The sequence below is a fragment of the Scyliorhinus canicula genome, chromosome 3 (assembly GCF_902713615.1).
Source record: "Scyliorhinus canicula chromosome 3, sScyCan1.1, whole genome shotgun sequence".
In the NCBI taxonomy this organism is placed as follows: Eukaryota; Metazoa; Chordata; class Chondrichthyes; order Carcharhiniformes; family Scyliorhinidae; genus Scyliorhinus; species Scyliorhinus canicula.
Window position 1 is genome coordinate 204,305,403 of NC_052148.1, and position 144,179 is coordinate 204,449,581.

A 144,179-nucleotide genomic window follows, 5' to 3' on the forward strand; every position below is an offset into this window, starting at 1 on the left:
CCCTTCTTCTCGACCTACTTCTCATCTATGGATCCATCCGCCAGCACCACCAGTGGAATTTAACTTTCCTCAATCACCTCTCACCCTTTTCCACCAAAACATCCGTCCGGCAAACGGGGAAAAGGACCAAAAAAGATGCCTCAAGCAGGAGCTGCCAAATGTGCAACCACTCACTCCAATTCATGGCTGCCACCGGAAGTCCCTGAACATCACTTTGTTGACTCCAGATGTCTTTACAAAACAGAGATTCCAGAGTTGCAGTGAGTGTACCTGTCCATGACATCAGAGCAGCATTTGAATAATGGAGACCTCAAGGACCTCAAGCAAAATTGAAGTCCCTGCAAATCAGGGGCAGTTCTTCATTGTTTGAAGTCATACTGGCACGAATGATTGATGGTTGTTGGAGGCCATTCACCTCAGCGCAAGACATCACTGCAAACATTCCTCAGTCATGTGTTCTAGGTCCCGCTATCTTCAGCTGTTTCATCAATGACCTTAACCTCCATCATCAAGTCAGAAATGGAGATGATCACTGATGATTACAGTGTTTTCATTGACTACCCTCAGATACTAAAGTATTTGTATCCATATGCAGGACCTGGACAACATTTAGGCTAGGACTACTAAATGGCAAGTAACATTCAAACACCACAAATGCCATGCCATGACCATTCTCCAAGAAAGAGGAGCTAGCTTTTCTTGGTATTCAATGACATTCCCATTGCTGAATCCCCACCATCAACATCCTGGGTGTTACCATTGACTGGAAACCCAGCTAGGTTGGAAATTCGGCAGTCATTACAGGGACACTTCATGCCCTTAATGCTCTTTTAACCAAACCTTTCAGCTCTCCAACGAAATCATATTTCATTCAAATCATTCCCCATTGAAATACAGTTTAAGTGTACTCTCATTTATTCCCCAACCATTAGTTTTCCAGCTGGCCTATGGTCAGTGGCATATTGCTGCTTATGAATGTAAGCTATCTTTGAAGAGTTGGCCATTACATAGTTGGTTTTATCAATTATAAAGCTAGACAATGTGTGTACTATGCTAGTCTCACCATGTGAAGAGAGATTATGATGTCTCAGATTGAAGCCTAAAAGAGTAGATTGCTGAAGGGTGCACAGTTAAAGTGTCATTGCCTGTCTTCTATAAAAGCTGCCTGACTCATATTTCAGATTTTGGGCATTTTCAGTCTTTTAGTCATAAGCTGAAATAATTTTAGAATACATCCAGTAACACCAACTCATCCAAGAACATTAGGAGTTGAAAAGGGAATTATTTTCTTTGGAGAAAAAAAATGAAAATCGGCTTATTGTCACGAGTAGGCTTCAATTAAGTTACTGTGAAAAGCCCCTAGTCGCCACATTCCGGCGCCTGTCCAGGGAGGCTGGTACGGGAATCGAACTGTGCTGCTGGCCTGCTTTAAAAGCCAGTGATTTAGCCCAGTGAGCTAAACCAGCCCCTAAGCTAAACCAGGCCCAGAATTGCATAGCCATAATTTCCTATTATGATGTTTGACTTTCCAATTGATGTTCAGTCTCGAGTCTGGGTCAAGTTCTGTGCTTTCTACATATTCTCACAGTTGGAGTGCGAGATCTCTTGTCAGAAAAATAACAATTAGTAATGCTAACCTTCCTGACTCTTGGAGGCGTGGAGACATACCAAGCACAATGTCTCTTCCTCAGGCTGATCGGTGAGGCATATCTGATCTCACATTCAGTTTCCAATACCTGATAAACTTAAGGTTCAATAATGGTTTGCTTGTTTATCTGACAGGCTACATTTCTGGCCAAATAACAATGGGCTGGATTTTCCACTCCCCAACGGTGGAATCGCGTTCGGTGAGCGGGCGGAGAATCCCTAATGATGGCAAAATCAGAGGCGGCGCCGCTTTCGCGATGCTCTGTCCCCTGAAATACGACGTACTCCAGTACACCACACCATATATCAACAGCCTCAGGCCATTGCCTGAGGCCCGCCCCAAGATACTCCGTCCCCGACCGGCCGAGTTCCCGACGGCGTGGGACTCTCATGGTCTCACCCGTCGTGAACTTAGCGTGGCAGCTGCGGACTCAGTCCGACGCCACCAGTCAGGGGAGGGCCGATCCGCGGGCAAGGGAGGGCTTCATTCAGGGCTGGGGGCACTGTGAGCAAGTGGTCCGGGGCACGCGAATGGCCGAAGGGGGATACTATTTTTGCGGTCCGGGTCCGCATGCTGAGTCCGCCGTGAAGCACAGCAAGGCCGCTGTAGCCGCCGCCGTGCACATGCACGGCCACAGACCCGGAAATGCTTAGGGCCGTATTGGCAGTTGGAGCTGGGAGCTCTACGCTGCCTCCGATAGCCCACTGGCAAATCCGTGCTGTTTTGCGCCAGTTTACCTGGCATAAAACACCACCGTTTTCACACCGGCGTGGGGTTTAGTCTCTTGAACGGAGAATCCAGTCGCATATCTCTATATCATCTGGAACCACTCAAATTGATCACTGAAATTTAGGTGACACAAACAATGATCTTTTTGGCACATTAAAAATATATGAATGAATCAGGGTTAGGAGACAGCTGTCCTCAATTTCTTGTAGTTTTGGTTGCATTGGGCGGCAATTCCCGGCCACTGTCTGTGCAGAGTCTGCACGTTCTCCCTGTGTCTGCGTGGGTTTCCTCTGGGTGCTCAGGTTTCCTCCACAAGTGTCGAAAGATGTGCTGTTAAGTGAATTGGACATTCTGAATTCTCCCTCTGTGCACCCGAACAGGCGCTGAAATGTGGCGACTAGGGGATTTTCACAGTAACTTCATTGCAGTGTTAATGTAAGCCTACTTGTGACAATAAAGATCATATTATATGTTTGACATTGCCATATAGGCATTAAGAATCACATTTTTAATATACTTCTCTTGAATTCACTAGAAAAACCTTACCTTGTCGAAGAAAAAAGGCCGCAGCACTTTACCATTAAAATGTAGCTGATATTTGTTCCAAACACTTGCTTCATTTATAATGGCCATGAATAATTAAAAGCTAATGCAATTTCAGTATTGTCTCATTTGATATTAAAGATCCTATTAGATTTAAGAAACTTTTATACCGGCAGTGCTGCTGAGGAGCTGAATTATCATTTCAGCCATGCACACCTGCATACACTCTCCCAAAAGAAGCTCACCCGCCTTTCGCTTGCCCTGGCTCCCACCCTCACCTAATACTTTTAACACTGGTGTCTAGGTCAGTGTTCGCTTTAGACTGTTAAAGCTTCTTGGTGACTTTGTTCCCAGTGTCATTCGAATCATTTTGTACAAGTTCTCTGAGGAGGTGCTGTCAGGTCTGATGTATGCGGAATGTATTTCCCCAAATAGGTCACCAAACCCAAAAACCTCAAGTGTGTTTCTTGTGTTCAGGGAACATCATGTTCATGACTGCTTCAATTTTTCTCTGGTGCTACTTCAGTCCCTCAGTTGTTAGCACATGTCCCAAGAACTTGATTTCATGATGACCTATTTCGTACTTTTCCTCCTTCAACTTGAAATTCCTTTCTCTAACTCTTGACAGCACCTACCTCAGTCTGCGGTCAAGTTCTTCTCAAGTGGCTCCCTCGACCAACATATCGTCCATGTTAGTACCCATACTCCCTACTCTTCAAACAGCCACTTCATTGTGGAACACCTAAAAAGCTGAATACTAAACAGAAAAATCTGTAACACTCATATGGTGTTGCAGGTACAACCTGACCTGCCACAAGCCTGAACTTGCCTCCAAGATTGAGTAGTATTTAGCATCAGCTAGCTTACATGTGATCTCTTTGGTGGGCAACCGATAATGCTCTCTTTGTATAACCTGGTCTAGGTTTCTGGGATCCAAAGTCAGATACCCATCTGATTTTTCTACAAATATAATGGGATTGGCCCACTTTGTCAGTTCTTCGATTTTCTTAATATGATGTTTCGCCATTATCTCGAACCGTTTTATGTCAGTCTCTTGGCAGTGCTGCCACTTTCCTGTATTTTGTATATCACAGTTTTGTCAATCTTGAAGGTGTGTTCTCCCTTTAGGCAACCAATCTATTTGAATATTACTCAGGATGTCAACAACAGAGGTGGCAGTCATTACTCTTGATTTGCTTCAGATTTTCACAAGCTTCAATTCCAAGAATGGGTCTTGCATCATTTCTCACCCCACCGCTATAAATAGAAGTGCTTGAGACATTTTTGTAGTTCACCAAATGTGCATTGGCCTTATACAGCAATTTCTTCACCTAAGTAGTTTCACTTTTTAATTAGCCGTTTTCCTTTATTTATCTTACAATACAGGCTTCTGGGAATGTTAGGAAAAGAAAGGTATTTTTTAGGAATTTATATTTTTAAAATAAATTTAGAGTACCCAATTTTTTTTTCCAACTAACGGGAAATTTAGGGTGGCCAATTCACCTATCCTGCACATCTTTTTGGGTTGTGGGGGCGAGACCCACACAGACACGGGGATACGTGCAAAACTCCAAACGTAGAGTGATCCAGCGCCGTGATGCAGCAGTGCTAACCACTGCACCATCATGCTGCCCTGAATTTATATTTGGATGGGTAAACGTTAGGAATAAGATATAGTTTTATGTGGGTTTAATTTAATGCTTCTGTGCTTGGAAGACCTACAGCCAGATTCATGGTGGACCAAGGTGCTTGTATGTGTGGGAATTTGTTTCAATTCTAACTGTGATTCTATTGTGCTGGCGGGCTACAGTGTGAAAATAAATTGAAGGTGTTGCTTCATAACGGGGGTCACTTCCTCAAGAGAGCTTTTTTTTCTCTTCATTTTAACTGAAAGTCATAGTTGGAGATGGAGAGAGCGAGAAGGCTGCACTCATAGCTCTGCTTGAAGCAGGAAAAGTTTACAATGGCGTCATTAGGTGGGGTTACAGGAATAGATTGTGGGCCTAGGTAGGGTGCTCCTTCGGAGGGTTGGTACAGACGTGATGAGCTGAATGGCCTCCTGCATGTAGGGATTCTATGATAACGTGCAAGACAGCCAGTTCTGGAGAAACTACAGGATGGTTATGAAGAGGATAATTTGGGCATCCTTAGATAGAAGAGAGTATACTGCAACCATTTGAAAAACCTACAGTTCCACCATTTTGCTGGAGAAGTTGAATTCTTCAATTTCAGACTATAGAATTGCTATGTCTATCGGATATTACAAGGGCACAGTGTGTTTTGCTGAGAAGCTAGTTTTTAGGCAGAGTACTGCATATGAATTAATTTAAGGTCTATTTCGCAATGTGTAATAAGTACAATTGTGATTGTCCCAGTAGTCTGCTGATAGCAAAGGGAGATGATTTAATGGCTACACCCAGATATAGGACCATCAATATCAATAATTGCAAGACAACATACGTGCCTTGTAATGATTTGAAAGTTAATTAGGCCTGCTGGCCTTTAATGTGATTGGTTAAGTATTCTCATATACTATGCATGATGTAATCTTAGTCAGTAGTCATGATTGGATATAGATACTAGTAACAAACTGATTAGTATATGCTAATTTCTTGTAATCTAATCTCAAAGTATAAACTCTCTACCATTCTTGAATCTGTGGGCTTTTTAGTGTCCCCAATTAGAATGCCAAGATCACTTGTTATAGCTTGGAAATAAAGACTAGTTTTTAACTCCCGAGTCTTCATCTGGTCTCTCATGAGTGAGAGTGAAGCACACTACAGTCAAATAGCTGTATAATAGTTTCCCTCAACAATTGGTTCTAGAAACCTGGAAATACAACAGGATACTGTTTATGGGCATCCCAGATAAGCAGAGAAGGAATTGGCTGGTGAGGAAACTAGGTTTCTAAAGTAATCCAAAAAGTTTGGAATATCTTAGTGTCTGCGAAACAAATTGTGAAGACAGTATTGGTGGGATATCAGTTTGTGTAACAATGGAAGTCACTTGTGATAAAGAAATCTTGAAGAGTTGGTGTAAAATCCCAAGAGTTGGTGTGATTTTAAAGCGAGGATGAGGGGGGATTTGGAGTACATTCAGAGACATTCATTTGGGATTTCAGAATGAAGTTTGTATTTGACCACAGCCAATCGGTGTGCCTTAAAAAGAGGAACTGTCAATGAGACCATTGTAGCTTCAAATGTAGTGTGTTACCTGTAATAATCTTAAAACCTGTGTGTGTAACTGTTAAGCTTGGGGGGTGCGGGGCGAAGGAAGGAGTGAAGGAATCTTGTATTTTTTAAAATAAATTTAAAGTACCCACGGGGCAATTTAGCTTGGCCAATTCGCCGACCCTGCACATCTTTCGGTTGAGGGCCACGTAGACATGGGGAGAATGTACAAACTCCTCATGGTCAGTGACCCGGGCCGAGATCGAACCTGGTCCTCAGTGCTGCAAAGCAGCAGTGCAAACCACTGCGCCACCCTCAGGAGTATTGTTATAATCCATTCTTTCATGTTCAAATATCTTTAGCGGTCCTGTGACTGTTCTTCACGTTTCATTAGTGTAAAAATTACCATCCCATTTGTGATTGTCCCAACTAGTTATATTAACCGGGGATGGTAGCAGGCATATTTGCTTGTGCACTTATGTCAAGCTTGAAATCACCATTTTGGCAATTTTTTAAACCAACCTTCCATTCTGCTTTAGAATTTGCAGTTACTACACGATAAAAGTTCAGTTTCAGGGTCAGCGTCATCATCTGCAATGGTGGGGACTTCTTCGATGTACACACCTTAGCAAAATAATTTAGTTATCACAATTCTTACCACATAGTTGTCTGGCAAGTGGTTTGTTTCGCATCAACTGCATTTAAATGTTTTAATTGCTGTTTTGTTCTTTTTACCTTCAAGCTGTCAATATTTGTTTTACCCCAGCACTGTTTAATTGCATGCAACAGCTTGACCGTTTGTGGCGTATATGTCAACATCCATTGTCTATTCTGGCATTTTGTCGTCTCTGCCGCTCCGCACTATTTATTGCTTTCTCCCATATAAATCACTTCTCTCAAAAGCCATTCTCACCTCATTCCACAAATTATTCTATCTCAGATGACTGATTTTTCAAGCTTTCCAAATTCAGGTTCATAGAATCCCTACAGTGCAGAAGGAGGCCATTCAGCCCATCGAGTCTGCACCAGCCCTTGGAAAGAGCACCCTGCTTAAGCCCACACCTCCATCCTATCCCCGTAACCCTAACATAACATTTTGGACACAAAGGGGCAATTTAGCATGACCAATTTACCATCTAACCTGCACATCTTTGGACTGTAGGAGGAAACCCATACAGACATGGGGAGAAAGTGCAAACTGCACCCAGTCACCCAAGGCCGGAATTAAACCCTTGTCCCTGGAGCTGTGACGCAGCAGTGCTAACCACTGTGCGACCGTGCTGCCTATTTAGCTTGTTTTCTCAACTCAGTTACGTTCTGACTAATATTATCCCTGTCTTGCGTGTATGTAAAAAAAAGTATCTTTCATGCACGATGTTTTTTCTTCGGGCTGCAGTAAACTTGAATTTTTCCATGATTTCTTTAATGTCATTTTGTTTCTCATCACTTTCAAGCGTAAATGTGTTATAAACCTCAGTGGCTTCTTCCCTGCTACCTAAAGAAAGATGGAAGGCCGTACCTGTGAGTCTTTATCCTGCCCGTCACTGATGTACAGGCTGAAGTGCCCGTCTTCGGAGGTTGCCCTCCAAACTGAGCTCTGTCAGTGATTTTAGAACCTAACTCTTTTGTTGTTTTTAAACTTACCCCTGACACCATGTCTCATTTTTATGTTGCAGGATGACGGATATCATTACTGTAAATTAACTTTATTAATAACAGAACATGAACACAACTGCAATGCATCTGCAGCCTTGTTAGAACCACCCCTTACGTGGGGTGACCTTTGAACCCCAGGTCAGGTGACCCCCATGATGTACAGTGTGCCATAGTATCTAATACTGTCACCCACTATATACCACAATCACCTTATTATGCCAACTGGGTTCAACTGTACAATTTCCTTCTCAACTTCATACTGAATGTATGCATTCCACATATTAGCTTCGAGTCTTCATTTTCTTTACTTCCCTTAACAGTTAGTGAACTTTCTCTTCCATATCTTTGCAACTCTGCCTGAAACTTTTGTTCTTATTAACTATTTTTTGCAGTAACCAGATCATTGAGTTAACACGATTATGACTGCAATCTGATCTTAAAACTGTAAGTTTTGCAGATCTTAGCTCAAAATTCATGCTTACATCAAAGATGAATCCGATGGACATTTTTCTACGTGTTCTTTGGCAATTATTGCCTAATCTAATTTCCCCCGAGGACACTGCCAAACACGCAATCTAGAATGGAATTACCAACCAGGAAGCAATGAAGGGCACTGGTTGAATTTTTACAACAATCCAGCTTGAGCTATTTTCTGGTGGTGTACCTGAATTCTCAGATTTATCAAATTCTACATTGCTTCTCTCATTCCATAACCCACCCTAAAAAATGGCTTTAAAAAAGTGGCTTCGCTAGTCTGGATATCTTTAGAAAGCGATATAGTACAACAATAGAATTTAAGCTTTAAAACTATTTAAAAATATATATTTTTTTCAAACAGTAGAAATCCCATCCAGCCCCTCAAATGAAAAGGATTAATTTGTAAATACCTTCCACACATTTATTTCCACTGTTGGAACTGTGCCTCTTAAGATCTAACTCATCTCAGATTAAAGCAGCTCCAATTATCAACACGACAGGATAGTTTAACCTTTCACTTGTAGTGAAACAATGTACGACTGAGTTACAAATGCTTTGAAACATTGCCTAGCCATTTGGTCATCTTTTAGTTGTAAGCAAAATTAAATTTTAAAACAGCTTGGTTCAGGACTGCATTGATCCACTCATTGTACCATGGGCTGATAGGATGCTATTTTATACCTGTGACATGACATGGTCATAATCTTTATTGCATGTTGACGAAGTGCTGTACAGAGAATCTACCAACATTCTCCTCTCAACAGTTTATAAAGTAGCACTTTGGATCCAGAGAAGTCTGCATCTCAGCCAGTGAGCGATTTTGGATTGGGGCAAAAGTACAGGGGAGAATCTGAAGAAGGAAGATGATCACTAAAACCATTAAAATTCACCATTATCCATTATGATTGTAAAATAAAAGTCACTTAGAATCTCTTTCTCTTGATGATCTCTGGTTTCCAGTTGACAGGATGCGTTTCTTCCGTCTAGGCAAAAAAAGATGAAACATAGTTAAAATTGTGTAGATTACCTCTGCAGTCCCTCCTTGCCACCTCCTTCTCATCTAAACACTGCTCCTCGTCAGTGTCACTTACAAACAATGCTAATTTCCAAACATATGCTGACAACACCCATCTCTCGACCCATCCACTGTCTTTAAATTATCAGACTGCTTGCACGACATCCACTACTGGATAAACAGAAATTTCCTTCCTCCCCCACCACAAAGGCTGAAACCATTGTCTTCAGTCCCAGCCACAATTTCTTCTAACCACCAACCTCATACCAATCACTGGCAACTATCTGAGGATAAACGAGGCTGTTCACAACCAGTGAAACACCTTAAAGTGTTTTTCACGTTAAAGTCGCGACATAAATACAAGGTTTTGTCGGTTCTTGGACCTTCTAAAATAGATCAAGGCTTGCTCAATCTATCATTGACAAGAGTTCAAGCAGAACAAAGCTAACAAAGATCATGTGAATAATAATAATACACCTCAATAATTACGACTCTAAGGTGCACTTTAAGCTACATTGTTAGATTAATTAGGCAATGCTCCATTTTCTCAATTGGTTACTCAAATTTGTTAAAATTTTGGTGCAAGACTTTTAATTATATTTTTAAATCACATGTTTTGATTCAGTAGTGAGATGGTAGATTGTCACTTGCAATTAGGACTTCAAAACCATAGCCAGAGAATCACTTGTAATGGCTTCTCTTCCTCTCCAATACTTCTGGACTCCAAAAAACTATCTTTAACCACCTATTTCTCATCTTGGTAATGTCATCTGTAAATACATCAGATTTCCCGTGTACATGGATATCACCCTTATTACCATCTCTTTTCCGACCTCCCTGACTTGTCATGCTGTTTGTTCAACATTCAACATTGGCCCCACCACAAAATCCAGTCCCTAGCCACAATTCCATTCTCCTTCCTGGCCACACACAAATTGTAGCAGGCTATTACAATATTGTCCTTTTGACCCAAAAGCTGAGGTTATGAGCCTGTACCCACTCCATCAGCAAGATTGAATGTTTTCATTTCATTCAAGATTGTCTACTTCCATCTCCATAATAATCACCTATCTCTGTCCCTGCTTTAGCGCAGCTGCTGCTGAAACCCGCAATTATTAGGATATTCTTGGTGAGACCCAGATCTTCCACCCTGCATAAATTTCAGATCATTGAGAACTCTGTTGCCCATATCCTAACTTATGCTGTCCCATTCACCCCATCACCTGTGTTGGTTCCGGATCCAGCAACACCTCAAATTTTAAATTCTTATCCTGGTGTTTAAATTTCTCCGTTGCCTCGTCCCTCCTCATTTCTAACCTCCTTCAGCCCTACACTCTCCTCCACCTCAGCCTCTTGTGCACAATTAATTTCCTTCAATCCACCAATGGTGGATGCTATATCTTCTAGGCCCTTAACTCTGGAATTCCCTCCCTACACCTTTCCTCTCCCTCATTAACATCCATTCTTTGACAAAGCATTTGGCCACCTATCTGAATATCTTGCATGGTTTGTTGTCTAGTGATGTCTGAAAACACTCCTGTTAAGCACCTCAGTACGTCTTGTTATGTTAAAGGCGTTATGTAAATGAAAGTTGTTTTGCTTTTGATCTAAGTTACAAGATACATTTCAGTAGCTTGGGTTACCATTCTTTTGCTCTTCAATTACAATTACATGATTTATATCACACCCAAGAACAAAGCTGCATATCCCCCTTTGTTTAATCATGTACTACACAAAAAATATTTCTCAATTTAATTTCTAAAAGTGCAATTGTACAGACATGTTCCACAGCAATTGTGTATTATATTATGGTTCATTACATGGTGAGAGAGATCCCAGGTTTGATTCTCATTAGGGAGATGGATCGAATAGTTTTACTTTTTAAAAAATATCAATACCCATAAAATATTTATTTTCATCACAGCTTTAAGAACTTCCCTTAAATTTCCACTTAATGGGACCATTTGGCAGAGGTATGGGCAGCACTTAAAACATTGAAATGTGTCAAAATTTAACTTTAGGGCAACTCTCATGGTTAATTCAAGAATGCTACGGGCAACAACTCGAAAATAAGTCACTGCCCTGCACTCACTTGGAGAACAAGAACATGCTGTGATGACTGGAAGACTTAAAGAATATTGGTTTCTAATTATTGGGCAATGTAAGGCAATGTAAAAGCCTACGGTTAGTGTGTTTGACTGCATTGGTCATTTGTTCTTAATAATTCAATTTTACAGGGCCTGGACGTTTTTAGCAGCCAGAAGGTGAAATGTGTTTTTCAGTGTAGGCAAATGGACTGGTTTGACTGGGAATGACCCTGAGGCGTTAATGTGCTTTGCAGTCTGCAGAGATAATTTGTTTTTCAGCTTGGGGAGGTGAGGTCATTGCTGGGTGGAGCCAAGGAAGGCAGAGAGACATTTTGAGAAGCTGTGGAGAGAGTGTTTTGGATAAAAGCTTTTGGAATTGCAGTCTGATCGGGCAACCCTTGTTTTTAGACCACAAGTGAAGACAGTTTTCAGTCCCAGTAGGAGTTTTTAAAAAAAGTTAAAATATTTTAAAAGCAGAGCAGTCTTATCTGAAGATAGGGAAGAGGCTGGAACAACCTTGTTCAACCAGCTATTTCAAGATATTCAGCCAGAGTCTAAAGGGGTTCTAACCCAAAGCCCAAAATCAGTTCTGTACCACAAGTATTACTCTGTTCCCTGCTAATTTTTAAATCTGGATTGAGAGTTTAATGTTTCTTTTTTTGTTGTATTTATAATAAAATTTTGTTTTAGAAAGAACAAAGCCCTATGTTTTTCATGCAATCACTCCTGGAACAAATCAGTCTTAAAATGAACTAAAATATTGGGGTTTCATTCCAGTATCCTAGTCATTGTTAGGGTCTCGTCTGTGATTGTAATAATACCATGAGAACCTTACAAGGGAGAAATAAAAACTGGCAAAAAATGGACGTCATCTCAGAATTCAGCTTTTGTTTTTAAACTTAGGAGGTTTGACACATTCTGTAAATAAATCCATATTCCATTTTTAGATTGTGGTATTGAATATGTATACATCAGCATGAGCGACATTACTGCAATGGAATAGAACATTTCAGTCATCTCCTTCAGCGTAGAAAAATCTTACAAACAAGAGATGTTTTGAATCTAAATTATACTCTTGCCACTCTTCCTCAGCAACAATTCAAATTACTGATTTAATAACAAGTTAAGGATAATTTAGTGCTATGGATTAATAGCCACAGCAAACTGGATTAAGACTTCAGCATATTTACAGCTAGTAGATGAGGTTTTTATCCCATTAGTCTGAACTAAATTTGTACTGAAGTCCTAAAGGTAAAATGGTGGTGTTTACTCCTGTAGTTCCTAGATATACCCGTACGGAGAAATAAATGCAAAACTATGGTCAATTATTGCTTTAAAAAGCCAATCTTCTTTATTAAATAAAGAATAATTAGTATCTATACATACGGCAGTGTCATCTTCCTTGTAAACTTTGATAGTTTTATCAGCCTCTGCTGTAAGTAATCTGCTTTCTGATTGGTCAAAGGTACATGCAAAAATCCCAGATTCACTGTCTAAGGAGCCTGGCTGCACAGCAGCATGTATTCGTTGGAAGTTGTATCCAGTTCTCCAGTCCCACAAGTGCATGGTACCATTATCAGCTGTTAATACAAATTTCATATGAAGATTGGTTAGACATAAGCAATTAAATATAAACTATGAAACTAATATTTTTTGAAATTACACAATTTTAAAGTCTAATATGTCTTGCCATTAAGTTCCTTTTGTCTTACATTTTGGAAAGACAACATTCTTCTTCCAACAGACCAGATGCCAACTTTTTCATTTGCTTTTAAAGACTTATGTCAACATTATGTATAGATAAAGTAAATAAAACCCGTCCACTCAAATCACAATAAAATGTGACAGATGTTTATTTTAATTGTATTATTAATGAAGTTGAGTAATTTTTGAACAATTCATCCTAACCACACATTTTAGAAGGTGCTGTATTTTATTAAACTGTAACTCAATGAAATTTGTTTCATTTGCATAGCAAATGAGGCAGATAACATAAGGAAAGATATGTGGCCAAATAATTCAAGTACAAATGAGAAATTAATATAAAAACATTATCTAAATTTTAATAATCATGCTCAGTAATTATCTACATTACATCTTTCTCTGCAGCTTACCTCCTGATACCAGCACACCATCTGAGTTGACAGAAAGTGTATTGATGATAGCATTATGACCAGGTAGGTTCTGAATAAAAATACCATCTGGGCATTTCCACTGCTTGATATTATCTGGAGAACCAGAAGCAAAGGTGTATCTATAACAAAAATGAATATTTTGTAATAAGCATGTAACAAAAAAAAAAAATCAAATGTCAATAGTAGAAAAACTAAAAACTTCAATATTTGCACATCATTTTTTCATCCATGGTTCAACCTGGATGTATACATAAAATACAGGGCTATAAAATACAGGAGCAGAAGTAGGCCATTCGACCCATCAAGTCTGCTCCGCCATTCAACAAGACCATGACATATCCGATATGGTAATCCTCAACTCCTCTTTCCTGCCTTATCCCCATAACTCTTGATTCCCTGACTGATCAAAAAAGTCTGTCTATCTCAGCCTTGAACATACATAATTACCCAACCTCTGCGGTAAAGAATTCCACAGATTCACTATCGTCAGAAGAATTTCCTCCTCAGCGATCCCTTATTTTAAGATTTTGCCCTCTGGTCGTAGGCTCCCAGACGAAGAAACAACCTCTCAACATCTACCCTGTCAAGCCCCCTGAGATCTACCCTGTCAAGCCCCCCGAGATTCCTATGTCTCAATAAGGCTTCCTCTCATTCTTCTAAGCTCCAATGAGTACAGGCCCAAGTTACTCAACCTCTCCTCACAAGAAAATATCTCCATACCTGGGATCAACGTAGTGAACCTTCTCTGAACTGCCTCCAATGCCAGTATACCTTCCCTTGGGTAAGGGGATCAGGACTGTTCATAGTATTCCAGGTGTGGTCTAACTAGCACTTGTATAATTTTAGCAAGACTTCCCTATTTTTATACTCCATTCCCTTTGAAATAAAAGTCAACATTCCAAGGGCCTTACTATTATCTGCTGAACAAACATGCTAGCTTATTGTGATTTATGCATGAGGACCCCCAAATTCCTCTGCAGTTTTACGAACTCTTTCACAATTTAAATAATATTCAGCTCCTTTACTCTTCGTACCAGAAAGCATGACTTCACATTTTCCTATATTATATTCTATCTGCCACATTTTTGCCCTCTCACTGAATCTGTCTATATCCCTCTCTAGCCTATTATGTCATCCTCAAACTTGGCAATAGTACGTTCATTTCCCTCGTCATTAATCCCAAGTCATTAATATATATTGTAAATAATATTGAAGGAACGGATAATCTTTAAACATACTGCCTTGGATGTAGAATGAGAGAACGAACAGATTTCTTGTGATTGGTTAACGTGACCTTAGTTTTCCCTGCTACCAAGTCCCAGAGTCGTATGGTTGTGTCATGGCTTCCTATAAGAAATAAACAGATATCGTAACATTCACTTGATATTGTTTAAGGGCACTCGGTTCTTTAAATGAGCAGTCAAAATAAACTAAGTATGGGTGGCACGGTGGCCCAGTGGTTTGCACTGCATTCTCACGGCACCAAGGACCCTGGGTTCGAATCAGGCTCCTTGTAGAGTTTGAACATTTCCCCCATGTGTGTGTTGATCTCACTCCCACAACCCAAAGGTGTGCAGGATAGGTGGATTGACCACGTTAAATTGCCCCTTAATTGGAAAAATAAACTGAGTACTTTAGTTTGCAGCAGGATAAAAATTAATCAACAGGAGATCTTTAATGAGTCTATGATTTGCATAGCCAATAACAAATATACATTTCCATCAACAAAACAATCAGATAGTAGGTGCTGCACAAGTACTGCCTGTCTGTGCAGTTTATTATAAACCATTTATTAATTTAGCACACTTGCCTAAAATAAAGCTTGGAGAATTCAATTCAGTTACAAAATCTTTTGAAAAACACGCAAACCTTTTGAACCTCACACAATCTTCTGTCATTTAGATCATTGTGATCATTTTGGGAAATTCAGCAAAATACTTGATCAATAGAATGCACCAAAACATCTGGTCAAACCTAGATTTTTCAAGTATACAGATCCCTTGAAGATATTAAAATACCCAAAACACAAGTCTGTCAAACATGGAATTAGATTTTTTTGGTACATTCCAAGCATTTTCCATCATAGAAGTGAACATAAAAGCATTACTCACAAAAAGACAACAGTAATTCAGTTTGTGGACAGGAAGTGCACATCATATGAAAAATACATACACGTTAGTTGATATCCCATATCTCTGCATAATAAGAGTTCAATAATGTGTTTTAGGTCTACCTCAGATATTTTCTTGGGTTCAGCAATCAGTACTATTTACTCCCATAAGCAGTCAACAGGGTCCTTGCAACTCACAACAGCCCACATTGCCCAATATCGTAGTCTGGGAATGTAACACTAGCGCCCTCCTGTGATCGGTATTGGATATTGTGCCTGTTAGATGTATCCTCATTTACACTTCACCAATTTTTCAACAAGTGGACCAAAAATACATTAGCTCAATGACACAAGACAGGAATCAGTGAACCGGTGAACTGATTTTACATTAAGCTTTCGGTGACCTGTCATTTTCATTCTCCATCTTGCACTCACAATGACCTCTTTGTCCTCGGCCTCCTGCAGTTTTCCAATGACGCTCAATGAACAACTTACCTTATAATAATCTTTATTAGTGTCACAAGTAGGCTTACATTAACAATGCAATGAAGTCACTGTGAAAATCTCCTAGTCTCCACATTCCGGCGCCTGTTCAGAAACACGGAGGGAGAATTTGTAATGTTCAATTCACCGAACAAGCACGTCTTTCAGGACTTGTGGAAGGAATACGGAGCACCCGGAGGAAATCCATGCACAGGGAGAACGTGCAGACTCAGCACAGACAGTCACCCAAGCCGGGAATCGAACCCAGGTCCCTGGCGCTGTGAGGCAACAGTGCTAACCACCGTATCACCAACTGTTTTTAATTTCAAATCTAATGTCTTCAACCTTATGTCAGATCTTCCCTTTGTTCTTTTTCCACACTTCTTTCACATGATTAAAACCTAATAAATTTCCCAGTTCTTAGAGCTGTTCCTCCAATCACAGGCCATTTCTATTCCACTTTTGTTTCTAATGGTCTCACTAGTGCACCTCTCAGCGGCAAATCAAGGTGAGAAAGTGAGGGGAGTAAGTAGAGCGAGGGGAGTGAGTACAGTGAGTAGAGTGTGAGTGAGTGTGAGTGTGTTCATCTTATCACGGGCTGGTTTAGCAGTGGGCTAAATAGCTGACTTGCAACGCAGAACAATGCCAGCAGTATGGGTTAAATTCCCGTACGAGCCCCCCCGAACAGGCGCCGGAATGTGGCGACTAGGGGCTTTTCACAATAACTTAATTGAAGCCCACTCGTGACAATAAGTGATTATCTCCAGTCTCAGGTTTCTCGCTCTTACCACCACACACCAGCATAAACATACAACTACACACAAATGCAGTGGCCCGATCACTCTCGTAACTTTTTAAAAACTTACAATTTGTGGTTATGACATTGCTGTACATCTGCTCAGCAATGTTCCTTTCCTTCAAACCTTAATTTTTTTTCTTTGAAATTCAGTTTATCTTTGTGCAGTCCTCATCATCTCATGGTACCTCATGGTACACTGGTACAAAAGGTGAAGTTACATGGGATCAGAGGAGAGCCTGCAAGTTGGATACAGAACTGGCTTCTCACAGAAGACAGAGGGTAGCAGTAGACGGGTGCTTTTATAAATGGAAGGCTGTGACTAGCGGCGTTCCACAGTGATCAGTTCTGGGGCCATTGTTGTTCGCGGTGTATATAAATGATTTGGAAGTAAATGTAGCTGGTCTGATTAGTAAATTTGCAGACGACACAAAAATTGGTGGAGTTGCAGATAGTGAAGAGGATTGTCAAAGGCTATAGCAAGATATAAACTAGTTAGAGTCTTGGGCGGAGAAATGGCAGATGGAGTTTAATCCGGATAGGTGTGAGGTAATGCACTTTGGAAGGTCCAATGCATGTAGGAATTACACAATAAATGGTAGAACTCTTGCGATTACTGACAGGCAGAGAGATCTGGCGTGCATGTCCACCGATCACTGAAAGTAGCAAGCATGTTTTTAAAAAAATAATCTTTGTCACAAGTAGGCTTATATTTACACTGCAATGAATTTACTGCGAAAAGCCCCTAGTTGCCACACTCCGGCGCCTGTTACGGTATATAGAGGGAGAATTTGGGATGTTCAAATTACCTAACAGCATGTCTTTCGGGACTTGTGGGAGGAAACCGGAGCACCCGGAGGAAACCCATGCAGACACAGGGAGAACGTGCAGACGCCATACAGACAGTGACCCAAGCCGGGAATCGAACCTGGGACCCTGGAGCTGTGAAGCAACAGTGCTACCCACTGTGCTACCGTGCTGCCTACCTGTGGATAAGGCGGTCAAGAAGGCATACTGGCCTTCATCGTTCAGGGCATTGAATATAAAAATTGGCAAGTCATGTTGCAGCTGTACAGGACCTTAGTGAGGCCTCATTTGGAATATTGTGTACAATTCTGGTCGCCACACTACCAGAAGGATGTGGAATTATATTTCCCAGAGAGCGGTGGAAGCAGGGTTATTTAATATTTTTAAGGCAGAATTGGATTTTTGATTGACAAGGGAATCAAAGGTCAGAAGGAATAGAATTGAGGTTGCAATCAGATCAGCCGTGATTTTATCAAATGGTGGTGCAGGCTCGAGGACCAAATGACCTACTTTTGCTCTTAATTTGTATTTTCATATCCACCACTGTCTAAGTGGCACCAAGGCAGACTGCTCATAGTTCCTATATCAAATGCATTTTGAGACAAATATACCACAGGCTAAGTATAATTGTATTACTAAAAAATGTATTATTTTACTTAAATCATTAGGTTGGAAATTTTAAAAGTCAGATACTGAGCTGAGGAAGTGACAGGCTAAAAATTTAAATCACATTTTCCAGAAAGCATTTTTAGTGATGCATTAGGAAAGACACAAGCATATGAGAAACAGGAGGAGCAAGACATTTGACCCCTCGTGCCTGCTCCGCCATTCAACAAGATCATGGGTGTGATTCTGACCGTAACCCAATATTCCTGCCAGCCGCCAGCCCGCTCGACTCACTGCTCGATCAAAAATCTGTATAACTTAGCTTTGAATATACATAACTGAATCAAAGAAAAAAATATTACGTCGAAACATTAAAAACAGGTACTGAGACATATAAATGGAAAAGTATCATACGGAGCTGTTTATATAGGACAGTCGCACTGATTTCCGATTCTATACCTCACCCATGTTTCTTGTCAGTCCGACATTAAATTGGTGGCCACATTAACAGCGTACGATTTTAAAATTTTTTTCCAATTAATGGGCAATTTAGTGTGACGAATTCACCTACCCTCCACATCTTTGGGTTGTGGGGGTGAGACCCACGCAGACACGGGGAGAACGTACAAACTCCACATGGACAGTGACCCAGGGCCGGGATCAAACCCCGGTCCTTGGTGTCGTGAGGCAGCAGTGCTAACCACTGCACCACGACGCCAACCTCGCCGTATGATTTTATTTAAAAAAAAAAAAAATTTACAGTACCCAATTCATTTTTTCCAATTAAGCGGCAATTTAGCGTAGCCAATCCACCTACCCTGAACATCTTTGGGTTGTGGGGGCGAAACCCACACAAATACGGGGAAAATGTGCAAACTCCACACAGACAGGGAGGCAGGAGTGCTAACCACAGCGCCACTGCTGCCTTGATTTTATTTATTAGCAGAAAGGAAACCAGCTGCAAATCAGGACACCAGGTGCAGAGCATTTACAAATCAAAAGATAGGAAAGTGCTTAGAAATTGACAAAGAGAAATTACCAAGGACTTCTGGAAACAGCTGATTAGAAAGAGCACAAGGAATCAGAAAAATCAGATTTTAAATGGTGAACTAAAACCAATCATCTGCCCCGCAAACTGTAGTAATACAACCTATGCATTACTCCAGTCACTTCCTCAAGCATAAACATTAGCCTTTACCACTCCCTCCCAGAAAACGGAGATATATTATGACGTTGTGGCCTCTGGAGCTGTAGCCAGTGTTACAACAAAACATTGTATTATTATTCTGCCATAATGCACAAAGCAAATCTTTCCACAAGTCACCATTGGTCAAATCGGGCAGCTTCAGAGTAAACCAACAAATTGAATCAAGTGAGGTAAAGTAAAATGGCTTTAGAGATCCTACATTTTATAATGAAAATAATCCTCTCTCACCAACAAGTTTAAATCAGAACTCTAATTACGTCTGTGAATTTAGAAAGTGAGTGAGATCAAGCATTTTCAATTCCTCTGCTGAGGTTTCCCATTTGGAAAGATTTGCAATGCCAGTGAGTGCATCAAGAACGTTTCCCTGAATTTAAAATCTGATCTCAATCAAGGTAGGAGAGTGAGGTGAAAATACTCAATCATTTTGTGCATAGTCTCAAGGGAAACTAGATAAGATGAAATGTCTTTCTTCATTCAATCTGCTGTTTAAATTAAATATGCAATTACCTGTGATAATCTGTGGTTCTCCAGCTTGGCATTTCACAGTTGCAACTGTATTCGTGTGCCCTATTAATGTGTGTACATTTGCTTTTGTTCGAATATCCCAAACCTATGTCAAAAGCAAAGGAAAAAAACATTCTTCAGTTCCTTACAGGAATGGAAATGCAAATGCAATCTGCAATGCAAAACCAAGCTTCAGTATTTCTGATAAAACTGAGAATCAAAGAAGATTTTATACATCACATTATCAAAATATATTAATCTGTAATCATGTTAATAATTTTTATGGTCCGTGTATTAGATCTATATTGAGTTGCATAATGATTTTAGAAAATTACTCGCCCTTGCAGTTGAATCCCTGCCACACGTTATCAAGACATCAATAGTTGGATGCAAATCAAGCCCATACACTGCACTTAAATGACCATGGTAATGTCGGATAACCTAAATAAAACAGGAAACAAAGAAATAAATATGTAACATTGCTCAGAAATTTACAGAATATGCATATTCAGTACCAATAGTGATAAGCCAAGCTGCAGAACTTTAAATTAATTTTAATAATGCCCATTCTGTGAAAGTCCATACCTTATTATATTCCAGATCCCAGCATTTTACTTGTTTATCCTCTCCACAGGAGAAAAGGTATGGGCTACGTGAACTGACTGCCACCCCTCGTACAGTGCTGATGTGTCCAGTCAGAGAGAGCTTCAGCTTACCACTGGCCAGATCCCAGATCTATGTAGCAAAATAGTAACAGCATAGTTTCTCAATATAAAACCAAACAGCTTTAAACTGATGTATTAAAGGCATAAATTCAATCAACGTAGTCCCTCACATTACAATATTTGCCAGATTTTGCAAGGAATAATTTCATGTTCCTCATACAGTAGCTTAGTTGTCCTATATTACAGAATTATTTTCTCCACCGTAATCAGCATTACAAACATCAAATATAATTAGACAAATGCAGTCACTATAAAAATCTCATTTAAAAAGAGCATTTTATGCCAACTACAAAATGCTGTGAACATACAGGTTAGTAGTCAGCACCTAGAGAGGTTGACTTTTCAGTTAAATATCCTTCAGATCCAGGTCTGCACCAAAAACGTCAAGCTTTGTTCTCTATAGATGCTGACTTCCCTATGTTAGAACAATAGAACATACAGTGCAGAAGGAGGCCATTCGGCCCATCGAGTCTGCACCGACCCACTTAAGCCCTCACTTCCACCTTATCCCCAGAACCCAATAACCCCTCCTAACCTTTTTAGACACTAAGGGCAATTTAGCATGGCCAATCCACCTAACCTACACGTCTTTGGACTGTGGGAGGAAACTCGAGCACCCAGAGGAAACCCACGCAGACACAGGGAGAACGCGTCGACTCCGTACAGACAGTGACCCAGTGGGGAATCGAACCTGGAACCCTGGCGCCATGAAGCCACAGTGCTAGCCACTGTGCTGCCCAATTCTTAGTGTAGGAGGCGACCATTCGGACATCAAGTCTGCACTGACCCTCATAAAGAGCACCCTACCCAAGCCCCCACCCTATCCCCATAACCCACCTGACGTGCACAACTTTGGACAGTAAGGGACAATTTAGCATGCCAAATCCACATAACCTGCACATCTTTGGATTGTGGGAGAAAACCCACACGGACACGTGGAGAAAGTGAAAACTCCACTTAGACAATAATCAAAAGTTGGAATTTACCCGGGGTCCTGGCGCTGTGAATCAGCAATGCTAACCACTGTGCTGCCCAGTATGTTTCCAGCATCTTCTATTTTTGTTTTAAATTTCCACCATCTGCAATATTTGTTTTTACTTCAATATCATCTATTAGGTTATTTTTATTTATGATCCACATTCTAAAATAATTATGCAATAAAATGCAGTCAACTGTAAGAATAGAATTTAACTAAATTATATTGAACCACTAAGTTTTTTTCTGTTTTTCCAGTAGTGATGCCCTGGCATTCAACTATTTCCATCTACAGATGTCTTATTTATTTGCCATACTTCAATTGTTCCAGCTTGTCTCCTCCCCGATGCCTATTTTTTAATGTTTCTGAAACAGGATAATTGACTTACTGATTACAGTAAATGTATTTGTTAATGCTGCTAAATAGGTATCATGGAATTACTTTCTGTGCATTGTGAGCTTTGACATGAAGTAATGTCAGTAATAGCAGACACGGGGGCAGATTGCTGGAGTGGTCCAGGGAACTAGTCAAATTAAAGCCAAACACAATGTACCAGCAAAACATGGATAATCTGTAAACTACTCCGGACAAACGTTTGAAACCATGAATCCCCAAAAATAAAACAAAATAAAAATGACATTTTATAAGGGAGACTGCAGCATCCCCTAGCAAGTGGAGAGTCCCACCTTGCCAGTCTGTGATATTTAATGCTGGTCAGTGTTATAAGACAGTTTTGCAAAAAATTATCAGGCTTGCTTGCTACATCAGACCAGGAAGAACAAATGGGAATGGAAATACCATAATTCACCCGATTATTCAAAAAAAACTTTAAAAACTGCACTTTCAGTATCAAATCTTACCTTAATAGTTCTATCAGCTGAGCCAGTAACAAACCACTGATTCCCAGGTTCAACTGCAAGACATCTAACCCAGCCCAAATGGCCACTGATTACCTGTCATTTAATGAGAGATTCAAGATTAGCAATGCCGGATCATACTTTTTCCACCATAAAACTGTACAGAGAATGAATAAAAGATAAAATGACAAAAATGTTACTTGATTAATCATTCCTGCTAATGAAAAATAAAATCTCACATGGTTTTTGATTGAACATTAATGCACAAGATTTCAAGGGCTTTTCATATCACTTTTTAACCAAAATTTCTAGTTGAAATAATTCTATACATGTTTTATTAATTATGTTCATAGACTTCAATGGTATGCACAATGGTCTAGATTTTGCTGTCGCCAATCATCTAATGGCCTCTAGCAGTTAGAGTGGCTCGTGGATGGGGAAGTGAATTGATAATGCCGTGACGAGCGAAACAATATATATTTTTTAAATTTAGAGCACCCAATTATTTTCCTTTTCCAATTAAGGGACAATTTAGCGTGGCCATTACCTAATCTGCACATCTTTGGGTTTGTGGGGGTGATACCCACGCAGACATGGGGAGAATGTGCAAACTCCACACGGACAGTGACCCAGGGCCGGGATTCGAACCCGGGTCCTCAGCACCGCAGACCCAGTGCTAACCACTGTGCCACATGCAAAAACAGTATTTTGAGATCTGAAGTGAACAGAGAAGCAACTCTGCATTATCTCAACCAATCAGACTGATGTGCTGAGAAATACACAGAAGTTAAATTTGAATGTTTAAAATCAATGTCAAACCAGATAAAGGCAGAGGAGGAAGGAGGATTGTATCGAGAGGAAGAGACAAGGGAAAGGTACATTTAATATTTTTAAAGTCTCCAATGATTAATACTTGAAGAATTCAATCATCATACTTTAGTGTAGTTCCAGGGGGTGATTTAAAGCAATGAACAACTGTCACATCATTAAAACGGTGCTTACATTTGCCATAACAAGATTTAGATTTTTGTGATGAGGTTAAATCATATTCACCATGGAAATACAGAAACTTCATGCTATTCAATGTAAATGTTGGTTTTGCAAATTGAATGGCATTATGGTGCAGCATTATTCAGTAAGCAACTTTTGAATATTGGCATTTACCTGAAGTTCCCAAACCATCAATTATATCCATACAACGAAGGGCATATATAATTCAAGGTGTAGGATAGTGCTATTCATAAGGGAAGCACGGTAGCATAGTGGTTAGCACAATTGCTTCACAGCTCCAGGATCCCAGGTTCATTTCCCGGCTTGGGTCACTGTCTGTGCGGAGTCTGCACGTTCTCCCCATGTGTGCGTTGTTTTCCTCCGGGTGCTCCGGTTTCCTCCCACAGTCCAAAGATGTGCAGGTTAGGTGGATTGGCCATGCTAAATTGCCCTTAGTGTCCAAAATTTCCCTTAGTGTTGGGTGGGGTTACTGGGTTATGGGGATAGGGTGGAGGCGTGTGCCTTGGGCAGGGTGCTCTTTCCAAGAGCCGCTGCAGACTCGATGGGCCGAATGGCCTCCTTCTGCACTGCAAATTCTATGATTCTATAATCCACATAATGGGACTAAGAAAGGAATCCATTGGCTCAGAGCACAGTTGAAGGGATGAATCAGCTTGCAAGTGCAAACCTCCATCATAGCACTCTGGTGTACTACTGTGCCATCATACATTAGAATTACGGCCATTTACAGCACAGGTGGTGACCATTCAGCCCACTGTACCTATGCTGGCTCTGTGTTAGTGCAATTTAAAACAAAGTCCAATTTTCTGTTCTTTCCCATTAGTCCTTTAACTTCCTATTTCAAACATTCACCCAGTTTCTCCACAAGTAACAATAAGCTATGGCCCAATTACTACCTGTTGTAAAGCATCAAATGCTTTATGGACTCGACGTAAATTGATTCCTCTGCACCACTCTTTTCATCTGTTAGAATTTTACATCAATAGGGGAGTCTCATCAATGCTCACTCCCCTCACAGGAAACAGTCCCTCCACATTTGTAACATTAAATCACAATTTTAAAAATCTTTTATTTGTTAATCTGCTTTGCTTAAATGAAAATAACGCCAACATCTTGAGTCTTTCTTTATAACTACAGTTTCCCATCTCCAATATTATTATTCTTGGGTAATTTCCTTTCACAATGGGATATCCAAATCTATTCAGGGACTTGTAATACATTTGTATATAATAATAATAATAATCATTTATTGTCATAAGTAGGCTTCAATTAAGCTACTGTGAAAAGCCCCTAGTCACCACATCCGGTGCTTCCCCAAACAGGCGACGGAATGTGGTGACTAGGGGCTTTTCACAGTAACTTCATTGAAGCCTACGTGAGACAATAAGTGATTATTATTATACTATACAAATGTATTAGTTATTTAGTCTTGCTCATTAGACCCTATTTAAAAAATCAAAAATACTGTTATATTTTTCTGAATGGTTTTATCTACCAACTATCCCAGGGATATATTTGAACCCCAGATCTTCCTGGTTCATTCACACCATTCAATGTCTAACACCAAGTACATTCGTTTGCATCTTCCACTAGTCTGGCCATTTTGCTGAGCTGTATTGCTCTCCTGAAATCTTTTAACAGTCCTCTTTGCTGCTTGCAACCACACTGCACCCGCGCCCCCCAACAACCCATTGCTTGTGTGGTTTCCAAATTTGCAACAATTTAACCCAGCACTACTGACCTACAATGGCATACCCTTCCCAGCCTTTCCCAATCTGAGCTATAACCAACAATAACACTACTTCCTCGAAGTTAACCAACTTACTATTTGTGATCATCTCCTCTTACACATGCTCATTTCCTCTTCTACAAATACCTCAATTATTCTATAAAGGTTCATGAGGCAATTTATTCAATGTCTTCTGAAAATCCATATGTACTACTGCTGCAACCTCTTTACCTATTTAATCAGTCACTCCATTAAGACCGTGTTGGCTAGCCCGATTAATTAATTCCTAAAGGCTCAATTTTATCACAAATTACAGATTCAGAGTTTACCCACAACTGACATTATGCCAAGTCCATATTTTCCTGATTTATTCTTCTTTGGCTCACCTCCTCTCCTTGCCCAATTTGCTTATTTATAGAGGATTCAAAAATTGTGGTCAAAGCTTTCGCCGTTTTATTCCCTCAAATGTTTTATGTGCTTGCCATCAGGGCGACTGACTTACCCACCCTGAGTTCTGCCAATCTTCTTTTTATACAAGTAATTTTTGAATTGAAAGCAATCTTAAATTTAGTTAGGCAAAAAGGAAAACATTTTAACTAATATTTTCTTGTCACATCCTGAACAATTTTTAGCTGTGACAAACAACCAGAAATAATTTATTATTGATACAAAAGATTCACACTATCATGTACTCACTCTGTACAGCTTCCAAGGTGGGTGCCATTGTGGTTTTGGCATTGTAGGAAGTTTTCTTGAAATAATTGAGGAATTCCTTGTTCCTCCAACTTCCATTAGAGCCTGTAACATGTTCAAACACAAGTGTAAGTAAGAAAAGCCAAATTGGTCTTTCCTTTTCTCCTACAGCTGTTGTCAATAGTCTGTCACTCCATCACAAGCAATTTGAGGTAGTATTTACAATTTTTTGTACCTATCATAGGAATCTTACCATGGAAGACACTGGAGGTTGTGACCGTTCAGCAATGCCTGCATGTCTGTGTATATCAGCAACACTGGCTGCATTACGATTAGCATCTTGCCTGAAAAGGAAATAAAAGATATCCCAATTAATGAAAACAGAGAATTTGAGACCAACTCTAACTTATCCAACACTACCCCTGACTCAGCTCATCTGTTGCTGAAATCTTCATCCATGTCTTCTACCTCTAGAGTTGACTATTCCAACACATTCCCAGCTGCCACCCTCTATAGTAAGGTTTTTCAAAATGCGTCCGTTATCGGCATTTTTATTGAGAATGCCTTCTTTTAAATGAGAAGGAAATGAGGCTGTGTGCAGTCTTCTGACCATAAGTGGCAGCATTGAGCGGCTCGCACACCTTGCACTTCCAGTCAAACGTACTCTATGTATGTGCTTTTGGCATCAAGTCAGAGGAGATTCCTCCATTTTCTACCTGATGGCAAGCAAGGCAAGAGGACTGTGACGATAAATAATTTTATTACAAGTAAGAGAAGGCCAGAGACACAAATAGGAGTGTACCTACTGCCAGGATTCCACAACTGAATCTTCTGGAGTCAGCTGTCCAGGGAACAAAGCACTATAAAGATGTTTTCTTGAGGTACGGTTTTGTCAATTGTGTCAATGCAAATAAGGATGTTTTCAAAGCCCATGTGTGTTAAATGCAGGGAAGTACTGGCAAATGAGAGAAGTTTTAGATTTTGAAAGAAAAATGGTGGGTAAAAAATTCCTTTAGAGGTTGAGACCCGAGTCAGTTATTAACTTACAGCTGACTTCAAATGAAAAGACTACACTTCTGTACCTGACCTGCGATAGCACATTATAAACACACCAATGGCCTTGGGCAGTCAGCATTCTGGAGTATCATCTCCCAAGAGTATCCAGCACTGTGTAAAACAAGCATTTTGTTGCTACTACCCTTCATGACAACCAACAGACGTGAAGTTGGATTTTCCATTCTCAAAAAGATGAAGATGGCACAACGGAACTGGCAGAATTCTGCAACTGATATGCACATTGCCCCTCTCCTCCTGTGAACCTGATTGGAGTGAGGTTGAGAGGACCAAGGAGATTCCCCTTTCGCATTAAAGGTAATCAAACGTGGCGTGTGTCGTAAAGGTCAGTCAGTGTGGGTCCCGAAGGCCAGCCGGTTGGCAAAAATGGGTCCCAGGAAAAAAAGTTTGAAAAAACACTGCTTTATAGGTTTAATTCCCTGTCTCTTGAGCAATCTTGAAGAAACTTCATCAAAATTCTGGAAATGTGAATTATTCCCTCACAATAACACAATCTCAGATTCACTCTGGTAGATAGTTTATATTCAGTTTAAAACAATAACATTTGCATTATATTGTCCTATTTATAATTTTTACTTTGATTTTCTGAAAAGATCTGAAAGAAACCAAAACTTGTTTCCACTTTAAGTAGTTATTTCTGGCACAGGAGGCCATTCAGCCATCGAATATTATCATTCACAGCATAGAAGAATCATCACGATAAAAACAAAAAATGTTATTCATGTCAAATGTCTATTCAGCAAAATATACTTTGGTGGACTTGATAAGTTAACCAACAATGAATAAGTGTTTATCATAACTTTATCAAACTTTGTTATATATTTAGCTGTAAAAACCAATAACTGCATGCAACTAAACAGCTTCACAATGGATACTCCCCAATTAAACTCCAAAATATTAAATATTTCAAAGTAACTATCACTCAATTCCTCCTTTGTTTAAAAAATATATACATTTAATCTGTCAATGCAGACAGTTCCCAGAATTTTTTAAGCAAAGAACTTACCTGGCTTTTGAAGGAGGAAGTGCCAGAGCTAAGGCCTGAGCACTTGCCTCACTAGGCATTTTCTGCACTTGTGTATCACCTGTTCGAGCAACTCCTACAATTCACAGAGACTGAATTAATATTGTCTATTAAGGCAGAATACATACATACTTATTTTTTAAATTATGCTGCTGTGCCAATAAGCATTAATGTAAAATCCTTAATTTCAGAATTCAAGATATTACTGTTAAGTGTTGAAAATGTTGCGATGTTTCTGGTCATTTTTAACAAATCCCTGTAATAAGCATATTTGAAAATCCCAGATTTGGTTTTGTAAAAGTTTGCAGTAATGTTGCTTGAATATCAGGAATAACTATCCATTTGTGAAATTTAAGTTAATCCATTTTAAAAAGCACAGCAAAACTTTGTTTGCATACTCATTTCTTTCTGCAGTTGCTTTGTTTACCCCACTGATTAATTCAGTAACAGTGAATAAGGCAGTCTGATATCCAAGAGGTTAATTCAATCATTGTTGGAACTCACTGCAGATTATAAACCTCAAAAACAATTTTTTTCAAAAATGCTACTGACCTGGACCCGATGGGTATGGATGTGTACCAGTTATAATGTATTCGGATTCCTCACCTAAAACATAGGAGAGCCAAGACATAGATTTTTCCTGAGCTTCAGAAAGTCATTTAACAGCAAGAAAATGTATATTTTATAACCAGTATTTAATTAAAAATTATGCAGATGACCTATTGCTTACTTTAAAAAAAAATGTAAGAAACATTGTAAACAGAGCAAAGTTAAATAAATACATTCAATTATAACTTTGAAAGTCAATTATAACTTTGTTATAGTCAGCACTGATAACCAAATATTACTCATGTTGTAAGCTACAGTAATACTTAAATTAGAATTGAGGGCACCTATTAAATATCATAATATTAAATACCAGCAGGATGAATACTAAAAATCATTCATTAACTTCAGCTATCCACACTGTACTAAGTAGCACATTCCAGATTTTGCAGATAAATAGGCAACTTGGTTAAACTGGTCCACGCTTATGTTCAGCTCCACACAATTCATATTATCTTGATTATGATTAAGTTCTAGATCTTCACACTTGCAAGTTAAATTATCATGAAAATTGCATTTGGTAATTATTCTAAAACATTAGACAAAGTTCATTTACATAGCATTTTGTTGTTGCAAAGATGGCAGTTTTGGGTGTATGCCATTCAAAAAAAGGCTTCACACAAAGCTACAGTTTTCCTTCTGATGGTAAGTTTAGGCTTGGCAGTGAATGCAGTTCATTCATTGTAAACCCAATCTCCTAAGCACCAGGTAAACTTCCTAACAGTATCAGAAATATCTGATATCACCTGCACTTTCCTAAATTTAGAAAAAAGCCCCTAGCTAAAGTTGAATAAATGAGGGCCAAGGTGATTTTGCAGCCGTTGTACAATTCAAGTACTGCTCATTGCACTTTGCACTCTGAAACTACTCATCTTGGACTGAAAAGACAGTCTTGAATACGATGCAGAATTTCTTCAATTTTTTTTGAAAAAGATAATTTAAGGGTAGTACAAACTAAGATTTTTATTTAAGTTAAAGTGGTTTATACTAAAGTGACAGAACAATAAATGCAAAAGCACATTAGTTTTAATAGCTGTTGCACATGATCCACATTGCCGTTGAACGAGGAAATCATTTTCAGGCAGAAATATCCAACTACTAGTCAAAACAGGAAACCAATATAACTTATAACTCCATGAATTCCTCCACTAGTCACATTCATTGTATTGATTTCAGGGCCTCAGAGCCACAGTTATTGAGGCAATCAGCTTTTCTTAATTTACAAAAGTACCGTTACCTTATGAAAGTATGACTTTTATATGCTTTCATTTCCATCAACTTGGCTCCAAGCACCACTGAAAACTGTTCCTAAACCTATCCGACTTCACAGTTCCTTTCTGAAAACTACTTAACTACAAGATTTCTCCCAGAATCACAGGCACAGAAATCAATTAAGAAATCGGGAACTACACTCCATACTCCAGATTTTAAACACTATTTAATATTTTATAAGCGGTGTACTAAGGTCATAAAATTATAGAATGACTTCCGGTTGCGGCTATGCGGAGCTAAGCCGCACGTTCGGCAGCTCCCGCTAAAAACGGACTTTGGGGCATTTTTCAGGGCCCCCAACGGAGCTTTTCCGACGATTCCCGACGTGGGAAGGGGTCTGCAGTAGATCCCCAGGGTGCTATGGTCCGGACCAGGAGTGGGGTGAGCAGAAAAGCGGTGGCAGCGCCCCTGGAAAAGCGGGGGAAGGGAAGCAAAATGGCGGCCGGCGGAGCCCTCGAGGAGCTGAGGCAGTGGGCGCAGGAGCAGCAGGCGACTCTTCTGCGCTGCTTCCAGGAGCTTAAGGTGGAGCTGCTGGAGTCGCTGAAGGCTACCACCAGAGAGCTGATGGAGACTCAGACAGACCAGGAGGCCGCAATCCGGGAGCTGCAGCAGCAGACCTCCGAAAGGGAGGATAAGGCTGCGGCCGTCGCAGGGAAGGTGGAGATGCACAAGGCGCTCCATAAAAAGTGGCAGGAGCGGTTTGAGGAGCTGGACAACCGGTCGAGGCAGAAGAATTTACGGATTCTGGGCCTCACGGAGTCGGACCTGGCGGCCTATGTGGTCGTTATGCTGAACTCGTTGACGGGAGCTGGGTCCTTCCAGGGGCCCCTGGAGTTGGAGGGGGCCCACAGAATACTGGCTAGGAGGCCCAAGTCGAATGAGCCGCCGCGGGCGGTGTTGGTGCAGTTTCACCGGTTCGTTGACCGGGAGTGCGTGCTCCGGTGGGCCAAGAGGGAGCGGAGCAGCAAGTGGGAGAACACGGAGGTGCGGATCTTCCAGGACTGGAGTGCGGAGGTGGCTAAGCGGAGGGCGGACATTCAACCGGACGAAGGCGGTGCTCCACAGATGGAGTGTGAAGTTTGGCACGTTGCAGCCGGCGCGTCTGTGGGTCACCTACAAGGACCGGCACCATTATTTTGAGTCCCCGGAGGAGGCGTGGGCCTTTGTGCAGGCCGAGAAACTGGACTCAAACTGAGGGTCAAGGATGGGGGTTTTGTATGAAAATGTAACTGTGTTTAATTTTTGCTCTGGAGGGGGGGGGGGTTCTCTGTTTAATGCAGGATGTGTGTTGGCTTTAGGGTGGGTGGGGCGATGTCTTTATGTCTTTTTGTATGGGTCTGGTGGACGGGTTCGAGCAGGGAGGTAAACTGGGAGTGCGGGGAGCTGGTGATGGAGACTGGCAATGGGAGTTGCCCTAGAGGAGGCAGGATTGGGCAGGGCGAAAGCACGGGCTTTTCTTTGGTTTCCCGCGTTGCAGGATGTTGGGGGGGGGCGGGGACGGGGCTGAGAAGCGCGGGCCTTTGCTGGCTGTTATTTTCCCGCGCAAGAGCGGGGGGGCCAGTTGATGGGCACGAAGGAGTAGTCCCACGTGGGGAGGGGTCGGAGGTGTGGCGGGAGTCGCCGGGGTCAGCAGAAGTTAGCTGGCTCACGGGAGTGCTGCGGAGGGGAGGGCGCGGCTAGGAGGGGTCCTAGCCCGGGAGGCCGGGGGGGGGGGGGGGGGGGGGGGCAGTGGCCGCCGTGGGGAACAAGCCGAGCAGGGGATGCTGGCCAGTGGCGGGCAGGGGATGGGTTATGGCTAGTCGGCAGGGGAGGGGAGCAGGGAGCCCTCTGATCCGGCTGATAACCTGGAATGTGAGGGGGCTGAACGGGCCGGTCAAACGGGCCCGGCTGTTTGCGCACTTGATGGGGCTGAAGGCGGATGTGGCCATGCTCCAAGAGACACACCTGAAGGTGGCGGAGCAGGTTCGACTAAGGAAGGGGTGGGTGGGCCAAGTATTTCATTCAGGGCTGGATGAGAAAAATCGGGGGGTGGCGATCCTGGTGGGAAAGAGGGTGTCGTTTGAGGCGTTAAAGGTGGTGGCTGACAGTGGCGGGAGGTATGTGATGGTGAGTGGTAAGCTGCAGGGGGAGCGGGTGGTGTTGGTGAATGTTTACGCCCCAAACTGGGACGATGCGGGGTTTATGCGGCGCATGTTGGGCCGCATTCCGGACCTGGAGGTGGGGGGCCTGATCATGGGGATGGACTTCAACACGGTGCTGGATCCCCCATTGGATCGATCCAAGTCCCGGATGGGTAGGAGGCCGGCAGCGGCTAAGGTGTTGAGGGGGTTTATGGATCAGATGGGAGGGGTGGATCCCTGAAGGTTTGCGAGGCCAAGGGCCAGGGAGTACTCGTTTTTCTCCGACGTGCGTAAGGCCTATTCTAGGATTGATTTTTTTGTCCTGAGCAGGTGGCTGGTTTCGAGGGTGGAGGATGTTGAATACTCTGCCATTGCCATTTTGGATCATGCCCCGCACTGGGTGGACCTCGGGCTGGGGGAGGAGTGGGACCAGCGTCCGCTCTTGCGCTTGGAGGTGGGGCTACTGGCAGACGAGGAGGTGGCAGGGAAGGTTCGGGGGTGTATTAAGAGGTACCTTGAGGCCAACGATAACGGGGAGGTCCGAGTGGGGACGGTCTGGGAGGCATTGAAGGCGGTGATAAGAGGGGAGTTGATTTACATCCAAACCCATAGGGAGAGGAGGGAGCAGAGGGAGAGGGAGAGATTGGTAGGGGAGATGCTGAGGGTGGATAGGAGATATGCGGAGGCTCCGGAGGAGGGATTGCTGGGGGAGCGGCGTAGCCTTCAGGCCAGGTTCGATTTATTGACTACCAGAAAGGTGGAAGCTCAGTGGAGGAAAGCACAGGGGGCGGTGTATGAATATGGGGAGAAGGCGAGCAGGATGCTGGCACACCAGCTCCGAAAGCGAGACGCGGCCAGGGAGATTGGGGGAGTGACGGATAGAATTGGGAAGGTGGTGCGGAGGGGGGTAGACGTTAATGGGGTCTTTAGGGACTTTTATGGGGAACTGTACCGGTCTGAACCCCCGGTGGTGGTGGTGGTGGTGGTGGGGGGGGGGGGGGGGGGGGGGGGGGGGGGGGGGGAAGGTTGGGTGAGGTTGCTTTATGAGGCCCCGATGGCGAGTGTAGCCACGAATAGGAGGAGGTCGGAGTACTTTCGGCTGTACCAGGGACGAGACAACGGTGTCCCCTGTCCCCCTTGCTCTTTGCGTTGGCAATTGAGCCCCTGGCCATGGCGTTGAGGGAGTCAGGGAACTGGAGCAGCCTGGTGCAGGGTGGGGAGGAGCATAGAGTGTCGCTTTATGCGGACGACCTGTTACTGTATGTGGCGGACCCGGTGGGGGGGGGGGGGGGGGGGGGGGGGGGGGGGATGCCGGAGGTGATGAGGATTCTCAACGAATTTGGGGGCTTCTCTGGGTATAAGCTTAACCTGGGCAAGAGCGAGTTGTTCGTGGTGCACCTGGGGGATCAGGAGGAGGGGATTGATAGGCTCCCACTGAAGCAGGCAGGGAGGGGCTTCAGGTACCTAGGAGTCCAGGTGGCTGGGAGCTGCGGGGCCCTGCACAAGCTCAACCTCACAAGGTTGGTGGAGCAGATGGAGGAGGAGTTGAAAAGGTGGGATATGTTACCGCTGTCACTGGCGGGTAGGGTGCAGTCCGTCAAGATGACGGTGCTCCTGACATTTTTGTTCCTGTTCCAGTGCCTTCCAATCCTTATCCCGAAGGCCTTTTTTAGGAGAGTTAACAGGAGTATTACGGGATTTGTGTGGGCGCATGGGACTCCGAGGGTGAGAAGGGTGTTCTTGGAACAGGGCAGGGATAGGCTGCCGCTGCCCAACCTCTATGGGTACTATTGGGCTGCCAACGCATCGATGGTGCGTAAGTGGGTAATGGACAGGGAAGAGGCAGCATGGAAGAGGATGGAGATGGCGTCCTGTGTGGGCACTAGCCTGGAGGCGCTGGTAACGGCGCCGTTGCCGCTCCCTCCAATGAGGTATACCACGAGCCCGGTGGTGGCGGCTACCCTCAAAATTTGGGGGCAATGGAGACGGCATAGGGGAGAGGTGGGGGGCTCGATGGAGTCCCTGATACGGGGGAACCATCGGTTTGTTCCAGGGAGAATCGATGGTGGATTTCTGGGCTGGCACAGGGTAGGTGTTAGGCGGTTGAGGGACCTGTTTGTGGATGGGAGGTTCGCGAGCTTTGGGGAGTTAGAGGGGAAGTTTGGGCTCCCCCCGGGGAACATGTTTAGGTACATGCAGGTTAGGGCGTTTGCCAGGCGGCAGGTGGAGGGGTTCCCCTTGCTGCCCCCACGTGGGGTACGGGACAGGGTGCTCTCGGGGGTGTGGGTTGGAGGAGGGAGGATTTCGGACATATACCGTGTAATGCATGAGCTAGACGAGGCCTCGGCGGAGGAGCTGAAGGGTAAATGGAAAGAGGAGCTGGGTGAGGAGATTGAGGAGGGGACTTGGGCGGATGCCCTAGAAAGGGTGAATTCCTCCTCTTCCTGTGCGAGGCTTAGCCTCATACAGTTCAAGGTGCTGCATAGGGCCCACATGACTGGGACGAGGGTGAGTAGGTTTTTCGGGGGCGAAGACAGGTGTGCTAGGTGCTCGGGGAGCCCAGCGAACCACGCCCATATGTTTTGGGCATGCCCAGCGCTGGGGGAGTTTTGGAAGGGGGTAGCAAGGACGGTGTCGAGGGTGGTGGGATCCAGGGTCAAGTGTGTACATGTGTTTGTGGGATGTGGCGGGTGTTATCTCTTTCCTTCTTTCCTTTCTGTTGTTTGCTTTTTTTGTTTTCGATTTAGTAGTTGCTTTTGTAGGGGGGTGGGTGCTGTTCTTGGGTTGTTACAATGGTTATTCTGTTAATATTGTTTTGTTGTTTATATTTTCTGAAAATCTTAAGAAAAATTATTTTTTTTAAAAAAAATTATAGAATAAAACAAAGGAAGCAAACAATTATATTCACGTAAAACTGAAAATATTTCCTCTATTGTGAGAGAAAAGCATAAAGCATACCATGATTAAGGTCATAATGTCCATGATTGTAGGAATCAGATTGTGCACTTTTTTCTCTGATTTCTTTTAGTATAGGCATATGAAGCACAGGACTGTACTCTGTTTGAAGCTTCACGTCCATCTTGAGCTTGTAACTGGTCAAATACAAGAAGTGCGAAAATGAATGAATAGAAAAGCAATTTTCAAACAGCAATGCATCATAAAAACTTCCAAAAAATAGTACAAAGCCATTTGTTGCTGATACAGTATACAACTTCAGCCATAATGTTTTTTTAATATTCTTTCATGGGATGCAAGCATTATTGGCAAGGCCAGCCTCTGTTGCCTTCAAGAAGGTGGTGGCGAGCCCCCTTCTTAAAACACTGCAGTCCATCTGATGCAGTGCTGTTGGAAGGGAGTTTCTGGATTTTGACTCGGTGATAAGGAACGGTATGGCAATATAGTTCTGTAGTAACTGGCCTGAATGGTCATGTTACCTCCTTGTCCAATCAGTAATTAGCACACAGGAATCCCTGGGCAGAATGCGAGCTTTTGTTCAGTTTGATCCAGGAGGCAAACTGGCAGCATTACTCTTAGCAGCATGTTGTGTAAATAAACTAACTGGTGGACCAAGGTTACAACATTTGGCGGCGAGGTAAAAGAAAGAAGTATGTATGCGAGATCATCAGCTCAGAACACGACCCAGTCAAAGTCAAGCTTGCGGAGAAGATAGCTGCAGACATGTCCATCTTTGGTAGTGGATCTCTTTGACGCCTCGGCTGAAGATTGGCTGTGGCAATGTTGAGCAACTAGAGTTTTTCTTCAGAGCAAACAGAGTTGAGGAGGAGGGAAAGAGGAAGGCGATATTGTTAAGCGCGTGTGGGACCCAGACTTATAATTTGATTCTTAGCCTTGCGTCCCAAAACACGCCCGGTACAAGCTCATTCATAGAGTTCACAAATTTAGTAAAAGGCACTACCACCTAAAGCCGTCCATGATTTTGCAACATTCAAATTCAATTCCATGGGAAGAGCCTATGGGGAGACCATTGAAACCCACATAGCACGGCTCAGGAAAATTGCAGAACACTGTGGCTTCAGGAAAATACTAAATGATATTGCTGAGGGATCGATTGGTTTATGGAGCTAATGATGAAGCCATATAGAGGAATTTGAGGGCAGAAACTGAGATTAATTTTAAAATGGCGTTGAAAATAGCATTAACAATGGAGACCGCTGAAGGAAAGTTATCAGGAGATTGTGAGTGCGAGACAGGGAAGCATAACAACAGATGTTCTTTGCATTAATTTTAACTTATAAGTGTCAAGAAGCAATTACCTTTAACTTTGTATTAGAGCTAAACTTTGTAACAGTATGTGATTAATTCAAAATAGTACAAATCTTTAGACCATTATTATTCAACATTATGTATACATTTTAAACAGTGCCTATTGTTATGCACTTATACTATACTCATTGTTTAATTTTAGGTACAACTTCCATTGTAACCTTTCTGTATTAGCACTTTGTAGAAGTGGTGTAGAGATACAGCAGAGTATGGAAATTGATCTTACGCTTGCATATGATGTTGCTATTTATGCGTGGGCAATCCCATGGATTTAGACAGAGAGAAGACGGCGGAGGATTTTGATATAAATATCAATACAACGTAAGTGGTTTCAACAGACAAAATTAAGGCAAGGCAAAGAGAAACAACACAGCTCTAAGTATTTTGCAAAATTCATGCACCAAATATAAAACAATTGGTCCTTTGACATTGGTGCTAAAAAGATCAGGTGATCTTGTATCAATGCACTCAGTCAAATGAGAATCCTTTTGCTTTAAGTATTATACTTTTAAGAACAGAATAAGTACTCACCTTTTCTCATCTACTGCAATGGGCTTAGCATGATCTCCAACAAACATGTCATGGGTTCTTTTCAGAGATCTGAACACCAGTGTGTGTACAGAGTGTTTCTGCACTTCCTGACAAGAAAGAAAGAAAATCATTTAACATATGTATGAAATTCTAATACAGAAACTTAACTAAAACATTTAAAACAAATGCAAAGTGAATGGAATCACTGAACAAATGTATTGATTAATTTTACATAATTGCACATTTAAATACAACATATAATGAGAGCAATCACTTAAACAATCTCGAGACATTAAGTGAGATAATGGATTTGTACAATGACATTTTACGTTTAAACATAATTACAAACTAAAAAGATAATTCTCCTCCTGCTGCAAGGCTCTCACGTGACACGTTTGGGCAGCGAACAGGCCCACGTCAGAAAAGAATGGTAGTCTCAGACAGTCATTACAAATGCTTGGCATAGGAAATTGGTATGCCCACATTGGTGAGAATGGCAGTACTCCTGGAGAGCAGAGATACCTTTAAACCATTACATTTCTCCTCTCTGGAATTCTCTATTCAGTCTCTGGTCTGTCATCTTCCCTTATAAAATTATTTCCAACCTTGCCATTGGTTCCCAATTTTAGTATTTCCATCCAATCCTCCCATGTTTGGTGCCTGCTGTACTCATCTCTTTTTTTTGTCATAAAAAGTCCTGAGGCACCTTTCTGCATGCGAGGTGTGCTATATAATCCCATGTTGTTACCAAAGCTGTTACATTGCTGGGGTAAAGAGTTTTACTCTATGCTCTAGCTAATCAGGAAATGCTCAATACTAGCGCTGTTTAGCTCAAGTGGAGTAGGAATCCATTCCTCAACACCAAATTCCCTAATTTTAACAAACACCATATATGATTAAAGCACTCATATTACAAACGCAGTTGCTCATAAGAAATAGGAGTAGGCCATACAGCCTTGCAAGCCTGCTCTGTTCAAGAAGATCTTAGCTGATCTGATCTTAACTCCACTTGTTCCCCATAATCCTCGACTCCCCTGTCATTCAAGAATCTATCTGAGCCTTGAATATATTCAAAGACTCAGCCTCCATTGCTCTCTGGGGCAGAGAATTCCAAATATTCACAAGCCTCTGAGAGGAACCTCTTATCTCCATCCAAAATGGGAAGCCCTTTGTTCTAAATCATTCACCTCAGCATCTACTTTGTCAAGCGCCTTCATGACAGTAAGTTGCAGATGAGCAATAATAAATATTCCACTTTATATTTTGTCTAAAATAATTGTTACATATAATTAAAAAATAAAACTATGTCAAGTGTTATGTCCTCTCCTTCACTGAAAGCTTAAGGTGCCTACATTTATAGAACATAGAACAGTACAGCACAGAACAGGCCCTTCGGCCCTCGATGTTGTGCCGAGCAATGATCACCCTACTCAAACCCACGTATCCACCCTATACCCGTAACCCAACAACCCCCCCCCCCCCTTAACCTTACTTTTAGGACACTACGGGCAATTTAGCATAGCCAATCCACCTAACCCGCACATCTTTGGACTGTGGGAGGAAACCGGAGCACCCAGAGGAAACCCACGCACACACGGGGAGGATGTGCAGACTCCGCACAGACAGTGACCCATGTCATGGTGTGAGATTTTTCAGAGTAGCAGGTAGCCACAAGATAAAATTCAACAGCACTCAGCACGGAGATCCAGAAAAGTTAACTGGAAGTAGTACTATAACAGTCTTCCTTATATGCAGATATTGGCCTGTTACAAGTATAAATTTTCCAGTATAAATTTAACAATAAAATGTAGAGGTTGTACGGGCGGCACGCACTGCTGCCTCACAGCTCCAAGGCCCCAGATTCAACTCCGGCCTCGGGTGACTGTCTGTGTGGAGTTTCCACTTTCTCCCCGTGTCTGCGTGGGTTTCCTCCGGATGCTCCGGTTTCCTCCCGCAATCCAAAGATGTGCAGGTTAGGTGGATTGGCCATGCTAAATTGCTCCTTAGTGTCCCAAAGGTTAGGTCAGGTTACTGGGTTAGAGAGAGAGGGTGGAACCGTGGGCTTAAGTAGATTTCTCTTTCCAAGGGCCTTTGCAGGCTCAATGCACTGAATGGCCTCCTTCTGCACTATACATTCTATGAAGTTGTGCATTTTGAATAGTCATAGAATTGCAAATCTATAAATTACATGGGAACAGGCCATTTGTCCTAACTGCTCAATGTTTATCACCCATACAATGAGCAGTCCTTGTCATGTGTGCTTACTCCTATTCCAATATTCTGCTTCCCTATCTCATTCTTCCCTGCAACCACCTATTCTCAATTAAAATATTCACAGCCTCTATTTTATACAAGAATACATTACACATCCTCACCACCCTGCTGTAAATCACTTAGAAATCCACTGTTCCTCATTCTACACCCCTCAAGCATGGAACTTTTCCATCCACTCTGTTCCATCGCTTTCTAAATAATTCAATAACAGTTCATATCCTCCTCTATGCTAACAAGAGCAGGCACAATTTTTCACGTTGCCCACATTAATGGGCAAATGACCAATGCGTATTCAGACTTGCGAGGAGGGACAGGCAAATGGAGAAAAGAGAACAGGGAAATGTCCATAATTACAAACTTGCATACAACTGAAAACTGGATAGGAGCACAGGAATGAATAGGACCAGCCATTTAGCCCATCAATCGTGCTCTGCAGGATTGAATAAGATAGAATAGGATCACAGCTGATTGTTTACCTCAACACTACTTTCAACGTTAATAGGAATGCAAGGCAAAATGGGGCACAATTGAGTAGCCGTACAATTTGTATGGGATCACTCCATTAATACACTCCAGTGTATCTTTCTAAATAATAACCTATTATTGTCACAAGTATGAAGTTATTGTGAAAAGTCCTAAGTCGCCACATTCCTGTGCCTGTTCAGGTAAACTGGTATGGGAATTGAACCCATGCTGCTGGCCTTGTTCTGCATCACAAACCAGCTGTCTTGCCCACTGAGCTAAACCAGCCCTTGTGATAGACTGCATTGGATTGGAGGGGGGGGTGGAAGACATGTATGTTGTATTTAATCAGCATGCAGATTACACGTCTCACAGTGCACATGCACCCAGATTTTCACAGGAAAAGCTTCCGCTCCGCCTTTATTTTCCAGGGTCACTTGTTGAGGTCCCCTCTTGCTTTCCTGTGCAGAGTAAGCGGCAAGGCCCGGAACGCTCAGAGATTTCAAGCTACCCACCCCAGCAGGACAGCGAAAGGTCTTATTTATATCGAACAAAAGCCAAAGTCCCACCTCCACCATGGCTGCAGCTCGAGCCGCTAGTTTTTAAAAACAGGTTCCAAATTCCGGTCCAACCCGTCACCGTCCTCCCGAGCAGCCGGCGCCAGCGGGACCCAGCTTGCCTTCCTGCTGGAGGAGGAAACGGACAACAAGGAGAGGCCCCAATACCACGCGTCACCCGGCCGCCGACGACAGCGACACTAACCCTCAGCGGCCAGAAAGCGTGGTGTACAGACCAATCTTCAAATGGTTCAGTCAGCCTCAATTATAATATCATACCATCAAATTGCTGCATGTGTTTTAATAATGTCAATCTCGAGCTCCACGGCAGTGTTGGGGGAATAATCCCAAAAATGAGCCAGCGTAACCTCCCACTCGCCAGAATTATTAATTAGCCGCAAGCTGGCGATATGGTCAAATTGTACCCTAGAATCTGGTCACATTTGCAGTCATAGGCCACTATTTTGAGGGTTTCCACCTCCACAATACTGGCAGGCGACTGTGGCCATGTTTTAACAAAGAACAAAGCAAAGTTTTCATTTCAATTTCTTAAAGTTGCTGAGGGGGACCTCAAGATAGAGGCCCATTAGTTTCACTGAAGAGGCATTCCTTCCTGTGTACTCATCTCATGATCCCGGTGAGTTCCACATAGCTGAGGAAAAATGTCTGCTGGCCTTTTAAATACAGAATCCTTGGTACAAACTGCAGTTAATTACTAATTGGAATGTTGAAATGTCCTACCTCATAGTTGGATTGGGGTTCCCCGCTTACCTTCAAACCCATCTGTGTGATGCTTCCAACCCAACATCACTTTTAGGCAACAAAAACAGAAAATACTGGACCATCTCAGACGGTCTGACAGCATCTGTGGAGAAAAAAGAGAGCTAACGTTTCGAGTCACGGTAGCATTGTAGATAGCACAATTGCTTCACAGCTCCAGGGTCCCAGGTTCGATTCCAGCTTGGGTCACTGTCTGTGCGGAGTCTGTACATCCTCCCCGTGTGTGCGTGGGTTTCTTCCGGGTGCTCCGGTTTCCTCCCGCAGTCCAAAGATGTGCAGGTTAGGTGGATTGGCCATGATAAATTGTCCTTAGTGTCCAAAATTGTCCTTAGTGTTGGGTGGGGTTACTGGGTTATGGGGATAGGGTGGAGGTGTTGACCTTGGGTAGGGTGCTCTTTCCAAGAGCCGGTGCAGACTCGATGGGCCGAATGGCCTCCTTCTGCACTGTAAATTCTATGTATTCTATGAGTCTGGGTGACTCTTCGTCAAAGAGTCATCCAGACTCAAAATGTTAGCTCCATCTTCTCTGAACAGATACTGTCAGATCTGCTGAGATTGTCCAGTGTTATCTGTTTTTGTTTCAGATTCACATATCCGCAGTAATTTGCTTTTGTCACTTTTATGCAATTTAACTCTGCATATACACCCCCAGATCCTGACTGCTGTTGCCTGGGAAAATGTCCCTGTTACATCTCTATTCAGACAAAAATTATATTTATTTCTCCAGATATCTACCCTGTAGAGACATTGTGCATGAAATTCATTCACCCTGATTTTTGCGCATCGGGGCTGTGTTGCTCCTACTCAACTAATTTCCATGATGGTAGCGTGGTGGTGAAGTTAACAAGTGGCTCCAATGCAGCCCTGGTCTTGATTTTAATGCAGACACCTTCTACAAACTCCAGGAAGGCAAACAGTATTTTTCAGAAACCACGTGCTGCAGGGAATCTTTCCTTTTTAAAGGTACAGCCTCTATGAAAGAGAAATTGCAGCAATGCATGGCCGGCTGCTAGGTAATCATGTTTTATGTTTGGGTGATCATGATGCGCACATCACACCTCAGACCTATCACACCATTCACCTCTCATGTCGCACCACATCACCATCGTTCACACGGCAGTGAAGGCTCCTCTCTATCTTTTCTTATACTGTACCTCACCAACACACCTTCCAAACATGCCAGTCACATATACATTTGTCATTGCTTCCACATATTTCCAGGTATATCCCACCAATACACAGACACATCCCTCAAGGCCCAGAGATACTTAAGGGTGTCCTCCAATATCATCTGCAGTTTGCATCAATGAAGGTCAGCAGCCTTCCTCCAACCAAGAGGACTTTCTGATGTGAAGTATGAAATGAAGCTAAACAAAATATAGAAATGCAAGCCCATTCTTTTTAAGGAAGAATAAAATCAGAAATATAAATGCTGAGCAGCTTCGCCATTATCTGAAACACAGTGTACTTTGGGTATGACCTTTCATTGGAGTGGATTACGGTCATGTCAGGTATAAAGTTTGTGGTGATATAACCACTGTAGTGATGTGTACTTGCAGTAGGGGGTTGTATGCCTGTACCTGTAATACAGGTTCCTCCGGTCAGCCCCTGCCGGCTAGCTCCGCCCACAGGGAGCTTGTGTAAAAATATGCGTGTGAGTCACTCAGACCCTAGTCTACAGTTGCAGATGGAGGAATAGCATCGCACAGCAATAAAGCCTCTATTGTACTAGTCTCTCAACTTTGAGTATAATTGTTAGCACTACAATATTGCTGTGTGATTTTCCGTTCACCATGGACATCAGAATCAAGCCTGACCGTCTGCAGCTGGATCCGCAGTCGCCTCACGCCAGAAAAGACTTTGTTCACTGGCTGGAAGTCTTCGAGGCCTACATCTCTTCAGCGGACCCTCCCCCGCCGGAGGCTCAGAAAAAGCAACTCCTGTACTCCAGACTTAGCTCCAGTGTCTTTCCGCTAATTCGAGATGCGACTGACTACACCACAGCTATGTAACTGCTCGAGGAGAACTATGCACAGTCGGCGAACACCCTGTTTGCGAGGCATCAACTCTCTACTTGCGTCCAGCAGCCGGGTGAGTCGATTGAGGACTACTGGAGGGCCCTTATACCTCTGGTACAAGACTGCGACTGCCGGGCCCTCACAGCCACGGAACACTCTGACTTATGCGCGATGCCTTTGTCACAGGCATTGCATCAGACCCCATCCGGCAACGACTGCTGGAAGGGGCCACCCCCGACCTCGCGGCCGCAAAGGCCCTGGCGCTTTCCATGTTGGCCACCTCCCGTAGTGCGCGATCGTACTCCGCTAGCCACTCGGCCCACCCGTCCTACCCTTCGTGGACCCCGCAAACGGCCCCCCAGGCCCACCTATCCTACCCCTCGTGGACCCCGCAAACAGCCCCCCAGGCCCACCTGTCCTACCCCTCGTGGACCCCACAAACGGCCCCCCAGGCCCACCCGTCCTACCCCTCGTGGACCCCGCAAACGGCCCCCCCCAGCAGCCGCCCCCGCGCACTACGCCTGCGCTGCCCGCCGCACCATGCTCCCTGGGGGTCCCCACTGTTACTTCTGCAGTCAGCAGAAGCACCCCCGCCAGCGCTGCCCGGCCCGCACCGCGACCTGCAAAGCTTGTGGCAAGAAAGGCCACTTTGCAGCGGTGTGTCAGTCCCGGACGGTTGCCAATATTGTGCCACCGGTCCCCTCGCATCAGCCGCTCACTCAATGGGCCCCGTCGGCCGCTTCACCCGACCCCACGTGCGACCAGTGGGCGCCGCCATCTTTCGCCGCCCCCGACACGTGCGCTCCATGGGTGTCGCCATCTTCATCCACCACCGCTATGTGCATTCCATGGGCGTCGCCATTTTGTCCCGACCCCACAACGTGCGCTCCATGGGCGCCGCCATTTTATCCACAGGTACTCCAGACGCCGCCATTCTGTCCTCCCCCTGGGACTGGGCCACGGGTTGCTACCGCTCCTCGCCGGACTCATCTGACTCGACCGCCGATCACCCGCTACTCGCCTCCGTTACGCTCGACCAGTCGCGTCCTCGCAACCTGGCACCCTCTTCCACATCGGTGCTGGTCAACGGCCACGTGACCTCCTCCCTCATCGACTCCGGGAGCACCGAGAGCTTCGTCCACCCGGGCATGGTAAGGCGCTATTCCCTTGCGGTCCATCCCGCCAACCGGCAGATCTCCGGGTCCCACTCTGTCCTGATCCGGGGTTTCTGCCTGGTTAAACTTACTATACAGGGCGTGGAATTCGACCGTTTCCATCTGTACATTCTCCCCAATCTCTGCGCGTCACTCTTACTAGGCCTGGATTTCCAGTGCAATCTCCAGAACCTCAGCCTCAAATTCGGCGGACCCCTACCTCCCCTCACCGTTTGCGGCCTTGCGACCCTCAAGGTCGAGCCTCCCTCTTTGCCAATCTGACTGCAGACTGCAAGCCCGTTGCCACCAGGAGCAGACGGTACAGCACCCAGGACAAGGCCTTCATCAGGTCCGAGGTCCAGTGGCTGCTTCGGGAGGGTATCATCAAGGCCAGCAACAGCCCTTGGAGAGCCCAGGTGGTAGAGGTTAAGACCGGGGAGATGCACAGGATGGTCGTGGACTACAGCCAGACCATCAACCGGTACATGCAGCTCGACGCGTACCCCCTCCCCCGCATTTCTGATATGGTCAATCAGGTTGCACAGTACCGGGTCTTCTCTACTATTGACCTGAAATCCGCCTACCACCAGCTCCCCATCCGTAAATCGGACCGTTCCTACACTTCCTTTGAGGCAGAGGGTCGTCTGTACCAATTTCTTAGGGTCCCCTTCAGCGTCACGAATGGAGTCTCGGTATTTCAACGAGAAATGGACCGAATGGTTGACCGGTACGGACTGCAGGCCACCTTCGCATACCTCGACAATGTCACCATCTGCGGCCATGACCAGCAGGACCATGATGCCAACCTTTCTAAATTCCTCCACACCACATCGCTCCTCAATCTCACGTACAACAAGGAGAAGTGCGTGTTCCGCACAGACCGCTTAGCCATCCTCGGCTACGTATTCCAAAACCGACTACTGGGGCCCGACCCTGACCACATGCGCCCCTGACCTTCATGGAGCTCCCCCTCCCCCACTGCCCCAAGGCCCTCAAACGCTGCCTTGTGTTCTTTTCTTATTACGCCCAGTGGGTCCCACAATACACGGACAAGGCCCGCCCACTTATCCAGCCCACACATTTTCCCCTCTCGGCCGAGGCACAACAGGCCTTCGCCCGCATTCGATCTGACATAGCCAGGGCCGGGATGCATGCAGTAGATAAGACACTGCCTTTCCAAGTAGAAAGTGACGCTTCAGATGTCGCACTTGCCGCCACGCTGAATCAGGCAGGCAGACCCGTGGCATTCTTTTCACACACCCTCCACGCCTCCGAAATTCGGCATTCCTCTGTTGAAAAGGAGGCCAAGGCAATCGTTGAAGCGGTGCGGCACTGGAGGCATTACCTGGCCGGCAGGAAATTCACTCTCCTCACTGACCAACGGTCGGTAGCCTTCATGTTCAACAACACGCAGCCGGGCAAGATCAAGAATGACAAAATCTTGCGGTGGAGAATTGAGCTCTCCACCTTCAACTACGAGATCTTGTATCGCCCCGGCAAGCTCAACAAGCCCCCAGACGCCCTCTCCCGAGGTACATGTGCCAGCCCACAAGTGAACCAGCTCCGTGCCTTGCACGAGAGCCTTTGCCATCGGGGGGTCACTCGCTTGTACCATCTAATCAAAGCCCGCAATCTGCCCTACTCCGTCGAGGAAGTACGGACAGTCACCAGAGGCTGCCAGATCTGTGCCGAGTGCAAGCCACACTTCTACCGGCCAGATCGCGCGTGCCTGGTGAAAGCGTCCCGCCCCTTTGAACGCCTCAGCGTGAACTTCAAAGGGCCCCTCCCCTCCACCGACCACAACACCTGCATCCTTAGTGTGGTCGATGAATTTTCTAGGTTCCCCTTCGCCATCCCATGCCCGGATATGACGTCTGCCACCGTCATCAAGGCCCTGGATTCCATTTTCGCCCTGTTCGGTTTCCCCGACTACATCCACAGTGACAGGGGATCCTCATTCATGAGCGAAGAGCTGGGGTATCGCCTCCAGCAGGACGACCAGCTACAACCCCCGGGGAAACGGGCAGGTAGAGAGGGAGATCGGGACGGTATGGAGGGCCGTCCAGCTGGCCCTACAGTCCAAGAACCTCCCAGCCGCTCGCTGGCAGCAGGTCCTCCCTGACGCGCTCCATTCCATTCGGTCACTACTGTGCACCGCAACTAACAGTACACCCCATGAACGTGTTTTTGCCTTCCCTCGGAAGTCTACATCTGGGGTGTCACTCCCGACGTGGCTCATGACTCCGGGCCCAGTCCTTCTCCGTAGGCATGTCCGGCACCACAAGGCGGAACCACTGGTTGACAAAGTACGCCTTCTCCACGCCAACCCTCAGTACGCCTACGTGGAGTTCCCCGACGGCCGCCAGGACACAGTCTCGCTCCGGGACCTGGCTCCCTCAGGTGCCGATCCCATGCCCATGCCCCCTTTTCCCCCCGCGCCACCCTCCTTTTCCCCGGCGCCCCCTATTCGTCCCCACCAGGTCTATCCCTCGTCCCCCTGCCCACACTGGAGGACACGGAAGATTTCGGCTCGCTCTCGGAAGATTTTGGCTTGCTCTCGGAGTAATCCCGCCAGCAGCCAGCACCAACACCGCCAGCACATGCACCGACGTCGCCACCACAGCTACGCCGATCACAGCGGAACATTCGACCGCCGGTTCGGCTCAACCTGTGACCTGCTGACCGGATGGACTCTTGGTTTTCTTTCTTTGGCCCCTCTTTTAAATAGCTCATCCTTTGTATTATAGTTACACGTCACCCCCGCCGGACTCATTTTTTTTACAGGGGGGTGAATGTGGTGATATAACCACTGTAGTGATGTGTACTTGCAGTAGGGGGATGTATGCCTGTACCTGTAATACAGGTTCCTCCGGTAAGCCCCTGCCGGCTAGCTCCGCCCACATGGAGCTTGTGTATAAATATGCGTGTGAGTCACTCAGACCCTAGTCTACAGTTGCAGATGGAGGAATAGCATCGCACAGCAATAAAGCCTCTATTGTACTAGTCTCTCGTCTTTGAGTATAATTGTTAGCGCTACAAAGTTGCTACTGCAAATCAAGTGTAATGGCAAAACAAGTCTGAAAGCAATCCCCTGATTTAATTCTAAAATGCCTTCAAACTGTGAAATGCATCTGAGTTCCCATATTACCAAATGTTACAGTCCTAGATATTTTCCAGATTCTCTCTCTACTGCTGATTGAGAGTTTATCTGTGATCTATAACCTCATAATGTTGGAACAATCATGGTATTTTTGTAAGCTATATCATATTGTTACAGAAAGTTCAGAAAACTTTATAATTGAGGTTACAATAGAAAGTCCTGCTTGACAAACGGGTCTTCTGCTGTTTTAGCTGATGTAGGAAAAATGTTAAGATTACATACTAGTGCTGCATAAGAGTTCTGAGATTAGAAGATTACTCCTATCACAAATCGGCTAAAGCACCATTTAAGTTTCATCTCTATAAGCAGCTTGTCTTGATCCGACCTGCAATCAAATCCAGAAAGATTTAGGCCTCCGCTATGAAGGATTTGAATCTTCTGATAATATAATTATCATCACAATATCCATAATAAAAAATGCCTGTATCATGTCGGAAGAAACTGCTCTACAGTTGACATCTATAACAATTTTAATTAGAATATTTCACTATTTTAAATGTCATCTTGGCTTTCCTGGTTATAAATGAACTATAATTCTAATCTTGGATGATATTAAATGAATACTTCAAAAAATTTACATTTTTATTCACGATTGTCAAATTTTACGGTAAATTTTGCAACAACCCTATATTCCCCACAGTAGGTAATGCACAAAACCCACAGAAAACCCCAACCAACCATACCCACCCCATCCACCAAGATATAAACCACACCCAATAAAACAACCCCAGACCCCCAACCCCCGAACAACTGATGGTGATTAATTCCTTAAAGTAGGTAGTGAATGGCTGCCATCTCTGGTAGAACACTTCACCCGACCCCCATCGGTGTACTTGACTTTCTCCCAGTACAAGAATTCCATTAGGCCCTCCAAACCTGCTGAGTCGCTGGGCGGAGAAGAGGACCTCCACCTTAGCAGAACTCACCTCCACCTTAGCAGAACTCACCTCCGTGCATTCAGCGAGACAAAGGCAAGGACATCTGCCTTCACTCGCGTCTGCAGCCCCGGCGAGTCCGACACCCTACAAATGGCCACCAAAGTCAAGGCTCCAGCTCAATGTGCATACAATCACCGGCATGGTGCTGAAGGAGACACAAAAGCTTACCAGTTTGGGGCAAGATCAGAACGTATGTATGTGATTGGCCAGACCCCAGGGGCGAAATTCTCCCAACGGGAGACAAAGTGCCGACGCCGGAGCGAAAACCGGAGTGTTTTACTCTGGCGTCGGAGGCCGCTCCTTGCCCCCTATTCTCCCACCCCCAGGGGGCTAGGAGCGGCGCCGCGTCAATTTCGCGTGCCGGGCCTTGGAACCGCATCAAAGCGGCGTCGCGTAAATGACGCGGCCAATGCCGTTTAAATGATGTCACCCGCGCATGCGCAGGTTGGCCGGCGCCAACCCGCGCCTGCGCGGTTGCCGTCCTCCCCGCGGGCGCCCCACAAGACATGTCAGAGTCATCTTGCGGGGCAGCGGGGGAAAAGGAGTGCGTCTTTTAGAGACGCGGCCCGCCGATCGGTGGGCACTGATCGCGGGCCAGACCCCCACTGAGCACCTCCCTGGTGCACGATCCTCCCTCCCCCACCCACAGGCCGCACATGCAGCATTCGCACGCTGTTCACGCCGGCAGTGACCAGGTGTGGTTGGCGCCGGCGTGAACCGGTCGGATTAGGCAGGTCGCTCGGCCCTTCCGGGCCGGAGAATCGCCGCTCAACCGTTAGAAATGGCGAGTGGCGATTCTCCGAGCGGCTTGTCGTAAAACTCGGCACGCCGTTTTGGGGGGGTGGGAGAATCACGTGCGGGTGCCAGGGCGGCGTGGCGGGAATCGCCCGGCACTCCCGCGATTCTCCCACCCGGCGTGGGGGTCAGAGAATCGCAGCCCAGAACTGCGCTTGCACCTGTCTTGTACATTCAGAAAAAAACCCACTCAATCTGGTTTTGGTCAGGTGCACCCTCTGCACCACCTTAATATGGATTAGACCAAGCCACATGCAAAAAGACGTGGAGTTTTCCCTACGAAGGGCCTCACTCCATACCTCATCGGCCACTATAGGGCCCAGCTCCCTCTCCCACTTGACCGTCACTCTATCCTCCAAATCCAAAACCTCAGACACAATTCGCCCATAAATACCACATGTGCTACCCTCTTCCGTCCCACCAGCTAAAGTACCCTTTCCAGCAGAGACGCCCGCAGTGCATCAGGGAATGTTGGAAAGGCCACCTGCACAAAGTTCCTTATCTTGAGGTACCTGAACAAATTCATCCCCCCCAGCTGTCAATTCCTCCAAGCTGGCAAACTGTCCCTCTATAAACAGATCCCCAAATCTCCCCCGTCATTTCCCTTCCCACATCCCAAAGGTTGCGTCCAATCTCGACGGCTCACATTAATGATTGGCACAGATGGGGGCCAGCCTTGATATGGCTCCAAGCTTAAAATGCTGCCTGAATTGTCCCCATAATCCTCAAAGTAATATGTCTGTAATGATATGTATACAAGTAAAGGGTTAATTTATTACATCTAGAACACTAGAGGGCACCACTAGTTCCCAGCATAAATATTAGAACTCAGGGAATCGTGGGTAGTCAGTTAAGTGTTAGCAAGAGAGAGAGATAGATCACAGCATAGTTATGATGTGGAGATGCCGGCGTTGGACTGGGGTGAGCACAGTAAGAAGTCTTACAACACCAGTGTAGTAATCCACGGGAGGCAGGAGTTCCGTCACCACACCAATATTTACAATAACGATATTACAGGAGCAGCTACAAATAGTGCTGCTAGCAGTCCAGTCAACTAAAGACTGGCTCACAAAGCCTACACAGGTGATTATATGGGCCCCCTCAATGAGCTATCATTGAGGGAGCTCATACTCCAATTGGCCAACCAATAAAGCCAATTGGAGTTCATTACAACCAGGTTAAAGTCCAACAAGTTTGTTTCAAATCATCACCTTTCAGAGCACAGGTCCTTCCTCACCTGAGCAAGGAGCTGTGCTCCGAAACCTAGCGACTTCTTACAGCATAGTTAAGACTAGATAGAGTAGCACGTGTAGTTCATTAGTCATTACTTAAACATAGATTACTTTATTAATAGTTATAGTTCTGTGGAGTGTGCAAACTCAATATAATTTAGTCGTTATTCAATAAATCAGTTTTGCTTTAAGTTAGAGATTGGTGGTTTCTTTATAGTTACACCATCAGACCATTCTGGATTATGAAGCAAAGAGTAACGATATATTGCCACAAAGAGTAATATACTAATGACCACCAGGTTTGAGGAGTACCTAGCTGGAGAAAACAGAAGCGAGGCCATCACCAATGCACCCAGGCTAGACCCCTGACACGACAGTGGCTCCATCTGCCCCCATATGGAATCTGGGTCACTGCCTATTAAATGAATACTTAAATGTAAGCAAATCTGAGCACACTGCACCTACTGCAATATTAACACCTTTTCCTGTATAAAGTTGTGAAATAAAATTGTGTAGTGATTTGGTTTTAATTCTCTCCTCCGGGCGGTAAACAATGATGGTCAATTTAAAATCACCACAATGGATTTACTGCTCTGATCCTGCCTTTTTCCTCCAGATGCCTCTCGAATTTACCTGGGTCATCAACTGCTTAAATCAGACAGAAGGCTGACCTGACCACTCCATAAAATCAGGGTCTAGACATTCATAGGACCCAAAGGCAATGTTAACAGCTCACCTCACCAGAGTGTGTGCCATGATAACCTGCTCAGTAAAGCCTGGCTGGCAAGGGAAAACAACATTAAGGTTTGTTGGACCAGGTATGTTTCTCTGGGATCCGCAAAAATAATGTGAGCCACTGCTACCCTCTTTCAACTGATCCTCGAAACCTGAAGCTAAAATATATTTTTGTTTACTCTTTGTACTAAATCAATAATGTTGTATTTCAAAATATGTTAATTCTACATTATACCGAAACATGTGTTTCAACTTGAAACCATGAAAGATGATCGCCATTTTTTTTTACTAAGAGATTAAAGAATAAGTTTATAACAGACAGAATGAGGGACATATCGCACAGAAGGTGATCATTTAGACCACCGTTCCAGCTCTTTCCCCAAAACCCTGTAAATGTTTAACCTTCAAATATTTACCCAATTCCTTTGTATATGGTGCAATTAACTTGTGGGTGGGTATGTATGCATGATTAGGTTCAGGATCATAAGTTGAGCACATCACAGATGTGGCTCAGCAGCTGACAGGTATTGTGACAACTGAGGCCATTGACAACTGGAGGACTGTGGGAGGCCAATCACATACCAAATCCCAGACTGATGACATAACTCTGTTGCTGGAGCCACGGCAAAAGGTGAGGGAACATTTGGTGGAGCTGCAACAGGCAAGCTGCACCCATTTGTGGGTAAATGAGGAGTCTATCCAGACCATGTGTGCTGCCAAATCTCAGCTGCGTGCACGTGTGGTTTCCTCCATCAAAAGATTGGCAACCCTCGTGGATTGCCAGCTCCAGCAGATCCACTCAGTGAATGCCAGAGATACATGCAGACCTGCATGCCATCACCTTGTCTATGAGCTCAATGGAGCAGTGAGATGGCAGGAAGGAATGAGGCATCTGGAGTCTCCACCATTTCCTTGTCTTTCTCTGGTCAGGATAAGTGAGTCTCACAAGGGAGTCTCAGCTGCCTCCCGATATCTATCGGCTCCTCTCACAACATTCTGAGTGTGGACAAAGCCTCCTCAAGCCCTCCACCAGTCCCCCGAGTAGCCAGGGTGAAAAGTAGTACCTGCAACTGCGCAGGATCCCCTAGGCATGTTGTGGCCCTGAAGGCCTCACGCAGCCAGAGGACAGACTCCAAAATCATCACAGGCCGCCAGCATCCTGCGTCCTGTTAAAATCTGTTAGATTTGTTTGTGATTCATGTACTTCTTGCTGCCTTGTTAGATGTCAACTGCAGGCTTGCTGCCTCAATTAGTTGTTGGTGTTGGACTAGGCCATTTTAAGTCAGCTCTTCAGCTTTGCCAGTCTGCTCTTTGAACCTGGGTGCTGAGAGAAGGAGAGTGGGATTTTAATGCCCCCACGTTTTCCGAAGGTGGAGCCGGTGCACTATTGGTCGCCAATGGGATTTTCTGGTCCCGCCAATGTCTGCGGTATTTTGCGTGGCTCGCCTTCCTTGCCACCGGCAGTTGTCTTTGGTGGGACTGGAAGGTCCTATCAGCGGGAAGGGCTGGAAAATCCTACCCAGAGTGTGAGATGGAGGAGATGACAGTCGGTCTGGATAAAGGTGAGTTCTTATTACACTGAACACGCATCAGGGTCACAGAAACTGGATATTACGATATGGTTCCAAGACTCCCTTTTGAGTCTCTCAATGCCTCTTGCCTCTGTTGCAAGGATTTAATCATCCTGTGCTGCCTGCTCATCCACTCCTCCCTCCACCACTCTTCTGCTGATGAATGGCGATCAATTAACTCCTAAGTATGCAAGGCCTCACGCAGCACCAGTGGCGCAGTGGTAGCATCAGATGGAGGCATGAACCCCCAGGCAAGGCAGCAGTCGGAGGCTGCTGGATCGCAGGACCCAGCTCGGTCCCAGCCTGATCCTGAGCCTCTGGAACAGAGTTATCTGGAATTGTTGGAGATGATAGGGAGCAGCCAAAACATTCCGAGGGAGATGTCAGCATCACTTCCGCAGATCCATAGCTGATTGGAGGAGTCTCAGAGGCTATGGGCACAGGAGATGTCACAGAGGCCAACACTGCTAGGGTGGCGACCACAATGGACACCATTAGTGAAGGCGTACAAGGCGTTCCGCAGTCGGTGACGGCCATGGCTGAGGGTCTCGCCAGACTGACTGTGATGAGATTCTGCTGGACATGTCCCGCTCTCAGATGGGAATGGTCGAGACGCTGCAGAGCATGGCCCAGTCGCAGGTGGGCATTGCTGCAGCACTACAGAGCATGCCCTAGGCACTGAGGAGCGTCACCGAGGGCGTCAACCTGATGGTACGGACCATGGGAAACCATCAAGGCTGGCACAGCCAGATGATGCAGGCGCAGCCTGGGCTCAAACCAGCTGCCCCTCCGTCCCAAGGTGAACCCCAAGGTCCTATGGGCAACGACTCATATGGAGGGGTGCTGAGTGCCAACTCCCATGGAGTGGGGATGGTGGCCCGCGTTCCACCTCTTTGATGAGGCTGCATCTCACTGTCAGCACACGGGACAGGGCCGCCTACAAGTGAGGCGTGGCCCTCCGGCTACAGAGCCCCCAGAGGATGCCAGCCAAAATCATCGAAGGGCACCGGACAAAGTAAGCAGCTGGCTGCCTCCACATCAGATGTGCATCCCGGGGAGCCATCTAGAGGTAGCAGTAGAGCTACGAGGGCAAAGCTCGTTAAGGATCACTGACGGCACGGGGGAGGGGTGATAACATTGGGGGATAGGTAGGAGGTGGGGAGGTATGTGGGGGTTGGAGAGGTGAGGGGGCGGCACCATCGGTACAGTGGGGACTTGTATTACACATTAAACACCCTTGTACACAACCAGTATGATGCCTCTGTCACTTTCTCCGCAATGCAAGTCGACCTCCGCACCCTTGGCCCATCTCTCCAAGCATCTCCCCCTCCCCGTGGCACCCACCCTTCAGTCATGGACGTGACCTCAGAGCTCTGTCCAATCCTATGGGTGTTTGGATGTTGGCTGCTGCATGTGTCGTGTTGTCTCCTGCAGTGTTCAGGCACAGTGCCCAGGCATCAAGGAGTGATTGGGATGCTTGGCAATGACTTCCACATGCTACATGACATGTCCACTACGGGAATCAAATTGGGATGCGTGAAGTGCTCACGTACGCACGATCGCCAATTCACTATAACAATAGCATTCAGCCGCATGGCCTGAGCCTCGGCAGTCGGTGGGGGTAATGGGCGGTCGTTGGGGCAGACGGGCAAGGAGAAGGGTTGCCCCTGGAACGGGGACACACAATCCAGGGGTGGGCATGGTGGTGCCGCAAACGGTTCCCCCTCCCTCCGTTGCCCCCCCCCCAGTGCCTCCCCGGCAACCCTCCTATGGCGGCCCAACTCTGCGGAGGGTCCACCATCTCCAGCCGAGGTTCCCCCACGCCCGCCAAGCACAAAGGATGCAATCCCAGCAACCCTGGGCTCTTTGTCTGTGAACAAAGATGGCTACTCACCTCCTCGGCACCCCACAGAAGCCCTTCCACTAGGTCTACGTTTTTCATGGCGCCAACATGACCACTTGCTGGGGAGGTCGCTGAATGACAGAAGGCTATTGGATATGGGGTGGCTCTCATTAATTGTATGGAAATAGGGTTTAAGTGGGGATAATTGGTTTCTCACCACGGTACAGCGAGATCCCGATTTCACCTATGAGAGCTGTTTGGCACCTGGCGCGGTTCTCGTTTTTGGCCTCTACTGCTATTCACCGGCCTCTTTTCACTTGAACGAGAGCTTAACGAGGCCGGAGAATCGCGCCCTTAAAGTTTGCTTTCGGGCATGTTTGGCGAAGTGTTCCTCAGCGGCTGCAGCATGGAGAAGCACCCCGCCCTTCAGTGCCTTTTTTTGGCCTTGTGGAGTTTCGTCCCCTCGGAGCCAGTCGTCCAGCACAGCCGTCCAGCACTGATGAGCTGATCTGGCCAGCAGGTCCAGCTCCTTGGATATCGCAATGCCATTTTGGAAGGCTGCTCCAATCTCTGGATATTCATTTACAGCCTCCCTCCCGACTTTCAGGACCAAGGTGCCAGGCTGGCAGTGCCTGGGTGCAAGGGGGTGTGACAGGGTACCACACTCCCCATCCCTGACCAATCAAGGGGTCTCCAATGGCCTACGAGACCCCGCCGAGATGCCATCACAACTGGTACATCTTTATGTGAACCAGTGCTAAGCTGCGCCCCGGTGAGGTCTCGCAAGCGAGGTCATTGACTCCTGGACACCGAGTGCATACGGTATCATGTGAGAGTACCTTTAAGAAATGGGTGTTTATCAGATAGCTGTAGTAGGTGAACCTTTAAGAAATGGGTGTTTATCGGATGGCTGCAGTGATGTCAGAGAGTAGTGGAGTTAGGCTCTCTGTTTGCTTTTACTTTCACTTTGGGACTGTCTGTTTGAGAACTGGATAGCTGCAGGCAAAGCAAGCAGCTGTATAAGGATCTCTCTCTGCAATCTAAAGACTGCCTCCAGATCCTTTAGTGATTTAAAAATTATACCTGTTTCTGTAGAGAAGTTAAACCTGATGTCTTTCGGTAAAAAGGTTTTTTTTTGTCTTCTGGATTTTGCAAGGAAAGATTAATAGTTACTTATGTAGAGTACTGTATTCTTTGGGGGATTTATTGGTTTGATATTTGTTAAGATGTTTACTGTGGGTTTTAATTTAAAAGAACTTTAACTTTCTGTTGCACTGCACCTGTAAGGTAGGCCCGTGTGCTCCCTATAACCACAATCTATTAAAAATTGCGGGTCAGGTGAACTCCATGGGTACCCTTTGGGGATCTCTAAACCCTGGCCCATAACAAATTGGGGGCTCGTCCGGGATAAAAGTCTATCTATTGGGTTGGCTTTGTGAACTTAAAATACAGTGAGGGGTGAGCATAATGTGCATAATGTGGTTGCTTTTCAGGTGTGGTATACTAGTTTAAGTAGGGAGTGTGTTGTGGACAATGGCACTTTCAGAGGCTCTGAAGTTTTTTGGGGTGGAGACGGTCACATGCAGTACCTTATGACAGAGACTAAAAATAGGTTTTTGGATTTGGCAAAAACATTGCAGTCAACACTACCTGACAGAAATAGAAAAGAAGAGGCACTTACGCTGCTAGCTGAGCATTTAAAATTGCCTGAGATACAGTCTGAATCATTAGAAATGGCACAAATTCAGTTACAAATCAAGCAACTTGAACATGAAAAAGAATTAAAGCAGCTTGAATACGCAATGAAGGAAAAAGAAAGAGAAAGGGAGATACAGATTAGGGAAAACGAAAAAGAGAGAGGGGAAAAAGAAAAGGAGAGAGAAGAAAGAAACAAAGAAAGAATAGCCCTAGCAGAACAAAAAGAAAGAGAATGGGAGGTACAGATCAAGGAAAATGAAAAATAAAGAGAGGAAAGGGAAAAAGAGAGAGAGTTTGAACTTCAGAAAATGGCCATGACAGTTGGTTAAAATTGGCAGACATAAAGGGAAACGTGCAGTTGGAGGATAGTGATGAGGATAGTGAGAAAGAGCGGCATAGTCGAAGGCTTGGTGGGGATCTGTTTAAATATGTCCAAGCATTGCCAAGGTTTGATGAGAAGGAGGTAGAAGCCTTTTTCATGTCATTTGAGAAGGTGACTAAACAAATGAAATGGCCACCAGACATGAAGGTATTACTTATTCAAACAAAACTGGTAGGTAGGGCTAATGAAGTGTTTGCATCACTACCGGAGGAGGTATCTGGGACATATGAGGTGGAAAAATCCATCTTGGGTGCATATGAACTAGTGCCTGAAGCCTACAGACAAAGGTTTAGAACCGTAAGTACCTCTTCTTTTCGTATTCTATCAACATTGACTGCAATGTTTTTGCCAAATCCAAAGCCTGTTTTTAGTCTCTGTCGTAAGGTACTGCATGTGACCGTCTCCACCCCAAAAAACGTAAGAAATTTAAGGAAAGAACCTGGTCAAACATACATGGAGTTTGAAAGGATCAAACAGGGGCATGGGGCAGCAGGGTAGCATGGTGGTTAGCATAAATGCTTCGCAGCTCCAGGGTCCCAGGTTCGATTCCCGGCTGGGGCACTGTCTGTGTGGAGTCTGCACGTCCTCCCCCTGTGTGCGTGGGTTTCCTCCGGGTGCTCCGGTTTCCTCCCACAGTCCAAAGATGTGCGGGTTAGGTGGATTGGACATGCTAAATTGCCCGTAGTGTCCTAATAAAAGTAAGGTTAGGGGGGGTTGTTGGGTTACGGGTATAGGGTGGATACGTGGGTTTGAGTAGGGCAATCATGGCTCAGCACAACATTGAGGGCCGAAGGGCCTGTTCTGTGCTGTACTGTTCTATCTATCTAAACAGAGTAATTTTGATAGGTAGATAAGGGCTTTGAAAATAGACCAAATGTATGAAGCTCTCCAAGAAATTATACTTTTGGAGGAATTTAAAAATTCAATTCCTGATGTAGTGGGAACTCATGTGGAAGAGCAGAGGGTTAAAACTGTGAGGTTAGGAGCAGAAATTGCAGATGATTGTGAATTAGTTCATAAATCAAAGCTTGGTTTCCAACATCAGTTTCAGCCTGTGAGGGATAGAAGCTAGGGAAAAGAGAAATACTCAAGTGGTAAAGGTAAAGGAGATCTGATGGGAGATAATAAGAAGAGTGTACCTCAGATTAAAAAGGAAATCCAGCAGGGTGGAAGAGACATGAAAGTTTCAAATATTTTCACTGTAATAAACTAGGCCATGTAAAGTCACTGGTGCTGGTGGTTGAAGAAAAGCACTGGGAAGGCTGATGTAGTAAAACAGGATAAGACAGTGGGGTTTGTTAAAGTGATAAAGGAAAGCCCAAGTGAAGCGAAGGAGGTGCAAAAGATTGTACAGCCTGATCAAGCGGTGATTGATAAGAAGGTGCCAGATCTCTTTAAAGAATTTACTTGTGTGGGTAAAGTTTACTCATGTGTATCAGAAGGAGCAGGTAAAGAAGTCACAATTTTAAGAGATACGGGAGCTAGTCAATCGTTAATGGTACGAGATAAGGTGTTATGTAGTTTGGGAAGAATATTGCCAGGAGGGTGATGATATGTGGAATTCAGGGTGAGAAGAGTAGTGTTCCATCATATAAGGTAAGGTTGGAAAGTCCAGTGAAGAGTGGTGAAGTGGTAGTAGGAGTAATAGAGAAACTATCTTATCCAGGAATAAAGTTTACCTTGGGCAATGATAGCTGGATCACAAGTGGGAGTGATGCCTACTGTGGTTGATAAGCCAGTGGAAAATCAGACAACTGAAGTGTTGAAGGACAAATGTCCTGGGATTTTTCCGGATTGATTAGTAACAAGGTGGCAAAGTCACAGATTAAGACAGTGTTTTTCAAACTTTTTTTCCGGGGACCCATTTTTACCAACTGGCCAACCTTCGGGACCCAATCCAGCTGGCCTTCGTGACCCACACCGGCCAACCTTTGCAGCACACACCGGCCGAAGTTCGCGGTCCACGCCGGCTGACCTGCGCAACCCACCATTTTCTCTTACCTTGTTTGTTGCTGACAAAAATGGAGGAAATGGCTTTGGGTCCCTTTGGCCCCAATGGTCCCTTTGGTCCCTTTGACCCTCCCGAACTTGTAGAAAAAAACGGTGCAACCGTATTTTAAAAATGCGGCTGCACTGCGCATGCATGCCTGATCATCGGTGCAATCGGGCACGCATGCGCAGTGCGGCCAAATTGTTTTTATATGTTCATGACCATTTTGAACGCCGCTTGCAGCCGGCATAGTTAAAAGCCGGCTGCTGAGCTTGTTGAGCATGGATTTGCGCAATCGGGAGCGCCGCGACGGATGGCTCAGCGACCCTCCCAACACCCGCCCGTGACCCACCCATGGGTTGCAGCCCTGAGTTTGACAATGCCTGGGTTAGACAGAGAGGGCCTCAAATCATTCCTGAAGCATGAAGAGGTTGCCACCAGACATCTGGCCAGTTCCCAATGCCACAGGGGGCCCATAGGCTGACTGCAAAATTCCAATTGGCCTCTGATAATTGGCTTTTCATTTTCCGTAATAGACCACATACGCTAGAGAGGTTGAAGCCTTTCCACCCCCAATCCCACTTTGGAAAAATGGCTTGTGGGAAGTGGTGGATGGTGCCAGTAAACTGACTGTCTGGTTGGTGGTATTGAAATTATGTGGCCGCCGACCTCCGCTCTCGCCCATGTATCAGATGAAAATTCAGAATAGGCCCACATGTTGGTGAGTCTTTGACATCATGGAGTGTAGCCAATGGAGAAAAGAAGACAATCAGCTGTACCGATATAGAGGAAAAGCACTTCGTTGAGTACTGCTAAGTGGAATATGCAGATGCCTTAAATTATTTGGTTTGCCACACAATCTCTCACAAGTGGCTCAATTGAAATAATTTTGGTCTGCATTTTATATCCCATTAAGCTTGACTTTGGGAACACTCCATTCGAGTATTGCCCTCTGTAATTGTTTCTCCGGCACCCAAATGTATATCCACCTCCCCAATCTCCACCCCCACCTCCCCCCGACAAACAGTTGCCTACTTATGTGTTATAAATAATTTTGCCAGTTGTACAGAGTTGCTGCAGTTGAGCTGTTGCATAATACCCTACCAGTTATTTTATTTTATTTCTTGTTTTATTTTTTATTATTACTTTTTTTTTGTTGGTATGTTTGTGTGTACCCTCCTCTTCCATAAATATATATATATATATATATATCTTATTCTGTGTACAAAACGGTAAATATACGTTGCTCAAAAAAAACAATAAAAAAAACATTTATAAAAAAGACTTTGGGAACAAAACGGGCGGGATTCTCCCCCCCCACCCCAGCCGGGTTGGAGAATCGGCAGGGCGCTGCACGAATCGTGCCACGCCGCCCTGACCCCCGCACGCGATTCTCCTCCCCCCCCCCCGAAACCAGCGCCGTGCAAATCGTGCCGGGTTGCTCGGAGAATCGCTGCAAACGGCGAGCACCGATTCTCCGGCCCGCATGGGCCGAGCGGCCGGTGAAAAAAATGGCAGTCTCGCCGGCCTGTGGGGGGGGGGGGGGGGGGGGGGGGTGGTGGGGGTGGGGGAGGCCCTCCGGAGTGGCCTGGTGAGCGGTCGGGACCCACCGCTTGGCAGGCTGGCCTCTCTGTCGGCCGGCCTCCTTTCTTCCGCTGGCAAGCCTGGATGTTTGTGCGGGGCGGCCTGGGGGAGGATGGCCAATGCGCATACGCTAGTTAGCGCCGGCCCAACTACACATGCGCGGGACCCAAGGCGCTGCGTCTTTTACGTGACGCCGGGTCTCTGACACCGTGTCGAGGCCCCGCCCCTTAAATCACGTGACGCTCCTGCTAGCCCCACGGAGGGGGGAGAATAGGGGTCTGGGAATAGGTGCCGACGCCGGAGTGAAACACTCCGGTTTTTACTCCGGTATCGGCACTTAGACTCCCGTTGGGAGAATCCCGCCCAACATTTGCGGACTGCTTTTTCATAATGGTGCTCCTCAAATTCTTTTGAAACTTATTGTTGATGCTTGATCAATGACTCCAGAAGCGAGATTGGATGACAATTGAAGGCTTTATAGGACTAGATGTTTCCCCCAGCAGCGCAGGTACAGAATGCAGCTGCTAGGGAGACACAGGCTCTTATACTCCGCCTTACTGGGCGGAACCAGCAGGCAGGCTTCAACAATGATATTGCTGTCTCAGGTACCTCCCACACCAATGGTCTTACAGCATCAACCTGGGAGGTTGATCTTACAGCATCAACCCTCGTGGAGGGCCCGGAGTCAGTCCACTTGTGCGTTGGCAAATGTGCCGTGGGATAGGGCATCAGGAGGCTCGTTTAGCTTCCCGGGACGATACAAGATCTCATAGTTGTAGGTGGAGAGCTCGATCCTCCACCATAAGACCTTATCATTCCTTATCTTGCCCCGCTGTGCATTATTGAACATGAAAGCAACTGACCGCTGGTCAGTGAGGAGAGTGAATCTCCTGCCGGCCAGGTAATGCCTCCAGTGCCGCACAGCTTCTACTATGGCTTGGGCCTCCTTTTCAACTGAGGAATGGCGGATTTCTGAAGCATGTAGGGTGCGTGAGAAGAAGGCCACGGGTCTGCCCTCTTGGTTGAGGGAGGCTGAGGGAGGCCACCAGAGCTACGTCGGACGCGTCGCTCTTGACTTGGAAGGGAAGAGATTCATCGATTGCGTGCATCGTGGCCTTTGCAATGTACGCTTTGATGCGACTGAAGGCCTGGTGGGCCTCAGCCGACAGGGGAAAAACCGTGGACTGAATTAGTGGGTGGGCCTTGTCTGCATAGTTGGGGACCCACTGGGAATAATATGAAAAAATTCCAGGCAGCGTTTCAGGGCCTTGGAGCAGTGTGGGAGGGGAAACTCCATGAGGGGGAGCATGCGTTCAGGATCTGGGCCTATAACTCCATCATGCACTATGTAGCCGAGGATGGCTAGACGGTCGGTGCTGAACACACATTTGTCCTTGTTGTAAGTTAGGTTAAGGATTTTCGCGGTATGGAGGAATTTATGGAGGTTGGTGTCGTGGTCCTGCTGGTTGTGGCCACAGATGGTGACGTTACGGAAGGATTCCCAAGCGTTCTGTCCAAAACACCTGCCAGGATTCCCAAGCGTTCTGTCCAAACCACCTGCGATAGGCCCAGCAGGATCCATGTTTCCTGAGAAAAGTCACAGATCTCATTCTGGACTGAGTGAAGGCCCCAAGAAGAAAAGAAATGAAGGTAATTGATCCCCTTAGGATTAATTACCAGAACAAAGTTTCTCCCATGTTCCCTGCAGAGAATGGAAATAAATATTTGATCCATTTTTTTTAGCCCAATTCAGGCTTCATAATCCCTCTCAAAGCAACATGAAGTGTTCTGGGATCTGCCACTTCAGTGGCATCAGTACCTCATGTACCGTAACACTACTCCCAGATGTAGTGATTAAACCAAATATTTGGCTAATACCGAGAGCAATTTCAACCCTTTGACCGCAGATGAGATCAACTGACAGAATAGAGGAGGGGTTGAACTCAGGAAGACCTTCAGAGTAGGAGTGGAGAACCTAATTTAGTTGTAGTAGGTACTGGTTATTGCATCAACGAATCAGAAAATAAAGTTTCAGAAGATGTTAAGAAATTATTTAATTTGCATCATGATCTTAATATGATTGTGTTTCTGCTTGGAATCAGCATTTTACTTTCGCAGTTGGAATTGGACATAAAGTTTACAAAAGCCAAGTTAAGGCTTTCCCCTGCAGCTTGTGGAGAAACTCTTCAAGACTCAACTGGTAATCTCTCATCCCCAGGATTTCCTAATGGATACCCATCATACACACATTGTGTTTGGAGAATCTCAGTTACACCTGGTGAAAAGGTAATATATTGGAATAGCCTCTGGTTGTCGATATCTACATTATAGCCATAGATGTTGCCTGCACTACTTTAATTTAGAATTAATTGACTGACTATTTATCAAGATTTGTATATTCAGGGATGTACTGTGATGTTGATTGTTTGGTGCATGATGAAAACAATTATTGGTGTAGTTGTAATCTCAGGCAGGCACACTTTGCAGGCTATTATTTTAGATGGCAAATTCTAACACTTTAAACAACATTGTATGCTGTAATATAAGTAATACCTCGTCATTATGGGAAAATGCACAAGAGAAACAATTAAATATTTCAGGCCATCAGCAAATTGTATTTACATACCATCTTTGGTATTGTAAAATATTTCATGGCACTGAACGTGAGCGATATGTTTACCTGTGGTTATACGGTGCTTTGATAGTCAAACACACAGGCCGGAATTCTCCAGCCATTCATTGGCAGTGGTATTCTCTGGTCCCGTTGACAATGTGCTCCCACCCATAGCTTTTCTGGTGGTGTGGGGGTGACTTCAATGGGAAGTCCGATTGATAGCGGCAAGAGCAGAGAATCCCACCGCCAGCGAACCGTGCACCGCCTCCTGCCGCCACGAAACACGCAGCTGGGAGGCCGGAGAATCATTCCCATAATAGCTGTTGTCTTCTGATAAACTGAAACATTTCCTGTCATTGAATATGAATGCTTCCATTCTTCAAGTCATCATGCATCAGACATGGCGGCAGATTAAAAGATAACCTGCCATTACTTCGATTAAACAGCTTTAGGCACAAAATTCTTTGAACTACTATGAAAATTAAACATTCCACAATTCTCGCATTCGTTGATCCAGCCCAGAAAAGTAATTTAAGAAAGTCCACAAGATTTTTTTTTCAAACACTAGGGGCAGAATTTAATGGTTGACAGAATTTCCCGTCCTGCCACTGAAAATGCCGGTTAATTCACCCCCATTCCATACAGCCAATCTACAGCCATTTAACACTCTGAGTATTAATTGGCTGGAGACAGGCCTTCCTTCCCCCATCTGGGAAAGAAGTCTTGCCTTCGAGAGCTGCCGGCCCTCCGATTGGTTGACAGCTCCTTGGTTCATACAGCACCACCAATGAACAGTGCTCACTGTTGGCATTTCATCCAGTCTGAGAAAAAAATTGGGCAGGAGCTGGATGAAAGGTAGGGCTGGAAGGATCTCATTGAGGCGAAGGGTAGGAGTCCTGGCGATGGAGAATGGGAGGGAGGGAGGGAGGAGGCTTGAGGAGGTGGGGGGGGGGGGGGGGAGATGCAAAATACAGAGTCAAGGCAGGCAAGCGTCATCCAAGGCCTCCAGTCAAAAAAGGGAGGTCCATGAAGGACTTCTTTCTCACCTGAGGCCCGAATGGGCTAAACTGCCAGGCTTCGCCCTCAAACCCCTGGCCCTCTATTGCCGACCTCCTCCCACCTTCTGAAAATTGTAGCCGAGTCAGGTTGTAACCCTTGAGTGGTTATTAATTGGCCATATAAGGACCTCAGTCAGGGCAATGGGGGGTGGGCTGCCTTTGGCCTTGCCTGCTGCCTCTAAAATTGTGGCAAGGTCGAGGGTCGGCGTTGGGACATCACGCAGAGAATTTGTTTAGAATGAGTGGAGCAGGTGCTAAGTTTGCCCTGCTTTGGATTCTCAAGTAGCCTTGTAATCACCTGAGAAGCTATGTATTTATATAAAAAGGTCAATATTCAAAATTCTTCTTATGGATTCAGGAGAGGTGGGATTGCTTCTCTAACTGCGCAGTCATTGTGATCGGGTTTCCGACCCCATCTACCCCATCTCATTTCCACAACTTGAACCCTCCTTCTGGGGCTTCCCATTGTCAGGGAGCAAAACAGCATGACATTCTGCATCTTAAATATGCAAACTGTGTGTAGAGGCATGGCCTTGAAAATAGTTTGGCTTTTGCTTAATCACATACAAACATTAATCATATTCGAATCATGAGATCTGTGTTTAAGGTAAAACATTTATTGTGTCAGGATATTTGCTTCAGGAATTATGTGCTATGAGTACTTAATGGAAGACTTGGCACATTGACGTTTAATTCATATATAACCATAAATTGGATAATGTGGTTGATCCAGATCCATGCTTTATGCCTTCCATACCTTTTTAGTATTATGCTGTAAAGCAGAAACTGAAAACTGTAGCATATGAATTTGTAGAATATGAGCCATGCTTCATAATTTCTAGAAACTCTTACGCTTCGCATTTGGCTTGTGTGTTGAGACACCTTAATGTAAACTTAAACAACGGTGATCATAAGGGTATGATGGGAGATTGGCTAAAGTGGACTGGGAAACTAGGTTAGAAGGTATGACTATAGGGATACACTGGTAGACGTTTAAGGAGATAGTTAATAACACTTGGCAAAGATTTAGCCCAGTGAGAAAGAAAGGCTCTTTGCGAAGTTTTCATCATCTGTGGCTAAATATGGAAGTTAAGGACTGTGGTGAATGTGATTCACACCGGATTATAACCTGTATATACATGTGTCTGTATTGTAAGTGCAGTTGAACTATCTGACCTCCGGGGGGGGGGTAGCTCTGGGAATGCTTGAGAGTTGTACGGGGCTCCTCCCTTGGCTCTGCCCAGGACTCCTCCCCCGGGAGCTGCTGTATAAAGATCAGTGCCACAGGGTCAGCCGGCCAGTTCACCGAAAGTTCAACGGCTAACAGGCTGGCTCTGTTGTAAGTATATTAAAACCGCTATTCTAATCCTACAAGCACGTGTCCGTAGAATTGTTGGTTCCAACAAGGACATCATCAAATTGAAAGAAGCACTGTACAAATCTCTGAGATTAGTGGTAGGTCAGAAGATCAGACAGATTTTAAGAAAGAGTAAAGAATGACTAAGAAAAAGGGAGAAATTAGAGTAAGAGGGCAAGGTAGGTAAGAATGTGAAAAACAGATAGTAAGCTGTTCTATGAGTATTTAAACAGAAAACACTATTTAAAGTGAGTGGTGGTCCTCCAGAGAGCGAGTCTGGAGAATTATTAATAGAAAACAAGAAAATGGAGGAAGAGTTGAACAGGTTTTTTTTGGTCTTCACTGTCGAAGATTTAAAACACTTCCCAAATATACTTGAAAATCAAGAAGGGAAAGGGAGGAAGAAACATAAAACAATCACCAATCAGAGCCCGATGTTTTTCTGTACAATCAGCAAAGTTAGAACTACCAAGGCTATGATTGGTATTTCTATGGTGTTCCCACCACAATAGTCACCTCTCCGTCTGGGGCCCCCCAATTGGCTGGGATCCCACGCTGCAGCGCTGTGTGTTTCATTGAAAGACCACCTCTGAAGGGGAGATAAATGAAGCTTTCCTGGGGGGATTCTCCTCGGCAGGTTACTGTGCATGCGGCTTCTAGATGGGGAGGGTAAAGGTCCACATGTGACATGGGCACGTCAGCAGTGATGAACTGGGGGAAAGATTGGAGTGTTTCCCACAATGACAATGGGATCTAGCATTACTGGGGGAGGCTGGAGGATAACAGGAGCTAGGTCTACCTTTATACTGTGCGGTTCCAGGTAAATGTCTGGGATGTGGACAGGGAAGGAGGGAGCATTGAAGCTGGCAGGTGAAGAAGGACAGGCAACGCCAAGTGCAGCTTTAGGAAGTGGTTCAGGATGCAGGGGAATCACAGCAAGAAAGGGACTATCAGAAGTATAGAGCTGACTAACTTGCTAAACCAAGGGGATACCAAAGAATCTCCAATTTGCAGATGATTAAGAGACAATGTTGTGGATGTTTGCACTTGTCCTGTGCTCTGGTGAATCACATCTGTCACATTCTTCAAGAGGACTTAATGCCCCATGGGTGGGAGGCAACCCCTGCCAGTGGCCTTGAAGGTGATTGCCGCCCTCAATTTATTTTGCTGTGGATTATTCCAGGGACATAGGGTGGTCCTGTGCGGCATCTCACTGTCCATAACACATAGATGCATCAAGGCAACATATTTTCTGTGGCAAAACATATCGGGTGGGGGGGGGGGGGGGGGTGTGTCAGGGTTGATTTGCCATGTGGGGGGTCAGGGGACACTTTGCAGTGCGGCTGGACCTCCTCATTGGGCTGCGCACTCAGGATGGCGGCCCGATAGCAAGATTCCCCCGGGAATCCCTTGATTCCACGGCATGCATAAATTTGCATAGCGTGAAACACAGAGTTGCATCCCACTTGCCGACCGCGTGGGGATCATAAAACTGGTGTATTTCAGCTCCGGCGAGAGAACATAGGGTTGGATTCTCCAATTGCTGACTGCGAAATCGTGTTCACCGATTGGCCGGAGAATCTTCTCAGTTTTCGGGGACTTCGGTATGTTATACGATGCGGCCGTCGCAGGCCACAACACGGCCATTCTCCTTCCGTATCTACAGGTGGGCTTTACGTGGCGCGGCTGCTAGTCCCCCACCGGGCCGAACATCGGCGCGGGGTGGCGCCGACTTTTTGGTCGTAATATCATGTGAATGTCACTTTAAGAAATGTTTGTCTTCTTCGGTGGCTGCAGTGATGTCATTGTGTGGGCGGAACTGAGCTTTGCTCTGCTTTTTACTTTCACTTTGAGATGGGAGCTGTTTTTGGCTCTATGTTTAGTTTTGCTTTCAGTTGGAGAGCTGCTTTCAAACCAAGCAGATATGTATTGATCTCTCTCTGCAATCTAAAGCATGTCTCCAGATCACTTGATGATTTCAAAGTAGTACCTGTTTCTATAAGGAATGCAAACCTACTGTCTTTGTTAAAAAGGTTTTTTTCACTTATGGATGTTGTTTGGAAAGTTATTAAGGCTTATCTATAGAGTACTGTATCTTTTGGGGGGTTATCAGGGTCGGTAGTTGATATGATGTTTACTGTGTGTTTATAAAATGTTAACTGGATTCACAGAATAAACATTGTTTTTGTTTAAAAATACTTTTAGATCTCTGTTGCATCTCACCTGTAAAGTGGGCTCTTGTGCTCCCCATGACCAAAATCTGTTAAATGTTGTGGGTCAGGTGAACTCCATAATATACTTTGGTGTTCTCTAAACCCTGGCCCATAATAGTGAGACCAGCGCTTCCTCTGGACATAGCCGCAAAATCGGAGAATTCAGCCCATATTCTCCCAAATGGAGACTCCAGCCCACTGCTTTTTTTCATGACCTTACTGAATGTTGAGTTGAATGTGGGTGAGGCACATGAGAGTTTTCACTGGGAATGCTGGCTTTTCTCTATTAGTGTTGTTCCCCACCAAGCTGAGAATGTTAGTGTCCATCATCCCTTGGTGTTCTTGGCCTCTTTCCTGTGGTTCTCCAGGGACAGGGCTAATTCTTTAGCTGATCTGAGGTTTAGGGTGGTTTCTGTCAACATTTTGTTTTGTATCGTGACATTATTGATCCCACATGAATCATGTAGTCAGGGGTGGGACAAACTTGCAATATTTGGCCAGTTTCCTTTATCCAGACAGGAATTCTTTCATGGATTTCCCAGAGTTCCTCCCAGCTGTGTTGAATCAGTAATGCTGCAGGATTATCGACAGACTAGAATCGTAATGTTTCTTTACTAAATCCACAAAATCATTGAACGTCTGGGCCCTTTCCCGCCTGTGATGAGCCAACCTTTCCTGTGGGCACAGAGAGAGCATTGTGAACCGCACGCTTCATGCGTCGCTGGCTGCGGGGTATGCGGAGGCTGTGGTGGGACAGGTATGGGCACCGCTGCTGATAATGGGTAGGGTGTGGAGGTGGGTGCTAGGGTGTGTTGGGGCACAGGCGTGGCTTTGTGCTGAGGGGTGTACAGTGCTAACCACAGGGCTGTGGGCGGGAAGGGGGTCAGCAGGCAGGAACTGTGCCTGAGGACGGATGCTAAATCACCCCTGCGACCCTGTGGAGTTCATTGAGCTTCTTATGGCACTGGGTGCCAATCTTTCTGGTGACACTCCCGAGCTGGCGGTGGCAGCCACTGCCTCCCAGGTGGCACTGGCTGACCTGTGGCTGACCCTCTGACCCCCTCGGGGAACAGGGTATACCGTCAAGACGCCACCGCATCCAACAATCTGGCCAGGTCAGCAACCCCGAATCGTGGTGCAGGTCTCTTGGCGGCAGGGCTGTGTGCTGTCTGGGGTTTGTTCAGTGGGATCGGTTGAAGTGCTGCTCCCCCTTGTTAGTGGGGAGCTGCCGGACACGGTCCAGGCGAATCAGCTGGCGGATAGTCAGTTGTGGCATGAAGCCCATGGGGCATCTTTAATTGGCCTAATTAATGTTAGATACCGTTGAGGGTCCCGCTGGGTCGCCCGTCATGAAACACCCGCCAATTCCCGCTCACTCCCACATTTAGAATAAACTCCATTAGAGTTAAATAGGGATGAAAAGATTAGAGGAAAAGAGAAAGTTAGCCTGAAATCTAAAAAGTGTTCATATCAGCTTTTGCAGATATTTGAAGAAGAAAAGTGTGAATAAAGTGAGCTTTATTCCTCCAGAAAATGAGTCTGAAGAATTAAACATGGAAAATAAGGAGCTGGCTGATGAATTGAACAGAAGTTTTGATTCACTGTTCATTAGAAAGGATATAAGTAGCTTTAGGGATTGCCCATTCAAGGCAGATTTGATGATAAGTATTTTCTCTCAGAGTGTGATGTGACATTGGAACATCTTCCTCAAACGGTAGTGAAAACAGAGTCGTTGAATATAATTACAGCTGATGCGATCATCAATTCACACGAGACAGAGTTGAAGTGAACAGTGGCTTTAATCGACTAGAACAGTGCCTGCCTGCGACTGCTCTGCTCGTGAGAGCCGCCTACAGGGCAGCTGCTCTATATACCTCTCCTCAAGGGGGCGGAGCCATGGGCGGAGCCCACAAGGGCACCAACATGATACAATCGGTGTAATACAGTACAATGGTCCATAGGTGGAGCCAACACGGGCAACAGCATAGTACAATGTAGTACAGTGGTGAAAGGTTACCATAATATGTTCACCACATTCACCCCCTGTTAAAAAATTGAAGTCCGGCGGGGATGAAGGGCTCACAGGTTGAGTCTGTCCGGCACCCTGATCATGCGCTGCGATTGCCTGAGCTCGGGTTTCACAGCGGGCACGGGTGTCGAGCTCGTCAGTGCGGGCATGGGTGTTGAACTCGTCGATGCGGGCACAGGTGTGGACTCCGGGAGCGTGTCTTCTGGAGCTTCATCCCTGTAGGTCGGCGATGGGGGAAGTGGGTATAGGAGGGGGTGTGGAGGCCATGTATGGGAGGGGGCGCTGTTTGGTGTGGGTTGTGGGGGGGTAAGTGATGGTCGGGCATCCTGCGGGTTCCAGGTCCCGGAGGGAGACCGTATCCTGTCAGCCGTCGGGGTGCGCTACGTGTGCGTACTGGGGGTTGGCCGGAAGGAGCCGGACCCTCTCGACCAGGGGGTCGGACTTATGGCTCCTCATGTGTTTCCGGAGTAGTACGGGCCCCGGTGTCTTCAGCCAGGATGGAAGCGAGACCCCGGAGGTGGATTTCCTGGGGAAAACAAATAGGCGGTCATGAGAGGTCTCGTTCGTGGCTGTGCAAAGAAGTGACCTAATGGAGTAGAGCATGTCGGGGAGGACCTCCTGCCAGTGGGAAGCTGGGAGATTCCTAGACCGTAGGGCCAGGAGGACGGCCTTCCATACCATCGCGTTCTCCGTCTCCACCTGAACGTTTCCCCGGGGGTTGTAACTGGTAGTCCTGCTCGAGGCGATGCCCTTACCGAGCAGGTACTGACACAGTTGGTCGCTCATAAACGAGGAGCTCCGGTCACTGTGGACGTAAGTGAGGAAACCGAACAAGGGGAAGATACTATGTAGGACCTTAATGACTGTGGCCGCGGTCACATCGGATCAGGGGATTGCAAAGGGGAAGCGGGAGAACTCGTCAACGACGTTGAGCAAATATGTGTTGCAGTTGGTAGAGGGGAGTGGTCTTTTGAAGTCGATACTGAGGCGCTCGAAGGGCTGGGATGCCTTCACCAGGTGGGCCTTGTCCAGTCGATAGAAATGCGGCTTACACTCCGCGCAGATTTGGCAGTCCCTGGTCATGGCCCTGACCTCCTCGGTGGAGTAGGGCAGGTGGCAGGCTTTGATGTAGTGGAGAAGCCGGTTGACCCACGGGTGGCAGAGGTCATCGTGGATGGTCCAGAGTCGGTCATCTTGCGTGCTGGCGCACGTGCCACGGGACAGGGCATCTGGGGGCTCGTTGAGCTTCCCAGGACGATACACTATATCGTAATTATAGGTGGAGAATTCGATCCTCCAGCTCAAGATTTTATCGTTCTTGATCTTGCCCCGCTATGTATTGTCGAATATGAAGGCTACCGACCATTTGTCGGTGACAAGGGTAAAGCTCCTACCAGCGAGGTAGTGACTCCAGTGCCATACAGCTTCCACGATGGCTTGGGCTTCTTATTCGTCTGAGGAGTGTCAAATTTCGAAGGTGTTGAGGGTACGGGAGAAAAATGCGACTGGCCTGCCCGCCTGGTTAAGGGTGGCGGTGAGGGCGTTGCTCTACACCTGGAAGGGGACGGACTCGTCCACCACGTGCATCGCGGCTTTGGCAATATCTGCCTCAGCCGTCAAGGGGAAGATGGTAACTTTGATCATTGGGCGGGCTTTGTCCGCATAGTTGGGGACCCACTGGGCGTATTTAGGAAAAGAACCCGAGGCACCTTTTCAGGGCCTTCAAGTAGTCCCCAACTCTGTGTCTGCATCTCGACTATCGATGGGACCATTCGTTCCAGAAGCCTGAAACCTGGGTTGGCCCGCCGTCCGACTGTCCGCCCCCTCGGAGGTTGCACAGCTACCTGGGCCCCACCACCCCCACATCACCCCCCACCCTCCGCCAAACCGTCCACCACATGCGACCCACCCAGGGCAACAGCCACTGTAGCCCCTATAGCGATGCCGGATAGGTGCTGTGGAGCGTATGTCTAGCAAGGGCAGTGCTAGCCAATGGTTCCCCTGGCAGCAGGGACGGGCACCAGGTGTTGTGTGCCGATAGGGCCAGGGTGCGGGGATAGGAGGAGGGACATGAGGGAGCAGAGTGCGCAGTGCCAACCGGGGTCACCAGGTAGCCCGTTACACCTGGTTAGGCACAGGGGGTATTCACCATGCTAACATGTTGGCCTTTCATCCCCTGCAGACAATAGGCTGGATTCTCCCACCCGCAGCAAGAACGCCACGGGCAAGCCGCGTACAATGGAGAACTCCATTGACCGCGGGCAGGATTCTCCGGTCACCGGGTGGATGCAGCTGATGAATCCTACCCAATGTATATTGGAATACAAACAGCAATGGTGGCCTTGCTCCCAGTGGCTGCACCCCTGGGGATGCCCAGCAGCTGTACAAGCTGGAGCTGCTCGAGGAGGAGGAGGAGGAAGCTGCAGCAGCAGAACAGGAGGCAGCCGCCGAGGATAGAGCGATTTCTGCCCAACAGGCCGAGGAGGAGGAGATGTAAAGGAGGGGCCGCATGAGTCCGCACGTGTACTGGCAGCACCTGACATTGGAGGACCTGCCGGACCGGGAATGCCGTCGAAGACTCTGGCTGAGCAGGGGGACCGTGCAACATATCTGCCAGATTATGGCACACGTGGCACCGGGGGATTGGGGGAGGATACCCACACCCAGTGGCTGTCAAGGTGTCGGTCTCCCTGAACTTTTACACCACATGGTCCTTCCAGGCACCAAGTGGGGGCCTGTCCAGGATCTCACAGACCCCGGTGCACAGGTGCATCCCGACCATCATAGATGTCCTGTATGCCCGGTCAGCACAAAACATCCATTGCAATGTGGACTCAGCTCACCAGGCCGAGCAGCGGGGTTCGTTGTCATCACCGACATGACCCCGGTCGAGGGGGTGATCTACGGGATGTGTGTCACCCTACGAGCACCAGCGATGACAGGCCGCTCTGCACAAACTTCATGAACGTGCAGCTGATATGTGACCATCAGCTGCGCGTCATGCGCGTCTTCGCCTGATACCCGGGTAGTGTCTACGATGCCTTCATCCTGGCACACTCGACAATTTACAGCGTCTAGATGACGCCCCATTGGCTTGGGGGGGGGGGGGGGGGGGGTGCTTGGCTTCTGGGTGATCGGGGTTATTGTCTGCGGTCGTGGCTGATGATGCCTATTCGAAGGCCACAGACTGAAGGGGAGACCCACTACAAGTAGGTCCTTACTGCAAACCAGATCCAGAGTGTGATCGGGCGGTGCTTCGGCCTCCTGAAGATGCAGTTCAGGTGACTGGACTGCTCTGGAGGAGCTGAGAGGGTCACCCGCATCATTGCGGCCTGCTGCATCCTCCACAACATTGCGCGGCAGAGGGGTGGCGTGCTAAAGGAGGAGGATTGGCAGTCCTCGTTCGAGGAGGATGCAGGGGAGGGTGGGGATGGGCAGGACATGGGATCCAGGCAATCACAGGAGGCCGTACAACATGTGCATCAGGGCCAACGTGCACATGACGCTCTGATCATTTCCAGGTTCACCGACTAGGGACGGGGTGGGGATTCATTAGGGGCACGAACACCGCATTCACCAACCCCCCACACTCCTGGCTAACCACCCCCCTCCCATCCCACCCTCCTGCAAACCCCTCCATGATACGTAATACATACCTGCCACGTTACTGGGTCTGGGCCCTGGGTTGGCGGGCCTGGGCCATGGGATGGAGGATGATGACCACCCGCCCTGCGATGAGCTCTGGTACTTTCCATCATTTGTCAACCGCTGACTCCTGCCCACGGTCGCACTTTCCACCGTCCACCTGGGTTATCCCTGTATTGGAGCTGGTCATTCCATCACACAGTCCCATCTAATCCCTGGGGTGGCAGAGGTGGAGACGGTCGGGGGGAGGGTGGGGGAGGTTGGGGAGCCCAGCCAACACACAACGGCCACCCATTCCCTCCTCGCCCCCACACGCCCTTGCTGGCCAGCCCAAAGCAACCAACCCCTCTCACCCATCTGACAGAGCACTGAGGCAGGTTGTAATTGTGTGAACAGGTGTTTAATGTGAAAACATATATACAGATACGTGCCCTAACTAAACTGTGCCCTACGCTTGTGCCAACATCACTGGTGTCGAACGTTTTGGCCTAATGGGCCCTTACACTACGTCTCGGTGAATTCACAGATGGTAAATCAGGAGTGGAGGAGGCCTTTTGCAATTCCAGCCCTGTGACCTGGATCCCCATGGCGACGGGCCCTCGATGGGCCCGGCTGCTGCTCGGGTGTCCCAGGTGGCGTTCTGCCGCCCTGTTCTGTCCGCTGCATACCAGATCCACCAGGGACAGGAGGGAGGGGGTCCAAGGTGCTGCGCACCTCCCCTGCGGGAGTCACTGGCTCAGGCCCCATCACCCTCTCGTCCCTCGGGGGGTCCGATGGCTTCCTACTACTCTATCGACAGGGGTGAGATATTCCCTGAGGCACCCCCGCCACCTAGCTTAGCCAGTCCTGGAGGCCAGCTGTTGTCTTGTCCAGGGTCTTCATGCTCGGGGCCATAAAGTACAGGGAGTTGATGACCTCTGTCTGGGACTGCACCACATCACACTGCGACTGTGCCAGCACCTTCTGAGTCTGTGCCACATCAGCCAGTGACTGTGCCTCTCCCTCTGGGACTGGGACACCTCCCTCTGACTGTGCCAAGTCAGCCAGCATCTAGGCAATGCCACCGACGCTGTCAGCCATGGCCCGCTGTGACTGGTCGACGCTCAGGAATGCCTCTGCATGTCCAGTGGCTGTGGGACATGGTGCCTTTGAGAGGGCAGCTCTGTCCTGGATTTCGGCCACCACCTGCCCAGAATGCCCCAGGCCTTGGACATGCTGATCCAGAGCCAAAACCCTCACCCCCAAGGCCTCTCTGCGAACGCCACCAGTCCGGTGTTAGCCTGGGTGGCACGCATGGTCAGCACCACCATCAGCTCCTGCACGCGGTTGGACTTCTCCAACTACGCCTGCACGTGCTGGATGGTCGCTGACAACCCCTCATGTAGTCCCTGGCTCCATGACTACATCACCTCTAACCATGGGAGGTTCATTCCAGAAGCCTGAAACCCGTCAGGACAGCAACTAGTCTCTGGGGCCGGCCTGACCGCCCGCCATCCGCCCCCTCAGGAGTTCCTACCTCCCCCTGATGTACCTGAGCAGCTGTGTGGTGCGCACCAGAGAGTATCTCAGGAGCGTTTGGGGCAGCACGGTAGCATTGTGGTAGCACAATTGCTTCACAGCTCCAGGGTCCCAGGTTCGATTCCGGCTTAGGTCACTGTCTGTGCGGAGTCTGCACGTTCTCCCCATGTCTGCGTGGGTTTCCTCCAGGTGCTCCGGTTTCCTCCCACAGTCCAAAGATGTACAAGTTGACTGTATTGGCCCTGATAAATTGCCAATTTGGGGGGGTGAGGGTGGTGGGCGTGGTTGGGGTGTTAGGGGTGACATTGGGAGTGGATTGACACACGTGACACGGGAACCACAACTTCAGCGGGGTCTCACTTCCTCACTCGTGGCCAATCTCCAGCCCGGTGCCTTCCCTTTCCTCAGGCCCACCAACCACATCCAGGGCCTGCTACTCTGCCGCGGAGAGGGGCTGCAGATCTGGCCATGGAGAGGGGCTGCTGATCTGGCGGTATCGCTCCAAGGACCTTCTCGTGGGGGTATCTGTGGTGGTAACAGAAAATGTACAATATAAGACAGTCCGTCGCTTGAAGCCCAGGGGTGGGTAGCTAGTGGCTTCAGTGACCAGGGCACCCAGCCATGGCGGCCGGTATGGATGTTGGCATGTGGTGCAGGGTGGAGGTTCGGCCACCCTCCTGGTGTTGGGGGTGGGGGGGTTGGGAACGTAGGCATTGCATCAGATGTGGAGGCGGCCTGCTGTGCATCCTGCCCTGTGAAGTGGGTCATCTTTGGCAGCTGTTTTGTTGAGCAACCGGGTCTGGATGGGCCGGCCAACATCTGGCAGTCACAGGTGGCATGGTGCCACTCTGTTGTGATCGCTGCCTATTGGATGGGCCAAGGACAGGTGGGGGGATTTAGAGGTGCTGCTGTATTCCAGCACCTCCCCTGCAGTAGGGATGGGCACCGGCCCCATCACCTGCTCCACCCTCGGGCTACACGTTGTGATGGCGACATGGATGTAGTTAGCTCCGGGGGTTTTGCCACCATCTGGCGCTGCCAGTCCTGGAGACCCGCTCTCCTCTTGACCAGGTCTTGATTCTCATGGCCATGGAGCACAAGGACTGTGCCACGTCCCTTTGGACTGTGCCACGTCCCTTTTATACTGTGCCATGTCCCTTTAGACTGTGCCATGTCCCTTTGGACTGTGCCACGTCCCTTTGGACTGTGCCATGTCCCTTTGGACTGTGCCACGTCCCTTTTATACTGTGCCATGTCCCTTTAGACTGTGCCATGTCCCTTTGGACTGTGCCACGTCCCTTTGGACTGTGCCATGTCCCTTTGGACTGTGCCACGTCCCTTTGGACTGTGCCACATCTCTTTGGACTGTGCCATGCCCCTTTGGACTGTGCCATGTCCCTTTAGACTGTGCCATGTCCCTTTGGACTGTGCCACGTCCCTTTGGACTGTGCCATGTCCCTTTGGACTGTGCCACGTCCCTTTGGACTGTGCCATGTCCCTTTGGACTGTGCCACGTCCCTTTGGACTGTGCCACATCCCTTTGGACTGTGCCACGTCCCTTTGGACTGTGCCATGCCCCTTTGGACTGTGCCACGTCCCTTTGGACTGCGCCATGTTCCTCTAGGACTGTGCCACATCACTCGGTGACCGTGCCAGGTCCTGCTGTGACTGGCTCAGGTCAGCCAGTGCCAGGCCAATGTTCTTAACGCCTGCAACCATGACAGTTGTGACTGGGCCAAGCTCTGGGGCACTGCAGCAATGTCCATGTGGCCCTGGTATATGGCAGCCTGTAACATGGCTGCTCCATCCTGCACTTCAGCTACCACCCGCACACCCTGCACCAGGCATTGGACATTCTGACCCATGGCCAAGATTCTCGCACCCAAGGCCTCCACTGCGGACGCCACTCGTGCAGTGTTGTCATGGGTGGCACACATTGTCGGCACTGCCACCTACTCCTGCAGACGCTGGATGGCAGCTGACACCCCCTCATTTACTCTCTGACTCTCTACCTTCATCTCCAACATTGATGGGAACACTCTTTCCAGAAGCGCGAGACTTGTCTGGATGGCAGCGTGTCCCTGGGGTTAGGCCGTCCTCCGGCCATCCACTCCCGCTCGGGGGTGCCTACCACCACCTGATATACCGCAGCATGTGTGTCATTCACACCAGATAGTGCCCCAGGGACCTCTTCAATAAAGTGATTTGATTTGATTTGAGCTGATTTATTATGTCCCATGTATTAGTATACAGTGAAAAGTATTGTTTCCTGCTCTACAGACAACACATACAGTACATAGGTGTGGTAGTCACCACTTACTATATATTAGATGTAGTACCTGCGTATTAGATGTAGTACGGTAAGGCTCCTGTACTAGAGGTACAGGGGTAAATCCCTGCCTGCTGGCTCAACCCAATAGGCGGCGTATAAATGTGTGTGCTCACTGGAGCTAGTAACAGGTACAGGAGGCCACACATCTTTGCTCAATAAAGCCTCGATTATTCACTACTCTCGTCTTCGTAGTAATTGATAGTGCATCAATTTATTGAGCAAAGATTATGAAACGATGGAACTTCACATCAAGCCTGATCGCCTACAGCTACACCCTCAAGCAGCCAATGCCACTTCGGCCTTTGACCACTAGCTAGCCTGCTTCGAAAGCTACCTCCGAACATCGGCTGAACAACCCTCGGACGCACAGAAGCTCCAGGTCCTTTGTTCACGTGTGAGCCCTGACATTTTTCCTCTCATCCGGGATGCGCCCACTTACACTGAAGCAATGGAGCTCCTGACAGGACATTACGTTTGGCTGGTTAACAAACTCCACGCCAGACACCGCCTGTCCATGAGACAGGAACTCCCCGGTGAGTTCCTGGATGATTTCTGGCGTACCCTGCACATCCTGGCAAGGAAGTGTGACTGCCAGATAGTTTCGGCAGTTGAGCACACAGAACTTTTAATCAGAGACGCTTTTGTTACGGACATGGGGTTGACGTACATCCGCCAGCGCCTATTGGAAGGGATCTTGCAGCAACCAGGCAGCTTGAGAATTCACTAACAGTCACCTCCCGTAACGTCCAGTTGTACGCCTCCGACCGCAAGGCACCCTCGTGGACATCGTGGACCCCACCAGCTACTGACCCCAGCCCACCACAAGCCTGTGCCACGCGGCAGCCAGCTAACCCCGGGGGGCCCAAATGCTACTTCTGCGGGCAGACCAAACACCCCCGGCAACGCTGCCCGGTGCAGAGCGCAACCTGCAAGGGCTGCGGAAAGAAGGGACATTTTGCTGCTGTGTGCCAGGCCCAGTCGATCGCTGCTGTCTCTAGGCCCAGCGTCCCTACAACCCCCATGTGCGACCCGTGGGCGCCGCCATTTTCATCCCCGCAGACCACGTGCGGCCCGGGGGCACCACCATCTTCTTCTCTACTCACCACGTGCGGTCCGTGGGCGCCGCCATCTTTAATGCTGCCCGCCATGTGTGCCCTGTGAGCACCGGCATCTTCGGCGCCATTCTGATGGCGCCTCAGGGCCCCTGCTCATCAGGAACTTCGTCTGGCCGCTCATCGCCTGCCACCACCGCTGACCAGCCCGGGGCCTACCAGCATCAGCTGCAGCTCGCCTCGATCACCCTCGACCAGTCCCAGCCTCACAATCTCGCAACCGCAACGACAAAGGTGAAATCGATGGGCACAAGACTTCCTGCCTTTTTGACTGTGAGAGCATGGAAAGCTTCATCCACCCAACGACAGTAAGGCGCTGCTCCCTCGCGGTACTCCCCGTCACCCAGAGAATCTCCCTGGCCTCCGGATCCCATTCCGTGGAAATCCGGGGGTACTGCATCGCGACCCTCACCATCCAGGGCGTAGAGTTTAGCAACTTCCGGCTCTACGTCCTCCCCAACCTCTGCGCTGCCCTGTTACTCGGTCTGGGCTTCCAATGCAACCTCCAAAGCCTATCCTTAAAATTCGGCAGACCCCTGACCCACCCTCACAGTATGCGGCTCACGACCCTTAAGGTCGACCCACCTTCCTTGTTTGCAAACCTCACCCCGCTACCAGGAACAGACGGTACAGTGCCCAGGACAGGACCTTCATCAGGTTGGAGGTCCAGCAGCTTCTGCGGGAAGGTATCATTGAGGGCAGCAACAGCCCCTGAAGAGCCTAAGTGGTAGTAGTAAAGACTGGGGAGAAACACAGGATGGTCATTGACTACAGTCAGACCATCAATCGGTACATACAGTTCGACACGTACCCCCTCCCACGCATATCTGATATGGTCAATCAGATTGCACAGTACCGGGTCTTCTCGACAGTGGACCTGAAATCTGCCTACCATAAGTACCACATCTGCAAGGCAGACCGCCCTTACACTGCGTTCAAAGCAGATGGCTGCCTCTATCACTTCCTTCGGGTTCCCTTCGGCGTCATGAACGGGGTCTCGGTCTTTCAACGTGAGATGGACCGAATGGTTGACCGGCATGGACTGCGGGCCACCTTTCCGTACATAGATAACGTCACTATCTGCGACCACAATCAGCAGGACCACGACGCTAACCTTTGCAAATTTCTCCACACCGCCAAACTCCTTAATCTCACGTACAATAAGGAGAAGTGCGTGTTCCGCACCAACCGCTTAGCCATCCTTGGCTATGTTGTGGAAAATGGAGTTCTACGTCCCGACCCCGACCGCATCTGCCCCCTCATGGAACTCCCCCTCCCCCACTACCCCAAGGCCCTGAAACGATGCCTGGGGTTTTTCTCCTATTATGCCCAGTGAGTCCCTAACTATGCGGACAGGGCCCGCCCACTCATTCACTCCACAGTTTTGTCCCTGACTGCTAAGGCCTGCCAGGCCTTCAACCGCATCAAGGCAGACATCGCCAAGGCCGAGATGCATGCGGTCGATGTGTCCCTCCCTTTCCAGGTCGAGAGCGATGCACCGGACGTAGCTCTGGCCGCCACCCTCAACCAGGCAGGCAGGCCCATGGCATTCTTTTCCCGCACCCTCCATGCCTTCGAAATTAGGCACTCCTCTATCGAAAAGGAGGCCCAAGCCATCGTGGAAGCTGTGCGGCATTGGAGGCATTACCTGGCCGGCAGGAGATTCACTCTCCTCACTGACCATCGGTCGGTAGCCTTTATGTTTAACAACACACAACGGGGCAAGAACGATAAAATCTTGAGGTGGAGGATTGAGCTCTCCACCTACAACTACGAGATGTTGTATCCCCCCGGTAAGCTCAACAAGCCCCCAGATGCCCTATCCCGAGGTACATGTGCCAGCGCACAAGTAGACCGACTCCGGACTCTGCACGACAACCTTTGTCACCCGGGAGTCACGCGGTTGTACCACTTCATCAAGGCCCGCAATCTGCCCTACTCCGTCGAGGAAGTCAGGTCAATCACCAGGGACTGCCAGGTCTGTGTGGAGTGCAAACCGCACTTCTACCGGCCGGACCACGTGTGCCTGGTGAAGGCCTCCCGCCCCATTTGAACACCTTAGCGTGGACTTCAAAGGGCCCCTCCCCTCCACCGCCCGCAACACGTATTTCCTCAGTATGGTTGATGAGTACTCCAGATTCCCCTTCGCCATCCCATGCCCCATCTGCCAGTCTTCACTCTGTTTGGCTTCTCTGCCTACATCCACAGTGACAGGGAATCCTCCTTTATGAGCGATCAGCTGCGTCAGTTCCTGCTCAGCAGGGGTATCGTCTCCAGCAGGACGACCAGCTACAATCCCCGGGGAAACGGGCAGGTAGAGAGGGAGAATGGGACGGTCAGGAAGGTCATCCTGCTGGCCCTACGATCTACAAATCTCCCGGTCTCCCACTGGCAGGATGTCCTCCCCGACGCTCTCCACTCCATCCGATCACTACTCTGTGGCGCTAACAATTGCACACAAAGACTCGAGTGATGTACAAGAGAGGTTTTATTACAGTGAGATGCTATTCCTCCGGTGGCAGCTGTAGAATGGCACCTCAGTGAAGCTTACGAATATTTATACAGCTCCCTGTGGGCGGAGCTAGGGAGAAACCTGTAATACAGGTAATACAGGTACACACATATATACAGTGGTTGGATCACCACATACTCTGCACTGCAACTAACAAAACCCCCCATGACCGTCTCCTTGCCTTTCCCAGGAAGTCCACCTCCGGGGTTTCGCATTCCAACATGGCTGGCAGCTCCTGGACCCGTCCTCCTCCGCAAACACATGCGGACCGACAAGGCGGACCCGTTGGTCGAAAGAGTACAACTACTGCACGCTAACCCGCAGTACGTCCACGTGGCGCACCCCGGCAGGCGCCAGGACACAGTCTCCCTCCGGGACCTGGTACCAGCTGGATCCCCACTCACGGCCCACCACCCGACACCCCCCCTCCGATTGCCCCGGCGCTACTCACCCTCCCCCCAGCGCACCTTACCACAGCCCCCACCCAAGGACAATCCGTCCTCCCACTGGTTCCACTCAGGGGTGATGAAGACGAGGACAACACGCTCCCGGAGTCCAAGGTGACCAAGTCAGTGCCCGCAACACCACCGGGACCCAGGTGATCACAGCGGAGGATCAAGGCACCCGACTGAACCTGTAGATTTTGCCTGAACTTGTAAATTTTGCCTTTACTGTAAATTTTTCCCACCACCCCCACTGGACTCTTTTTTTAACAGGTGGTGAATGTGGTAGTCACCACTGATTGTCTAGTAAATGTAGTAACTGTATAGTAGAGATAGTACGGTAAGGCTCCTGTACTAGAGGTACAGGGGTAAATCCCTGCCTGCTGGCTCCGCCCAGTAAGCGGTGTATAAATGTGTGTGCTCACCGGAGCTGCTCCCATTCTGGAAGCAGCTGCAGGGGGCCACACATCTCAGCTCAATAAAGCCTCGATTATTCTCTACTCTCGTCTTTGTACTAATTGATAGTGCATCAATAGGGAAGGAAGGAGAGGCTGCAGAATGTAATGTTACAGTCATAGCTAGGGTGTAGAGAAAAGATCAACTTAATATGAGGTGGGTCCATTGAAAAGTCTACCCGGCAGCCGGGAAGAAGTTGTTCTTGAGTCGGATGGTTTGTGACCTCAAACGTCAGAATCTTTTTCCTGACGGAAGAAGGTGGAAGAGAGTATGTCCGGGGAGCCCAATCATTGGGGCAACGCATTGGGGGCTTACTTTGTTGTCCCATGCTGACCTCTGCTTCTGCGACTGCCCGCCTTCCCACCCCGCTGACCAGCGACAGCGAGGGCCTGAGCTCCGGCAGGCCCCTTCCAGCCTTCCCCTCCTTCTGCCGGCTGTGGCAGCACAAGAGGTCCACAGCTAATGTCCTGTGTGTACCCAGCCACGGCGGGCAGTTTGGACAGTGTTGACATGTGGTGCAGGGTGGGGTGCGCACGGTTTGCTGCCAGGTGGGGCTCGGGAGGGTGGAGCGAGGGCTGTGCCAGGGGCACGGAGCTGGTGACTCACCCTGGCTGGCCTGGGGATTTGCCCATCCTCACCCAGCACTGCCTACTTGTCTGCCTGGTGGGGTCTGCAAACAGGGGTGGGGGGGGGGGGGGGGGGAGTGTGTCGGTGCTGAGTGTGGGGTGGGGTGTGTGGGACAAGGGTGGTGCCAGAACTAGTTATTTATCTGGGCTGCTCTGAGGAGGTCATGCAGCTTATAATGGCACTGCTCTCCAGTCTTCCCAGTGGGGCCCACTACCTCTGCCACGTCCGCCCAGACCTGGTTGATTTTGGTGGGTGGCAGCCTCCTTCCCACCCTGGGGTACTGGGTGTCTCACCTCTCCTCCATGGCATCCAGCAATAGCTCGAGCTCTGTGTCCGTGGACCTCGGGCCCTCTATCCATGGGCCAACATCTTGGCAGCAATGACAGTGTGTGGGGAGCAGAGCGATTATATGCAGCAGCAGCTTGCCAGGCTCTGGAATGCAGTTCCCGACTCCAGTGAGTCACACAGCAGTGTGCATTGGAATTGCACTAGTACCACGTGGTGTGAGTGCTGCCACATTAGCATGTCCTGAGTGACTCCGGCAGTCACGCCCCCTTCAGGACCGTGGAACACCTCCCATTCAGTCCTGGTGTCTACACTCAGCCTCTCAAACAGAGAACTCTGCCCCTTGTTCTTTGCTTCCTGACTTGATTCTCTAAATTGGGGAATTGTGGGTCCCTGTGACATCACACTGTCGGGTATGATGCTATTGTGACAGAGTTCCGTGTTGTCACGGTACCCACCATGTTTGTTTACGTTATCCCGCATCACCCGTTTCCATAGTTACCCAGTTTAACCCGCTGTTGACAGAATGTTTATCATTGATTTGGTGTTCTACCTGCCAACTGCTCAGACGGAAAACGATTGCGAAGAGTGAACTTTATATCCAGGCACTCTGAACAATGATCGTGACCACATGGATTTTATATTGTTGGGCAAATGGAAAAATACATGGACCAGTTTGTTCCGTTTCGATTGGAAAGACTGATGAAGTGAAAACTGTCAGGATTGAAGAACTTATCCCCGATGGAGATCAGGCACAATGTGTCAATGGTCAAAATACCTCAGTTGCCGTTGTGTCTGTTCAGGAGACCGAAGTTGGAACCAAACAGTCAGACTCTGAGGATGAAGAGGAGCTGAACCTCCAGGCTCTCGTGTCAGAGAACAAAGGTCAGCTGCTGTGGAGGAGGGCGATCCTGGTCACCAGCGTACAGAATGACCAGCAGGATCTGGGAGTTTCCCTGGAGATCAGTGAAGGTGTGAAAGACTGTCAGATGATTGACTGGACAAGCAGCTCACCTGAACCAATGATTGAATCACTTACTCCAGCGATTCGCCTTGATGACATTGATTGCCAAATTGTGAGTGACTGTCAGATGATTGAGTGGACAAGCAGCTCACCTGAACCAATGATTGAATCACTTACTCCAGCGATTCGCCTTGATGACATTGATTGCCAAATTGTGAGTGACTGTCAGATGATTGAGTGGACAAGCAGCTCACCTGAACCAATGATTGAATCACTTACTCCAGCTGTTCACCTTGATGATATTGATTGCCAAATTGAACAGGAAAATAGCGTCAATGGCAATAGTGATGCAGAAGACAGATCTGCCGGTGAGGTCTCCTCTGTTGCCATCGATGATTATCCAGAGGACCAAGCCTCACTACTCAGCAACACTGAGGCAGCCACTGTGGACAATACCCCAGCTGGAGCATTTACAAATTTCCCAGATGATGATGAAATGGACAGCAGCGATCTAGAATCCTCGTCGGACACTTGGAGCTTTAAGTCCACCGGATTTTTATTTGTGCGATTCCCCAGCAGCAGTGAGAATGACTCACTGCTGAGCAACACCGAGAGAGCCATAACGGACAATACCACAGCTACGGGAATGGACGTCAACATCGACCTGGAATCCCCGTTGGACTCAGACACCTGCAATTCTACCGGACAGTTACACAGGCAGTTCCCAAGCAACACCGAGAGAGCCATAACGGACAATACCACAGCTACGGGAATGGATGACAACATCAACCTGGAATCCCCGTTGGACTCAGACACCTGCAATTCTACCGGACAGTTACACAGGCAGTTGCTGAGCAACACCGAGAGAGCAATAATGGACAATACCACAGCTACGGGAATGGATGACAACATTGACCTGGAATTGCCGTTGGACTCAGAGACCTGCAATTCCACTGGACATTTACACAGGCAGTTGCTGAGCAACACTGAGGGAGCCATAATGGACAATACCACAGCTGGAGCATGTGCAAATGTTCCAGATGATGAAGAAATGGAAAGCATCGACATAGAATCTTCATCGGACTCCGGGAGCTTTAATTCAATCAGAGTTTCCTGTTTGCCATACCTGACCATGGGTGATACTGAGTACAAGCCAGATCTCTCAGCTAAAAAAACATCTCTGAAACATTCTGTTGAGAAAGTGCAATCGTGGCTGGCTGATAAATCAGTTCAAGTGAAGAAGGGACTGGAAAAAAGTCGAGTCGCTTCAGACACGAGGAACATCGTTGAACGCTCGGCAGTGCGCATAAGAAGCTGGAAAGCAGAAGTTGAAGAGAAGATCCGCAGGCGGCTGGGTAGAGGACCATCGAATTAAATTCATCAGAGGCTCAGACTGGAACGGGGAAAAGCCAAACAGGGAAGTTATCGTGAATTTATCTCTCTTCTTATAAAGTACTTGTATAACTATTGTAATTTTTTTATTTTATTTGCGGAATGTTGCCTGAGTATGGAATCTTGGCAAGTTTGGTGGGGTTTTTCCCGTTGGCCTTTTGTCTGAGACCCAGATTGGTATTCACCCACTTTTAATCATTTTGTTTTGGCCTTAGCGAGTTTCTCCCTGGAGTGCGGCATCAAGATGGTGTGTGCGACGAGTGAAGTGTGTATGTGCAGCTGCAACTTGTCAGCCTCCTAAGTGTCAATTGTGAATCCGGCGAGTCCAGCACCGTTTCTCATTAGAATCGATTGTGCACCATGTCGCGACGGTGCCGGCCCCTTAACAGTAGTGGAATCTGTCCAGGTGTCTTCTCCTGCAGGGGGCAGCAGGGGGGAGGGGCGAGCACAAAAAACGGTGTTGAGCTCCCAGGATGATCAGAGAACTGAAGTGCAAGATAAAGCAGAAATAGGGTGACTAACGTCAGCTAAATAATCAGGTGAGAAACAAGCTGAATGAAGAAAATTCAGAGAGGAATTGATAACAGATATAAGAAGGGTAAAGCGAAACTATGAGAAGAAGCTGGCAGCTAAATTCCCATGGAATCCAAAGACCGTCTATGGGATGTGAATAAGAAGAGGTAGAGTGGAGCTGATTTGTATCAATTAGGGGATTAATGCACGAGAAGGTACATGGCTGAGATACTAAATGGGTGCTTTGCATCGGTCTTGAGCAAGGAAGAAGATGCTGTTGAAGCCATCGTGGAAGAGGAGGCTCTCAAGACAGTAGATGAGCTTAAAATTGTTGGAGGAGATATTTGACAGACTGGTTGCACACAAGTTGACAAATTATCAGGATGCATGAGCTATGATTTTCCAAAGTTCCTTGGATTTGGGAACCGTCCTATCAGATTGGAAGTTTGCAAATGGTAGACTGTTATTCAGGATGAGTAAACAGTGCTCGAGGAGGCCAGGCAGCCTAACATCATACAGACATATGGACACATGAATTAGGAGCAGCAGGAGGCCATTCAGCCCCTCCAGTTCGCTCCATCAGTCAATAAGATGATGGCTGATCGGATTGGAACCATTTTCTGGAGGACAAAAGCTCACTTTGTTCATGTTTTTAGTTTTCAAATATCTGTGGAAGATGATGCTGAAGGTTTTTACATTTCTGGCTAACTTTCTCTTTTCTTCTAATCTTTTCCTCATTTTCACCCTTGTAGGGCATGATCTAATGGAGTTTGTTCTAAATGTGGGAGTGAGCGGGAATTGGCGGGTGTTTCATGACGGACGATCCAGTGGGATCCTCAATGGTATCTAACATTAATTAGGCCAATTAATGATGCCCCACGGGCTTCACAGGGCAACTGGCTGTCTGCCACCTGATTCACCAGAAAGATTGGCACCCAGTGCCGCAAGATGCCCAATAAACTCCATTGTATAGTCGGGTGGGGCTATACCTCTCTCGAACGGCGGCTGCCCACTGGCCCGTAACTATGTACAGAGTCAGGAATTGTGTTATCAACATGGCCCACTGGCCCGTAACTATTTACAGAGACAGAAAAAAAATCCATTAAGAGTTCACATCGACTCGATCAGATGATCGGGGGCCTTGGACGTCCTCTGCGACCGACGGAGCTTCGGCGGAGATGTTGATGGAGATGCGGGCGTCCATGACTCCGGGAGCGATGATCCGGTCCTTGTGGAGTTTTCAACACCCCTAGACGACGCTGGTAAGGGCCGGGCCGGGTTGCAGGGGGGGGCGTCTAGTCCTCTGGGCAGCGCAGGTGAGGAGGTTGGCGGGCCAGGGGGGGGGGGGGGGGGGGGGGGGGAAGCGCCTGCAGGGTGCAGTTGCGGTTGGGGGGATCCCGCCATAGCCTGTGGGGGGGGGGGGGGGGGGTGGGACTGGTGACGAGGGGGTGGCGGGGATCCGGCGAGCGCCAGGTCCAGTAGAGAGACCGTGTCTTGTCGGCCGTCGGGGTACTCCACATACGCATATTGCGGGTTAGCGTGGAGCAGCTGGACCCTCTCGACCAACGGGTCCGACTTGTGCGCCCGCACGTGTTTCCGGAGCAGGATGGGGCCGGGGGCAGCCAGCCAGGTCGGGAGCGGGGTCCCTGAGGAAGACATCCTGGGGAAGACAAGAAGGCGTTCGTGAGGAGTTTGATTAGTAGAAGTGCAGAGTAGAGACCGGATGGAGTGGAGGTCGTCTGAGAGGACCTCCTGCCAGCGGGAGACTGGGAGATTCCTGGACCGTAGGGCCAGTAGAACGGTTTTCCAGACCGTACCGTTCTCCCTCTCGACCTGTCCGGTACCCCGGGGGTTATAACTGGCTGTCCTGCTTGAGGCAATGCCCTTGCTGAGCAGGAATTGATGCGCTTCGTCATTCATAAAGGAGGACCCGCTATCACTGTGTATGTAGGCGGGGAATCCGAACAGGGAGAAAATGCTGTGGAGGGCTTTTATGATGGTGGTTGTGGTCATGTTGGGGCAGGGGATGGCGAACGGGAAGCGGGAGTACTCGTCAATCACATTGAGGAAGTACATGTTGTGGTTGGTAGAGGGGAGGGGACCTTTGAAGTCCATGCTGAGGTGTTCAAAGGGACGGGAAGCCTTTACCAAATGCGTTTTTTGGGGTGGTAGAAGTGCGGCTTGCACTCCGCGCAGATGTGGCAGTTTCTGGTGACTGTCCTGACCTCCTCGATGGAGTTGGGCAGGTTGCGGGTCTTCACGAAATGGAAGAAGCAGGTGACCCCCGGGTGGTAGCTCGGAGGCGGTCTACTTGTGTGTTGGCACAGGTGCCGCGGGACAGAGCATCGAGAGGCTCGTTTAGCTTCCCAGGACGATACAAGATGTCATAGTTGTAGGTGGATAACTCAATCCTCCACCGCAAGATCTTGTCATTTTTTATCTTGCCCCTCTGTGCATTGTCGAACATGAAGGCCACCGACCGTTGGGTAAATCTCCTGCCAGCCAGGGAATGCCTCCAATGCCGCACAGCTTCTACTATGGCCTGTGCTTTCTTCTCGACCGAGGAGTGGCGGATTTCAGAAGCATGGAGGGTGCGTGAGAAGAAGGCCACGGGCCTGCCCACCAGAGCTACGTCAGATGCGTCGCTCTCGACATGGAAGGGGAGGGACTCGTCGATGGCGCGCATCGTGGCCTTTACGATATCCGCTTTGATGCGGCTGAAGGCCTGGCGGGCCTCCGTCAACAATGGGAAAGTGGTAGTTTGTATGAGGGGACGGGCTTTGTCGGCGTAGTTGGGGACCCACTGAGCGTAATAAGATAAAAACCCGAGGCAGCGCTCCAGGGCCTTGGAGCAGTGAGGGAGGGGGAGCTCCATCAAGGGGCGCATGAGTTCCGGGTCAGGGCCTATCACTCCATTTCGCACTACATAGCCGAGGATGGCTAGGCGGTCGGTGCTGAACACGCATTTTTCTTTGTGAGAGGTCAAATTCAGGAGTTTTACGTTTTGGAGGAATTTGCGGAGGTTGGTGTCGTGGTCCTGCTGATCGTGGCCGCAGATGGTGACATTATCAAGATACGGGAAAGTTGCCCCTAAACCATATAGGTCGACCATTCGGTCCATCTCTCGTTGGAAGACCGAGACCCCGTTTGTAACACCGAAGGGAACTCTTAAAAGGTGGTAGAGCCGCCCGTCCGCTTCGAACGCCAAGTACTTGCGGTCGCTCGCGCGGATGGGGAGCTGGTGGTAGGCTGACTTCAGGTCTGCCGTGGAGAAAACCTTGTACTGTGCGATCCTGTTGACCAAGTCAGATATACGGGGGAGAGGGTACACGTCCAGCTGCGTAAACCTGTTGATGGTCTGACTGTAGTCTATGACCATCCTATTCTTCTACCCGGTCTTTACCACCAGAACTTGTGCTTGCCAGGGGCTGTTACTAGCCTCGATGACCCCTCCTTTAGAAACCGCTGGACCTCGGACCTGATGAAGACCCGGTCCTGGGCACTGTATCATCTGCTCTTGGTGGAGACAGGTTTGCAATCTGGGGTGAGGTTTGCAATCAAGGATGGGGGATCGACTTTGAGGGTCGCGAGGCTGCAGACAGTGAGGGGAGGTATAGGGCCGCCGAATTTAAATGTTAGGCTCTGGAGGTTACACTGGAAGTCTAACCCCAGGAGTGTGGCCGCGCAGAGGTGGGGGAGGACGTAGAGCCTGTAATTTTTAAACTCCCTCCCCTTGACCGTGAGGTCTGCTATACAATACCCCTTGATCTCAACCGAATGGGAGCCAGAGGCCGGGGAGATTTTTTGCTTTCCGGGATGGACAGGAAGAAGCAGCGTCTTATCGTGGCAGGGTGTATGAAACTCTCCGTGCTCCCGGAGTCTAGCAGGCAGGATGTTTTGTGCCCGTTGAGCAGGACCTTCATCGTCACCATAGAGAGGATGCAGGGTCGAGACTGGTCCAAGGTGACTGATGCGAGTTGTGGCAGAAGATTGGAGTCGTCATCGGGCGGTGCGTAGTCACCCGCGCCGGGGTCCTCGGAGCCGATACAAGATGGCGGCGCCCACTGGTCGCACATGGCGGGGGATGGACAAAATGGCAGCACCCGTCCCCCGCACGTGGCGTCGGAAAAACAAGATGGCAGCACCCAGAGGCCGCACGTGGCATTGGGGGATGGGGACGGAGAGGTTCACGGGCAGCACGGGGCCCTCAGAGAGGGATGGGGCGGCGTCCCGCAGTCGCTGCCCGGGACCGCAGCGACCGCCTTGGCCTGGCAAACCGACAGAAAATGATCCTTCTTACTGCAGCCCTTGCACGTTGCTGATCAGGCTGGGCAATGCTGTCGGGAGTGTTTTGCCTGTCCACAAAAATAGCAACGGGGCCCTAAGGGGTTTCCAGGGCGTCTTACAGCATAGGCCTGAGGCGATTCAGAGTCCGTAGGGGAAGGGGAAGCTGAATTCCACGCTGCCCAGGCCGCGCAGTCGGGGGCGTATGAATGGGCGTTTCTGTACGCAACATCTAGAGAGTTTGCGAGGGCCATCCCTCCGTGAGGCTCAAAGTTTCCTTCTCTAACAGTCTGGCGGATTTGTGGGGACTGCATACCCGCAACAAAGGCATCTCGGATTAACAGTTCGGTGTGCTCACTCGCAGAAACTTGTGGGCAGCCGCAGTTCCTCCCCAGTACAAGGAACGCACGGTAAAAATCATCTAATGACTCACCAGGGGTCTGCTGCCTCGTAGCCAGCAAGTGCCGAGCATAAACGTGATTCACCGGTCGGATGAAGTGTTCTTTAAGCAGTTTCATGGCAGAGTCGTAGTCGGATGTGTCCTCGATGAGCGTGTAGATGGCGGTGCCGACGCACGAATGCAGGATGTGCAGCTTTAAAATCTCGTTGATTAAATTGACGCGCGATCAATAACTACTGAAACGAGGATGTAGTTCGAATTGAAGGCTTCAAGCAACAAGATGTTTCCCCAGCAGCCCGAGTACAGAAAGAGGCCGGCTGCTGGAAAACACTGGTTCTTATACCCTGCCACACTGGGCGGAGCTACCTTACGTTCCGACCAATGAAATGCAAACACTTGGGCCAATGAGCAGTGAGCCTTCTCCACCAATGGTAGCTCACACTCCCAGGTACCGTAGTACCTCTAGTCATACTACCACACCCTATTTCTGCTTAATTTTACACTTCAGTTCTTTCATTCTGGGAGCTCAACAAGTTGTCCTATTTTTCCTTCTTGTACAAATAAAAACACTGTCGGTACACAAAGTATTTCATTTCCAAGTGGGACTGCAGTTGTTACAGTTTTGTTGCCAATAATTGTTTCAAATTAATCCAGCATAGATTTATTCTCAATCCGCTGAAATTGGTCCCAAGTGTTTTTTTATTCTAGATTGTTTATTATTCTTTTTCAGAGTTTATCTAATTCTTATATGTTCTTGTTTTTACTGTTCCCTGAATGTTGAGACCAGCATGACGCATAAAGAGGGCGAGAGCAGTGATTGCTCAATCAGCAGGAATGGATAACGGAGCGGCAGCAGCGAGCGTGAGACCAACAACGCGGATAAACGGGTGGTGACAGCAGCGAGATGGAGACTAACATCATCAGAGACCTGGTCCGATGCTTCAGAGCCCACTCACCACAATCACCGAATGAAGACGCTCCACCTCAACGGATTGTTTCCTCAAATTGAATTTGTATTTCATCTAATTTCTTGATCTAGATATAGTTGTATATAGACTAATTTAAAATGTTTACTAATATAATATGCCTTGTTCATAGATATAAAATGTGTAAAATAGAAATCTTAATGTTATGTATTCAATTAAGTTTACTTTTTAATTAGATTTACTTTTTTGTTTTTAATTAATTATTTAATCGATCGAGCTTTTATTAGGAGTTTGATATTAAATTCAATATTTACAGATTTAACCCTACATGCCTCGTTGTGTTGTGATGATTGATGTGAATGTTTCTTCCAGCTCCAATCACAGACTCACAGAGAGAGAAAAATGAGAGTGAGAAAGAGAGAGAGAGAGAGAGTGAGAGCGAGGGAGCAAGACTCAAGGCCTCAGGCCCTGTGAATAGAACACTCTGCTCACAGCCTCAACCACAGTGTCCGCTCCCACATGGCCTCTGTTTCAGTGCCGCTCTGCTCAAAGTCTCACCCACTGTCACTGCTCCCCTCACAGACTCAGACGTTGTGAATGCTCCACTCACTGCCTCAGCCTCTGTCACCACTCGGCTCAGGGCCACGGCCTCTGTGGCTGCACTGCTCCCATCCCCCATCCCATTACAGAGCCACTCACAGCCTCAGCCTCTGTCACTACAGTTTGGGGCCTTAGCCTCTGTGACTGCACCACTCACAGCCTTAGTCCCAGAGAACATTCCGAACACAGCACTGTCTTCTCTGAGGCCTCAAGGGGCTGTTTAGCACAGGGCTAAATCGCTGGCTTTGAAAGCAGGCCAGCAGCACGGTTCGATTCCGGTAACAGCCTTCCCGAACAGGCGCCGGAATGTGGTGACTAGGGGCTTTTCACAGTAACTTCATTTGAATCCTACTCGTGACAATAAGCGATTTTCATTTTTCATTTCATGGGTTGAATATAGAGGAACAGAAACGGGTGTGTATGACAGATATCAGGTGGACCACACAGTTGAGATTTAGCCTGAATATGGGAGGCTCAGAGCAAAAGCGAGAAAATAAAGAAGCAAAATCCTATGGATGGAGACTGCCAAAGTGCATAGACATAAATACAAAACACTTCAATTGGAATATAAAAAGTGACAGGGTGGTAAAAGGAGGATGGAGCTGATTATGGAACTGAAAGGGGGTTTAGACATGAAGGGAGGCAGAATGGTACCTAATGAGTATCTGTCTTTACCACAGAACATGGTGTCCAAGTCACAGTGAAATAGGAGCTAGTTGAGACACCGATGGGTTAAAAATTGGCAGTGAGGTATTTGATAGGCTGACTTTACTGAAAATTGGTTCGTTACCACAACCGGATGGGACAGATTTGAGGATACAGGTTGGGATTCTCCGTCAGCCGGTGCCAAAATCAGGGAAGCAGATTGGGCGGAAAATCAGTCCTGAGGCCAAAATCGTGGCCAGGTTGGTTCACCCCAAATCGCAAATCCCCGGTGCCTCAACACCGGCGTAAATACGTTCCACTCCGCACGTACACTAAACGCCATTGGCATGTGATTAGAGGTATTCTCTAATCTGAGCCGGTATTCTCACGGTCTCCTCGATACTTCACCTCCGCCGGGGCAAACTCCCGACGGCGAGATTCCCGTGTGCTTTTACAAATTGGGAAACAGGTGCCATGGTGATGATTGGGAGAGAGAGGAGTTAGGAGATAGACCGGCGCGATCGTGGGCTGCCGGTCGTGACACTCGCCAGGCTGGCGGAGGGGGTTGGGGTCGGTCCTGCCAGGTCAGAGGGGTTGGGGGGGGGCCATGGGGGGGTGACCAGGGGACAGGCCGTGGGACTGGAGAGACACCCCATGGGACCGAGGCAATGTGCAGGCATGGACCATCATTGCCACAGCCTGCAAGGCAGCCATCTTGCTGCAAACCCCACTGAACAACCAGCGTGGCCCATGGTTCTCAGGGTGATACCGGCCGTATGGGTGCCTCTGCAAGGTGATACCGGCCGTCTGGGTGCCCCACCCTCCCTTGACCCTACAGCTGCAGCCCTGGAGAATGCACTGAGGCTGTATGAGATGGAGCTGTTTGAGGAGGAGGACCATGCAACAACAGAGCCTGCACAGGAGGCTGGTGAGGATGGATAGTGGCTTCCCAAAAGGCCATGGAGGTGGTGGGAAGGAGGCACCGCATGAGGCCTCATGTGTACCAGCAGCGCCTGTCATTCAAGTACCTACCGGACCAGGCATGCAATCTAAGACTCAACCTGACAGGGAACCTTGTGACATATCTTCCAGATCATGGGGAATTGGGGAGGGCATCCGCTCCCGGTGAACATTAAGGTGACGGTTTCCCTGAACATTCACTCTACGGGGCCCTTCCAGGCACCAAGTGGGGACCTGGCCGGGATCTCAAAACCTAGGTGCACAGGTGCATCCATGGCATCGCGGAGGCCCTATACGGGGGCGGCACGGTGGCACAGTGGTTAGCACAGTTGCTTCACAGCTCCAGGGTCCCAGGTTTGATTTCCGGCTTGGGTCATTGTCTATGCGGAGCCTGCATGTTCTCCCCATGTCTGCGTGGGTTTCCTCCGGGTGCTCTGGTTTCCTCCTACAGGGCGGAATTGCCCTTTGATTAAATGGGGTTGCTGGGTTATAGGGACAGGGGGAGGTGTGGGCTTAAGCAGGGTGCTCTTTCCAAGAGCCGGTGCAGACTCGATGGGCCGAATAGCCTCCTTCTGCACTGGAGATTCCATGATTCTATGCCCGGTCATCACAATACATCAATTTCAACGCGGACCGAGCCCACCAGGATGCCTGGGCAGCCGGGTTCAATGCCATCATCGAGATGCCCTGGGAGAGGGGCATGTCACCCGATGAACACCTGCAGATAAAACGCCGGTCTTCACAAACCAATAGGGGTTCCCTTCGATGAACGTGCAGCTGGTGTGCGACCATGAAATGTACAGCATGCACAGCTGTGCCCGATACCCGGGCAGTGTGCACAACATCTTCATTCTGGCACACGCGGATGTTTCTGGCGTCTTTGAGGCGCACTCCCGGTTGTGGCAATGGCTCCTGGATGACAGGGGTTATCCGTTGTGGTTGTGGCTGCTGACGCCTATTCAGAGGCCATAGACCGGCGAGGGGACCTGCTACAACAATGCCCATGCAGCGACCAAGGGCATCATTGAGCGGTGCTTCCTCATTGTGAAGATGCTGTTCACAAACTTGTTCCACTCTGAAGGGCCCTCCAGTACAGCGCTAGTAGAATCTGCCACATCCTGGTGACCTGCTGCATCTTCTAAAACATCGGCCAGCAGATGGATGAAATGCTGGAGGTGGAGGATGACCATCAGTCCTGGTCCAGTGAGGAGAATGGAGAGGAGGGCCAGGATGGGCAGGACATGGGGCCCGGGCAGGCTTGGTAGGCCGCATAATGTGTGCAGCTGAGTCAATGCGTACACAATGCTTGAATTGCCTCCAGATTCACCGACCAGGGACATCCCACCCCACTGACCCCCCTGCTGACCACCCCCTCCAATGAACACCCCCATTGCGCCACTCACCTTGCAACCCCCTCCTTGATTCCTATCTGCCTCACTACGAGGTGCAGGCCCTGGGTTGGCACCAACAGCGGATCTGGCCAATGGAACGGAGGGTGATGACCATGTGGTCTGCGATGAGCTCTGATGCTCCGCGCTGTTTGACAACTTCTTACTCCTGCCGACGGTGGCACTTCCCACTGCCCACCTGAGTGATCGCTGCATGCGAGCTGGCCATTCCTTCACACCGTCCCACCGGACCCCTGGGGTGGCTGAGGTGGGGGCTGGGGGGGGGGGGGAGGGGAGCGATGAGCGCTGTCTGTACTGGGGTCTGTGGCCCCATCTCCCTCCTCACCCAGCATTCCTCCCACCCCCAGCGCCCCCTCTGCAGCCAGCTCAGCCATCCCTCAAACCTCTGTGCCAGAGCACCGAGGCAGGTTGTAACATAGTGAACATGACTATTGTAAACATATATATACAGGTTAGTGCCCGAGCTCCTGTCACTATCTTATGTGCTGTACCCGTGCCAATCTAACTGTTGTCTACCTTTCTGGCCTTACGGGCCTTAATGCTATGTCTAGGTGGATCCCCAGGCGGTACAGCAGGACTGGAGGCGGCCTGCTGCAATTCCCACCCTGTGACCTGGGTCCCCTTCTGGGGAGAGTTGGACTGGATGGGCCCAGCTGCACCTGGGGTGTCACAGGTGGCGTGGTGCCACCCTGTTCTGCCCACTGCCCATGTGATGCACCAGGGGTGGGGTGTGAGGGGGGGGGGGGGGCTAAGGATCTGAGGTGTTCAGCACCTCTCCTGCAGGAGTCACGCACGGGCCCCATAACATTCTACACCCTCGGGTACCCGATGGCCCCCCCGGCCACTCCATGGGACGGGGGTATAAGTGGAGCTAACCACTGAGGATCCCCCACCACTTGGTGCTGCCAGTCCTGGGGGCCCGCTCTCATCTCGTATCAGGTCTCAATATCGTGACCATGGCGCACAGGGAATGGACCACCTTCCTCGGGGGCTGTGCCCACATCACACTGTGACTGTGCCACTACCTTCCCCGGGGACTGTGCCACATCACGCTGTGACTGTGCCACTACCTTCCCCGAGGACTGTGCCCACATCACCCTGTGACTGTGCCACCACCTTCCCCGGGACTGTGCCACATCACACAGTGACTGTGCCACATCACCCTGTGACTGTGCTACCACCTTCCCCGGGGACTGTGCCCACATCACGCTGTGTCTGTGCCACTACCTTCCTCGGGGACTGTGCCACGTCACCCTGTGACTGCCACTACCTTCCCCGGGGACTGTGCCCACATCACCCTGTGTCTGTGCCACCATGTTCCTCCGAGACTGTGCCACGTCACCCTGTGACTGCCACTACCTTCCCCGGGGACTGTGCCCACATCACCCTGTGTCTGTGCCACCATGTTCCTCCGAGACTGTGCCACATCACCCTGTGACTGTGCCACCACCTTCCCTGGGGACTGTGCCCACATCACCCTGTGACTGTGCCACCACCTTCCCCGGGACTGTGCCACATCACGCTGTGACTGTGCCACCACCTTCCCCGGGACTGTGCCACATCACGCTGTGACTGTGCCACCACCTTCCTCGGGGACTGTGCCACATCACGCTGTGACTGTGCCACCACCTTCCTCGGGGACTGTGCCCACATCACCCTGTGACTGTGCCACTACCTTCCTCGGGGACTGTGCCCACATCACGCTGTGACTGTGCCACCACCTTCCTCGGGGACTGTGCCCACATCACCCTGTGACTGTGCCACTTCCTTCCTCGGGGACTGTGCCACATCACGCTGTGACTGTGCCACTTCCTTCCTCGGGGACTGTGCCACATCACCCTGTGACTGTGCCACCACCTTCCCTGGGGACTGTGCCCACATCACGCTGTGACTGTGCCACTTCCTTCCTCGGGGACTGTGCCACATCACCCTGTGACTGTGCCACCACCTTCCCCGGGACTGTGCCACATCACGCTGTGACTGTGCCACTTCCTTCCTCGGGGACTGTGCCACATCACGCTGTGACTGTGCCACTACCTTCCTCAGGGACTGTGCCCACATCACTCTGTGACTGTGCCACTACCTTCCCCGGGGGCTGTGCCACATCACGCTGTGACTGTGCCACTACCTTCCTCAGGGACTGTGCCCACATCACCCTGTGACTGTGCCACCACCTTCCCCGGGGGCTGTGCCACATCACCCTGTGACTGTGCCACCACCTTCCCCGGGGGCTGTGCCACATCATGCTATGACTATGCCACTACCTTTCTCAGGGACTGTGCCCACATCACGCTGTGACTGTGCCACCACCTTCCCCGGGGGCTGTGCCACATCACCCTGTGACTGTGCCACTACCTTCCTCGGGGGCTGTGCCCACATCACGCTGTGACTGTGCCACCACCTTCTATTTTTTTGAAACACATTTTATTACAAATTTGTATCAAGCCAGGTGACAGCAAGTAAACACCCCGGGAAACATACTTCCCAACAATCAACTATGCAGTTTTTACAGATTTTTCTCCTTTTTCACCCCCCCCCCCCAACACCTCCCCCCCCCCCCCCCCCCCCCCACCCCCCCTGCGCCGAGTAGCTCCTCAAACACGGTCACAAACATCCGCGAGCATTTCTCAAACTCACCCACTGACCCTTTAACTCATACTTGATCTTCTCGGCCTTCCTCCTCTCCGCGAGCTCCGGCTTCTCTGAAACCCCAAATATCGCCACCAAAGGGTCCGGGGCCACTCCCTCCTCCACTATCCTGGCTAAGACCACGAACATTCCCGCCCAGAATCTTCCCAATTTATCGCATCCCCAAAATATGTGCGCGTGATTCTCTGGCCCAGCCCACACCTCTCACACTCATCTGCTACCCCCTGAAATAACCCACTCATTCATTTTTTAATTATCATTTCATTCTCACCCGAGTCATATGCACCCTGTGCACCACCTTAAACTGTATCAGGCTCATCCTTGCACAAGAGGAGGTCCCATTCACTCTTCGCAGTGCCTCACTCCATACACCCCAATTGATCTCCATTCCCAACTCTGCTTCCCATTTCTCCTTGATCTTCAGCACCCACTCACCTCCCTGCTCCCCCAGCCACTTATCTATATCGCAAAATTTCCCCCTCCTTCCACATCCGGAAGCAGCAGTCGCTCCAGCAAGGTATATCCCGCCAACCTAGGGAACCCCTTCCAGACCTTTCATGCAAAGTCCCTAACCTGCAGATACCTGAACTCACTACCCTTCGGCAGCTCAGCCCTCTCCCTGAGCTCTTCCTGACTGGCGAACCCTTCCTCCAAATGCAAATCCCTCACCTTGACCAGCCGCACTACCACATTTGGAATACTGCGTGCAGTTCTGGTCGCCACATTACCAGAAGGATGTGGATGCTTTGGAGAGGGTGCAGTGGAGGTTCATTAGGATGTTCCCTGGTATGGAGGGTGCTAGCTATGAAGAAAGGTTGAGTAGATTAGGATTGTTTTCATTGGAAAGACGGAGGTTGAGGGGGGATCTGATTGAGGTCTACAAAATTATGAGAGGTATGGACAGGGTGGATAGCAACAAGCTTTTTCCAAGAGTGGGGGTGTCAATTACAAGGGGTCACGATTTCAAAGTGAGAGGGGGAAAGTTTAAGGGAGATGTGCGTGGAAAGTTTTTTACGCAGAGGGTGGTGGGTGCCTGGAACGCTTTGCCAATGGAGCTGGTAGAGCTGGTAGAGCTGGCGGGTACGATAGCATCATTTAAGATGCATCTGGACAGATATATGAACGGGTAGGGAACAGAGAGAAGTAGATCCTTGGAAAACAGGCAACAGGTTTAGATAAAGGATCTGGATCGGCGCAGGCTGGGAGGGCCGAAGGGCCTGTTTGTGTGCTGTAATTTTCTTTGTTCTTTGTTCTTTGTACCCTCCACCACCTATATACACTATCCATCCCCCCAACTCAAACCCATGATTCTCCCAAAGCGGCATTAGCACAGACATCCCTTCCACCCTGAAATGCCTCCTCAGCTGATTCCATATCTTCACCGTGGACTGCACCCTGGGCTCCCTGAATACCTACTCTGAGCCATTGGCAATGCTGCCGTCACCATAGCCCTCAAACTAGACACTTTACAAGATTCCTCCTCCATCCTAACCCACTTTACCCCTTCTCCTCCTTCCCAACACCGCCGCATCTTGTCCACATTCACCGCCTAATAATAATGAAGCAAGGTCGGCAACAACACGAACCCTCCTTGCTGCCTCTGCCTCTGTAGCAGGGCCCTCCCCACCCTCGGCATCTTCCCCAGCCATACAAAGTCCGAGATGATGGTGTCCACTTTCTGAGAAAAGGTCTTTGGTACAAAGATCGGGAGAAAATGAAAGGGTAACAAGAACCTCGGCAGAATATTCATTTTCACCACTTGGACCCTCCCCGCCAATGTTAAGTGCAGTGTATCCCACCTCTTAAGATCCTCCCTGACCTACTCCACCAGCTTCGTTAAGTTCCACTTATGGAGCCACGTCCATTCCCACGCTACAAGAATCCCCAAATACCTAAAACTATCCATTGCGACCATAAATGGCATCCATCCTTAATTAGCCCGCTGTGCCAGCTCATTCACCGGGAATTCCTGGCTTTTCCCTACATTCAGCTTGAGACCTGCGAACCCTCCAAACCTCCCCAACAGGCCTATTATCCTTCCCATACTCTCCAACGGATCCTAAACATACAGCAACAGGTCATTGACATAGAGCGACACCCGATGCCCCCTCTGTCCCTCATTATCCCTTGCCACTCTGCCGATCCCCCTGAGAGCCATCGCCAATGGCTCTATGGACAGCGCAAACTGCAACAGTGACAGTGATCACCTCCGAATCGTACCCCTGTGTAAGTCAAAGCTTTGTGAGCTCATATCATTCGTCCTCACCCTCACTCTTGGCACCAGATACAGCAACCGCACCCATGCCACAAATCTCGGCCCAGACCCAAAGCTTCCAAAACATTGAACAGGTACCGCCACTCTACCCAATCAAATGCCTTTTGCATGTCCATGGACACCACTGCCTCCGGTATCAGAGCGCCCGCCGGATTCATCACCACATTCAACAGCCGTCTTATATTATTTGCGAGCTGCTTGACTTTCATGAAGCCTGTTTGATCTTCTGCAACCACCCCCAGCGACACAATCCTCCATCCCCCCCGCCAACAACTGAGCCAATACTTTCACATCTGTGTTCAATAATGATATGGGTCTATATGACCCACATTCCACCGGATCCTTCCCTGTTTTTAGGATTAGTGTGATTAATGCCTGAGTCATCGTCTCAGGCAACGCTCCCTTCTCCAGTGCTTCATTAAACACCCCCAACAGATGTGGTGCCAGGTCTGTCGCAAATTCCTCACAAAATTGCACTGGGTATCCATCCGGCCCAGGTGCCTTCCCCGACTTCATACCCCGATACTATCCAGCACCTCCCTCAGCCCCAGGGGCTCCTCCAACGCCGGCCGCTTTGCTTCCTCCATCTGGTGAAATTCCAGCACACCCAGAAACTGCCCCATGTCCCCCCTCCTCTCCTCCTGGATCTGCCTCATAAAGTCCCTGGTAATACTCTCTAAATGCCTCATTTATCTTCCCTGGCTCCGATACCACATCCCCAGCCCCAGTCCGTATCTCCAATATTTCCCTGGACGCAGCCTGACTCCGCAGCTGGTGCGCAGCATGCAGCTCGTCTTCTCCCCATACTCGTATTGCACCCCTCTTGCCCTACGCAGTTGCCCTACCGCCCTCCCCGTTGTCAACCTGTCAAATTGCCCCAGCAACTTTTTCCTCCTCGCCAACCCCTCCACGGTGGACACCCTCGAATATTCCCTGTCCACCTCCACTATCTCGCTCACCAGACAGTCATGTTCCGCCCTCCTTTCCTTATTCACATAAACCGTCAATAAAATAATTTCTCCCCGGACCACTGCCTTCAGTGCTTCCCAAAAAATGCCCTTCGACACCTTCCCTTTCTGATTCAATTCCACATACTCCTTAATCGCTGCCCCTGCCCAAAGGCACATCCTATTGATCTCCCCCTATCTCTGCTCACCCACTCCTCAGCTCAAGAAAGAAGGCTTCCTGCTGGCCTTACCCTCCCCCAACCAAACAAGGACTTCTCCTGAACGCCAGGCAGCCATCTCCAAAAGCAAACAAACAAATGTTAAACACAAGCAGTTCTATAAAACAGGAAGGGGGATGGGAACATCCATCCCCGCATAAACGTTTCGCCCCTACAACTCCTTACATCTCAACATTGAACAGAACCCCACCAAAAAAGGCGATAATCTCCCAATCCCTACCCCCACTTCAAACATTCTCCTGACCATTACAAAGTGCCAGCATCCCGGTTCCCAAGCATTGTCCGCTCAGTTCTCCCCCAGTTTATGCTCCTCAATGAAGTCTTCAGCCACTTCAGGGGTCTCGAAATAATACTCCCGGCCTCCGAATGTCACCCAGAACTTCGCCGGGTAGAGCACCCCAAACCTGATCTGCCGCTGGTACAGCACCGCCTTGGCCTTATTGAAACCTGTCCACCGTTTTGCCAACTCAGCTCTGATGTCCTTATAAATTTGGACGCTATTCCCCTCCCAGTCGCAGGTACGCTTCTCCCTGGCCGATTGCCGAATCTTCTCTTTCTCCACAAATTTATGGAGTCTCACGATCACCGCCCGCGGCGGCTCCCCAGCTCTAGGCTTCTGCCTCAGGGACCTATGCGATCGGTCCACTTTAGGCACCTTATCTAGCACCCCTTCTGCCACCAGCTCCGCCAGCATCTTCAAGGCGTACCTCAGGGCACTCACACCTTCCACTCCTGTGGGGGTGCTTGTGATGGAGCGGGGCTGTGGGGGAGGTGTGGGGGTGCTTGCGATGGAGCGGGGCTGTGGGGGGGAGGGGGGTGGAGGTGCTTTTGATGGAGAGGGGCTGTGGGGGGGGGGTGCTTGTGATGGAGAGGGGCTGTGGGGGGGGGAGGTGTGGGGTGCTTGTGATGGAGAGGGGCTGTGGGGGGAGGTGTGGGGGTGCTTGTGATGGAGAGGGGCTGTGGGGGAGGTGTGGGGGTGCTTGTGATGGAGAGGGGCTGTGGGGGGAGGTGTGGGGGTGCTTGTGATGGAGAGGGGCTGTGGGGGGAGGTGTGGGGGTGCTTGTGATGGAGAGGGGCTGTGGGGGAGGTGTGGGGGTGCTTGTGATGGAGAGGGGCTGTGGGGGGAGGTGTGGGAGTGCTTGTGATGGAGAGGGGCTGTGGGGGGAGGTGTGGGGGTGCTTGTGATGTAGAGGGGCTGTGGGGGGGGTGCTTTTTATTGAGAGGGGCTTTGGGGGGGAGGGGGGTACTTGTGATGGAGAGGGGCTGTGGGGGAGGTGTGGGGGTGCTTGTGATGGAGAGGGGCTGTGGGGGGGGGGGGGTACTTGTGATGGAGAGGGGCTGTGGGGGGGGGGGGTACTTGTGATGGAGAGGGGCTGTGGGGGAGGTGTGGGGGTGCTTGTGATGGAGAGGGGCTGTGGGGGGAGGTGTGGAGGTGCTTGTGATGGAGAGGGGCTGTGGGGGGAGGTGTGGGGGTGCTTGTGATGGAGAGGGACTGTGGGGGAGGTGTGGGGGTGCTTGTGATGGAGAGGGGCTGTGGGGGAGGTGTGGGGGAGCTTGTGATGGAGAGGGGCTGTGGGGGGAGGTGTGGGGTGCTTGTGATGTAGAGGGGCTGTGGGGGAGGGTGCTTTTGATGGAGAGGGGCTGTGGGGGGGAGGGGGGTACTTGTGATGGAGAGGGGCTGTGGGGGAGGTGTGGGGGTGCTTGTGATGGAGAGGGGCTGTGGGGGAGGTGTGGGGGTGCTTGTGATGGAGAGGGGCTGTGGGGGGAGGTGTGGGGGTGCTTGTGATGGAGAGGGGCTGTGGGGGGAGGTGTGGGGTGCTTGTGATGTAGAGGGGCTGTGGGGGAGGGTGCTTTTGATGGAGAGGGGCTGTGGGGGGGAGGGGGGTACTTGTGATGGAGAGGGGCTGTGGGGGGAGGTGTGGGGGTGCTTGTGATGGAGAGGGGCTGTGGGGGATGTGTGGGGGTACTTGTGATGGAGAGGGGCTGTGGGGGGAGGTGTGGGGTGCTTGTGATGGAGAGGGGCTGTGGGGGATGTGTGGGGGTACTTGTGATGGAGAGGGGCTGTGGGGGATGTGTGGGGGTGCTTGTGATGGAGAGGGGCTGTGGGGGGAGGTGTGGGGGTGCTTGTGATGGAGAGCGGCTGTGGGGGGAGGTGTGGGGGTGCTTGTGATGGAGAGGGGCTGTGGGGGATGTGTGGGGGTACTTGTGATGGAGAGGGGCTGTGGGGGAGGTGTGGGCGTGCTTGTGATGGAGAGGGGCTGTGGGGGGAGGTGTGGGGGTGCTTGTGATGGAGAGGGGCTGTGGGGGGAGGTGTGGGGGTGCTTGTGATGGAGAGGGGCTGTGGGGGGAGGTGTGGGGGTGCTTGTGATGGAGAGGGGCTGTGGGGGGAGGTGTGGGGGTGCTTGTGATGGAGAGGGGCTGTGGGGGGAGGTGTGGGGTGCTTGTGATGGAGAGGGGCTGTGCGGAGAGGTGTGGGGATAGTGGGGGGGGGGGGGTGATAAACGTGCCATGGGGAAACCGCAGCTCAGCAGGGTCTCACTTCCTCACCCGATGCCAACCTCCGCCTCTGCGACTGCCCTCTCTTCATGTCCGAAGAAAGTTGGTAACTATTAATTATTGGCCAAGATTGACATGAGTGCAAGTGTCCGGTGCCCTCTGTTCCGCTGTGAGAGGGGCCGCAGGTCCGGCTGTCCCCCTCCAGTTTCCCCCTTACACGGCAATTATGAGCGGCCTTTTCCTGGGGGGGTGTGGATGGAAGAAAAAAGGCACGGTGTCAGACAGTCCAACAAATACAGCCCAGGGGGTGGGTAGCTGCTGGCTTCAGTGGTCAGGCACACGGCCATGCTGGCCGGTATGAGTGCCGGCATGTGGTGAAGGGTGGGGGTTCGGCCGCCCTCCGGCTGCAGGGCGTGGGGTTTCAGGTGTGTGGGATGGGGGTTGGCGCTAGGGGAACAGTGCTGCCTACTCACCCTGGCTACCCTGAGGAGGTTGAGCTGTTTTTGCAGCACTGCTGGCCGGTCCTAGTGGTGATCTCCACAACTATTCACAAAAGGCAAGGGCCCAACAGTCAGAATGATTCACACTAACCCCACTGCACCACCATTAGATGAAATAGAACTGCAATATTATTGTTGAAATGTTACTGATCAATCAATTATTTGACTGTATAATTAATGTATTGCTCATGGATTAGTACTGAATCAGCAGAATCAAATTTGATTAATTGATTAATTTATAATAATGATTCTTTAAGAATTATAATAATTTTTGCTGAAATGTTTGTAATGCAATGCCTGCCCACTCTATTGTTTAAAACTGCAATAACAATATAAATGAGTTCTTCTTTGTGCTTTTACCTATCCTATCACATTTATTATATTGTTTATCTTATTGTGATATATCTCACTTGATCTTTCGATTCATCAAAAGCGCGGACTGATAGTAATCGACTATTTCCTGATAAATCTGATGGGTAAAAGAAGGCTATTTAGTGTAAATATTAAGCCCCAGTTTTAATACCCATTTAAAATGAGGATTTCAGCACTCATAACCTCAGGCCATGCCAAAACACACAGCTTCAACAGAGACACACAAAGCCTGACACATGCAGAAACTCATTGGAGATAAAAAATAATGTTTACACTAAGCAAGATGAAAAAGCTATTGGTCTATAAACATATTTTCAAAGACAGTTTAACATTAAGAAATGAGCTGTACCAGTAATCAGATCAAGGACAAAGCAGGCACCATAGCAACATGAAGGCACCATTGTTCATAATGAGGATAAAGCAAAGTCAGCAGAAAACCAGTAGAAACCAGTCTTGATAATAGCACAGAATCGCATTCCATAACATACACAAATATTCAAACATGAAACATTCAGAACTTCTGTTGCACATTAAGGATTGACAGCTGAACATCGAATCAAATATGTTTGATTCTAACCCAAACCAATCGGGCCAACACAGAGGTGTAGATAGATGCCTAAAGTCTGATAAGATTCTCCTTAAACATGATGGTCCATACGGCCATCTTTATCCAGGATCATCATATACTTTGATCTAACTATTCGCTATCCTTATTTTCATACTTTCACTTTTCCACTCTCACTCTTGAAGTAAACGCAAGCTGTTTTGCTGTAAGCAAGAAACCATTTCTGTATTATTTTGAAAGTTAAATTGTTTATAAGTTACTTCTCTTTAAGTCCTTTTGCGAGCCGGACATTATTGAGAATAGATTGAAGTTTCTCTCAATTGTAATCAAATAGAGGCAATAAAGATTCTTGTTTGCATCCGAGAAGTTTAACTCCAATTTCTACTGAGTTTTAGTGTCGCCTGACTTCACTAATTCTGCATGTTAGATCTCATCAGGAGGGGGGTATGCGCCATGGTGAAACCTTGTCTACACCTCGCCCTTCAGATCATAATATATTGGGCATCTTCCAGCCATGTTGGCCGTCATGGCGGGGGCCGCTGCCCTGCACGAAGCCCTGTGGGAGCTGGAGCTGGGGCATCACAGAGAGGAGGCGGTGGAGGCTGCAGCAGAGGAGCGGGCCGCGGAGCGGCAGGTGGCAGGTGCCCAAGGCCGCCCACCTGACCGGCGGAGGAAGAGGACCAAGGTGAGGGGGAGCCACAGGACAAGGATGCCGAGTGGGGACCTCTCCGGCATCTCCCAGGCATCGGTGCACCAGATGAAATTCCTGCACGTCTGCGCCCAGTACCCAGGAAGTGACGTAACCATTCATCACCGGCATGTTCGAGGGACACCAAACCCCCCCCCCCGCTGTGCGGTTGATTGCCGGGCGACAGGGGCTACCCGTTGCGGTCGCAGCTGATGACACCTATACTTAGGCCACAGACTGACGTGGAAACCCGCTACAACAGTAACACCCCCCTCACCTGGGTTGTCCCTGTATACGGGCTGGACACTCCATCACATGGCCCTGTCGTTCCGCTGGGGTCAAGGTGGCATGGACAGCTGGCTTGGGTGGTTGGGGGGCTGTGTGCGTACATCAGACCCACTGGGGCTCAACGTTCCATCACCCCTCACCCACAGTGGCACTCAGTTCCCGCCCCACCCCCGCACGCATCAGACAGAGCACAGGGGCAGCTTTCATCGGTGGCACAGTGTGTTTAATTACAAACGTTATAGACATGTGCCGTAGCCCTGATATCTAAGTTGTGCCCTGCACCCGTGCCAGGGACAGTGGGGGGGGGGGTCCGAGGTGCAGCGATGTTCCAATACCTCCCCTGCGGGAGTCACGAGCACGGGCCCTAGCACCTCCTTCTCCCTCTGAGTCCCCGATGACCCCCGGGCTTCTCCATGGGCCGGGGTGCGAGCAGAGCCAACCCCCGAGACACCCCCGTCACCTGGCGCAGCCAGTCCTGGAGGCCCGCTCTGGTATCGACTAGGGTCTGTAAGTTAGCGGCCATGGAGCTCAGGGAGTGTGCCATCCCTGTCTGGGTCTGTGATATGCCAGGCAGCACCTGGGCAATGGCGCCGATGCCCTCAGCGATGGCCTGCTGAGACTGGGCCACAATGAGGAGCGCCGCTGCGATCTGCAGCTGGCTCTGCCTCATGGCTGCTTCTGAGTGGGCAGCCCTGTCCTGGGCCACGGAAGCCACGTGCCATGCATAACCTGGCCCCTGTCCGACTTCCACTGTGGATGCCACCCATGCGGTGTCGGCCTGGGTGGCACTTGTGACCGGCACCATTCCCTGCTCCTGCACGCGGATGGATTCTTCCATCTGCTTCTGCAGGTGCTGGAATCCGGCCGTCATCCCCTTCTCTCGTCCCTGGGTCTCTGACTGCATCGGGCCTATGGATGGGAGTGGAAATTCCAGGAACTCGGGACCCTCTGGGCGGCAGCTGGTTGCTGGGGCCGGTCTGCCCTCCGACCATCCGGCCCCTCGGCTACTCCTATCTCCACCTGCTGTACCACAGCGGCTGAGTGTCCCAGGAGCCTCATCACTAAAGAGATAAACCAAAGTGATATTCTCTGCGATGGTGGAGGGTGAAGGAAATAGCAGTGACGGAAAGTCTATTATGTCCTCATCAGAGTCAAAATCCAGGATTTCCTGTGTCGATCCGTGGTACGCTCCTGATCCATGTGTCACCGCCCTCTGTGTTCCTGTCCCCTGTGTGTCCGTCCTCCGTGTGTCCGTCCTCTGTGTGTCCGTCCTCCGTGTGTCCGTCCTCCGTGTGTCCGTCCCCTGTGTGTCCTCTGTGTGTCCGTCCTCTGTGTGTCCGTCCTCTGTGTGTCCGTCCTCCGTGTGTCCGTCCTCTGTGTGTCCGTCCTCCGTGTGTCCGTCCTCCGTGTGTCCGTCCTCTGTGTGTCCGTCCTCCGTGTGTCCGTCCTCCGTGTGTCCGTCCCCTGTGTGTCCTCTGTGTGTCCGTCCTCTGTGTGTCCGTCCTCTGTGTGTCCGTCCTCCGTGTGTCCGTCCTCCGTGTGTCCGTCCTCTGTGTGTCCGTCCTCCGTGTGTCCGTCCTCCGTGTGTCCGTCCCCTGTGTGTCCTCTGTGTGTCCGTCCTCTGTGTGTCCGTCCTCTGTGTGTCCGTCCTCCGTGTGTCCGTCCTCTGTGTGTCCGTCCCCTGTGTGTCCGTCCTCCGTGTGTCCGTCCTCTGTGTGTCCGTCCTCTGTGTGTCCGTCCTCTGTGTGTCCGTCCTCTGTGTGTCCGTCCTCCGTGTGTCCGTCCTCTGTGTGTCCGTCCCCTGTGTGTCCGTCCTCCGTGTGTCGGTCCTCTGTGTGTCCGTCCTCTGTGTGTCCGTCCCCTGCGTTCCTGTGTCCTGGGTTTCCGTGTCAGGCACAGCGCTGCTGTGACGGCTGCCCTCCCCGTCGGTGCTTGTGTCCCTGGGGGACACCGGCTCTGGCACTGGCGGGGGGCACCGACTGGGTCCGGAACATCGCCGGCTGGTCATGTAAGACACAAGACAGCATATATGGTTAGACAGGCGGACGAGGGTGCAGGAGTGGGGTGAGGGGCTGGGGTGAGGGGGTGAGGTGAGGGGTTGGGCTGAGGGGCTGGATGAGGGGCTGGGGTGAGGGAGTGGGGTGAGGAGCGAGGGTGAGGGGTGAGAGGGTGGGCTGAGGGGGTGGGGTTGGGGCTGGGGTGAGGGGCTGGGTGGAGGTACTGGGCTGTGGGGATGGGGTGAGGGTGCGGGGTCAGGCAGGGGGGTCTCACTTGGTGGCGCGCCTCCGATCTCGGCATTGGCAACCTCCGGGTCCTTGGGTCCGCCAACGAGGTCAACTGCCCTCTGCTCGCCCACGTTGAGGGGGTGCAATACAGGTGCAGTACAGCCCCTGCCACATTTCAATGGTTAACCAACAAAGTTGTTTCAGGATTACCCAATTGTGCGGTATACATCAACGATCTGGTAATTTTTACCCAGACATGGGACGAACATTTGAAGCATCTGATAGAGTTATTTGTTCGACTTCAGGAGGCGGGTTTGGTGGTAAACCTAGCCAAAAGTGAATTTGGAAAAGCCCAAGTCACTTTCCTTGGCCATACAATCGGACAAGGTCGAATGGTCTCACGGGATGTGAAAACAAAAGTTATTGGGGAGTTTCCGATACCCTCAACACGAAGGGAAATAATGCCATTTCTTGGTGGATTTTACCGGACATTTGTACTGAACTTTAGCAGTGTGGTCACTCTACTGACGGACTTGCTCAAGAAGCGTAGCAAATTTAAGTGGACGGTGGAATGGCAACAGGCCTTTGACGGCCTGAAGGCGGTGTTAACCACTGCTCCTGTGTTAGCCATATCAAATTATACAAAACCATTCAAAGTGGCGGTTGATGCGAGTGATGTGGGCGTAGGTGCAGTGCTTCTACAAGATGACGACGAAGGACTCGAGCGTCCTATTGATTATTTGTTCAGAGAAACTGAATTCTCACCAGAGGAAGTATTCAAGGATTAAGAAGGCGACTTTGAGTTTGGTGCTGGCTTTGCAACATTTTCACATTTATGTGACCAGCAATCAGTCTGACACAATTATTTATACTGATCATAATCCATTGACGTTTTTGGAGCGATTCCGGAATAACAATGCAAGGCTGTTTCGCTGGAGTTTATTGTTCCAGCCATTTCATTTAAAAATAATACATACGGCAGGACGAAAAATCTTGATAGTCGATGCTTTGTCACGAATGTGATGATGAGTTACAGGAAGAAGAACTAAAATGGACTATGTTATTATAAATGTTTCCATGTTTGTTCTGTTAAATACAAACTATCTTTACTGTCAATATTTCTCAAAAGAAAGTGAAAAGGTGAAAAATGAAACCATCTTGAAGTTGATGGTTTATTTTTTCTTGGGGGGAGGTGTCATGTATGGGTCCCTTTAAGAAATGTGTGTTTCTCAAATGGCAGCAATGATGTCAGAGTGTGGGTGGAGCTGGGCGGACTTTCTATCTTTCACTTTCATTTTGAGCTGAAAAGCTGCTTTGTGACTCTGTTTAGTTTTGTTTTAGATTTGGAGAAGCTGCGGTCACAGCAAGATGTGTGTGAATCTCTGCAAGCTAAAAAATGTCATTTGATGATTTCAAAGTGGTAACTGCTCTCAGTAGAGAATTTAAACCAGTTGTACTTCTGTAAAAAGGGTTTTCGTTTTATGGATGTTTCATAGAGTACGGTATTCTTTGGGGGGGGGGTGTAGTTGAATTGATTGTTGCTAAGAATATCACTATGTTTATAAAATGTTAACTAAGTTCACAGAATAAATATTTTTGTTTAAAAATACTCTTGGTTCTCTGTTGCATCACTCCTGTAAAGTGGGCCTTTGTGTTTCCCATAACCACAATCTATTAAAAGTTGTGGGTCAGGTGAACTCCATGATACACTTTGGGGTTCTCTAAACCCTGGACCATAACACCTGAAAGTTCCTCATCAAATCACTCACCAACCTGACTTGGAAATATATCGGCGCTCCGTCACTGTTGCTGGGGCAAAATCCTGGAACTCCCTGCCTAACAGCACAGTGGGTGCATCTCTTGGATGACAGCAATTCAAGAAGGCAGGGTACCATCACCGTCTCAATGGCAATTCAGGATGGGCAATAAACGCTGACCTAGCCAGCGAAGACCACATCCCATTAAAAAAAAATGAATAAAAAAGAATCATCAGTCAGGGCTACTGGTGATATTCCTTTTCCCTGAAGAGGTAACTCTGCAATCGCTGAGGTCCTTCAAAGTCTTGAGGAGCCTGGTAGAGGTTCAAAATGTAGGTGTCACGGGACCTTCCTAGGAATCAAGCACAATCAAGCAGGATTTTCATTCTGTGATCACATATAAGCTGCACATTCCAAAGATAGGAATCTCCTTCTGATCATTAACCTGACTGGGTGTTGCAAGCAAGCTCTCAAGATCACAATCAATAGTGCTCTGCACCTGAGGGAGTACTGAGATTGCTACAAAACCAAATCATTTTGCAGCCTGCCTTTCAGGATTCAGGCTGAATTGGACAAATTGCTATGTTTCTATAGACCAAAGGCATCAAATGATGTGGGAAGAGCACAGTGGTTTGGCAATGAGATATCGGATCAGCCGTAATCATGTAGAATAGTGGAGCAGGTGCGAGGGACTGAATGACCTATCCCGACTCCTATTTTTATGTTTTTACATTGTGCTCATTTGGCATCTCTCATATGCACTTATATGTCAGTGACTAGCAAATACTACATAATAAGACCATAAGACATAGGAGCAGAATTATGCCACACGGCCCATCGAGTCTGCTCCGCCATTCAATCATGACTGATATTTTTCTCATCCCCGTTGTCTTGCCTTCTCCCCAGAGCCCCTGATCCCCTTATTAATCAAGAACCTATCTATCCCTGTCTTAAAGACACTCAATGATTTGGCCTCCACAGCCTTCTGCGGCAAAGAGTTCCACAGATTCACCACCCTCTGGCTGAAGAAACTCCTCCTCATCTCTGTTTTAAATGATCGTCCCTTTAGTCTGAGACTGTGTCCTCTGGTTATAGGTTTTCCTCCAAGTGGAAACATCCTCTCCACATCCACTCTGTCCAGGCCTCACAGTATCCTGTAAGTTTCAATAAGATCCTCCCTCATCCTTCTAAACTCCAACAAGTACAAACCCAGAGTCCTCAACCGTTCCTCATACGGCAAGTTCTTCATTCCGGGGATCATTCTTGTGAACCTCCTCTGGACCCTTTCCAAGGCCAACACATCCTTCCTTAGATACAGGGCCCAAAACTTCTCACAATACTCCAAATGGGATCTGACCAGAGCTTTATATAGCCTCAGAAGTACATCCCTGGTCTTGTATTCTAGCCCTCTCGACATGAATGCCAACATTGCATTTGCCTTCCTCACTGCCGATTGAACCTGCATGTTAACCTTAGCAGAATCGTGAACAAGGACTCCCAAGCCCCTTTGTGCTTCTGATTTCCTAAGCATCTTCCCATTTAGAAAGTAGTTTATGCCTCCATTTCTCCTTCCAAAGTGCATAACCTCACACTTTTCCACATTGTAGTCCATCTGCCACTTCTTTGCCCACTCTCCGAGCCTGTCCAAGTCTTTCTGCAGCCCGCCTGCTTTCTCAGTACTACCTGCTCTCTACAGACTTTTGTATCATCTGCAAACGTAGAAACATTGCCTTCAGTTCCTTCTTCCAGATCATTAATGTATATTGTGAAAAGTTGTGGTGCCAGCACTGACCCCTGAGGTACACCACTAGTCACCGGCTGCTATCCTGAAAAAGACCCCTTTATCTCCACTCTCTGCCTTCTGCCAGTCAGCCAATCCTCTATCCATGCCAGGATCTTACCCTTAACACCATGGGCTCTTAACTTATTTAACAGTCTCCTCTGCGGCACCTTGTCAAAGGCCTTCTGGAAATCTGAATAAATCACGTCCACTGGTTCTCCTTTGTCTAACTTTCTTGTTACTTCCTCAAAGAATTCTAACAGATTTGTCAGACATGACTTCCCCTTGACGAAGCCGTGCTGACTCAGTCCTAGTTTACCATGCACTTCCAAGTACTCCGCGATTTCATCTTTAATAATAGATTCTAAAATCTTTACCAATGACCGAAGTCAGGCTAACCGGCCTATAATTTCCCTACTTCTTCCTCCCTCCCTTCTTAAACAGTGGTGTTACATTAGCCACTTTCCAGTCCTCTGGGACCCTTCCTGCCTCCAGTGATTCATGAAAGATCATCACCAATGCCTCCACAACCTCCTCAGCTATCTCTTTTAGACATAGGCCCCCGTCGGAGTCCTGGAAAGATCCACTGGCAAAGGAATTCAGGTTTGTACTGACCTTCAATGCCTTTGGTCTGGCACTCTCTACAAGTTCCTGCAGTGGAAGTTTGTTGTGGAGAAGTTGGCAGATATGACAATTACATTCTCGGAGATCCAAAGGCGCCTCTGGCATTGCCTTTTGCTCATTTGTAGATACCCATACCACCTGTTATACACCTGTGGTAGGACCAATGCTCACCGTCAATGTTCACAACGCCATCCCATCTTGAAGGACATCCTGGAGGACCAGAGATGCGTGTTCCTCCTGCTCAAACGTGGCAGTGCATGGAAACATTACTCTTTCACCAAAGCGAGGATAGCAATGTGCACAAAGCGTCACTCTGACACTATTTTGCTACCTTCTGCTATACTCGGGACTCTATAGAGAGCCCATTGCTTTGGCAGCATAGAAAGCCGAACTACACGAGTCCTTGTCAGGTGTGACCATTTGCCCTTAAGGATGGAGGTTTGCAGACATAGATTGGCTGTCATCCACCTTTCTGGCATCTACCTTCCTTCCTTCCATTATCCCTGCCTCGGAATGCAGCAGGTGGTAATCAGGACAGAATGAGTAGCAGCTCCATCTCTATGTAATGAGACCCATGAATCAGGGCAAACCTGCTGTTGTGTGGGCTTCACCAGCTGCTTCATGGTTATTGGGGCATTCCATTAGTCGGCTAATTGTGCGTGCCTTGAACTCAATCCTGCTGAAAAGACCCACCTCCCACTTCAAAGGATGGTAATTACTGACTAACTGTTCTCTAGGTCAAATAGGGAAAATGGAGGGTATATTGCAAAGTTGCTGTCCCACCATCCGCCCAGCCCCTGTCACCCACCAACATCCTCCCATCATGCTTGACCCAATCAATATCATTATTGATTTTCCACGTGTTCGTTCCAACATTGGGAAACTGGAATTTTGGTCTTGTGCTAAAGTAAGTTCTTCTGCCCACCGCACTTCCCATTGATGGCTGAAGTGCTGACCATTCCACCCTAAGTGGTAGACTCTGTGCAGGGGAATGACACTGAAAGAAAATTCATCTTTGGAAGCTCAATGACCAATGGGGAGAGAAGTTAGAATCGTGTAAGGGGTCTAGTTTGAGGGCTATGATGACGGCAGCGTTGCCAAAGGCGTCGAGTAGGTATTCAGGGAGCCCGGTGGTGCAGTCCACTGTGAAGATATGGGGGGGGGGGGCGATTCTCCAAAATTGAGACAAAGTGTTTGCGCCGTTGTGAACGCCGTTGCGCTGCTCCAGCCTCCCTTCGCGGCGCTAAATGGGCGCCGCGCCAACCCGCGCATGCATAGTTGGGCCGCGCCAACCTGCTCATGCGCCGGCCCCAACTCAACATGGCGTCAGGGTTCAGGGACTGGCCGCGCAACAAAGTAGGCCTGGGGGAGGGGGGGGAGGCTGGCCTGCCGATCGGTGGGCCCCGATCGCAGGCCAGACCCCATCGGAGGCCCCCCCACCCGGTCAAGGAGCACTTTTCCCCGCCCCACAGGCCCCCCCCCCCCCCCCCCGACCCTTCGTGCAGAGTTCCCTCCGGCAGTGACCAGAGATTAACAGCGCCGGCGGGACCCTGTCGTATCCGCGCGGCCGCTCGGCCCATCCACGCCGGAGAATCGGTGGCCCTGCCAATTCCAGCGGCCTGCTGCCAGCGTCGTGTCAAACACGCAGGCACAAATGGCGTCAATTCTCCGCACCTCGCATCGGGGCGTCGCGCCCATGGAATCAGTTGAGGAGGCATTTTAAGGTGGAAGGGTGTCAGTATTAATGCCGCTGTGAGAGAATCATGGATTTGAGTCGAGTGGGTGGATTGTGTATACAGGAGGTGGAGGAAAGTGGGGCTGGTCAAGGTAAGGCATCTGTATTTGGAGGAAGAGTTTGCCAGTCTGGAGGAGCCAAGGGAGAGGATAGAGTGAGTTCAGGTATCTGCAAGTTACAAGTTGCAAGTGAGACCTTCAGAGATTGAACACACTCCCACTCTCCCTGACAGGGAGAGTGCAGATGATCAAAGTTAACATGCTGTCCAGGTGCCTCTTCCTACTCACATCCATCCCGATCTGTATCCCCAAGGCCTTTTTCAACTCACTGGACAAGCTAATTATAGTGCTTGTGTGGTGGTGGGGTGGGGGAGCGGGGAAGAATGCAAGGATCCCAATGAGGATTCTATGGAGAACAAAATCCATTGGGGGGGGGGGGGGGGGCTAGCCATCCCAAACCTGCAGTACTACAACTGGGCTGTGACAGCAGAAAGAATAAAGGACTGGATAAAGGAGTAGAAAGCCGAGTGGGTGCTCATGGGGGGGGACTACTGCAAGGGGACCTCCTTCATGGCGGCACTCCCATCCCCACCCAAGAAGCACTGAACCAGCCCAGTGGCAGTGGCAATACCTAGTCGTGGAATCAACGGCGCCAACATTTCAGCCTAACCAAAATGTCTAACAAATCATTGATGATTTTGATGATCATGGTCCGATGGAATCATCTGCAACAACCATAGGTTCTCGCCTGAACTCACAGCTGCCTCCTTCAAAAGGTGGAGGCAGGACAGGGTGATGCTGACAGTTAGGGATCTGTACACTGACGGTAGGGTAACAACACTGGACGAGCTGACGGAAAGATTCCAACTAATATGTGGCAACGCATTCCAGTAAATGCAGCTTAACAACTTTCTCTGAAAAGAAACAAGAACTTACCCACAAACGTCACGACAGTCACTACCAGTGGAATTGCTGGATGCAGACATTTTAGGCAAAGGGACTTTTGCAACCTGTACGGATGACTGATAGGGAGGGCCGACGCCCAACTGGATGAGACAAGGGAGAAGTGGGAGGAGGACTTAGGTTCGAAATAAGGTGGGGACTCTGGAGCGAAGCACAGGGTCAACTCCACCTCCACATGTGCGAGACTTAGCCTAACGCAACTGAGCCCATTTGACCGGAACCTGAATGATGGAACCATCAACTCTACGGACACGTGCTTGTAGGATTAGAATAGCGGTTTTAATATACTTACAACAGAGCCAGCCTGTTTGCCGTTGAACTTTCGATGAACTGGCCGGCTGGCTCTGTGGCACAGATCTTTATACAGCAGCTCCAGGGGGAGGAGTTCTGGGCGGAGCCAAGGGGGGAGCCCAGTACAAACTCTCGAGTTCTCCCAGAGCTACTCCCCCTGGTGGTCAGGTAGTGCAACTGCACTTACAATATCGGTACATATATACAATGGGAACAGAGTGATATTGGTAATTTATAATACGGTGTGAATCTCATTCACCACACTGAATGAGCAAGTTCTTCCCGGAGGTGGAGAACAGATGTGAACGGTGCCAAGGAGGCCCGGCCAATCACGCCCATATGTTCTCGTCTTGCCTCAGACTTGCTGGGTACTGGACAGCCTTCTTCAAGGCAATGTCCAAAGTGGTGGGGATGAGGGTGGAGCCATACCTGAAAGTGGCGGTCTTCGGGGTATCAGAACAGCCAGATCTCTTCATGGGGAGGAGGGCGGGCTCTCTTGCCTTTGCCTCTCTGATCGCTCGCCGAAGAATCCTGCTCGGTTGGCGGTCAGCAGCGCCACCTAAAGCTGCAGACTGACTGTCCAACCTGTCGGAATTTCTTCAATTGAGAAAACCAAATTCGCCATCCGTGAGTCGCAAGAGGGCTTCTTAGAACATGGGAGCCATTAACTTGGTTGTTCCAGGATCTGTTTGTGGCCACCAACTAGGTAGCCAAGGACAAAGGGAGACTTGCCACGTCACAGAAGGGAAGAAGGGGGTGGGGGGAGGAGGGGGAGGGTCTGGGGAGATAGGAAAGTACAACCAAACCCAACAGGAGAGACAAGGTGCACAGGGAGAATGGGGAAAGGGCAGGAGCAACAACAATGGGGGCCAGGATGGGGAAAAGAGAGGGGAAAACAGGCGGGGAGTGATATGCAGGGGACCACAATGGCCGCAGCAAAAGCTGCAAGGAAAAGACAAAAGAACGGAAAGAAGAAATGGTGAAAAATCCGTGTATATAGTTAAAACCGATCTCAATGTAAATAAGTTTAAGAGTACTGCCTAAGAGCTCCTTTGCAAAATTTTCATTGTTCTGTTTGTATTTATATTTTGTTTTGTACACCAAAAAAAATAAAAACATTTAAAACATTTTTTTTTACTTGTGTTGCAACTCCGGGGCAAGTGGGCTGGAATTGACTGTGTACTAGGCGGGGGGGGGGGGGGGGGGGGGGGGGGGGGGGGTTGTAACACACTCCAATTCCTTTTCCCTATAGCACAATAATTTTTTTCTTTTCAAGTATTCATCCAATTCTAATCAAGAGTTCAATAATTCTGACTCACAATAGTCCTTTCCTGTCACCTAATAGTATCTTTGATTGATACTGCCTCTCTTCCCGTTTCTTTGGGGAATCATAGAATCTCTGCAGTGCAGAAGGAGGCAATTCGGCCCATCGAGTCTACACTGACCCTTGGAAAGAATACCCACGCCTTGACCCTATCCCCGTAACCCAATAACCCCACCTAACCTTTTGGATACTGAGGGGCAATGTAGCATGGCCAATCCACCTAACCTACACATCTTTGGACTTTGTGAGGAAACCGGAGCACGCAGAGGAAACCCACATAGACACGGGGAGAAAATGTAAACTCCAGACAGTCACCCGATGCTGGAATTGAACCCGGGTCCCTGCTGCAGTGAGGCAGCATTGCTAACCACTGTGCAACCGTGCCACCCCAGTAAGAACAAAATAAACAACTCCTGTCTGCTGTAAAATATTTTATTGACCTGCATTAGGTAAGCATCCCTTCTTGAAACAATGAGCGGAAAGATTGTTGCAAACAGCTGGAATTAAGATTGAGAAGTTTCCACTTTATAGATTTGCTGCAAAATAAAAAGAAGCACATTTGAGATTTTAGACAAATTGTATTGTACCTATGGAAAGCTAGTAAAATATGCTATTTCAATATTCAAATAATAATAGAAGACAACATTTATCCCTCACCCAACATTTCAATTAGTGATGATAAATAGGTGATGGTTATTTGAAATAAAACCCAAGACATTGTAAGGCTAAAACTGAATGGGATGACTGAAATGCAATTGCATATTTTAAGCTCTAGAGTGTGGCGACTAGGGGCTTTTCACAGTAACTTCATTGCAGTGTTTATGTAAGCCTACTTGTGACAATAATAAAGATTATAATAAAAATTATTATTGCGACACCAACAGTTTATACTTGAAGAAAATAATAAATGACAAATATGAATATGGCTCTTCACTTAATATTAGTTTTCTGCCAATGTAATTTGAATGAAAGTATATGTGGAAGTCTCTGCTTAAACACACTGATAATCCTGTAAAAATACTTCAACTCAATTTTGAAAACTCAAATCTCAGAAATCAGTGGATGCTTCTTTAAACAAGATTGAAAATGTTTAAACTTATTTTTTGAGGTTACAAACACACTTGTAACTAAATATACAACATAGGTAAAATGGTAATTTTAAGGGATTTATATTTGTATTGGTAAACATAAAAAATAAGGTATAATTTTAAATGGGTTTAATTTGATGTTTCTGTGCCTGGAAGGGTAAAACATATAATTAGGATCATGCTGAACAAAGTTGTTTGTATGTGTGGGGCGTTGGTTAAATTCCAACTGTGATTCTACTGTGCTTAGAGAGGGCTATGGTGTAAAGAATAAATAAAAGCAATAAGCATGTGGATGTTGCTTATTAACTGGGCTCTGTACGATAAAGTATCTTTCAACTTTTAGTTTAGCTTATTTGATTGTAGTTGAAGATAAGTAGTTAGAGAGAACGCAGCTCTTACAGATCTGCTGGAAGCAGTTGGTTTTAGAAGACTAAAGAGGGAACATCTCTCTCAGCTTTTCTGGAAGAAAAGCTAAACTACGGAGTAATGGTTAAAAAAACAGTTGCCAGAAACCTAAACTCTAGATAGTTAAGGAAACTAGAGAAATGAAGAGACGTTTCCAAGAAGTCTGGAGTTAACGGAACAGAGGAAACAGGAAAACAGAACAGGTTGCTGTTCAGTAAAGTTAGAGTTCAAAGAGAGAGTTGCAAAGGATCATGAGAGGCCAGAAAAATATCTGCGGTTGTGGTCAGGTTTGTGAGAAATTGCTACCGCTTGGGAGACAAAATGGGTGGGATTTTCTGGTCCTCCAACCACGTGGCAACCAACTGGCTGTGTGCAGTTTGCTGGCAGTGGGATTCTATCCTCTCACCAGCTGTCAATGGGATTTCCCGTTGAAACCATCCCACGCCACCACAAAACCCGCTGGCGGGGCCACGCTGCCAGGAGGAAAAGTGAATCCCAATGACTGAAGAATCCCGGCCATTATGTGAAATAATTGTGGAAGTCGGTGGCTGGACCCTCAGAGTTTGTGTAAAAGCCTTTAAGACAAAGGAGACCTCAAAGGAGAGGTGTAAAACCTGAAAGACAAAATCTTGATGTAAGCAGTCGAGGGACAGCATAATTTAAAAGATTTGCAAGTGTGACTTTTGAAAGCAGATTTTGAAATCACTAATGTGGAAGCCGGAGTTTAGTCAGACAAGATGGCTCATGGTATAAGGATCATCCGAGGGATTTTGAGATGAAATCCTCAGACATTCACTTTGGTTCGAAGAGGAGTACATCTTACCAAAGTCATCTTGTGTGCTTAAAAGGGACTTTTTGTGTCAATGATACCAATGTAGCTTAATTATAGCTTGCAATTCATGTTAATCCTTAAATCTGTGTGTATTTGCTAAGCTATAGAACATAGCACATAGAACATTACAGCGCAGTACAGGCCCTTCGGCCCTCGATGTTGCGCCGTCCTGTGAAACCCTTCTAAAGTCCCTCTACACTATTCCCTTATCGTCCATATGCCTATCCAATGACCATTTGCAATGGGGGGAGTAAAGGAGTATTATATTATAATCCAATTTTTCTATATTAAAAAATGTTTTATCTTGTTAAAACTAATTAATGGCTCCTGTGATTCTGTTCCTCCATGCTTTATTTAAATAAAAGTAAATTTTATGATCTTTTGAGTCAAGTTCCATTCTGGGATCTTCCCGTCCAGTTATAACATCAACTGGGATCGTAACTTTCATCCATCAGCATTACCCAAGAAACTAGGCACAGTTTCCATTGATATACTTCCTCTATTGTGGTTCTGATTTTGCATATAAAAAGAATAAGCAATTCCTAATATTTACTTAATGAAGTTATGCTTATTTAGCTTACCTTTTGCCGTGCTATTTTATTGATTACTGTTCTCTGTGAAGCATGTGGGCACTCGGATCACTGTCTCCAATTTCATCATCAGGAAGACGTGCAGGATTTGCGACACTTATGGATCCCTTGGTAGAACCACCCTGGGTGTGTTGTACTGTTGCTCCTTCACGGACACTGGCTTCATGTATATTTCTGAATGGTTCGCCGATTTTTGAACTCATAAAATCATCAAGGTTTGGAAAATCCCCTTCGAATTCACCAGTATTTCCATCTATTGTTGAGTGACTTACTGTGTGAACCCCACTTGATTTTGTACCTCCATTTTTAGTATGTGTTTCACGTGTCCTGGTTATTGTGGTAACGGAGCCCTTGGTGTTGCCATGGGTCTTCACTCCGAACTGGTCAAACAATTCTTTAATTGTTGTAGGTTCAGAATAGACAGTTTTAATGGTGTGAGAACTATTTACAATGTGCTTTGCAAAAAAAGGATCATAGCCTAGGTGTCTTGTGGAATTAAAATGTATTGCCCCGTCTACTCCATGGCTTTGCCTCTCTACTGAAACATGCTGTTCACTACCATGCTTGCTTTCAGTCTTTGACATGCCGCTCGTATGAATCGATCTTTCACCTGACAATGGGACTACACTGGCTCCTTTTCCTTCGCTAATGCTGCCAGGAGTCACACCAAGCTTTGAATCTCCAACACTTGATTCTAGGATAAACGTGCTCTCAGCTACTTCGTCCCAGAAATCAGGATATAATTTTTTTGTTTCACTATCGAAAGCAGATTTAAACTTAGGCTTATCTACTGATATCAATTTGAATTTCCTTATTGAGGTTTTCTGCTGAATCACCTCCAAGTTGAAAGCAGCCATTGAACTATAAGCTTTCTGAATTTGATCGTTTTGTTCTTTGCCAATGGTGTAAACATATGCTCGTGCACAAGATCCTTTGCAAGCCCGTATCTTTATATCAATGTCAACCTGACAAGAAAGCATAAGTCAGAACTGTTTTAATATGTTGCAAAGAATAAACTGATAACTTATTATGCATTTCAAATTGAAATATTGTTCTTTACCGACTTCCAAGGTATTTAAAAAACTATTTTAAAACACTTAAGTAAGATAAACAAAGCTGCTGCCGCCAATTATGTTGTTCTGTTGGGTCTGAAAACTTGTGATCATACTCTGCCGCTATAAAAATAAATGAGAAAAATTTATATCTCGCCATGGACTTAATATCTGAATTTATAGAATCAGGAGGAAATATGCATCTTGTGGGTGCTGCAACTGCTTCATCTCAGAATTTGTGCTCTTTGCAGCTGCTTGGGCGAAGAGCTAATAGCTCAAAGGTCATGGAAACCAATCTCAAATTGCTCCCTTCTCAGAAAGCCCCTTTTTTCCTTACAGCAGTCAATCTGTGAGTGACTGTAAGGAAATAGGCTTATTCATATCTGGACTGCAAGCTTGCACTTGCATTGGGTAATGCTTTCTGCCAGTTCCATTTCTATTCCATGTGTTAGAATTTTAGAATCATAGAATTTACAGTACAGAAGGAGGCCATATGGCCCATCGGGTCTGCACCGGCCCTTGGAAAGAGCACCCTACTTAAGCCCACGCCTCCACCCCATCCCTGTAACCCAGTAACCCCAACTAACATTTTTTGGACACTAACGGCAATTTAGCTTGTCCAATCCACTTAACCTGCACATCTTTGGACTGTGGGAGGAAACCGGAGCACCCGGAGGAAACCCACGCACACACAGGGAGAACGTGCAGACTCCGCACAGACAGTGACCCAATCCGGGAATCAAACCTGGGACCCTGGAGCTGTGGAGAAACAGTGCTAACCACCGTGCCGCCCTGCAAAGTGTACCCGAACAGGCGCTGTAGTGAGGTAACTGGGGGATTTTCACAGCAACCTGCATTGCAGCATTAATTAAGCCTACTTGTGGCACTAATAAAGATTATTATAATGGGCCGGTTTAACACAGTGGGCTAAATCGCTGCTTGTAATGCAGAACATGGCCAGCAGCGCGGGTTCAATTCTTGTACCAGCCTCCCCAAACAGGCGCCGGAATGTGGCGATTGGAGCTTTTCACAGTAACTTCATTGAAGCCTACTTGTGACAATAAGTGATTATTATTATATTATGATTATTATCAAAAGAAGGCAGGCACTAAAGGACACTAGCTCAAATGGATACTGCTAATTTTGAAAAGGGTGGGGAATGTCATGTGCAGATTGATGGTGTGGTCAATGCCTCTGAGGAAGGTGATAGACCCTATTAATATGTTAGCATCCTGTGACATTGGGCCCAAATGCCAGTACAAGATGGTACTGGGCAAAGCATTCACTTCGCTGATCCCAATCTGTTTCAGTCAGCATTCCAACTACAAGATGCCCAAAAAGCAGGTCTTAACTTATTTTTTATCGATCCAGGATTGCTCCTGGATTGCTTTGCATTGGTCCCCATGAGAATCGATACCACCCCATCCCCCATTCTTCTGCCCTGACTCCCCCCACCCCCACCCAGCCACAACACCACCAAGGCTACCATTTTCTCAGCCAGAATGCTGCTGTGCTGTCCAACCTTGTGTCTGACAAGTGTGAGTAGGTTACTCTAGGTTATATGCGCAGCTTAGTGATTCACTGCTTACGAGGTCTGCCCCTCAAATCTGACTGGACCACCCATTAGGTCTATCGGGTAATGAACAGGCACAGAGGAACCCCCAGTGCACAACTAAAGGAAAGGATTCGATGTGACCCACCCAATTCCCATCCTAATTACATCCTCCCCCGACCCCAGTGTTAGCCCGGATGGCTAGAAAATAGTGCAGATTTTCAGGGATGTCCTTTTATGTATAATAGAATTTCCACCCCTCCCCGGCAGTGTGTTTTCCAGCCTTTGGCTGGTGGATTTTCGGGTCCTGCCGATGTCAACGGCATTTTGCATTGTTTTGCGGCTGAGCCACCGGGCAACTTTTCAGTCAGGCCATTTTGCCGAATAGACAGGGCAGCATTTTCAAGCCCTACTAATGACAGGGCCAGAAGCTGACACAGAACAAAATGAGTGATGCCAGTTCACGGGCCAGTATCCTGACTCTGCTTTGATCATTTCAGAAGCGGTGGGCAGCCAATTAAGCTCATTAGGAGCTTCACTGCGGCTATTTAAAGGAAACCAACTTGGATTTTCAAGTTGGCCTTCGGTTTTCTGATGGGACGAGGCAGTCTATCGGCCTGAAGGTCTTCACCCAACAAGCTGGAGGTGGAAGGGGCTCCACCACCCTTCTCACCCAACGTTGGCCAGGCTGCTTTTTAAAATTCTTTACTTAAGTATTTTTTAAGTCTTCGTTGAGAGAACTGTCAGAAATGGCCTCTCAGTTACTCGCCCTTTACTGCCGCCCTGTGCTCCATTCAAAATGGATGGCCTCAGATTGGGCCTCCAGCTTCCAGAGCCAGATTACATTCTTTAATTAGGCAGAGAACCTGCCTACATTCCAATTCCATGGATGCCTTCGTCAACATGTCAGCCAATGGCTTTGCCCTCCAGGGAGACGGATTTAGGACCAACAAACAGCCCAATACTTGCATCATTGTAAGTGCTAACCTACAGGCATTCACTAAGATCAAGCTTCATGAATCTGACTAAATTAATTCAGTCTTAGATTATTTTAAATGGTAAACAATTCCCTCCCCCAAATCTTTTAACACAGCCTCGATTGCAAAAACAATCCTTCCGCATTTTTCTTCTCCCTGAACAGGAAGAGATTTGATTAGCACTTAACAGGACCACAATGTTGAAGAATATGCGGTTACAATTTTGTGAGCATGAAGATTGACGTATTCAATCTTCACAATTGCAGAGCCACGTAACAAAAAGGGTAACCTATCCAAGGTTTAACAAAACGGATACAAACCGATAGACTATGCCACAGAAATCATTAATTTAACCAACAAAATCTAAAATAACGGAACCTCCTCCTCCACAAAGCAAGGAATTAAATGGAGTATTGAAATTTTAAAGCAGATGAAGTGCTTACTTCCAATTTTGAGATTTCAGTGAATTGTGCCATCATCTCACTTTTTAGTACATTCAGTTTATGAAGCTGGTCATTGACTTTGTTCTGCAGGATAATAAGTCTGGAATAAAGATTGTTCACAAGCTCATCGTAAATGAACCCACGCCCTGAAAATGCAGCAGGTAATACATTCTGTTAGAAATGATTGTGGTTAAAGCATCTACAAAAAGTCCTTCATTTATTTAAGTTCCAGGAGAAAGTGAAAGTTATGTTTTACTGGTATAAATATATCACGGGTAGTTTAGACTATAGATTACCAACACTAACACTCAATTTTTGATTTGTGTGCTGTTCTGAATGGTCAGCTGAAGGGCTACAACTTTCGATGGGTCTATTTGGTGCACAGTGCCAGGCATGCGCACAGGACTGAAGCACATGGCACACAATGTGGCTGCCCAGTGTTTGTGACCAAGGTGGAGGTGGAAGAGAGAAACAGAAAGGTAAGAGGAGGCCAATGATAAAGTTACCACAGCTGGAGGGATTGTGTCCGTGAGGGCTCAAAATGGGATTGATAGCAGGGATGGGGAAAGCAATGGTGCACTGGCTATGGCAGAGGTGGAAGGAATGGAATGGGGGTGGCATGAGAGGAATGGCATGGCAAAGGTGGAATGGCATGAGATGGGGTAGAGCATGGGTGGAAGTGGATGGTGTAGAAGGTTGGGCGTGGCAAGATGAAATGACGGATCTGGTTAAGAGTGGCAAAATGGCTGGGGAGTGGTCTTCCATATAACTTATTATTTGAAAAGTATTCCTTGCGCAAGCAATGAAGATTCATTAGATTTGAAAGACTTTCAAGTGAATCAAAAGAATTGATTCAGTAGACAAAAATGATAAAAGTATAATCCTGCAGAGCTTATAGACTGTCTAATGGCAATGAGGGTACCGCTGCACAGACTCAACGAGTTGGTTACAATGTTACAATAGAATAAGATTGGTAGTTAGCAAGGTTTTTTCTTTGATGAAAGATGCTGAAATTAAAGCAGGAGGATTTTGTGGATCTTGTTTCGTACTCGAATAATAGTGAGCCCATAAAATCTCGACCTGCCTTATCAACTCAGAAGGAAACAGTTCTCAATTAGTTGTTTATCTCTATGACTATTAACAAGTCGCAAGACGGGAGCCCGGCGGAGGATTCTTCTTCAGTGGAAGGACGCGAGGCCCCCAAGCGTGGAGGCCTGGGTCAACGACATGGCAGTGTTTCTCAAGCTAGAGAAGGTGAAATTTGCCCTAAGGGGATCAGTGCAGGGGTTTTTCAGGAGGTAACATCCATTCCTGGACTTCCTGGCAGAACGCCAGAAACAGGCCAGGAGCAGCAGCCGCCCGGGGGGGGGGGGTGTTTTGTTGTTTTGTACTAAAGGGACGGGCATAGTTGTTCTGTGCCAATGTCGGGCATTAATTCATTTCCTCTTCTGTGTATACGCGGGGGAGGTGGTTTCTGACCTGTCTATTGAAGGGACGGGCAGATGTTTTGGGGGAATGATGGGTGTTAGTTTATCTCTTCCGCTGTGTATGCGCGGGGTGGGGGGTGGGGACTGTTCTTTCTGTTCTTTGTAAAAAAAAAATCCTGTCTTTTTGTTGTTGATATTATGCAAAAATTTGAATAAAAATTATTTTTAAAAAAATACAAAAAACAAGTCGCAAGACCAGACTTGGGACAAAATTTGTAGTTATTTTCCTCGGCCTGTTTATAAATGTGGGCAGCTTTACATAGCTTTTTTTTTTCAGGGTGAGAATTTCTGAATCTTCTCAAGTCTTTGGTGAAAGAATAACCAGAAATCCTGCATTCCAAGAAGCACAGATGCAATAGGAATATTGATCTGACAGCGGCCTCACTTAATGTGCAGGAAAAGAGGCGGACGTCAAAAGAAAACAACAGACAACTGTAGAGCCAGGAGAAAGATTTCACCTGTCACAAAGATCCTTAAATTTCAACAACTCGTGTCAGATAGCAATTCAATTTCAAGGCAATAACCGGTAAATTCAACAATTAAAAAAACTTTCATAGATGGAAATAAAAGCTGAAATCTTCATTAAACAACATGAACACAACAACCACTCACCTCCAAATGTGTTCAGAACCTGTCTAAATCGTCTAATAGTTTCAAACACAGTATTATTATTCCTCTCAAATGAGCCAGAATATTTCTCCAAAAGTTCTCGAATGGCCTTTACCCTGTCATCATTTTGTGCTGCCGTAGTATCTATTAGTCCTTGCATTCTGCAACCAGATGGACATTTAGGGCCCTATTGGAATAAGGCAGAATTCTATTATTTTAATTATTTGTAATGTATCATTTCACAAATGAATAAAATGACAGCCGTACCACTTACCAAGTCACTATCTGTGCAAGTGGGCCAATCATCCTCTGCACATTGCCCATGTCTTTCGTCCCTAGTTTCGACAGGTCGAGGACCACGAGGTGCTAATACTGAGGCAATATTCTTCAAGTGTGAGAAATCAAAGAAAAGGACATTCATTGGTTTTACTGAGATTGACTCACAAACATTCAACTCATCAAATTTCTCTGGATCAATTTAAGCTTGGGGGTGTGAGTGAAGAGTTTGCTACGCAAAGTAGAATAACTGATGAATTTATTTTTAACATGTGGGAGAAGCAATTTCAGGAAATTAACATATGCCGTTTAAAGTTACTGGATGGTTAAATCTGCAATTTGGCCAAAGAAAGTAAACTTACCAAGTTAATGAAACATGACAGCAAACCCAAGAACAGTACTGCTCTCATTGTGCTAGCTGTGCTGCAACTACTTGACGAAATGTCTCTTTCTCCTTTTCTTCAGATTTCAACCCTAAAATCCACGTCAGTCATGCATGGACATCCTGTTTACCAAAAATGTGGACACCCTGTTAATTATTTACCACTCAACTGTTGCACAAAGCTCTGCTCCTGTCTTAGACTGTTCCAAATTGCTGTTGACTCATCAAGGATCAGTGCTCTCTCATGACCTCAATGTGCTTCTAGAATTACAACAAATACCTCATGGAATTGTTAGGTGTGACATTGTGTTCTGCAAGTATCATCAGGTATAGAAAATAAGACAATGAAGCAAGTCCCAATCATAACACAAAATGTGGAAGCCATAGGTGGGCTTTAGATTTTGATCATATGCAGAAAGCTCCCTCATCATTGTGACCTGCGACACGGTCAGAGGCTTCCATAGTGGGCAGAACAGGGCAACACCATGCCACCTTGGATACCTGAGCTGTAGCCAGGCCCATCCAGGCCCAGTTGCCCCAGAAGACGGCCGCCAAAGGGGAACCCGGTCACAGACTCCTCTACGTGTTCCAAACTATACCTGTTGCCTGGTATATCGTGGAAAGGCTGCCTAAGCTGCTGAGGTAGAAGTACCAAGCTGCGTTGTTAATGAGTTCCATCAGGCTCAAATCCTTGGACATGGCTGTTCTTTGTCTGTTCACTGGAAACTGATACTCACAAGGGGATCAGGTATTTTAAGTGTGCAAGTGCACAAGGATGTCACACAGGGATTTGGGCTGCAGCATTCACCAGCAGATGGGACATGAATGACAAGAACACAATGAATAAGAATAGGAGACCATATGGCCGTTGACCCTGCATCACCATGCAATACGATCATGGCTGATCTTGGGCTTACACGCCATTTACCCACCACTCCCCATTTCCCTTAATTTCCTGTGAGAACAAAAATCTGACTGCTCCAGTCGCAAATGTATTCAAGAGTGGAGCATCCACAATCCTCTGGGACACAGGGCTGGATTCTCCAATTTTCAGGCTATGTCCTGATGCCGGCGTGGGAACGGTGGCGTTTTACGACTGAAAAATCGGCGCAAAACAGTCAATGATCCTCCGTTTGGCTGGGGACCAGCAGTCAGGCAGCGTAGATCACCTGGCTCTATCTGCCGATATGGCCGGAGAATTGCCAGGTCCGTGGCCGCGCATGCGCATGGCGGTGACCTGCAGCGGCCGCGACGTGCAACATGGCGCCGGTGGTGTGTGGACCCGGACTGCCAAATAGTGCCCCCCCTTTGGCCAGGCTCGCAACCCCCAGTTCAGCCCCCAACAGTGCCCCCAGCCCCTGCCATACCTCTGCATCAGAGGAACGGGCTGCAGAGGGGTAGGTGGCAGCCGCATAGGCTGGAGGGCCGGCCGCCCAACAGGCCGAGAGGGAGGAGAAGGTGCCAAAGGAGCACCGGATGAGGCCCCGCGTGTACCGCAACCGCATGTCACTCAAAGACCTGCCGGACCGGGCATGGAGATGGAGACTGCGGATGCGCAGCGAGGCCGTCAGACATATCTGCCAGATGATGGCACACCTGACACCTCAGGGGTATGGCTCTGGACACCCGCTCCCGGTGACTGCCAAGGTGACGGTCGCCGAGCGGGGATCTGTCCGGCATTTCACAGGCATCGGCGCACAGGTACACCCGTTCTGTCACGGGCGCCTTGTATGCCCAAGGGGATCGGTACATCCAGTACCATGTGGACCGGGCCCACCAGGGTGCCCAGGCAGCGGGGTTCGCTGCCGTGGCGGTTGCCCCGGGTCCAGAGAGTGATTGATGGCATGCATGTCGCCCTATGGCCACCGGCAGATAACAGGCCACTGTACACAAACAGAAAGGGCTACCACTCTATCAACATTCAGCTGGTGTGTGACCAACAGATGCGCACTATGCACGTCTGCGCCCGATTCCCGGGTACATGACTCATTCATACTGGCACACTTGGTGCTCCCCGACATGTTTGAGGGGCACCCTTCCCCTACTGTGGGCTGGCTGTGGGTGACAGGGGTTACCCGTTACAGTTGTGGCTGGTAACACCTAGACAGAGGCCACAGACCCACGCGGAGACCCGCTACAATGAAGCCCATATAGCGACCAGGGGTGTGGTCGAGCGGTGCTTTGGAGTCCTGGAGATGTGCTTCAGGTGCCTGGAGCACCCTGGAGGGGCCCTCCAGTACGAGGCGAGGAGGGTCTCCCGCATCGTGGTGGCCTGCTGCGGACTCCACAACATTGCGCAGCAGAGGGGAGATATGCTGGAGGAGGATGAGGAGGAAGGGCAGGCCTCGTCAGCCGAGGAGGATAAGGGGGAGTGGGACAATGAGTGGGACATGGGGCCTGGCCAGGCACGGGAGGCCGCACAACGACAACGCCAGGGCCAACGACAACAGAACACCCTCATCGTCTCACGCTGGCCTGCAACACAGACACCACCATCTCAGACCCACACCACCTCACCTGCTACACCACCAAACCAACCACATGCACACCCCCTTCAAAACACGATGAGCTGGGGGCACTGGGGTGGCAGTGATAGCGGATCTGGTCCATGGGATGGATTGGATTTTGTTTATTGTCACATGTACTGAGGTACAGTGAAAAGTATTTTTCTGCGAGCAGCTCAACAGATCATTAAGTACATGAAAAGACAAAAACAGAAAGAAAATACATAATAGGGCAACACAAGGTACACAATGCAACTACATAACACCGGCATCGGGTGAAGCATACAGGGGTGTAGTGTTAATGAGGTCAGTCCAAAAGAGGGTCGTTTAGGAGTCTGGAAGAGGATGATGACAATCCGCTCTGCGATGAACTCCGTGACCACATTGTATGACAATGTCTGACTCATGCAGCATGATAGCACAAGTGATTAACACTGTGGCTTCACAGCACCAGGGTCTCAGGTTTGATTCCTGACTGGGTCACTGCAAGTTCTCCCCGTGTCTGCGTGGTTTTCCTCCGGGTGCTGCGGTTTCCTCCCACAGTCCAAAGACGTGCAGGTTAGGTGGATTGGACATGCTAAATTACCCTTAGTGACCAAAAAGGTTAGGAGGGGTTATTGGGTTACGGGGATAGGTTTGAAGTGAGGGCTTAAGAGGGTCGGTGCAGATTCAATGGGCCAAATGGCCTCCTTCTGCACTGCCTACTTCAAGACCCGACCGCAGGAGCGCCCAGGGAGGGAACAGACCAGGGGATTCAGCCCAACCTGCCTCAGGAGGCCCTTGCCCACGACCCAGGACCCCCGAAATGGCGGAGACCCTGTGCGAGGACCCGAAGGCGCTGCAAGATATTCCCATGCCTGCAGAACACCGGGACCCATCCGGATCGCAAACATGCCCTCCTAGCAACCCATCTACCTCAACCAGTGCCCGGGACCCTGCCAGACGCGACCCCAGATACGTAAACAGCGCCCTGGTCCCCGCCAGCGCCCTGGACCCCGCCAGACGCAGCCACCTACGTTCCAAAAGATCAGACTTCTCCCATCGGATCCCAAGATCATTCAGCCGTAGCCGTCGACCAACGAAGTGAGGGAAATGCGGCAGTCTGCAGGTTAGACTGAAGCAACGTGGTTTCAAGACCCCTCTCCCCAGCATGCTCCTGGCAACCATCCAAACGACCGAAAACAAGCTGGATGAACTTAACGCCAGACTTACCTCTCAGAGGGAAGTAAGAGACTGCTGTGTGCTCTGTTTCACTGAGACATGGCTCACCCCCGCCTCACTGGACTGTGCCATACAACCTGATGGCTTCTCAATTCACCGGGCGGACCGCACGGCATCATCAGGCAAAGCAAAGGGTAGAGGGGTGTGCCTCCTCATCAACTCCTCCTGGTGTTTGGATGTGGCAACCCTGGCGACCTACTGCTCCCCGGACCTGGAATACCTGACCGTGAAGGGCCGCCCATACTATCTTCCACATGAGTTCACTTTAGCCATTATCACAGCGGTCTACATCCCACCCCAGGCAGAAGTGAGGAAGGCGCTGGACGAACTGTACACAATTATAAACAACTACGAAACAGAACACCCGGAGGCCTTGTTCATCGTGGCCGGGGACTTCAACAAGACCAACCTCAAGAGTGTACTGCCAAAAGTCCACCAGCACATCTCCTACTTCAAGACCCAACCCCAAGAGCGCCCAGGGAGGGAACAGACCATGGGACTCAGCCCAACCTGCCTCAGGAGGCCCTTGCCTATGACCCAGGACTCCCGAAATGGCAGAGACTCTGCGCGAGGACCAGGGGCGACAACACTCTTGACCACTGCTACTCTAAAATCAAGGGCGCCTACCGTTCCATGCCCCGACCGCACTTTGGGAAATCAGACCATAAGACGGTGTTCCTTCTCCCGGCTTACAAGCAGAAACTCTGGTGGGGGAATCCAGCTAAGGTCGTGCAGTACTGGTCCGAGGAAACAGAAGAGCTGTTACGTGATTGCTTAGAGACAATGGACTGGTCCATATTTAAGAACTCAGCGACCAACTTAATTGAATATGCCACCACCGTCACAGACTTCATCAGAAAATGTGTGGACGACTGCGTGCCAAAGAAAGCAGTATGTACGTTCCCCAACCGGAAACCATGACTCAATCGCGAGATTGACTCCCGACTGAAGGAAAGATCTGAGGCATTCAAGTCAGACGACACTGACCTATACAAGAAATCCAGGTATGACCTCCGCAAAGCCATCCGAGATGCCAAGAGAGAATATCAAACCAAGCTAGAGTCACAGACAGACTCTCGGCGAGAGGACTAAACAACATAACGGGCTACAAAGCGAAGCCGAGCAGTATCTCCGGCAGCAGCGCACCCCTCCCCAAGGAACTCAATGCATTCTATGCTCGGTTCGAGCAGGTAACCAACAACCTGCAGTCGAGTGCCCCAGCAGCCCATAATTCACCCATACCCACCATCCCAGCTTCCGAAGTCAGATCGGCCTTCCTGAAAGTGAACCCTCGGAAGGCGATGGGCCCGGACAGGATCCCTGGTCGTGTACTCAGAGCCTGCGCATACTAGCTGGCAGAGGTGTTCGCGGACATCTTTAACCTGTCCCTACTCCACTCCGAGGTCCCCACCTGCTTCAAGACCACCATCATACCGGTGCCAAAGAAGAACCAGGCAACATGCCTCAATGACCACCGCCCGGTGGTCCTGACTTCAGTCCTAATGAAGTGCTTTGAGAGTTTGGTCATGAAGTGCATCACCTCCATACTCCCAGAACGCCTTGATCCAGTGCAATTCACATACCGTCGCAACCGGTCCACAGCAGACACCATGGGCGCGATTCTTCGCTGCCCACGACGGGTCGGAGAATAGCGGGAGGGCCTTCCCGACATTTTTCCCGACCTCCTCCAATCCCCCCCCCCCCCCCCCCCCCGCCCCACGACACGAATCGCTGCTCGCCGTTTTTTCAAGAAAAGATCCATTTAATTGTAATACCATTACACCTGATTTCAGCTTCTCTCTCTCAAACTGTGGGGTAAATTCTATCATATTGTGGTCACTGCTCCCTAAGGGTTCCTTCACCTTAAGTTCCCTAATCAAGGCTGCCTCATTACACATCACCAAATCCAGAATTACCTGTTCCCTAATAGGCTCTGTCACAAGCTGCTCCAAAAAGCATCTCTTAGCCCAGGGGTGGGCAAACTACGGCCCGCGGGCCGCATGCGGCCCGCCAAAGGTATTTCTGCGGCCCACCAAGTCATTAAAAAAAAAAAAAAATTAAAAAAAAAAAAAATTTTTTTTTTTTAAATAAAATTTATTTTTAAAAGGTTAATGGGGGGGGGGGGGGCTTTTGGGTTACTTACTGGTATATGGTGGATACGTTGACTTGAGTAGGGTGATCATTGCTCGGCACAACATCGAGGGCCGAAGGGCCTGTTCTGTGCTGTACTGTTCTATGTTCTATATGAGGCGCCCAGAATCATAACCGGGTGAAGTAATTATTTTACTTAATATACTATACGGCCCTTTGTGAATTGTGAATTTCTGAATGTGGCCCTTGCACGGAAAAGTTTGCCCACCCCTGTCTTAGCCATTCCACAAATACGTTTTCTTGAGGTCCACTACCAACCCGAGTTTCCCAGTCCACCTGCATATTGAAGTCCCTCATGATTTTTGTAATATTGCCTTTTATACATGCCTCTTCTATGTCCTGATTTATTTTCTGCCCACACCCTGACTACTGCTAGGGAGCCTGGACATAGCTCTACCCACAGAGATTCTATGCTTTCTGATCCTATATCGCTCCTTGCTATCAATTTAACTTAATTCCTTACGAACAATGCAACCCCACCCCCTTTGCCCATCTGCCTATCCTTTCGATAGGGCACATATCCTGGTATATTTAGATCCTAGCCATGAGCCCCTTGCAACCACGTCCCTATGATGCCCACAACATCGTACCAGACAATTTCAATGTATGCAACACGCTCATTTACCTTGTTCCGTTTACTGCGCGCATTTAGGTACAACACCCTCAGTCCTGCATTGACCACCTCCCTTCTCATATTTGTTCCTGCCTGAAGTTAGATTCCTGCTATCTTCTATACTCTCTGTTCTATTATGTGTTCGAGAAACTTTTTTTTAATAATCTTTTCTGTCTCAAGAAGGCTTGGATTAACACTGCAATGAAATTACCTCCTTCTTCCTTTTGACCGTGGCCTCAATATCCTGAATCATCCAGGATTCCCCACTTCTACCAGCCTTACCCTTCACTCTAAGAGGAATGTGCTCACCCTGAACCCTAGTTAATACCCTTTTGAAAGACTCCCCAGCTATCGCCTTGCCTTGAAAGCATCACCTCACTTTAGACCCTTAGCTTCCACAGCAGGACCCCCCCCCCCCCCCCCCCCCCCCCCCCCGGAAGAGTGCAAAGTTGGGACGGTCTCCCATTATCCCGGGCAGGCTGAATGCAATCTCGGTTAAAATGAACCTCTTACCCGAGATTTTTATTCTTATTCCAGTGCCTTCCGATTTTCTTACCCAAGGTTTTTTTCAGAGATTGACCATCTATTGACTGGATTTATTTGGGCAGATAAGGGCTCATGGATCAGGAGGCCGTTGCTTCAGAGGAAGAGACAACTAGGGAGCTTGGCTTTGCCAAACTTTTAATACTATTATTGGGTGTCCTTAAATCAGAGATAGATAGGTTCTTGATTAATAAGGGGATCAGGGGTTATGGAGAGTAGGCAGGAGAATGGGGATGAGAAAAGTATCAGCCATGATTGAATGGCGGAGCAGACTCGATGGGCCGAGTGGCCTAATTCTGCTTCAATGTCTTATGTTCTTATTTACTTATGGGCAGCTGATGCTGAAAATGTGCGAGAGTGGTTTGGCGATTGGGATGAGCTTTGAGATCGGGTGGAAGCAGAGTCTGTGAGAGGGGAAAGCCTAGCTGAGCTGGTATCAGCTCTGTTACCAGTGGTACCAAAGAAATATTCATCTAACTTAGTAGTAGTAGCCACGTTAAACATTTGGAGGCAACTCAGCCATCGTTTTAACTTGAGGGCCGCCTCTTGAGGCTGACCCCTATCTGTGCAAAATAGTTATTCAAACCTGCTCGGTCAGATGTGAAATTTCTGAAATGGCAGGATAAAGGTTTAAAGAAAGTGAGAGGAAGCACTGAGGGTGGCAAGAGCGCAGAATATACTCTGGCATTAAACAACCCACTGGAGGAGAAGGCTCCACAAATATCCGCAAAAGAACTCAGCACAAATGAGGCAAATGCCACAGACAAGTCTGAGGCATTAGCAACAATCTTCAGTCAGAAGTGCCGAGTGGATGATCCATCTCGGTCTTCTCCAGAGGTCCCCAGCATCACAGATGTCAGCCTTCAGCCAATACGATTCACTCCACATGATATCAAGAAATGGCTGAAGGCACTGGCTTTGGGCCCTGACAATATCCCGGCAATAGCACTGAAGAGTTGTGCTCCAGAACGTGCCGCGCCCCTAGCCAAGCTGTTCCAGTACAGCTGCAACACTGGCATCTACCCGGCAATGTGGAAAGTTGCCCAGGTGTGTCCTGTACACGAGAAACAGGACAATTCCAACCCAGCCAATTATCACTCTCAGTCTACTCTGCATTATCAGCAAAGTGACGGAAGGAGTCATCAACAGTGCTATCGAACAGCACTTACTCAGCAACACCTTCTCACGGATGCTCAGTTAGAGTTCCGCCAGGGTCACTCAGCTCCTTACCTCATTACAGCCTTGGGCCAAATATGGACAAATGAGCTGAAAGTCAGAGGTGAGGTGAGAATGACTGCCCTCAATATCAAGGCAGCATTTGACCGAGTATGGCATCAAGGAGTCCTGGCTAATCTGGAGTGAATGGGAATCAGAGGGAAAACTCTCCGCTGGTTGGAGTCATACCTGCCGCAAAGGACAATGGTTGTGGTGGTTGAAGGTCAATCATCTCAACTCAGAGGGAGGTGACGCCGTCACTGAGTAATGTGACCCATTCTCTGTGCTCCATGGCCGTGGGCATGGAGACCCCGGTCGAGATGAGAGTGGGCCTCCAGGGCAGACAGCGCCAGGTGGCAGCGGAGTCCCCAGAGCTCGCTCCAGTCACACCTCCATCCCTCGAAGAAGCCCGGAGGCCATCAGATGCCCCCCTCCTATCCCTGGCACATCCGATGGGCAGAACAGGGTGGTACCATGCCACCTGGAACACCCGGGCGGCTGCCAAGCCCATCCAGGCTGGTCACTCCAGAGGAGGCAGCCAAGGAGAACCCAGGTCACAGGGTGGGAATTGCAGCAGGCCATCTCCACCCCTGATGTACCACCTGGGGATCCACCTAGATGTTGCGTTAGGGCCCGTAAGGCCTGAAAGTTGGACACCAGTTATATTGGTACAGGTATATCAGCACACAGATTAAGAAGTTTTAGGAGCACTGAATGAGCACTGGTGAGGTCAGTATTCGTAACTCGAGGGAATGGGTAATAATTGTTTGGAATATTCACCATTAAAATATGACACAACAAAGTGGGTCTCTCTCTCCATCTGGAGTTGCTTCCTGCTACAGACCATGGTCCATTCCATGTCAAGGTATGTCCCCAGGCTGCACATCAGAGGTGAAGGAAGTGTACTGTCTTCAGCTCCTGTGGCCTTTGATGCCCTTGGCGATTGTCCATTAGAGGGCCTGGAGCCGGAGAGCTACGGCCTACTTTCCGGGGTCATAGGTGTCGCTGTGCCACCCTGTTCTACCCGCTTCCCTTGAGATGCACCATTGTCAGGAGGGGGAAGTCCGAAGGATTGGATGCCACTTGAATCTCCTTAGTGGAAGACGCAGGGATGGTCTCCGGTGCTTTCTCCTCTCTCAGGGTACTTGTAGGGTCCTGGGTGACTCCATGGGATAGAGAGGCAGCTGGTGTGAGCTCCAATAATTTGAGTCATCTGGCCCTGCCAGTCCTGGAGGCCCCCCATTGTCTGCACCATGATGTCAAAGCCCTCAGCGATGGTCCTCTGTAACTGGGCCAAGCCCTGGAGGGCCTCGGCAATGTCCACCTGTGTCTGGAAGATGTCCCTCTGTGAATGGGTCATGATGTCGAGGCCTTCAGCCATGGGCGTCAGGGACTTGGACTCCAGCACTCAAGGCTTGGATGTCATTCTCCAGGCTTTCCACTGTGGTCGCCGCCCTTGCAGTGTATGCCTGGGTGCCATGCATTACAGGCACCATCTCCCGTGCCTGAACGTTTTGGGGCTCCTTTTGTCGACCATGCCGTTGCAAGAATGTCGCTGACACCCCCTTCTGAATCTCATGGCTCTGACTTATCATCTTTAACAGCTCAGGGAGAACCTTGTCCAAAGGCTCAGCATCTGACTGTGGCCCAGCTGAGTCCAGGGATTCAGCAGACCTCCGATTGCTCCCTTGGAAGTTCCTGTCTCCACCTGATGAGCATCACCAGCTGTGTAGTGCTCACCAGATAGTTACCCAGAAGCCTGTCTGCTAATCCTGCCCATCGAGGTGTGTGTCTCTGTGCTGGTGGAAGGTGCGGGTGATAGTTGTGTCGCCTCGCCGGTGGTCCCCACAGAGCTCTCCTCCAAGATGTTCTTTTGGATGGCGGAAGTGTGGTACAACTCCAGATGGCCCAGCCTCATCAAATGGTGATCCAGCAAGACAATGGACGTGGGTTCCATAAGATCATAAGATATTGGAGCAGACTTAGGTCATTCGGCCTATGTAGTCTGCTCCGCCATTTGATCATGGCTGACATAATCCTCATCTCCATTCTCCCCATAAACCTGAGCCCCTTATTAATCAAGAAATCCCCTTTTTAATCAAGAACGCCAGGTTTGCATTTGAGGTGCTATTACCTACAGGGCTACAGACCAAGAGGAAGGTGGAATTAGACAGAATAGTTCTTTTTTAGATCATAAGAACCAGGAGCAGTAGTAGGCAACTTGGCCTCTCGAACCTGACCCAAAACAATCATGGCTGATCTCATCATGGCCTCAACTTCACCGTCCTGCCCATTCTCCGTAACCTTTCAACCCATTACCAATTACTGGCGATGAGGATGGGATCCAGTTTTGTGCCTCCCCAAGAAGGGGGGTCCACGCCGAGTTGAGTGAAATAGTAACGGTTTATTTCAGGAGCCCTGGATACACGGCACTCGGCGCTTCCCAATCCAGCCAGCTTTAGACCGGAATGGCTCAAGATGTCCCGCCCCCTTCCCCCACGGGGAAGCACGTGTTTCCTCAAGGATTCTGGGAATAGACACTTCCGGTGGCGGCTATGAAGGAGTAAGTCGCACATTTGGTGGCTCCCGCTCTGGTCGGATTTTTGGACCTTTCCCCCGGACTTTTTTCTGGTTTTAAACGGTGGATTTGAAGGATGAGGCAATTGGGCACCGTCTCCATGTATTAGTGTGTGGGACGAAGAACCAGAAGTGCTCAAAAAGGCAGAAATGAGAAGTTAGCCAAGAGCTGCATGGAAGCTGCAGCTGGAAACAGTGTGGCCAAGGACCGGACCCTGGGGAGGCGGCACAGCGACCAACGGAGCAGGTGCTGCAGGCCATCCAGGATGGTTTTGCAGGCAGAAGTGGGATTGTTTGGACCCGATTAAAGAATCGATCGACCGGCTAGAGCATAGAATGGACGCCCAAGATCGGGCGATCCAGAAGGTTGAGAAGGTGCTGGGTGAGCAGGAGGAGCATCAAACAGCGGTGGAGTTGGAGGTGGGGATGCTTCGGGTACAGCAGAAAAGGCTGCTGGAGAAGGTGGACGACCTTCAGAATCGGTCCCGCCGGCAGAACTTAAAAATTGTCGGTCTCCCAGAGGGGGCTGAGAGAGCAGGCGCTGGGGTATACGTAGCGGGTATGTTCGAAAAACTGCTGGGGGAGGCAGCCTTCTCCCGACCGTTGGAGGTGGACAGGGCGTACAGAGCGCTTGAAAGGAAGCTGTGAGCGGGGGACCCTTTGAGGGCAATGATGGTGAGATTCCATAGGTTCCTGGACAAGGAATGCATTCTTCGGTGGGCCAAACGAACGCGGAGCTGCAAGTGGGACAACAGTATCCTAAGGGTGTACCAGGACCTGAGCGTGGAGATGGTGAGGAAGAGGGCAGGCTTTAACCAAGTCAAGGCTATTTTCTTCAAGAAGCAGGTGAAATTCGGTCTGCTGTATCCGGCGCTTCTTTGGGTCACACATGAGGACCAGCATCACTATTTTGAGTCGCCCGATGAGGCGCTGGACTTTGCTAAAAGGAAAGGACTGGTGGGGGTCTGAGAACTCTCGAACTTTAAGACAACCTGTTGGCCTATATTGGGGCCTTTTTTCCCCTTGTTTTTTGCGGTTTGTTTTCCTGTTTTAAATTGGTTATGCCTCCTCTTACTGTTTTGTTTCTGTTTTTGGGGTTCTGTTTAAGGAAAAAGGGTGGGTGAAAATGTTGATTTTTCATTTTTGGGTTCTTTTCTCGGTGGATGTTAGCAATGTCCCTTTTGTTTTTACTGATGTGCACTTTTGTGGGATGGAGACGTGCCTGTTTGAGTTTCAGTGGGTGGTGCTTTTGTTTTTGTGTTTTCTTGCTGTTGGGTGTTTGTCTGGGGATTGTTAGATGAGGGAATTTGTATGTATGAGCGGGAGGAGGGGAGCGAGGGAACAATAGGTGGGAGACTTCTTGGCGCCGGGGGTGGGGGCCACCAAGCTAGCTGGGTGAGCTAGCGCATGGGAGGTGGGGGTGGGGATGAGTTCTGCTGACGAGGGGGGGACTTTGATGGAAGGTCACTGAGGGGGTTGGGGGTGGGGCCCGCCCTAGGGTGGGCCGGAGGAGGTGCAGTGCAAGGGCTAGAGGTGGGCCCAAGAAAGGGGATGGCTGGTCGGCGGAGGGGGGGCACTTTTCCCCCCAACTAGGCTGATCACCTGGAATGTTTGTGGGCTAAATGGGCCAGTAAAGAGGGCACGTCTGCTTGCGCACCTGAGGGGCCTGAAGGCGGACGTGGTAATGTTGCAGGAGACGCACTTTAGAGTGGTGCACCAGGTCAGGTTGAGGAAAGGCTGGGTCAGTCAGGTTTTTCATTCGGGGCTGGATACAAAGATGAGAGGGCTTGCGATTCTGATTAACAAGCGGGTGGCATTTGAGGTGGGCAGAATAGTCTCGGATGTGGGAGGTCGATATATTGTGGTTAGCGGCAAGCTGCAGGGGATAAAGGTAGTGCTGGTCAATGTACATGACCCAAATTGGGATGACGGGATTTTATAAAGAGGGTGCTAGGGAAGATTCCGGACCTGGACTCGCACAAGCTGATCATGGGAGGGGATTTTAATATGGTTATTGATCCAGGCCTGGACTGGTCATCCTCGAGAAGGGGCAGGGTGCCAGCAATGGCAAAGGAGCTGAAAGGGTTGATGGAGCAGCTGGGGGGGGGGGGGGATCCATGGAGATTTAGGCAGCCGAGGGCGAAGGAATTTTCTTCTTACTCCCACGTACATAAGGTGTACTCTTGGATCGATTTCTTTATCTTGGGTCGGGCCCTACTGGCTGGGGAGGTGGAAACGGGGTACTCGGCGATCATGATCTCGGACCATGCTCTGCACTGGGTGGACCTGAAGGTTAGTATAGATAGCAAGCAGCACGCGCAATGGAGGTTAGATGTAGGGCTATTGGCGGACGAAGCAGTGTGCGGGAGGCTGAGGAAGTGCATGCTGAATTACCTGCAGGTGAATGATACGGGGGAGGTCTCAGCAGCGGTGGTTTGGGAGTCGCTGAAGACAGTGGTGAGGTGCGCTGATTTCGATCCGGGCTCACAGGGACAGGATGGATAGGGCAGAAACGGACCAACTGGAAAAAAGATTCTACAAGTTGACAGGAGGTACGCCTAGGCTCCAGTGGCAGGACGGTTAAGGAAAAGCCGGAGGCTACAGGCGGAATTTGGCTTGCTTACCACAGGTAGGGCAGTGGAGCAGCTCAGAAAGGTGAGGCGGCGATTTACGAAGACGCTGAGAAGGTCAGCAGGATGCTTGCACAGCAGCTCAGAAAGAGGGAGGCAGCTAGAGAAAGAGGGAAAGTTATTGACAGGGATGGTAACTTTGTTGGGGATTCGGCAGGGGTGAGCAAGACCTGTTGGGACTTTTATAGCAGGTTGTATCGGTCAGAACCCCCTGCGGGGCCGGAGGGGATGAGGCACTTCCTGAAGGGACTGACTTTCCCGAGGGTGGACTGGGAGCTGGTAGAAGGGCTGGGGCCCCCGATCGGGCTGGAGGAGATAGTGGAGGGTTTGAAGTCCATAGGTAAGGCCCCGGGACCAGATGGGTACCTAGTCGAGTTCTATAAAAAGTTCTCCAGAATATTGGGACCGGTGCTGCTGAAGGTCTTTAACGAGGCAAGGGAAAGAAGGGCTCTGCCCCAGACGATGTCACAGGTCATGATCTCGCTTATCCTGAAACAGGACAAGGACCCGGAGCTATGTGGGTCTTACAGGCGATTTCCTTGTTGAACGTAGATGCCAAACTGCTGGCCAAAATTTTGTCCTCCAGGATTGAGGACTGTGTACCGGACGTTATTTTGGAGGATCAGACGGGGTTCGTTAAGGGCAGGCAGCTGGTGGCCAATGTAAGAAGGCTGTTAAACGTGATCATGATGCCCCCGGAGAGTAGGGACGCGGAGAAAGCTTTTGACCAGGTTGAGTGGGATTATTTATGGGAGGTGCTGGAGAGGATCGGATTTAGGAAGGCTTTATTGACTGGGTTAAGTTGCTGCACCGGGCTCCGGTTGCTAGCGTACGGACAAACAGGACGACTTCGGACTATTTTAGACTGCACCAGGGGATGAGACAGGGAAGCCCCCTCTCCCTACTGCTTTTTCCACTGGCTAGAGAGCCACTGGCAATTGCTCTGAGGGCCTCAAGGAATTGGAAGGGACGGGGCTGGGAGGAGTGGGGGGAGGTGGTGGAGCACAGGGTCTTGCTGTATGCTGTATGCGGATGACCTGCTTTTGTATGTCTCAGAGCCAATAGAGGGGATGGAAGAAATCATGGGAATTTTAGGGGAATTCGGCCGATTTTCGGGATATAAGCTCAATATGGGGAAGAGCGAGATGTTTGTGGTCCAGACGAGGGGTCAGGAGAGGCGACTGGGGGAACTGCCGTTCAGAGTGGTAGTGGACAATTTCAGGTACCTAGGTATCCAAGAGGCGAGGGACTGGGACAGGCTACATGAATTGAACCTGGCCCGGTTGGTGGATCAGATGAAAGAGGATTTCCGGAGATGGGATGCGCTCCCATTGACTCTGGCGGGCAGAGTTCAAATGGTAAAAATGATGGTCCTCCTGAAATTCCTATTTGTTTTTCAATGCCTCCCCATCTTCATCCCGCGGTCCTTTTTTAAGCGGATCAATAAAGTTATTGCGGGCTTCCTGTGGGGGGGCAAGTCCCCACGAGTGAAGAGGGCAATGCTCGAGCGGAGTCGGGGGGATGGTGGGCTGGCACTGCCGAATTTCAGCAATTAGTACTGGGCGGCTAATCTCGCCATGGTGAGGAGGTGGCTGGCTAATTCCTGTTCAAAGAGATAGTCCACTGGCAAATGTAAGAAATAACTTTGTAAATATATTTTGCAAACTTCTTCCCAAATTATTTTTTCCCATTTTCACATCAGAAATCAATGACCTCTTGTTCTCTTGCAAAATATATTAATCAATACTATTTTACTCAAATCAGGGGAGTTGAGGATAAAACAGGATGTGACTTTTAAATATTGACTAAATGGTGGGTTTTGGTTTGAGCAGGAAAGGCAAATTTACCTTTGATTGGCCAATGTTGTATAAGTGAAGTTTCAGTTCCAAGATAGTTAAATATAGACATAACCTTGAAAGTCTTTCAGCAATAATTACTAACAAAAATAACTAAACTCACAGACTTTCAATCCTTCATTTTCTTTGAAATAGTAAATAGGTTGAACACAAGAGTTGCCGTTTCAATTTTCATTGCACTGATTTGAACTAGAGGTAGGAATTGAGGTTGCTAAACTCAATATAGCAGTGGGGCAAATACATGTTACAGGATCACCAAGTGTGGATTTAGAGCAGATGGTCATTGTACGTGGCACCAAATAAATCTAGATATTATTGGAAGGAACATAGAAGCAGGATTCCCCGTTTGGAAGACTGTTCATAGGATCATAGAATTTACAGTACAGAAGGAGGCCATTTGGCCCATTGAATCTGCACAGGCCCTTGGAGGAGTATTGCTGTAAATGTGCGCTGCTGCTGAGAGCACCGGCAATGATCCATGTAAATGGGCCAGCACGCAGGCAGCATGCAGCCCGCATGGTTCCCAGCCCCATTACCATCTGATTTACTGGGGCCGGGATTAGCTCCTAGAGCCTGACAAGCTGAAGCAGCTTTTAAATGCTCCACTCACCACTCACTTCAGCAAGAAGATGACAACGAGAAAAGCTGCACCTCAGTTCCTGGATGTTCCTGGACACCATCGAGGAGAAGAGGAGATGCAAACCTGCCATTCTCAATCAGGCTTGGGATGAGGTGGCAGAGGCCATCAGTGCTGCCGGCATGACCAAGAGGACCAGCATGCATTGCTGCAAAGTGGCCAATGGCCACCTTTGAGCTGCTCAGTGAGTAATCAACTCTGTGCTCCTGGCATAGCTCCCGTCGCCCATCCCTCACATCTGCCCCCAATCTCCTAGATGTCAACAATACCCCACCTGTCTGCATTTCCCACACAGCCCACACTCCACCAACCCCCCATCACATGTATGCCCTCCTTGACCAGAATTCTTGCAGAATCCACACGTATCAACAGCGACCCATCCCCCATCAAACCCGCGTCCTTGTGTCTTAATGTGTCCCCAAGGATAAAATTGCCCATCACTTCCAGGAGTGGGAGAAGACTGGCGGAGGTGGAGGACTTGGATCTACAGTCCATGACCCATTTGAAGGAAGGACTCTATAACATGCTGGGGTGGTCGAGGAGAGGCCAGTGACTGGAATCAATTTGGGCATGAGGAAACAAGTGAGAGGCCAATGCTCTGCAGGTGTCCGGATGACAAATGAGTCTATCATCTCCCATAGACTTGCCCTACCCAAGGTCTCAACCCGTGTCTTTTTCCTTGCAAAATTACCATCAGATGAGGCCGGGCTGTCCGGGGTTGCTGCCCCCCACCAAGACCCTAAAGACACCACGAAGCACCACTGCAGGGAAGACACCGACACCTCGACACTGCTGTCACCTGTACCATCCACCATTGCAGAGACTATCACCTCGGTGGGACATAGAAACATAGAACCATAGAACAGTACAGCACAGAACAGGCCCTTTGGCCCTCGATGTTGTGCCGAGCAATGATCACCCTACTCAAACCCACATATCCACCCTGTACCCGTAACCCAACAACCTCCCCCCCCCCCCCTTAACCTTACTTTTTAGGACACTACGGGCAATTTATCATGGCCAATCCACCTAACCCGCACATCTTTGGACTGTGGGAGGAAACCGGAGCACCCGGAGGAAACCCACGCACACACGGGGAGGACGTGCAGACTCCGCACAGACAGTGACCCAGCCGGGAATCGAACCTGGGACCCTGGAGCTGTGAAGCATTTATGCTAACCACCATGCTACCGTGCTGCCCATGTTAGCAATCAGACTCCCGGGTCACCCTCTGGTGAGCAGCACACACATGCTGCAGCATATCAGGTGGAGGCAGGGACTCCCAAGGGCGCAGACGGTCCGAGGGCTGCCCAATCCCAGAGCACAGCTGTCACCCAGACAGATGTTTGGTTTCTAGGAAAAGAAGATCGCCGCCTTCGTCCAGATGCAGACTCAGAGCCAAAATCTACAGGAGGGGGTTGTTGTGTTATGTACTCTGGGTAACACAGGCTGCAACTCGATGCAGCTTTGGCCAAAAGATACCCCAGACGTTGAAGTAAGTTCAATGTGATTTATTGAACCATTAGCACAGTTCTCTATGAGTTCGACTCGCCTGCTAATCTTGCTATAATAACTCAGTCTAACTAACCAGTCTGCTCTAAGCCACGTGGTGGGTGTGATGCTTCTGATCTGCCCCTGTCCTTCTCTCTAAGTGTTGCCTGTGGAAAGAGACAGAGCATGTGTGCCCTGTCCTTATATACAGGTTGTGTAATGCCCCCTTGTGGTAGTGTCACCTCTGGGTGTCTTGACTGCCCATTGGTCGTGTCCTATTCTATGTCTCCATTGGCTGTATGTCTGCATGTCATGATGTCTCTGCTTCTCCCTCTAGTGTTTACTTAGTCGTAGTGTATTTACATTAACCACTTGTGTATTTACAGTGATGCATATCACCACAGGGATCTCAGTGACATTCCTACTCCTGCAAGGTCAGCTTGAGGAGTGCACTCGCCCTCAGGTACAGGAGATGTTGCTGACAATGCATGGCACCAGGCCAACACTGAAAGGGTGGCGACCACAATGGGATGCATGGGGCAAGACATCAGGGCCATGTGTCAAGACGTCCAAGGCTTAGGGGACACGGTCCACATCTGAAATGCAGGACAGGTTGGTCCTGTCACAGGCGGACATGTCCCAGGTGCAGATGGACATTGCTGTGCCACTCCAGAGCAGGCCGCCCATCGTATAGGAATATCTCATATGCCCACCTTGTATGACAGCATCCCCAGTGATTGAACCCGGGGGGGTGGAAGAGATGGGACAGAATGGCAGAGTTACCGGTGGCCAGGCTTCCACGTTAGTAAATCTGGAAGTGATGCGGTTGTCCTGTGTGAGGCGGCCCAAGATCACACATAGAGCGTCCTGCTGTGCCAGCTTAGGCTCCACGCACGGGTCTTCCTGCGCTGCCTCCTCATCCTCCTCGTCAGATGTGGCCTGCTGTTCTTTCTCTTCCTGCAGCATGTTGCCCCTCTGCTACACAATGT

The 144,179-nt window shown here is 48.6% G+C and overlaps 4 protein-coding genes across 5 annotated transcripts in view; 1 reads left to right on the forward strand and 3 right to left on the reverse strand.

Annotated features, from left to right (window-relative positions):
• The window catches only part of dchs2 (dachsous cadherin-related 2), a 191,856-nt gene extending 187,909 nt beyond the window's left edge, over positions 1-3,947 (reverse strand). Inside the window, exon 1 of the mRNA XM_038792979.1 lies at positions 3,750-3,947. Coding sequence (XP_038648907.1) covers positions 3,750-3,947 — 198 coding nt within the window. The remainder of the gene's footprint in view (positions 1-3,749) is intronic.
• A 3,833-nt stretch (positions 3,948-7,780) lies between these two features.
• plrg1 (pleiotropic regulator 1) lies at positions 7,781-82,567 on the reverse strand. Of its 2 annotated transcripts, none has more exons than XM_038792035.1 (15): positions 82,258-82,567; positions 36,876-36,982; positions 35,019-35,152; positions 28,615-28,668; positions 28,045-28,138; positions 26,218-26,308; positions 25,968-26,069; positions 22,535-22,627; positions 20,559-20,708; positions 20,313-20,414; positions 19,977-20,079; positions 14,699-14,807; positions 13,440-13,579; positions 12,712-12,905; positions 7,781-9,206 (listed from the first exon to the last, which is right to left on the reverse strand). In XM_038792035.1, exons 1-15 carry the CDS (start codon positions 82,321-82,323, stop codon positions 9,147-9,149), a joined length of 1,599 nt encoding a protein of 532 aa, XP_038647963.1. In that variant the 5' UTR covers positions 82,324-82,567; the 3' UTR covers positions 7,781-9,146. The 2 variants fall into 2 exon arrangements, with proteins under 2 accessions (XP_038647963.1, XP_038647964.1); XM_038792036.1 differs by lacking the exon at positions 82,258-82,567 and adding an exon at positions 40,181-40,339.
• A 242-nt stretch (positions 82,568-82,809) lies between these two features.
• On the forward strand, positions 82,810-86,095 carry LOC119963236. Its single transcript, XM_038792037.1, has 2 exons — positions 82,810-83,238; positions 83,341-86,095. The coding sequence occupies exons 1-2, from the start codon at positions 82,867-82,869 to the stop codon at positions 84,586-84,588; spliced, it is 1,620 nt and encodes a 539-aa protein (XP_038647965.1). The 5' UTR covers positions 82,810-82,866; the 3' UTR covers positions 84,589-86,095.
• A 30,380-nt stretch (positions 86,096-116,475) lies between these two features.
• Positions 116,476-125,874, reverse strand: LOC119963238 (fibrinogen alpha chain-like). The gene is made up of 6 exons (XM_038792040.1): positions 125,733-125,874; positions 125,369-125,479; positions 125,098-125,281; positions 122,999-123,144; positions 118,966-119,939; positions 116,476-116,595 (listed from the first exon to the last, which is right to left on the reverse strand). Exons 1-5 carry the CDS (start codon positions 125,778-125,780, stop codon positions 118,989-118,991), a joined length of 1,440 nt encoding a protein of 479 aa, XP_038647968.1. The 5' UTR covers positions 125,781-125,874; the 3' UTR covers positions 116,476-116,595; positions 118,966-118,988.
• Positions 125,875-144,179: the final 18,305 nt, after the last annotated feature.

Excerpts from the sequence above, each read along its gene's own strand:
- plrg1 (XM_038792035.1), bottom strand. The coding sequence starts at position 82,323 with ATGGATAGAGGGCCCGAGGTCCACGGACACAGAGCTCGAGCTATTGCT. Across the intron at positions 12,906-13,439 it reads TGGTGTGCTGGTATCAGGAG|CTGATAATGGTACCATGCAC; the intron begins GTAAGCTGCAGA and ends TTGTATTAACAG. Across the intron at positions 9,207-12,711 it reads ACAAGGAAGATGACACTGCC|ACGGAAGAAACGCATCCTGT; the intron begins GTATGTATAGAT and ends TTTTTTGCCTAG.
- LOC119963236 (XM_038792037.1), top strand. The coding sequence starts at position 82,867 with ATGATCGTGACCACATGGATTTTATATTGTTGGGCAAATGGAAAAATA. Across the intron at positions 83,239-83,340 it reads AAGGTGTGAAAGACTGTCAG|ATGATTGAGTGGACAAGCAG; the intron begins ATGATTGACTGG and ends AGTGACTGTCAG.
- LOC119963238 (XM_038792040.1), bottom strand. The coding sequence starts at position 125,780 with ATGAGAGCAGTACTGTTCTTGGGTTTGCTGTCATGTTTCATTAACTTG. Across the intron at positions 125,480-125,732 it reads TGTCATGTTTCATTAACTTG|AATATTGCCTCAGTATTAGC; the intron begins GTAAGTTTACTT and ends TCACACTTGAAG. Across the intron at positions 125,282-125,368 it reads CTTGCACAGATAGTGACTTG|GGCCCTAAATGTCCATCTGG; the intron begins GTAAGTGGTACG and ends TTATTCCAATAG.